Source organism: Panulirus ornatus, chromosome 14 (assembly GCF_036320965.1).
Source record: "Panulirus ornatus isolate Po-2019 chromosome 14, ASM3632096v1, whole genome shotgun sequence".
Classification (NCBI taxonomy): domain Eukaryota; kingdom Metazoa; phylum Arthropoda; class Malacostraca; order Decapoda; family Palinuridae; genus Panulirus; species Panulirus ornatus.
Window position 1 is genome coordinate 8422806 of NC_092237.1, and position 144179 is coordinate 8566984.

A 144179-nucleotide genomic window follows, 5' to 3' on the forward strand; every position below is an offset into this window, starting at 1 on the left:
GGTTTCTGGCTTGGCGGCAGGAAAAGCATCTCTACACATAGGAGTTTGTGGATGGCGTGTGGAGGTGGCTACACCTGAATTGCTCGGTCTCGGTAATCTCGGTGTAGCGGAGGTGATGGTGATAGAGGAGGTGCCTGGTAAAGTCACACACACACACACACACACACACACACACACACACACACACATACACACACACACAAGCACTTACCGCCTCCTCTCTGCATCAGCCACCGAGGTGTGGCGTGGCAATAGGGGAGGAGTGGGTCACTGGTTCGTGTTCATGAAGAGTCTTGTATAAAACTGGTGTATTCTCAGTGACGAACGTACAGAGGTTCTGTTATATGCAGATTTAATTCGAAACGTTTGAGACGCTGCAACAAGGTGTCTTGGTTAATGATGCGTGAGTGATGGTTTAACGCCAGGGGAAGAAGGAGGTGGGTGGGGTGTCCATCTTTCAAGGACCTCATACGAATTGGTTTGTGTCATTGATCAACTCTTTTACGTATGGCCAAGAAGAAGGAAAAAAGGCTTGTCCGTTCGTCTTTTGTCTCCATTTTTATTTATTATTTTTTTTCATCGTTGCTTTCCACACTTTTTCACAGTGTGTTTACCTTCTCGCCCACACTTGTCTAACCACTATTCATTCCATTTCATCGAGGTCAGCGGTGCAACATGTTGCATTTTCTCTCTCTCTCTCTCTCTCTCTCTCTCTCTCTCTCTCTCTCTCTCTCTCTCCCGGCTTGGGAAGACGCCCCAGCCACAAGTGTTCCATGCCGTCTAGTGGCAGCTTTCAACCATTTAAGAATTTCTCCGACGTCGACCTGGAGCTCCAGCTTCTTTATCATATACATATATATATATATATATATATATATATATATATATATATATATATATATATATATATATATATATTTGAAGGACGAAATCAAGAGTTCAAGCAGTCCCAAGATGCTGTCCGACTCCCTCACAGATGGCTGAGAGTTTTCCCTGTGAATTCGCTTCGTAAAGCAAAACTCCCTTGCCTTAAACCGTATTCTTCGAAAAAATCGATTTCAGTAGCATCTACATCACGCTTGTTGCCGCGACACAAGTCTGTTGTAGTGCAATGTTTATCACGGTATCACTCTCCGTAAATACACCAGGAGTGTTAGATTTGCTCCTTTCGTTATTTCTGCTGGTATAGATCGCTCCTCCTTGCGGGGGAATCCTAAACATCCCAGGGGATCGTCTGTATACATACTCGCTGATCACAGATAGCGAGATGCCTGCCTATCGCTTCAGGAGCCTCATGTATGTGCATGGCCTCCTCACCTCCTTCTCTCTCTCTCTCTCTCTCTCTCTCTCTCTCTCTCTCTCTCTCTCTCTCTCTCTCTCTCTCTCTCTCACTTTCTGGCGCTCGATTTTGTAGCGCAATTCACACAACACCAGACCATTCCTGGGGCTTGGTTCATTCGTGGTCATTTTTTGATAGTGGGAGAAACATCAGTGGCGAGTACACTGGCGAGGTAAGAGTAATAGGAAAGCATACAGAGGTGTTCAAAGAGTAGTGTATTGTTTTCATGTAACTCTAGGGGCGTATTTTTTCTTCCTAGGTGATACTCACTTCCCAGTCTGGCTGGTTGTGTTGGACCCTACGCGTTGTTGTGTGTGTGCGTGTGTTGGGTTTTACGGTGGCCATCCACCTATGTTAAGTAAGGTTTGAAACGTGGGTATGTGAGTGTGGGTACTATTTTGTGTGTGTGTGACGTGGGAAGAGTTTTATGATCGTGTTGCCCCCTCTCTCACCTTTGTGTCTTCACACACACACACACACACACACACACACACACACACACACACACGACACCCGGTCCGTCAGTGCGCCTTCACGGACGAACTGGTAGCCCGGGATCCTTACTGACATCTTCAACCACTTTTGCCATGAAGTTGTCGTACCGCAAACTAACCTAGCAGAATCATGGTCGACACAACGTATGTAGATTATGGCATTAGATCCAACCTCCCCCGACACTCAGGGGAAAGGCTAGGAAGATTTCATAAGTCCCTCCCTAAACTATACGTGAGGGAGAATTGAGTATAATAGAAAACGACTTGCCCAATTCTCCCAGTTGAACTTTTGTAATTCATATATATATATATATATATATATATATATATATATATATATATATATATATATATATATATATATATATATATATATATATATATATATATATATATATCCCTGAGGATAGGGGAGAAAGAATACTTCCCACGTATTCCCTGCGTGTCGTAGAAGGCGACTAAAAGGGGAGGGAGCGGGGGGCTGGAAATCCTCCCCTCTCGTTTTTTTTTCAATTTTCCAAAAGAAGGAACAGAGAAAGGGACCAGGTAAGGATATTCCCTCAAAGGCCCAGTCCTCTGTTGTTAACGCTACCTCGCTAACGCGGGAAATGGTGAATAGTACGAAAGAAAGATATATATATATATATATATATATATATATATGTATATATATATATATATATATATATATATATATATATATATATATATATATATATATATATATTATTTGTGGTGCTAGATTTGTCCTGCAAGCGGTGTAGTGTTCTACAACGGAACACAGGTCATGAAGATGCTAAGCCTCTCTGTAGAATATAGGGAGTTTCTAAAGGAACTTATCCAGCAGAGAGAGAGAGAGAGAGAGAGAGAGAGAGAGAGAGAGAGAGAGAGTAATATAAACATGTCTCTTTTATGTTAAGAACTAATATGTCTTAGTGCCCCCTGGATGTTTGTTTGTTTGTTTGTTTGTGAATGTGTGTTTCTCTGGAAGTTTGTGTGTGATTGTATCTTCGAATGTGTGTCTGCGTCGGTGTGTCTGTATGCGTATTTCTGTGTGTGTTTGCGTGTGTAATATTGTCCTTTGTGTATGTGTATATGCTCATGCCTGCGTGCATGTATGTTTGTATATCCTTATCTGCACGTGTTCATGTGTCAGTGTACACACGTGTATATATATATATATATATATATATATATATATATATATATATATATATATATATATATATATATATATATATATATATATATATTATCCCTGGGGATAGGGGATTAAGAATACTTCCCACGTATTCCCTGCGTGTCGTAGAAGGCGACTAAAAGGGGAGGGAGCGGGGGGCTGGAAATCCTCCCCTCTCGTTTTTTTTTTTTTTTTTAATTTTCCAAAAGAAGGAACAGAGGGGGCCAGGTGAGGATATTCCAAAAAAGGCCCAGTCCTCTGTTCTTAACGCTACCTCGCCAACGCGGGAAATGGCAAATAGTTTAAAAGAAAGAAAAAGAATATATATATATATATATATATATATATATATATATATATATATATATATATATATATATATATATATATGTATTGTGTGCGTATTTCATGTGTACTTGTGAATGTGTATGATAGTTTAGAAAATTTTACCCTTGCACGCCCGAGAGTCGAACCCAAGCTATCGAGAACAGCAGACGGTCAGCGTGAAAGATGAACAGAGGACAATGTACAACACGAATGATGAACAGAAGACATTGTACAGCACGAATGATGAACAAAAGACAATGTACAGCCCGAATGATGAACAGAAGACATTGTACAGCACGAATGATGAACAGAAGACATTGCACAGCACGAATGATGAACAGAAGAGAAAGTACAGCACGAATGATGAACAGAAGACAGTGTACAGCACGAATGATGAACAGAAGACAATGTACAGGACAAATGATGAACAGAAAACGACAAAATACAGAACGAAAGATGAACCGAAGACAATGTACAGCACGAATGATGAACAGAAGACATTGTACAGCACGAATGATGAACAGAAGAGAAAGTACAGCACGAATGATGAACAGAAGACATTGTACAGCACGAATGATGAGCAGAAGAGAAAGTACAGCACGAATGATGAACAGAAGACATTGTAAAGCACGAATGATGAACAGAAGACAATGTACAGCACGAATGATGAACAGAAAACGAGAAAATACAGAACGAAAGATGAACCGAGGGCAATGTACAGCACGAATGATGAACAGAAGACATTGTACAGCACGAATGATGAACAGAAGACATTGTACAGCACGAATGATGAACAGAAGACATTGTACAGCACGATTGATGAACAGAAGAGAAAGTACAGCACGAATGATGAGCAGAAGACATTGTACAGCACGAATGATGAACAGAAGAGAAAGTACAGCACGAATGATGAACAGAAGACAATGTACAGCACGAATGATGAACAGAAGAGAAAGTACAGCACGAATGATGAACAGAAGACAGTGTACAGCACGAATGATGAACAGAAGACAATGTACAGCACGAATGATGAACAGAAAACGACAAAATACAGAACGAAAGATGAACCGAAGACAATGTACAGCGCGAATGATGAGCAGAAGACGACAAAATACAGAACGAAAGATGAACAGAAGACAAATTACAGCACGAAAGATGAACAGAATGCAAAATACAGCACGAAAGATAAACAAAAGACAGAGAGAGTCCTTCACGAAAGATAAACAAGTCAGGTACTGGTGTGGCGGTGTCCTGTGTGTTGTGTTGGTCGGTTGTATACAGAAGCCCCGGAGACGACGACCAGGGGGATAAATTAGCTGGTGTTGGGGGCCAACTAGCCGAGGAGTTTGTCGGCCTTCTCAAGCCTCCACACACGAGGGGTTCGCCTGGCCAAAGTTCTCCCTCTTGTCACTTGTAAGGTCTCACGCTGTCGGAAATCCTTCGTGCGAAGTGTGAGGGAAGATTTGATATCAAAACTATGACGTGGTGGTATATATATATATATATATATATATATATATATATATATATATATATATATATATATATATATATATATGTTATCCCTGGGGATAGAGGAGAAAGAATACTTCCCACGTATTCCCTGCGTGTCGTAGAAGGCGACTAAAAGGGGAGGGAGCGGGGGGCTGGAAATCCTCCCCTCTTGTTTTTTTTTTTTAATTTTCCAAAAGAAGGAACAGAGAAGGGGGCCAGGTGAGGATATTCCCTCAAAGGACCAGTCCTGTGTTCTTAACGCTACCTCGCTAACGCGGGAAATGGCGAATAGTTTGAAAGAAAAAGAAAATATATATATATATGTGTGTGTTGGTGTAAGGGGTTTCGTATCTTGCAACTATGCATACATAATGAGCACGTAGACACGACCAAGAAATCCATCGCCCTCGTATCATCTCCCTTCCTTAGGGCCCACACCTCCTGAGTTGTAGGGGGGCGGGGGGCTTAACCTCAAACAACAACATCCATAGCCACTTCGCCGTGGAAGAACGTCGTCCAAACTAAGCCAAAAGATATATTTCGGTCGTCTCTACTTGTTATTTTGCCTCCACGCCTTTTGAGATGAATTCACGAGGATGTGGACGCATGGGAGGCCACTCTGAAATATCCCAGCCCGCACGTCTCCTTCTTAGGAGCGCAAGGGGAGGCCACATGTATACGTGAATACATGACATTTCACCACCTTACAGAGGTGTGCGGTCAGCGGCGGTCAAGCGGAAATTCACACAATGCTTACTTCTTTGGAGAGCGAAGATCACCTGGCAATATAACCAAGGGAATAATTCTATAAGAATCCCTGCTGACTACATATGATAAGGCAGGCGCCCTGGATTTATATATATATATATATATATATATATATATATATATATATATATATATATATATATATATGTATATATATATTGGAAAGGATCACAATTTTGCGCGTGATCAAGATATTCCTATGAGTCCACGGGGAAAATGAAACACGAAAAGTTCCCAAGTGCTCTTTCGTGTAATAATCACATCATCAGGGGAGACACAAGAGAGAAATATAACAGTCAGTTGATATACATCGAAGAGACGAAGCTAGGACGCCATTGGGTAAACATGTGATTGTCCAAACATACCATATATATATATATATATATATATATATATATATATATATATATATATATATATATATATATATATATTTTTTTTTTTTTTTTTTATACTTTGTCGCTGTCTCCCGCGTTTGCGAGGTAGCGCAAGGAAACAGACGAAACAAATGGCCCAACCCCCCCCCCCCATACACATGTACATACACACGTCCACACACGCAAATATACATACCTACACAGCTTTCCATGGTTTACCCCAGACGCTTCACATGCCCTGATTCAATCCACTGACAGCACGTCAACCCCTGTATACCACATGACTCCAATTCACTCTATTCCTTGCCCTCCTTTCACCCTCCTGCATGTTCAGGCCCCGATCACACAAAATCTTTTTCACTCCATCTTTCCACCTCCAATTTGGTCTCCCTCTTCTCCTCGTTCCCTCCACCTCCGACACATATATCCTCTTGGTCAATCTCTCCTCACTCATTCTCTCCATGTGCCCAAACCATTTCAAAACACCCTCTTCTGCTCTCTCAACCACGCTCTTTTTATTTCCACACATCTCTCTTACCCTTACGTTACTTACTCGATCAAACCACCTCACACCACACATTGTCCTCAAACATCTCATTTCCAGCACATCCATCCTCCTGCGCACATCTCTATCCATAGCCCACGCCTCGCAACCATACAACATTGTTGGAACCACTATTCCCTCAAACATACCCATTTTTGCTTTCCGAGATAATGTTCTCGACTTCCACACATTTTTCAAGGCTCCCAAAATTTTCGCCCCCTCCCCCACCCTATGATCCACTTCCGCTTCCATGGTTCCATCCGCTGACAGATCCACTCCCAGATATCTAAAACACTTCACTTCCTCCAGTTTTTCTCCATTCAAACTCACCTCCCAATTGACTTGACCCTCACCCCTACTGTACCTAATAACCTTGCTCTTATTCACATTTACTCTCAACTTTCTTCTTCCACACACTTTACCAAACTCAGTCACCAGCTTCTGCAGTTTCTCACATGAATCAGCCACCAGCGCTGTATCATCAGCGAACAACAACTGACTCACTTCCCAAGCTCTCTCATCCCCAACAGACTTCATACTTGCCCCTCTTTCCAGGACTCTTGCATTTACCTCCCTTACAACCCCATCCATATATATATATATATATATATATATATATATTGCACCACGAGTCCCTTGTATCTTTATGAGGTTCCTGCAGCGCTCAGGAAGCCACCTGAGTCCACCCATCGGGACTATAGGTTACGGATTGTTGTGATGTGTGTGCGTCTATGTGCAGACAGTGCTGGGCAAATGAGTAGTTAAGTACTTGGTTTCATCGTTCTGGTAGTTGCACCATGAGCATGAGGGGTCGTGTGATATGGTTGAAGTGGTGTTTGTGTGTATGTGTTGTTTCAATATGAAGGGTTGTTCCGTCGTGCCCAAGGGTCGTCCCGTCGTGCTCCAGGGTCGTCCCGTCGTGTGCAAGGGTCGCACCGTCGTGCTCCAGGGTCGTCCCGTCGTGCTCAAGGGTCGTCCCGTCGTGCTCCAGGGGCGTACCGTCGTGCTCCAGGGTTGTCCCGTCGTGCTCCAGGGTCGTCCCGTCGTGTTCCAGGGTCGCACCGTCGTGCTCCAGGGTCGTACCGTCGTGCTGGAATATCGCACTGTCACTAACGAACCGTGATGTGAAGGGTCGAGGACAATAAAGGCTTTGGTAAATTAAGCAATTTTCGTGACTGTTTACAAAAAAAAAAAAAAAAAAACTTTTTTTTAGCGGTTGATGTTTAGTGGATGTCACGGTGACGTGTTTCGTCTGACAATAGACCTCATTCAGAGCTACGTCGATGTCAAAGGCTTTGCAGGTTAAATCTAGCAACAGGGGTTGGGTCGTGTGCAAGGAAACGCTCCTCCACCTTACAATGTTGTGAGGGAAGGGGGAAGGTAGACAGCGAGACTGAGGAAAACGCTCCTCCACCTTGTGAGGGAAAGGGGGAAGGTAGACAGCGAGACTGAGGAAAACGCTCCTCCACCTTGTGAGGGAAGGGGGAAGGTAGACAGCAAGACTGAGGAAAACGCTCCTCCACCTTGTGAGGGAAAGGGGGAGGTAGACAGCGAGACTGAGGAATAATAACAGAAATGTAACGAGAAGAAGCGCGAGAGGAAGAGAGACACAGACGGTGTTGTTACACAGCAGAGACGCTTTCAAGTGTGTGAGGGTTTAGGTAAGTCACTCTGACACACACAGAGTAGCGTTCGTGGAAGGTTTAGGTAGGGTCATACTTCCACAATGTGGCGTTAGTTTGAGATTGACTAGGTATGTCACACTACCACACATAGTGTCAGTGTGAGGCTTAGGTAGGTCACACTACCATAGCGTTAGTGTGAGGCTCAGGTAGGTCACACTGCCACTACCACAGCGTTAGTGTGAGGCTCAGGTCGGTCACACTACCACTACGATAGTGTCAGTGTGAGGCTCAGGTAGGTCACACTACCACTACGATAGCGTTAGTGTGAGGCTCAGGTAGGTCACACTGCCACTACCATAGCGTTAGTGTGAGGCTCAGATAGGTCACACTACCACTACGATAGCGTTAGTGTGAGGCTCAGATAGGTCACACTACCACTACGATAGCGTTAGTGTGAGGCTCAGGTAGGTCACACTACCACTACCATAGCGTTAGTGTGAGGCTTAGGTAAGTCACGCTCTAAATGACGTTAGCGTTGGTGTTTGATTTAGATAGGTCACACTACCACACTTAAGCGTTAGAGTGTGGCTCAGTTAAGTCACACTACCACACCACGCACTAAGTGTGAATCTCAGACTATGGGCGTTCACGCTGTTTTGATATATCAGAAATAATACCATCTAAAGTATGTAGAGTGAGTAGGATAAATGTTTTAACACGAGGACAGAAAAAAAAGAAAAAGATTTAGATAGGTCACACTATCTATAGAGATAAGTAATGGTAAGGGAAGCGCAGGTCGTTGGAAAAACGCGAAAACAACAACCAAAAATAACAGTTGTACCCTTTTTAGTTCAGTGTTCTGTTCTGGACGAAATGTGAATCAATCAGCTGTGAGAAGTGATGATGAAGAGGAAGTGTTGCCTAAGCACGGTTGTGGAATGTCAAGCACCTCTGTTTTGAAGGGACGAGCAAAACAAACCTGAGGGCTGAGTTGTTAATGCGAGCTGTTTATATAAAGCTCTTCTGTTTTCCTCCTTTCGCTTCCATTCTCTACCGTTAGTTCTTTTTTTTTAGTCTTAACTAAATTCCGAGGATTTAGTATGGCAGTTTCCGTGAACCAGGTACCGGAAATAATGCCACATCAAACGGCTCAGTCTTGCTGACAAATCCCCATTATATCAACCTCAGTAATTATTCATACAACAGTCGAGCAACTATGAAATATATCTGGATTAATAGGACTTTGGATTTCCTATTTCGCCGGTATATCATTAGGTGGTTTAGTCCATTGATCGCTCACTCATAAGGTAAATATATATATATATATATATATATATATATATATATATATATATATATATATATATATATATATATATATATATGGCGCCATTAACATCAAAAGACGAATTGCGTTTAAAATTCCCGCCCGAGTCAGGGCGTGGGAGTTATGCCACTTCAAATTTCACAGAGAAATATGTCCTATGATAATAACACAAAAGGTCTATATTGTCTTTCGGAAATCTTGTTACTCTCTCAATGGTCATTGGAATAATATTTTTATCTACAACTTACTCTCTCCATTTTAGACCCTGCTTTTACAAGTCAGTTAGGGGTAAAATTCCATCATTATGAAGACCATTAGTTGATGTATTTCCGTAACGTACGCCAAACAATTATCCGTGAATGCAAGTAAAAGACACATGCCAACCCAAGCTTAAGAGTAGAGAGACGCCTTGCCTTGCTTGCGCGGGGCTCAGTAACCCGTATGCTCAGCTTCGTAAGGTTAACGTGTTGGTGTTGTGTGGTGTGAAGGCCCGACGACCCCCCCAGTCCTTCCCTCCCTCCTCTCGTCTCCTGCTGGACACATCTGGAGAGGAAGTACCCCCGGATCTGGTAGATTTTAGGCGGTTTCAGCATAACAACACAATTAGCTTGTCGAAAACGAGCGGACATGGCTCTCGTGTTCCAACGCAGGGGCTGCAAACACTCCCATTGGCTTGAAGATGAAGGTAATCAAATTTTGTTGTCATGTCCAGTTTGGGAAGTAGTTTAACAACACATCGAAGCTCTCTCCCTCTGTGGATGGTGAATGATTTATTTTCTGAAGTTAGTGTTATAAGTATAGATTAAAAATTGCAAAGTGTGATTTGGAGAATTTTATATATATATATATATATATATATATATATATATATATATATATATATATATATATATATATATATATATATATAATTCTACGGTATTAAATGAGATAATGAGAGTTATGAGTATCGAACAATGTGAGGTTAACTTAGGTGCTCTGTATACCTTCTCAGTCATCCTCTTCTTATGTCCAGACCACTTTAGCACACACCCTGTTATCTTTCACATGCATGCATACTCCTCTTACTGTTACATCTCTCTCTTACTTTATAATTTCCTGTTCGATTAACCCTCCTCACACCACACACAGTCCTCAAACACTTCCAGTCCAACACATCCATCTTTAGATTACCTCAGCACCACTCCTAAAAAAAACACCATGCAGTACTTACGGGAAACTACTACACCATCAGATATACTAACCTTTGACCTTACAGACAATGACCTCTCTTTTCAACACTTTCATCTCTGTTCTCAGGACTTATTCTCCTTCTCCCTCCTCCCCCACACCTCACCCACCCAATGGCTAACTTCATTTCCCATGACCCCATACACTGCCATGTTCACTCCCAGATGTCCGAAACACTCCACTCCCTCCATTTCTCCATTCAAACTCTTACTCCAAATATGACCTCTCTTCTTTACTGCTGAACCTAATAGCCTTGATATTATTCACATTTACTCTCACCTTTCTCCTTTCGCATACTCTTCCATATATATATATATATATATATATATATATATATATATATATATATATATATATATATATATATATATATATACATACATATATATATATATATATATATATATATATATATATATATATATATATATATATATACACACACACACAGACACACGTACGTGACGTCTCCTGCATGACGTCACTAACTCAAGTGAGTTTTTATCTCAAGGAACGTAACGTTTTCAGCAGTAACTTGCACAGAGTGACCGTAAGCCACATGATTTGCAGTCGATGTAGAAATTAAAGTTAAATGTCGGCTTCAAAGGGAAGTTAGTGTACATTCTCGTTAAGTTTTATTGATATATCTTTTATGTGTTTTCGTGTGCTTAATACACACTAGTCACAAAGGCGTATTAACATGTATAGCTGGTTTGCGCCGAGGTACGTGGTGAGTTTCATGTTCACGTTTAAGCTTAAATATTCAAGAAATGAATCACCCTATCACCAGGCCATGATCGGTAGCGTAAAGTGAGTGATCGTCATTTCAGATGAGTGAATGTCAGTGTCTGGTGGAGGACGTAACGGGCACTTTTTTTTTTTTTCCGTCTGTCTGGCGATGCATCAAAGCTACGCTTCTTCCGTGAACGCGATCGTAAATTCTGACGGTTACAGTTACGTAATTACCCGTTTGTATGAGTGAATGTATGAATGTATTCACGGTGGTACAGTAAGGAAACACTTGAGTCAGTGATTTAGAATTAGCTGAGGGGAGTGTTCGCTTATCGAGACGTAAGCCTTCGGAAGTTTTGGGTGAATTGTGTATGGTTTTTGTTGTGGAAGTTACGGATATTTATGAGATGGTGACCATCCTCACTCACCCTCCCAAGGTGCCTTGGGCGTAGACCTTTATTACAGCTGATGGGAAATGTTAAGATTTCCTTAGCGTGAGAAGTTAGCTCTTAGACGAGACGATACTTCCAATGATGCAGCTAGTCAAGAGGGACTTTTCACTTGTGGTTGTAACGTCGAGCAGGTGAAGAAGTCCGGTGTCTGTGGTGTGAGGTGATTAAAAGACTTTGGAATAGAGGTAAATGTCAAAGCACCAGGACGCTTGTTTGAGGGTCATCCTTCCATGGTATTCTAGAGGCACACTTTCAGCACACGGGGATGGATGCCATCAGGACTATAAGCCTAGCTTGTGTCTAGAAAGAGAAGCGCTTCTCGGACAGTTCGAAAGATTGCGGGAAGGGGCATTGGACTAGTAAGAGGAGCATCAGGGGATGAAGGAATGTTAAGAGTCATCCGAGGTAGAGTTATAGAAGCGAAAACCAGAGAGAGAGAGAGAGAGAGAGAGAGAGAAAGAGAGCGCTAAAGTACCATCAGAACGGAAAAGTTAAGGAAAGGTGGAGCGACAGTTGTCAGCGATGCCTTAGAGAAAGACCAGGAAGACCTACGTATCAGTGGATGACTAGGAGAGGTTATCGCACTTCCTTTGAATAAAAGAAATTCTTTGTCTCATGGATAACGTACTGGCAATAATTACGGTCTGTGATATATGCTGAGTGGGCGTCGGAAGTAGGACAGTTTTGCGTAGCCATTTCGATATACCTGATCCCCTGCCTGAATGGCCTAAGGAAACGAACCATACTTGCCTCCCCACACACACCCTGCTATGTCCCCTTCGTCCATATTATCACAGACCCTGACAACTTTTGTATTCCTCACAACAATCATTGTTTCCCCTTTTATTTTGTTCAATATATCCACAACAAACACTGATGCTTTACTCATTTTCTGAGAAGTTCCTAGCTTATTGTTATGGCCTCCGGTTACTCCCATTGTCTTTTTTTTTTTTTTGGTTTTTCTAAATTTACTCTGTTGACATGAGAAGATTGATTTATTCCATGATACGTGGCAGTCGGCCCACAGTTCAACCAGTTGTTCATCATCCCCTCAAGGTTGATTTATAAGTTGAATTACTAGCGTAGGCTGAAATATATATATATATATATATATATATATATATATATATATATATATATATATTATCTCCGTTTCCCGTGTTCGGAAGGTAGCGTTAGGAACAAAGGAAGAAGGGCCTCATTCGCTCACATCCACCCCTGTAGCCGTCACGTATGATGCATCGAAGCGTTAATGAGATGGCCTTGATTAAGGCATTTAGTTTCCCGTGCTGTCTCAGCTAACATGATAAAAGGGGAAAAAAATCAAAGTTGATATTTTTGTCCGTTGATAGATCTGGTCGCTTGATTTTCCCAAAATAGTTGCACTGTTTTAAAGAGGGTTTCCAATGTCGACCGAGCAATGGCGGAAGAAAAAAATATCCATCAGAAATTCACCGTAAACATCAGATTGCAATTATATGGGTAAATGACCTGCAATCAAGTAACTGGAACAGAGTGTCATTGTTAAAAGTCTACCAAACTCTTAAATAGACATTAATATTTCTCATACATTTTTTCTCGGAAAAAAAATGACCACCTGACAGTGAGAATTTTAACTACAATTTCATAAATGGTGAGAGTCAGACTTCGGGAGGAGGCTTTGATCATTTGACTAATAACGATTTCTGATATCGGGTGACGGCGGGCAGCGATGGGGGGGTGTGAGCTTAGGTGACGAAGTCCACACTGACATCCTGTCTGTCTGTCTGTCTGTCTGTCTTGACCTGACCAAGCCATCTGTTAACGTCGCCGCTGTAAACTGTGCGTGTCCACTGCCGATAGGAGAGACTCTGTCTGTATAGGAAGATGGTTTGAGATGTTCTGGGAGATTGCTTTCACAGTAGACCGGCCCTTTGTATCTCGCTTGACCTCCTCCACCGTCTTCCACGGATGTCATTTCGTAAGAAGGATCCCGGAGCAGGGTTGAAAACAAGATGTTGATATTCTGATTTTAATAGAATTCTACATACGTAAAGTGAGTCTAATGATTATCCTTGTGGGATGTTGCTGGTGAGGAGGAGGGGGCGCTGGCTGTGTCCTGCTGTGCTAGTGCGTTTCGATGTAGTGATTTGTGGAAGGGCTGTCTTTAGTAATGGTACTTTGTAAGGGGATGATGTTCCATAAAGCACGATTCTTAGTATTTGACGAATTGGGACAATGTCTGCTGTTCAGGATTTTATTTTTTTTTAGAAACTTTGATGCTACGATTATTTATCTATTGGAATTATCGGCGTTGAGTTATGGCATAACAGTAATAATTCATCTTAGATGCTAATTTTGGCCTTTTGACACGTTGATTTTAAAAAAAGAAAATACCCGAAGCAAATGTAGAGAAGTACAAGAAGAACTTTGTGAAGGGAATTAGCAAGTTCTCCGTTGAACTCCATGGAACTCACCCGAGCAGGATCAAGCGTCATAGCATCCAAGGACTTTAACGTAAATACTTGTTTGCCCTTCTTTAGTAATACTCTGTGATTGTGTACTTATATGCCTACGAATACAAGGCTATTTGATATATATATATATTTTTTTTTTTTTTTTTTTTTTTTTTTATACTTTGTCGCTGTCTCCCGCGTTTGCGAGGTAGCGCAAGGAAACAGACGAAAGAAATGGCCCAACCCCCCCCCCCCATACACATGTACATACACACGTCCACACACGCAAATATACATACCTACACAGCTTTCCATGGTTTACCCCAGACGCTTCACATGCCTTGCTTCAATCCACTGACAGCACGTCAACCCCTGTATACCACATGACTCCAATTCACTCTATTTCTTGCCCTCCTTTCACCCTCCTGCATGTTCAGGCCCCGATCACACAAAATCTTTTTCACTCCATCTTTCCACCTCCAATTTGGTCTCCCTCTTCTCCTCGTTCCCTCCACCTCCGACACATATATCCTCTTGGTCAATCTCTCCTCACTCATTCTCTCCATGTGCCCAAACCATTTCAAAACACCCTCTTCTGCTCTCTCAACCACGCTCTTTTTATTTCCACACATCTCTCTTACCCTTACGTTACTTACTCGATCAAACCACCTCGCACCACACATTGTCCTCAAACATCTCATTTCCAGCACATCCATCCTCCTGCGCACATCTCTATCCATAGCCCACGCCTCGCAACCATACAACATTGTTGGAACCACTATTCCCTCAAACATACCCATTTTTGCTTTCCGAGATAGTGTTCTCGACTTCCACACATTTTTCAAGGCTCCCAAAATTTTCGCCCCCTCCCCCACCCTATGATCCACTTCCGCTTCCATGGTTCCATCCGCTGACAGATCCACTCCCAGATATCTAAAACACTTCACTTCCTCCAGTTTTTCTCCATTCAAACTCACCTCCCAATTGACTTGACCCTCACCCCTACTGTACCTAATAACCTTGCTCTTATTCACATTTACTCTCAACTTTCTTCTTCCACACACTTTACCAAACTCAGTCACCAGCTTCTGCAGTTTCTCACATGAATCAGCCACCAGCGCTGTATCATCAGCGAACAACAACTGACTCACTTCCCAAGCTCTCTCATCCCCAACAGACTTCATACTTGCCCCTCTTTCCAGGACTCTTGCATTTACCTCCCTTACAACCCCATCCATAAACAAATTAAACAACCATGGAGACATCACACACCCCTGCCGCAAACCTACATATATATATATATATATATATATATATATATATATATATATATATATATATATATAGTCTTAGACAATCGCATGTTTACCAAATGGCGTCTCTTCGATGTATATCAACTGGCTTATATTTCTCTCTTGTGACTCCCCTGATGATGTGATTATTACTCGAAAGTGCACTTGGGAACTTATCGTGTTTCATTTTTCCCGTGGACTCATAGGAATATATATATGGTTGTGGCCATGATTCTCAAAATTGTATTTTAGAAGAACTTGCCACAGCTGCCCAAACATTTAATAATGTATTTTGTTCCTCATAATAAAGGACGATATTTCCGAAATTATAAGCCTTGGCACCCGCAAGATGTACTTTATTCGTAATCGCTCTATAAGAAATTATCATCCATCAGAACAGTTGCACTTCCTGGTGATGTCGTGGTGGCAAGACCGACTAGCGGAGCTAAAAGTAACAGAAAATTGTCTTTAGAATCGAGAATGTTAAGGAAAACGAGGAAGCGTTAGGTGGTTGACCATGCTATTGTCTCAAGGTGACGAGGTGGAGGCGTCGGCCGTGAGACGAGTACGCAGGCGTACCGAGGTGGTGGCTCCTTAGCCAGGATCGGCTGTGCTTTTTGCCTCACCCTCACTCACTCCTGCCATTTCTTTCTTACTTTGATGTTGTAAGTTGATGTACAGATTGGTGTGTACTTAGAGGAAATGCATCAAGGCGACTAAAGACCTGATTAACGATTTTGTTGCTGGCATTTATAGCCGTTTTATTTTCTAAAAATAACGTCCTCTTGTTTTCTTGGTTATTTCCGCTCCTCTTGCCGTGAGCATCGGTGTCCTATTTAGTTTTGTTATTCATGAATTAATTCATACGTTCTCTCGTTGAGATGAGTAAATCCTTATCAGTTACTTAACGTAAAGTGTTGGGAAGCGCAGCAGCTGTGATGTATCAGGTTGTCGAAATTGCTCTTGTTGCCCCCTGGAGCGAGTCTTCGGTAAGGCCAGCATTAGGCTAGGCTATTTACTGACCCAATGGAAGATTCTGATCTTTATTGGCCAGTTCCTGAGTCTTTCACGGGTAATGTGGGTCCTTACGTCGGGAGTTGCTTGGAGTTGGGACATCATGCAGGGTGTTTGACCTCCAAAGATACGTATTTTCTTTTAAAAGTCTAATTTATACGCTGTAATCTGGTGCCATGTATACATGTGTACGTGATGTAAATCCTTTCTGTTTTGAGAGAGTTATGAAGCAAGTATTGTGCATTACTGATTGATTTGATTTCTTCTGTGATTTCTGTTTTTTTTTATGTCAGAGTTTTCAGTTGGAAAGTCCCTGTTCGTTCTTATTTTCATTTTCCCGCATTATTTTATCACTTCAGTTGTTTTCTCTTCTCCCTCTTTCCCTACTTGTTTGCTTGTGTTCTGGTACTCACACGTCATGTCAGTCAGTAGCCGTGACTTAGGTTTCCTTGTATTTTTTTCTGAGGTGAATTGTAAACTGTGGTGGTGCCAGGCAACCACCCCCAAGGACCCCCACTTCGATTTCGCTGAGTTCCTGTCGATCTCTTGAGCCAGTTGCCCAGGTTACTGATGGCCGGTAAAAGCGTTGCTCGCTGCCGTATTTTTGTCTTTCAGCCCCTCGCGCCATAGCTTGTCAGTCAAGTACGTTGGCATTGCCCCGGAATACGATAGAACACAACGAACGGAATGCCGAGTAAGTTGTTCTTTCATTGTTATATAGTTCAAGCCATTGCTATTGTAATCTCCAGCTTAAAACGGTAGGTATCAAAACATGGGGTTGCAAATAACTATTCTTGATTTATCATGGCCACTTATTTTTCCAGTTTTCGTTGTGAGAAAAAAAAAATTTCTTGGGGATATCTGACGGAGGCTCTCTCTCTCTCTCTCTCTCTCTCTCTCTCTCTCTCTCTCTCTCTCTCTCTCTCTCTCTCTCTCTCTCTCTCTCTCTCTCTCTCTCTCTGAGGATCGACACAGGCCGCAGCTGCCGTGAGTTTAGGTTAGAGTCTGTTGGCTGGCGAGATGTATCGCACCTTGATTGGATATCATATTTCTTAAGGTATTTTACAGTACCGATAGATGCTGCCAAGCAACAGGTGCTTAGTTGATCATCCGGAAAATGCAAGAAGAAGGACGCGCGCAGTCTAGAACTGTGACCTTATGAAATTGTTTTTGGTATTTTCTGGTTTTCGATTTTAAAACCGATCTTTCGATATTAGATAAGTTGTTAGTGGTAGGAAGGTTAGGGCAGAGGGGAAAATCATAGTGAAATTTTATCGTTTTCAGAAATAACATTTACTCCACGGAACTACGCCATGATTCGTCTGGTTTGGGAGGTAAACAGTGAGTTTAGAGAGAGATACAGGAGTCAGACCCTGTGGGGACTCGCATAAGCGGACTCCGGAAATGAGTCAAGGTATAAGCGTCCCAAATAGGGTGTCGATGGAGAGGCCCTCTGGGGGGTATCGGGATATGCAGATAAAGGAACGTACGCATCAGAGGGTCTGAGTAGTGGCGTGATGAGTGAAGTCCTATGATAGTATGACGATAAGATAGACGAACAGAAGATGTCTAGATTGTTGCGTGTCGGAGACATCAGATGTCTGCAGGGGAATAGCCTAGGAGAGGACGTCAGAGAGTGAGGTAGGGAAAGTTGAGGTGGGGGAGTTTAGAGAAGTTATATAGGGCGTGCGGATTTAAAAAGGAGGAAAGTAGATTATTGATAAAATTCTAAAATTGTCTAGGACATAAAGGCATCTCGTAGCGAAGTGTGTGGGTGGATGGACTCATTCATTGCTCACCTTGACTTACAGCTTAACTAAAGCAGATATCAAGTCCTCAAATGTCCATGCTGGGTGTCCAGGGAACTGCGTTTCACTTATCGGATGGCTGAAACCAAGAGCCGGCGGGTGTGTTGTCCTCTCGCGCATTCAAGTTAAACCGTCGGTGTGAGTTAGGCTTGTACAGTGTTCACGGACGCAACCAAGCTTGACATCATATGGTCTGGAGTGTAGTAAACTGTCCAGTCATGTCCAGTAAATGATGCACAACAGGTTATGTAGGCCAACAGCTCCGTCTGTTCTAATCGTTTAGCCTTAGTGTGAAAGGAAGATTTCTTTAGAGATATTTTTAGTGGTCGGCACTGAAAATCACACTCCGGAGACCCAGATGAACTAACGTTGCTTTATCACCTTTTATATGCTCTGATAAGAGTAGTATATAACCTAACCTAACCTTAACCTTACACAGTCTGACCATACATACCACTAACCTAGCATAGTAATACACAACCAGACCAGATCATTAATCTAACCTAGCTATACACAGCCAGCGCACCCCATTTATAAATCTTGCTTAACTCGGTCCTTAACTTTCCAAAGCATATCAGAAGATACATCCGATGATTATTAAAGTCGAAGGGAATGTCTTTTGCTTATTTGTGAAATTACTGACATACACGGTAAACGATAAAGTAGCTTATTTTACTGCAGGGAAGGGAAAGACGTTCATACTAAGAATATTCTATTGAATCTGTGTTGGACTGAAACGGGAGATACAAATGTTAGCATAGAATGAGGGCCAGAATATAATAGTAATGTCAGCTCTGTCATATTGGTGAAAGTTGTTCTAATCTGTGTAAGGTTTTGGCGAAGCTAGTACTTTGTAGGACAGAAGTCATTGGATTATTATTATTTTTTTTTTTTTTGAGAAGTAATGGCAAGGAAAAAAAAGAATTCTCATTGATCCTGCCGGAGGAATTGAGATCCTTGCCAGAGAAGGACGAAGCAGTTGTACTAAAGACAGGGAGAGTGAAAGTTGATACCTTGGGCTGTGAAGACATACGTGTGTGTGTGTGTGTGGGTGGTTGGCATGTGGGGAAGGCGGGAAGCGAGGAAGTGAGCGAGTCGAAGGTCGAGCCGATATGGGGAAGGTCCCCGAGGGATGCAAAGCAGCACATGGTCAAGAACTGATATAATACATTTGATAGAGTGATTTAAGTGTGTAAAGGAAGTGTTTGTGGGGGAAGAAGGTCAGAAAGGTGTCGCATCAAGATATTTCTCTGAGAGAAAGATGAGGGTAAAATTAGAATAAAAGAGGAAGAGGAGAACGTACTCTTACATAGAAGAGAGATGAGGCACTTGCTCCAGAATGCAGGAAGAAGAGGAGAACCTGCTCTAAGATGTGGGAGGAAGAGGAGAACCTGCTCTAAGATGAGGGAGAAAGAGGAGAACCTGCTCCAAGATGAGGGAGGAAGAGAAAAACGTTCTAGGATAAGGAAGGAAGAGACGAACTTGCCTCTAAGGTGAGGGAGGAAGTGGAGAACTTGCTCTAAGATGAGGGAGGATGAGAAGAACTTCCTCTAAGATGGGGGGAGGAAGAGGAGAACTTGTTGTGGAATAAGATAGGAAAAAGAGAACTTGCTCGAGAATAGAGGAGGTAGAGAACACTTTGCTCTTGGTGGATGGAGAAAAAAAGATGCCTTGCTATAGGGGTGGAAAGGAGAACGTGCTTCAGGACGGAGGAGGAAGTGAACAGGCACTAGAGACATTTGTGGTAGAACAGGATCTTAAACAAACACCAGTGCTAGAGATAGTAGCAACAGAAAAAAAAAAACAAGGAAAAACTGAAGGACTGACTAATAGCAGTGGAAATAGTAGCGACAACTGTGAGGGAGGAGGAAGAGAGAAATAAGGGGGTTTGGACTGGATTGTGATGATCAAACAGTAGAATTATAAGAGATCGCAGATAGCGAACACAGAACAAGGTTGCTAGTTGACTGTTACAGGAGCTCTCGGCAGGCATAGGTCAGACCCGACAGCGGAGGCCGACACGTACTCTCTCTCTCTCTCTCTCTCTCTCTCTCTCTCTCTCTCTCTCTCTCTCTCTCTCTCTCTCTCTCTCTCTCTCTCTCTCTCTCTCTCTCTCGTGCCTGGCGGCCGATTGGTTCATTGTGGTCTTTTTGACTCGAAGGTTCCAGTGCGGGCGAGGCTCGTTCGTAGTCCCCGTCATACCTCCTCTTCCGCCTCCTCCTCCTCCTCCTCCTGGAGATGATGTTGTTCATGGGAATAATGATATTTGTTGGTTTTGTCGTTGTTGTTGTTGTTGTTGTGAGCGTGGTTTGAGACCAGGACGGACTGAGTAGCCTTAAAAGCACCACAAGTGATTTGACAAAGAGTTTGAACAAACATCTGTTATGGATGTGGTTGCCTGGCATAGATGCTTCAGTGATTGGTTGGTCATGAAACTTATGGTCTGCTTGAGTCATTAAGGTCGTCGGGGCAAGCCTTGACCACTAATGGAAAAAAAATGAAAAATAAAAGGAAATGAAAGACTTGAATGCCTTCAGGTGTTCACGACAATTTGAAGACCATAAATGTTTTAACTGCATATTATGATCCTACTAGCAGACGCCACGACTGTCGTGTGAAGTGTAGTGAAGCGGGAATATAGGATCATATGAAACTTTGATAATGATGTACGAGAATGAGAAGAAAACTCTCTGCAAGGCAATGTGAAAGTCTTTGAAAAATGTTTGTTTTTTAGATACGACCTACGTCAGCCTAGTATGAGGTTACTTTGTCTTAGCTGGCGATAGCCTGTCTTCGGTAAGTTAGTGTTTATAAAGTGAGTCTTGTGGTTGAACAAGGATTGGATGAAGAGCTGATCAAAGTTTAGTCAGAATGTTTATTGTAATTCACGCTGTTTGATGTGGCGACGTAAGTTTTTACATCATCAGTAAGCTGATTAGGATGCACTGAGACATTATTTTTTGCAACTTATTTTTGCAACTTATTCCCTGTTAGTTGTTTGTACGCTAGATATATATATATATATATATATATATATATATATATATATATATATATATATATATACACGCACTCACGTAAAATGTTGTTAAAAGTTTTGTAACAAGTGTAGACCTGCTTGGTTTTGTGGGCCGCGGCCTCGGAGCCCATCCGTTCATAATTTGTTAGTCTGTATCTCTCCTGTGCGAAGTTATTTTGATCTTACCAAACTAGCTTTAACTTACCTGATTGCTGCATTGACTTTATTTTCCGACAAGTTTACATAAAGATTTGGATTGTCTTTAGAATTTCGTAGTTGCATCCGGCTATGTTTGTCTTTATTGATTTTGACTGCGTCTACCACGAACGTGAATGATTATTGCACAGTAAGATGAGCGATCGAACCCCATCAGTTTTGTCTCGAGTGGTAACATAACTACCATCATGTTGTGAGCTGGAGGAGGAGCGGCTCACCTAGTGGCACGCCGCCAAACCGCCACGTGATGTCATACCACCGTCTTGTTGTGGTATCGGGAGCTGCGGAGCAAGATGCAGGCTTTCACTTTAGCAACAGTGGTGCCAAGTTTCCCCGTTTCTTTTTCATTATTCATCGGTTACAGGTAGTGTTCTGATAGGAGAAGGGCTTAGGATGACATCAGAAGTCCATAATGATACGGGAAAGATGTATATGATTCTGATTTAATGTAGATCCTGACTTCAGAAATGAACGTGTTTTTTGTTCTTTTTTTTTATCATTCAGATTCCTAAAGGCTGTTTATGATGGTAAGGTGTTAGTTAACCTTTTAGTTTAGCTGCAGATTCCCCACACTCGTTCAGAGGACAAATGACGACATGTGTATTAATACATTAGCTAAAAATGCAAGATTCCAGCGATGCTTTGTACGAGACATGCTAGGCTGCTGAAGAACATTCTGCTGAATTCTAACTTTCAAATCTTCACAAAAGTATCACGTTGCTATCATTGGACGCGCCCTCCGTCTTGTAATAACATTTTTCAGTGGGAAAAAAAAAATAATGTCTAGAACGTCCCCCTTCCCCTACACTCTCAGCTGGTTCAAATTAAGCATATGATAACTGCATCATGTTTTAATCCTCACCACCCCACTGCCTGTCGCGTGGGAGGCTTGGCCTTCACTGGGAGAGGGAGGGAGCTTTGCTACGCATGCTCCTTCTGGAAGAAGAAGGATTTCATGGATATATTACAGTTAATTAGCGTAGCCGTTGAAGATTTCAAATGTCGTTGGATTACCTTGTGTTTCGTATGATTGATACAGCACCAAAGCGAACATTTTTATGTGTATAGTTTGGTATTATGTAGTTGGAATTACATTGCTGCTTTAGGTACGGATTGGAGTCGCTTAAGAAAAAAAAACGATCAGACGTAATTTACATAGAGTATGGCTATGTCTTGTAACGCTTCAGGTGTAGATTGGATTGGTGGAGAGGAGGGTATGTGGAGAACAAGTGCTTGACACAGTTGTGGGTACACAAGGGGAAAATACTTCTCGTAGTTGTTAAAGTTATCACTGACGATGCCATTTGCATCTGCATTCACTCCGAATCGTTAACTAATTGTGTGTTCCACATGCGCCCCTTGGCTGCAGGGGGAAGTTAATGAACCATGGAAAACTTGCCAGACGTCAACAGAGACAGAGAAAGCTTGTATGTCTGCTAGATGTGTAGACCAAACACCAAATTTTCCTGCAGTTGTATGGCGTTAAGAAACAACTTTTCAAATTCTGGTGTGAAATGTTCAGGTAAATAGCAGATGAAACATAAAAATGCCTTCATTGGGGGAATTCTTCTTTGTTGCTCCGAGTTTAACAGTGTATCCAGTATCTTAGGACCTGTGACTATTTACAACACACGTGTAGTAGTGAAGACATGAATGCATCTAAAGCTAACGTTGTTACATAGAGATGGTTCGTCATGTGTTCCTCAGACTTGACACAAATGCCACACAAAAAGGAAACGCACCAGCGCCCTCGCTAGCAAAAGGCATGTTGAATGTCCAAGTTTTTCCTCTCTCTCTCTCTCTCTCTCTCTCTCTCTCTCTCTCTCTCTCTCTCTCTCTCTCTCTCTCTCTCTCTCTCTCTCTCTCTCTTTCTCTCTCATGGTCAAATAGGATTTTTTCTGTTATGAATCAGATTAAGTTCCTGGTTGATCGTACCATTTCAGGTGAAAATGGCATTAGATATGAGTAATACTTATTTTTCTGTTGGGAAAACTTATGTATGAAGTTTCATAGACAAAGGCTGAATATTATTTTTATGAGACAAGTTAATTTACAGGTTAACCGTTCTTGTATGTAGTATAGATTAGGGAGACTCAAAATTGGGGCCATGGCTGTCATGGGTATATTGCCATTCCGTCACTATGTATATCATGCCACATAGGCGACACACACAAAAAGAACACAATTAAAAGTAGAAAAGTATCTTAAAGTTTTGGGAATTGAAGAAAAGTAGAGTAGAAAATCATCTTTATATTTTGAACGTTATAAAGAATTTGTCTGGCTGGCCTTCGTTTGGCACGTCAGACTCCTCCCTGCCTCCCTTTCCGTTACACACTTCGCAGAAGTACGTGCCGATTATAAGCATTTAGATTTCAGGGAAATATTAACACAGTTCTAGGGACCCCAAGTCGCCCCCAACGTTTTTAGGCTTTTGTAGAAAGTAGTTATTTAAAGTGGGTGTGTGTGAGGGCAAATGTTCCTGGATAAGCGATTTTTTTTTCATTAATCCCTCCTGTATGCGGTAGTAACAAAGAGGACTACAAGTATTGGGCCACAGATATGGCCTAATATCTGTTAAGTCATATTTCGCTTGTACTGCTTACGAGAGAAAAAAGAGTGCGTCTCGTAGCGTGGCGTAACCTGGACGTAATTTGCGTCTCATCTCGTCACGCGGGGTAAGCTATTATTTCACTCTCCTGACATTAATTTTTCTACAGTACCCTTTCCCCCCCCCACCCTCTTTTGTTTTCCAGTAATACCTGTATTTGATTCAGGAAACACAGAATTCGAAATGGAGCTCGGGAAACGCTTTTAAGACCGGGGTAGGGGACACGAGGAGGTAAGAGGCTTCGTCTGGCTAACGTAGGGTGAGGCTAGGTAGAACCTGTCACTGTTTCAAGGTCAGATACGTATAGGGCAAGCTCTTGTCTTGGTCGGTGCGCACTGCAGTGGATCGTAACTGCATCGGTTTTTTTTTTTTTTTTTTACATTCTTTGTAGTTAGTTTTCTTTATTTCACAGTATTGTTATTATTGTTAACATTATGATCACTATTATACAGTGTAGGTGACACCTGGGAGTGTACGCGATAAGAGACATAGCGATTCACGGTACCACTGTTGATACATGTTAGTTGACGTCTCGCATCACAAGTACTCAAATGCTGTTCAGTCCAGATACCTGAACAGTTCAAGCCTGTGTATAAGTAATGTAACTTTTATTTGCATTATTTTTGAGTGGTGAGTTGGTCTCGTATTCCCAAGTACCGAAAGTTTCACTCGGTATTGCTTTTAAGTGGTGTGAGTTTTGCTAGGAATGTGTATAAGTAATGTCAGTAGATTGTGTTCGTTTTGCTTGTAAAAAAAAAATAGTGTTTTAAACATGTACCAAGATAACGTAATGCTACCATCCAGTTGGCGAGCAGATGACAGTAATGAGACCTGATTGTTAGATTTGGTTATTATGGAACTCTGTGAAGCACTTTGAAGTAGTGTTCTGCATGAACGTCACTGTTTGTTTATGTTTTCGCCACACGTACCGTGCTCTCTCTCTCTCTCTCTCTCTCTCTCTCTCTCTCTCTCTCTCTCTCTCTCTCTCCACTCCTTAACCTCACCCCCCAGGCCTCTCACTGGCCCTACGACCCCCCTACCCACAGCCCAGGGCCTGGTGAATGAGAAACCATGGCCACAAATGGTGACCAAACACAGTGGTACACTGACCCATTACCGGTGTTTCCCCTCTTCCTGGGAAGTAGGTGGGTCAGGCAGGGATACGCCCTTGTAACACTACCCACCTAAGTCCACCACCTCCACTTACCTAGCACCACCCACGTAAGGTCATGTAAGGTCACCTACAGCTACCCAGGTAAGGTCGTGTAATGACACCTTCCCTCCCACATATCGAGCCAGCACTACCCATGTAGAGTCATATAAGGCACCACAATTCTTATTAGAATTCAGGACCCACCTAGAGGCATTCAACTTGGTCGGGATGTCGGAAGGGATGAGGTAATGGATAATCCCAAGGTAACAAAGCATATCATGAGGGCAATTTGTAACAATATTATGTCATTTGGCTCAAGATGTATTATTTGCTGTGTCGGTAAACGTTCGAAGTTTACCAAGGCATTGGGATAAAGCCGTTTGTTGAGTTTTACGGCCATCGACCTATAAGGCAGGATATAAGCCCTCCCAACCCAGTCATAAACACCAGACATATCCCATCAGAAACCACATTCCTCAGTCATACACGAGTTACACTTTCTCATGCATGTTCTGGACACCACCCAATGAAGACAATGACTTGAACACTTAAACTGGCCTGTACTCGCCTCACACACATACACTTTTTAACCTTTGATTCCTCCTCTAGCGCCCTGGAAGCCCCACATCCAACCCAGGTGTTCATCCTCCCCTGGGCTGGTCAGTGAAAGGGTACCTGGCTTATTCTGGTGGAGGATGTGTATACATACATAGGAGTAATGACATGATACATTATACAGAGTTAGGACTTAGGGCAACACGAGTAATAGTCTTTCCACATAACACATATGGATATTAATAACACAATATGTATAGTCATCTGGAAAACCGTATATATGTTATTATGTGTTGCATGAGCTTCTCGTTTTCTTTGAGAGCAAAATATTAAGGTGAATTCGCTAAGGTGGAGCAGGTGCAGTAGCATTAAGCATGGAATCTCTTCCTGATGCAGTGGATGAAGTGTGTATAAATGGTGTTCCTGGTGTCACTTCTGGCGCCCAGAGGTCAGGTCAAGCACCCAGAGGTCATGCGGGGTTATGTCTGGCAACCACTGCCCCCTCCAGACTTCACTTCCTAAAAAGAAAAAAAGAGAAAAAAACATTTCTTCCCAAATGACACTTCACCCTCCCAGACACCTTCACTCCTTTCCCCAACACCAGCACTTCCTCACAAACACCACCACACATGAGGTTCGCTTACAGAATAACCCTAAGACGTGCAGGTGTTTAACTCTCAGTTCCACAGTCGAAGATTTTATATTTGCAGTTCATCTGAAAGTTATACTTAGGAAGGATTTTACGCATCCAAAGTCAAGGATGATGTCTAGTGGTAGGGGTGCACATCACTGTACCACTGTCAAGGATGTGGTCTAGTGGTAGGGGTGCACATCATCGTACCACTGTCAGGGATGCGGTCTAGTGCTAGGGGTGCACATCACTGTACCACTGTGATCAAGGACATAACATGTGGGAATGAACTTCCCGAGAACATTCTAAATGCGTCGGATAAAGTCAGAAGCAAATGTGGTTTGTTTACAAGAACGCATAGGTCAAGAATTATGCTCCACATCACCGTCTTTACATATATATATATATATATATATATATATATATATATATATATATATATATATATATATATATATATATATATATATATATTATCCCTGGGGATAGGGGAGGAAGAATACTTCCCACGTATTCCCTGCGTGTCGTAGAAGGCGACTAAAAGGGGAGGGAGCGGGTGGCTGGAAAGCCTTCCCCCCCTCCTCTCTCTCTCTCTCTCTCTCTCTCTCTCTCTCTCTCTCTCTCTCTCTCTCTCTCTCTCTCTCTTTAATTTTCTAAAAGAAGGAACATAGAAGGGGGCCAGGTGAGAATACTCCCTCAAAGGCCCAGTCCTCTGTTCTTAACGCTACCTCGCTGACGCGGGAAATGGCGAATAGTATGAAAGAATATATATATATATATATATATATATATATATATATATATATATATATATATATATATATATATATATATATAGGCTGATGTTTTTACCTCTCTATCTCTGCCTTTTTCTATGTGTTTGTTTCTCTGTTTATGTGTCTGTCTGTTTGTCTGTATTCCTATCGTGTTATCTGTTCATTAACTCCACTCCTAATTCCTCAGGGTCGGATCAGGTACGTAACGACCGCTCAAATCAGCCGTGTTTATGAATTTCAAATTCTCCTGAGGGAGACGCAGAGGCTGTCACCAGTCCGGCCTCAACTGGTTTTTTAAGCCAGGTGTTCATTTGTTTACAATGCAGGTGCTGCTGCCGGCCGGGCCCCGGAGGGAGCATGACGCGAGTGTGTCTTTTACAACGGGTGAGTCCCGGGGCCACCGAGAGAGCATTTCGCCCCTGTGTTTACAACCCGGGCGATTTTGCAGGGCTACTGAGCGAGCGAGTGAGCCTTCGTCTGCGGCAGTGGGTCAAGGCTGTGCACCTGGCCTTTCGCCTTCCCACGACTTAAACCATTCAAGGTTTACGTAAACCCAGCCAGGGTTATTCATTTTTTTTTTTTGACGGATTTGTGATCTGAGATAAGCGTGTATTTCCTTATTAAGCGGCCACCTGTGGTTAATCGTGCGGGACGCGGAACTCTGTATCCTGTAAGACTTGTGCGGGGTGTAGGATGGCCAGTAATATCTCCCCTGCAAGATGTGGGATAGTCTGTATGATCCATCCTGCAGGATGTGAGATACTCCATATGATCCATCCTGCAGGAGCGAAGGACTTTTGAGATAGGAACCCTCTTCTTTAGCGTGTTGGGCTGAGGATCAGCGTGGAGTTCTGTGGTTGGCGGGGATATTGGCGTAGGATGTAAGGGGTGTGGGGGATGTAGTATTGGGGAAGAGATGGAGGAGGAGGAGGAGGAGAGGGGCGGTTGGTGTGTGGGAGTTAGGGGTGTGGTGTTGGTCTGTGGTCAATGATGATTCACCAACCACAACTCACTCATCCTGGGCGGCGTGTGCTCGTCTTAACCTGTTTATGTTCGTGTTTGTTGTACATGTTTCACTTGGGTGTTTGCGTATTTGCTTATTTGATCCTCTTTACGTATTTGTCCAGTACAAGGAGGAGGAGGAGGAGGAGGTTTTTACCATCACAGGGGCATTATCTCACTGAACTTTTGCTCCCTGGTGTAAGGTTCAGTGTGCTAGCGATTTCAGCTTGCTTTTAGCAGGTTTGGTATTATTATTCTACACTGGTGGCAGTAACTACACTCGGCTCATTGATATTAGTTCATTAGTAATAATGAAATTCTATTTTGTATCATCTTCACTGATATTGTTCTCTCTTACTTCCTCACCTTGATTGTATTTTGAGGAGCACATTGTATATGTATAAACTATGTCCTCATCTGTACACACACACACACACACACACACTTCATCCTAAGCGAGGAACCCTGTTCATCGACCAGCCTGGTGGGGAGGATAGAGACTACGTCCGGGATTTAAATCCATGCGGGTTCGACCCCTGGTGGACCATTGCTGACTTGTGGCTCGTAATGCTGACCATTACACCACGGAGGCTCGTGTGCATGGGTATACAGATCATGCGTTGTGTGTGTGTGTGTGTGTGTGTGTGAGTGAGTGAGTGAGCAGAGAATTGGTATATATATATATATATATATATATATATATATATATATATATATATATATATATATATAAACTAAGTGAAGAGACAGGGCAACACTAGTGTAAAACTCTCTCCCGGTAACACATAAATAGTAATCACACACACACACACACACACACACATACACACACACACACACACACACCGTTATTGACCACAGATTGTAACGAGAAGAGAGAGAGAGAGAGAGAGAGAGAGAGAGAGAGAGAGAGAGAGAGAGAGAGAGAGAGAGAGAGCCATTTTGGGAGGAGGTAAATGAGCGCTTGGGCACTTTTGATGCAAGGAATCGAGTCCTCTTATGAGACGATTTGAATGCATGATAAGGCAAGTGGCTGTTGAGGGTATCATTCGGGGGCATGGAGTACTCTGGACGAGTGAAAATGGGAAACAGGTTGTGGAGTTGTTTGCTGTAAAAAGGGATTGGTAATTAGGAAGACGTGGTTTATAAAAAAAAATTTGTATTCATCTGGTTGAATGAGGTTAGGGCTCAGCGAACATTATTATACCATTGTGTACTGACATACAGCGCAAGGGAGAGGTCGTTGGATATGAAGTAAGTGAGATGGGCAGCAAAATAGGTTGTGTTTTGGCTGAGACGAGTGTAAAAGCTTATAGCGGCTTTTAGGTAAAGAGGAAGTGACACGGATGGGAAGATTGGTGAAAGTGAGTACTTGAAAAAAAAAAAGGCATAGATATACCAAGAGAGGTTGAGAGAAGAGAGTGGCATAAAGTTAGAGTAAAATGAACCGGGGGGAGTTGAGGGAGTAGGGGAAGGTATACCAGGAAAACACAGGAATTCAAACAACAACAGACCACTTGGTCCCTTCGAGGCTGTTTGGAAAGAAGTGCCGACATGTGCGGGTTGAAGTGATGGTATGCGGATGAAGGGTTGTGGGCATATGAGAAAGAATGGTGAGTGATGGAATAAGGAAGTTGATTTGACAGTGAAAGAAAAACAGAGGTGTGTCGACGGCGTCTGCAGCGAAGTAATGCGATTGCTTGGGAGGTATATACAAGAGAATGCGGCAGGTGGTCAAGAGTAAGATGCAAAACCAAAAAGAGGGAGTAGACGAGAGTATCGACAAATATCAGGGAGAATAAGATTATGTTCTGGAAGAAGGTGAACAGGATATAAACAAAAGAAAAATAGAATCGTTAGTGAAGAAAGCTTGGAGGGAAATGGTAATAGTCAAAGAAGAGGTGAAAAAGAGATGGACTTAGTATTATGAAGGACTTTTGAATGTGTTCGATGATACGTTGGTGGATGTTGGATGTTTGGGACGACGTTCTGTGCTGAGCGAGAATCTTGAACGAACGGTTTGGTGAAAGGAGAGGAGGTGGTGAATGCCCTGCGTGAGATAAAGCGTAGACGATGACTGCAGTTACATTACATTTAACATCTAGAAAGTGAATGTGAGCAAATGGGGCCGTTGTTTCTTCTATTCCTGCTGCTACCTCACTGGAGGGAAAACCATAATAATTCCATGGCGTTCTTGAGGAAGGTGGTGGTTCTGGAATTCCTTTGTTGATGATGATGATGTCCCAGGCTGGAATCCAGGTAATCCCTATGAAGGTTGGGCGTTTCACATAGAACCAATCGGTTCCAAACGCTGCGCAAAAGCGTCCAACGCCAAGGTCGCGCTGCTCCCGCCATATAGCAAGGCTAACGTGTGGTGTTACTTTCCAAACACATGTGATACGCGCCACCTTGGTATGACGACATGACAGCTACAGAATGGATGGGAGCGGATGTGGCCTTCGTTTGTTTCTAGCGCTTCCTCGCTAACGCCGGAAACGGCGATCAAACATGGTCGGTGGGGATGAAGGATATTATTATTATTATTGATATTATTATTATTGTTGTTGTTGTTTTTGTTAATGGGTGGTTAGGAGAGGAAAAAGGAAGTTTTTTTGTTGTTGTTGTTGGACAGAGAAAGAGATACAGTTGAGCAAAGATGATTGTAGTGTACAGGTTTATGGTGCAGGTGTGTGTCAGGTGTATTATGTAGGTTTTATTGATGTGTGTGTGTGTGTGTGTGTGTGTGTGTGTGTGTATTCTTGATGGATTCGTGTTTGTGGTACGATATTCATGTTGTCTGGCAGACTGTGGGTGTATAAGTAGTGGTGTTTATTTAGTAAGCAAGTTATCTATGCCAAGTATTGACCATTGTGTATATCGATGGATCACTGGAGTCTCCTTTTGTGCTTCGAGCCGCCTTGGGAAGTAGAGTACATTTCACATTCATGATAGTGTTTGCGTCTTGGGTATGTCAACAGTTTGTGTCTCACTTGTTCTTCGTGTCCTTGCCTTGCCATACATTTTCCGTTGCTTCCTGTTCGCTGGTATGTCCTATGTAGGAATATATCTCATGTGTGACGAGTCAAAGAGCCTTATCTTGTACCTTAAGTAGCCTTAGCAGTCGTGTGTGGTTAGGAGGTGAGGTGTTTGGTCTCCAGGAATTACATAGTTGAAGATGCTCAGTTACCTGAAGATGGCTCGTGGTTTGTCCCAGTTTGAGGTGCCTTCAGGGCAGAGCTTTGAGATCGTTGTGATGCAAGCCAGTGTTGCTGCGCGCCACCTAGGTATCGTGACGTGAACTACAACTGTAAACCACTGCCCTGGTCGCACCTGTTGTGTACATCCTCTTCTACATCTGTGGAAGACCCAGCGCCAGTTATGTACACCAACTTCCTAGAGCTAAGTCGTCCTAGAGATCATAGTGACGATGTGGGTTTAAAGTATCCTCAGAATGTTTTAGTGAAGAGAATTCATCGGCCTTCATCACTGAAGGCTAATTTTTTTTTTCTTCCCATCTTTACTTTTCAGTAGACTTCATGGATTCCCTCCTGACGACGCAGAACAGTGTTTGCGCACTTCCTGGTGCGGGTATGTAAACACAGGCGTTTGCAGGTGGAGAAAGAGGAGCCACTTCACCGTCTCCGAAATGAGAAAATAAAATTTACATCTATTTATTTATTTACTGTATATATATATATATATATATATATATATATATATATATATATATATATATATATATATGTATATATAATGCCTCGCTTAAACCCGGAAAAAAAAAAAAAGATAAACCCATCAAATCCGACTAAGGTGAGAGCTTCCCACATCCCCATATATATATATTTTTCCACACCCTGGCTAGTCTAGCGGCATCACTTTGAAGACTTCAAGCCACTGGATTTTCTTATTTTCCCCCTGCGCCTTCATCCACTCCGCCATCCACCACCACCCGTTGCAATAGCTTTCCCTGCGCCTCCGTGCGCAGGCGCGAGCCATACGTGTGCTTGTTGATTGTCCTCAGCCACAACGATTTCACCCAGTTCATTCATTTCCCTCAGTGCGTACGGACGTACTCGTGAGAGATATACCAGTCTGGTTAACGCAAGACTTCGTTATGTTATACTGATATTTTGATGTTATTTATAGTTGATTATATTGATAGTGTTTTTCACCCCCCCTCTTATTTGTTGAATAATTGCATGGACGAGGTTTTGTTACCTGATACGTTGAATGGAACTGACGCCGCTGTTCTAACATAGCCTTTGTGGGGGTGTGTGTGGGTCTGTTTGTGTGTGTGTGTGTGTGTGTTGGTGGGTGAAGTGACCATGAAATTATTTCAGTGTGTGTGTGTGTGTGTGTGTGTGTCGTACCCTTGTACGCATGTTTTTCTTGTATTCGTTAAAAGTATGTACCAATATGAGATAGTTTAAGAGAGAGACGGGGGGGGGGGGTTACGAATTTAGAACTCCCTCCCCATTCAGTATTTACAGTATCAAGGAAATCTGTTACCCTGAGAAAATTGCCAAAAATTACAGGGCATTTTTCAGCCTCAAAAAAACAAAAGACTTTGAAATGTAATAAAACGCTTCAGTACTTGAAATAACCATAGAAGATACCAGTACAGATACATAATTTTACACTTACACACACAAACACACACACACACACGCTTGGACCAGACTCAGGAACATACATTTCTCATACATGACAACCACTGTAGTTAATTCGAAACTCACCCATAGCCATCTACTACAGCATGTCTGCCATTAGTCGATTCATGGAGTGGGTCCAGCACATCTCGGATTGAAATGTTCACCTGAGATGTGCATGGCTGCTGCGCCCTGGTATATACATGGTTATGGATGTGTTCGTCTGACGTCTATCTATGACAAGTGACTGGAGTCTGGTGGTGGCCAGTTACGACCGGACCGATCGAGGTTACACCACCAGTGAAAAGTCCCCTTCGGCGAGGCTGCGTCATCGTCTTCGGACGAATTGTTGTCGTTTATGTCCGCGTCCGAGAGAACTACTTACATCAGAGGAATCCATCTTCTTTTTACCTCCTGTAGCTGGTAGTAGCGATCACCGTGAAGCTGAAGGAACCCCCCTTTTAGAGAAAGACGTGATGAGGTAAAATGATGATAACAATAGCAATGTATTACCTTAGATCGTTTAACACCTTAATGATACTTTATCAATAACATCGTAATCCAGTACTGTCCACTTGATTGTACGTAGATTTATACCCTCAACGCAGCGTAGGAGGTGAGAGTGTGTGTGTGTGTGTGCTGGTCTACGGCCTCTCCCTCATCTTGCGTTGTGTAGTAGCTGCTGTCTTTTACTATGCCTTGCTGCACCCAAGGTAGGAGATGGAGCGTGGCTGGACTTCCCCGTTACTGGATAATCCAGTAGTGCTGGAACTTTAAGATTAGCCCTCGGGCCATTGACTATGATGGTTCGATCCTTGAGCATCGCTGTCTGACCTTTTTCACTTGACCTTTTAAAGCTCTGTGGTCAAAGGCCAGGGCCGCCATCATGAGCATCATTATTATACCCAAGAATAGTACCTTCGTGCTCGAGAAATTGAAATACCCTGGAATTGATCGAGGCTGTTGTACAGTGGTCAGGTACTCGTCCAAAAAAAAAAGTTAGAAACGTTCAGGTCATAATAGGTAATTACCTCAACATGGCCATGGTCTGAAGGGTTGGTCGCAGAGATATTGCTTAACATCTCATGTCAAATAGGCAGTCGTGAGGTGTACATTTTAAAAGTTTCTTGCGCGCCACAGCTCCGATGAATTGCGCGCAGTGTGTTGGAAAGTACATCTTTTATTTTTTTTTTACCGAATTTTAAGAAATGCCATCAATAACTTAGAAATTACACAATCTACGCAAGTTTAGTGTAATCACCCATCACCAGGTTCGTCCGCAGTCTTCGGTCGATGTGCTTGTGCAGTCTTGTGAAGATCTACTTTCTTGCGCGTCCGCATTGTTGCCCCGGGCGTTCTCTGGCGTTCCGCATTCCGAGAGGATCTTTTATAGATCGACCATCGGGAGAGGTGTGGACTTCTCCCAAGGTTGCAGTGACATCAGTATACACACACACACAAGTGTTTCCTGCTGCTGCTCCTACTGCGATATGGGTGTCCTAGACCTTACTTATGCCCTGGACACTTCCTTGTCGCGAGGGGCTTAACATTCCCTATCAAACGAGGCGCAGTGTAGGCGGAGCATCCTTGTATCCCCCGTTGTGAAAGTCTCGGTGGGTTTCCATCATGCCTCTTGCCAGCGTCGGGGAATCTCCCCACGCCGGCAGGTGTTGACTGACTGCTAACCACGTCTTGGATAGTGTGGTAACTTAATTGGTGTGTCATCTTCCGTTGCTAAGGTTCTTGACACCTGTTGAATCTGATGTAAGAACGAAGGGAATGATTGAGGAAAGGGAGCTGTTGACAGGAGTCATATATACATAGGTAAGTCTACTGAGTATTATTATTATCTGTGCCCACGGGTACTGAACACTGCATTATCGTCCCATCTCTCACACACTTAACGGTGATTGGCGCAGTCTTGTCTTTGAGATAATTTCTATTCCTTACGCGCTTTACATTATTACGTGGTAAATTCCTGCTGGTAAATACTTGTTCTGGTTCTTCAGTCCTTTCTCACTGCTTTTTAAAGTTTCCATTTATATCCCTTGACACATGTTCCGCTTCTGGGCTGGAAATCCCAATCATGTTTAAATCAGTCGATTTGTTGCCTACGGATCTTCTGATGCCATCTACATACACGTGTATTATTTGTTGCACTTCGTTTTTACGAATAGTAGTGGTTACCGTAAAGACACGATCATCAGAGATGAAGATTGTTGGCAAACTAATGACTTGCACAACATCATTCGTTGAATATCTTGGTTAACTCGGTCTCGTGCATTGTTGTAGCTAGCTGTACAGCAGCTAAAATTCCTAGTGTACAGATGGACTCCCAGTCCTTAAGAGCTGTTGCAGGGCACTGTCTTGGTCACGGTACTGATGTTAGAATTGTTGTGATAATGCTATAACGCATCTGTTTCTGATACATTATGATTCTTGGCTATTATAAGAGCAGTGTTATTCAAACCTTGACTCCCGGAGGTAAAGCTCAGTGCCTTCACTCCACGAATTGTGATTTACAGTTGGACACGAGTGTGTGTGTGTGTGTGTGTGTGTGTGTGTGTGTGTTTGTGTGTGTGTGTTTTCGTATGTTGTGTATATATGCAAAGGTAGGGTGGTTGCAGAGGTGGCCGTCTTTTATAACAGATTGGGTAACATTAGCTTTCTTGGAGGTACACTGACACGGCGGTATGAGTGGACCAGGGGGAGGAGTAGAGAGAGAGAGAGAGTGGGGAGAAACTATGCAGGCCAAGAGTTATTTGGTCAGGTGTCCGGCTCGTTTAGCGCATGTGGTGGCCACAGATTAGCCGATGTCTTCCTTACCCAGGATATAAACACGGGACATCGCGCGTGCTCACCAACCAGGGGTAGCGTAGCGTCGGTGTCAGACTGTGCGTCTTGCTTAACCTTAATGTGTATTCGATTCTGGTTGGCTGCAACTTGGTCAGGTTGCATCATGAAGCTTAGTGTCTTTGAATCTTCAACCACTCTTGACTGGATCTCAAATAAACTTGGCTCACAATAGTGTATAGTAAATTAGAATTTTTATTCTTATTTTAGTTTCGAGTGTCTTGTCATCTTTATATTCCTGTTCATCCAAAGGGGAAAAACAAAATCGTATGTGATGCGTCTGTGCGTACGGATGCATGTGTGTGTGTGTGTCAACCGGCTCGAGGCGGCCAGATCCGATTATGTCGGTACATCGTAGCTTGGCTCTCTTCATGAGATTTGAATTCTCATTTGAAGTTCATCTACAGGTATACATAAGTAGGAACAACTGCATGACAATGAGACACCATAAACAGGCTTTGTGGCAGTTTATATTCAGGAGTGGTTGATGGTGGCGTCAGACAGGCAGAGGAACGTTGGGTAAATGGCCATGTAGCTGCCTGTGAGAGGTGCTCGCGTGTACACAAGTCTTCCATGATGGGACTGGAGGGGAAGGAACCTTCTGGTTGTGTAACCGTCACCACACCTTTGCCATTCCCCAGTAGCGTCTCCCTCCCCCACCGCTAACGGCAGAGTAGCCTAATGTAATTCACTGTATTACTCACCAACCCCACGTGCAATGGCTTGGGCGAGTTAATTATTATCTAAAAGTAAAATCGACCGCTGTGAAGTCCATTTAAAAGGAATTTGATACCAGTTATAATAAGGGTTCGTATTTAATATTCTTAGCCATATAAACTATACGCGCGGACGCCACATAAATCAAGAAGGTTGTGGTGGTTGTTATTCTGAAGTTGTGACCTCATCTCGGTGAAGAAATTTGAGGCTGACAACAGGCAATCATTAACCTTGCTCAATGACAAGTAAATAGGCAAATGAAGGTCGACCAACCATGGAGGCTGACCAGCAAGAATGTTTGCTTACCCGTCGACTTCAGTGTGTGGTGGCATCATAATCATGCCTTCGTGGGGGATTTGTGGTCGTGAGAAGTTAACTAGCCGGCTGGCAGGAGTGGGCTAAGGGATAGAAGCTTGCTAGAGCGAGTATCACTCTGCAAGTACCCGTGGGAGAGAGCGAGCCAGCAAATTTATCACCATAAGACAAGAGATGTAAACAACCCCGTGAGCACAACGCGACGGTACGACGCTTCGTTTAAATGGCCAGACCCCCGACTGAGTCAGGTCAAAGGTCACTTCATCATGCTCTGGGGTCGTCCCGTCGTGATTCAGGGGTTAAGAGAAAGACACGTTGAAGGGCCGCGAGGTTTTATGTTTACACACGTGTTAGGGTGAAGACGAACTCCTACGCCAGTAGTCAAGGGAGGAACCTCATAAAGAGTGAAAACAAATTTTATAAAAGCCCAAAATGTCCGTTTTGGCCATGTTATCATTTCCGTGTTGACTTGTGAATGAACTCAGGATCGGAGAACTATGACAAGGCAACAGGAATTTTAAGTTATAAAGCTTAACGTCATCATATTGTATCAGTTCTTTAGCTAACATTGTAAATTTGGCATCACTGCTCAGACGGCAGGAAGATGACCAATAGTTTCATCCCTCGAGACAAAAGATAAATCAGTCAGTGAATAAACAAATGTTAAGAGTATAATACATTTTCCTTATAGAACGTTTTCGTTACACTAGTTAGTTTGGCAGTGGCGTGCTCGGAGTTCCCCAGAGCCCCATGCTTGTCCCTTACCCATTTGATAAGATCCTTCCTATGCTTTTACAGTTTGCCTTTCCGTTCCTTTAGTATTTTCCTTTAAAGTATTTCACACACTATTGTATTCTTATCGAGCAAACTTGGAATATTTCTAGCAATGAGGTAATCGAAGCATTTATGCTAAATATATATTTTTTTCTCCGCCCTGTATCACGGCATAAATATTGTGGATTTTTCCATTAGGCATGCAGGCTCATGGTTTATCGAACACACACAGACCATGACTTCCAAGTGAGCTGTGCTCAGTAATTGCAAGACACTACCAACCGGTCAACACTGGCTGCCTGCTGTAATTAATCTTGAAATAGATTTAGACACCGGTAGCAACCCAGTGCCCACGAATGCTGTAAGAGCTGTGTGGTCGACCACTTGCGGATATTGGTACTGCTTAGGTGGAATAAACCGACGAGCAACGTGGTGGCATCGGCTGGCTGGGCCGTCAGTGTGACCCTGGGAGCCGAGCCCGACTTCAGTGTGACTAGTGAACGGACGGACGATTCGTGGTTCAGTGTGTACAGAGCCTCGGTAGTGCGCAGGCGTGTTGGTGCGTGGCCGTTACAGCGGCTGGGTTTACCATCACGCGCCGGTGCTATTCTGTGATTTTGTTAGTTTATGAACAGAAAGATATACAGTGCACCGAACGTTGACATGAAGTTAAGAAAAACGACTGTTGTGTATAGTGAACTGTTTGTGTTGGTACTGAAACGCTAAAATTAATCATTAACGTTTGCTAGTTGTTGTTGTTGTTTTTTTAAGTGATAAGATATTACGAGCGATGTTAATTGTACCTCAATTGTTAAGTAACAGCAGAGGGAGGTTAATGGTAATCAAGAAATAATTGTATCCGTTTAGAGCAGTGTCCAGAAGGGGATGATAGCTGGTGCTTGGGTTTAGTGCGGGTTTAGTAGTTAGCTAGTGCGTCAACCTTCATGATAAATGTTAATAGGTAGCTTATCTTATCTTATATTTACGGTGTTGCCAGTGCACATGAATTAAGGTATTGAATTCCATACTTTGTTTCCGGACTGTGTAAATTAGTTAATTAACAATTGTTAGAAAGGATTGTGTGGAGTATTGGCTTATCATTGTGTCGTTTATATTCATATTTTGTCATAAATTTTTGTCGTTATTTGCAATTTATGCAGCTGCAGGGTACGCAACTTCATGAATGTATTGGGCCAAACGCTTTCTTCCACTCTTCTGGGAAACTCCACATATTGAACAGTGCAAAGTTTGCTTTACGAAAGCTGTGGAGGATTGTATAGTATAGGTGCGTGCAGTTAGTTTTTCTTGAGAGCAGCGATTGCGTGAGCGAACACACAATCATCGTTCTGCCTCTTCTTCCGTCTCTCTCTTTTAGCCAAAATGGAACCAAAAGCTTTTTGTATTGTTGACTCGCGTTTTATGTGTGTTATACCGGCCTCCGCTCCCGTTATTGTTTACTGTATGTTTTCTTGCTAGTCTCCTTTCCATGGTTTGCTAAGCTTTGGAGTCATTTCCTCCTCCTACAACAGTTTTACTCTGTAGACTGGTCTGCACACATTTGAGGAGCTCACTTTTCTCATCTATTCCTATTAGCATTGTCATTTTTCCTGTCATTGGAAATGGCCTCGATCGTGTCATAGTGCTCGCCCGTGCCATGTGTGCTGTTAAGCAAACAAACATAGCGTAGCTAATCCAACCCCTTGGAGGAAGTGCCATATCATTTAACCATGATGTAAGAGCCCTGATGTGCTATATTAACTTGTGCATTTCATTATTATTCACATACCGATATATATATATATATATATATATATATATATATATATATATATATATATATATATGTTTTTTTTTTTTTTTTTTTTTTTTTTTTTTTTTATACTTTGTCGCTGTCTCCCGCGTTTGCGAGGTAGCGCGAGGAAACAGACGAAAGAAATGGCCCAACCCCCATACACACGTACATACACACGTCCACACACGCAAATATACATACCTACACAGCTTTCCATGGTTTACCCCAGACGCTTCACATGCCTTGATTCAATCCACTGACAGCACGTCAACCCCTGTATACCACATCGCTCCAATTCACTCTATTCCTTGCCCTCCTTTCACCCTCCTGCATGTTCAGGCCCCGATCACACAAAATCTTTTTCACTCCATCTTTCCACCTCCAATTTGGTCTCCCTCTTCTCCTCGTTCCCTCCACCTCCGACACATATATCCTCTTGGTCAATCTTTCCTCACTCATTCTCTCCATGTGCCCAAACCATTTCAAAACACCCTCTTCTGCTCTCTCAACCACGCTCTTTTTATTTCCACACATCTCTCTTACCCTTACGTTACTTACTCGATCAAACCACCTCACACCACACATTGTCCTCAAACATCTCATTTCCAGCACATCCATCCTCCTACGCACAACTCTATCCATAGCCCACGCCTCGCAACCATACAACATTGTTGGAACCACTATTCCTTCAAACATACCCATTTTTGCTTTCCGAGATAATGTTCTCGACTTCCACACATTTTTCAAGGCTCCCAAAATTTTCGCCCCCTCCCCCACCCTATGATCCACTTCCGCTTCCATGGTTCCATCCGCTGACAGATCCACTCCCAGATATCTAAAACACTTCACTTCCTCCAGTTTTTCTCCATTCAAACTCACCTCCCAATTGACTTGACCCTCAACCCTACTGTACCTAATAACCTTGCTCTTATTCACATTTACTCTTAACTTTCTTCTTCCACACACTTTACCAAACTCAGTCACCAGCTTCTGCAGTTTCTCACATGAATCAGCCACCAGCGCTGTATCATCAGCGAACAACAACTGACTCACTTCCCAAGCTCTCTCAACCCCAACAGACTTCATACTTGCCCCTCTTTCCAGGACTCTTGCATTTACCTCCCTAACAACCCCATCCATAAACAAATTAAACAACCATGGAGACATCACACACCCCTGCCGCAAACCTACATTCACAATATATATGTATATACACCAATTAATGATACATTTTCATAGAGAGGAATTGTGTCGGTAAAACAAGCTATTCCGATTGCGTAGCATAGTAGACATTAGGCTTATCTCTTCCTGTACGATAAGTGAGAATCGTTTCGTCCATTCTTCGTTTGCTGGAGGCTCATACGAACCTTCAGTTTAACCTTTGCCAAAGCTTTGAAAATTTTTGCTTAAATCAGATACCTGTGAAATTATCCAGTTTCCCCAGCTTCTAAAAAAAAAAAAAATTATGGCATATATATCATGGCTGTAGTTTGGAGTTTGCGTCGAGCTTTTTTGGTCTCTTCAGAAGTGTTTAACGTGGGACCTAATGTGGTTCATATATGTATAGAAAATTCCACTCTACGCCTTGGAATTTACTACAGATGTTTTTCGTATTTTCCGAATGATATTTTCCATCCATTGTAATATCAGTCTCAGTCACTAGACTTTAATGCAGGCGACACAAGTGTTCCACCAAACACCCTTCTACTCTCCTAACGTAACCACGAACAGAAGCCAGTTCAGACACGGCAGGACCTGGTGATGAATTTTGATGACACGTATAAGTACGGTGGACTTATAAGTCATAATTAAGCTTTATCATGATTTAGATCAGACGGAGAGGAAAAAAATGATTGTTGGCGTAACCATGATACGAGTTTAGAAGCATGGAAAACACACATAAACAAGGCTTGTGAAAACCGAATTTCACGTAGTATTTAAATCAATCGTATTTGAATTTCCATTTAGATAATTAGCCGCTTGTAATCGCTACAAGTTTGATTTTTTTTTTTTCGTAAATGTCTGTTCAGTGCCATCAAGTTTTAGGAATATTCGGAATGTGCTAAGCCCACTGCTTCCTAGTGTTAAGTCATAATATGGACTGCCTTAGATCTAGCACACTTCCTATAATAGCTAGTATTATAGGCTTTAGAAATTATTTAGTGTGTCGAGCCCACTGCTATTTGAACTATAGACTCATGGGCTATAACAACCACCCGTTCATATTAAGCGTAAGTGATATGAACTGTGGTAGAGGCCACAGCCATCTAATGTCGGAATAATATGGGCTCTGCTAGAGCCCACTGGCGTTCATGATATGGATTCTGCTAGTCACTCACCGTTATCCAAGGCATCATCATAAGCACACATACCGACTAGGTTGGAACTTATCTCATAATGAGGGCAGGATCTCGCATGACTACTTTTAAACAGCCGAACCGTGTCATTCACATCGTGTCCCACAACTTGCGTTGAACTTAAGCATCAAAATAATAATATTTAGACTTGCTGGGCAAGTTCTAACCTGAACAACTTTTTTTTTTTCTCCACTTATGTATATTATTGATAAGCAGTGAGTTTATATTTTCATGTTGGATTTTTCTATGATTATCTATTATCATCATTATTATTATTATTATTATTATTATTATTATTATTATTATTATTAAACAGACTGACTAAACAACCACCATTGATGTAGTAATTGGATCCTTGATCGTCACCTTGGATTAATAATGGTTTTCTTCGAGTTGTCCGTTCGAAATGTGAAATAACTGCACCTCGTTAGCACCGGGGTATAGCACTGTGTGTCCTTTATCACTTACCTGTGAGCTTCAGTTGCATTGTTGAAGATAATTCTACAATAGATACTGAACGTCTGAATTAGGACAAACTTGGAATGGTCTAAACGTACTTTAGTCAGGATTAGCAACTTATAATTTCATCATATAGGCTGTTATTGTTAGTTTGTGTTACAGGGCAGTGTTTTAAAGTAGCTTGTGCCTATTCATTATCCAGACATTTGTTAACAAAACCGACCACCAAACAGTTCTGTAAGGCAACGACAATTTGCCACGCGTTTAGTTGGTCGTTTATACATTGCCTTTTTGATGCATCGTCTGAGAAATGTACATATAACAGATACAAACTTGATTTTATGATACCACGAAAGTGTAGAATCTCTTCCGTATAGTTCATGTTCTTCTTCCAGTAAAGATAAGGTCATACGAAATGATTATGTCGTTCTTTCTCTTGTAGGTGAAGTGTATGATACTTTTGACCTTCACATCTCCAAGGTTCTGTCTGCTTCATCGGGGTTAATCAGTCTAGGCCTATTCTTATGCTTTCACGGTCACCCGCGTGATAAACGACCGATAAATGTCTGATAGGCTCTCGACATTCCTTCCGTTTCCGAATTACTTTAATCTTGGATTTCCCCCCACCATTGGTTTGGTTCGCAGGTCCTGCATTGATAATGCGTGTATGCGCTACGCCTTTCTGGGCGTCCGGTCTTCCAAGGTAGGGCGGGTAACAGCGGACGGGTGGAAAATTCCAAGCGTCGAGTCATGGCTTTCCCAAGAGATACAGGGCGAGGAGGAGCAGGTCGCGCGGCGCGATGAAGTACATAATTCGTACTGGCTTATCTTTGTTGTTTCCTTTGTTTGATCCGGTCAACTTTGCTGTTGTTCTGTATCTTGTTTCATAAGTTCTTTTTCTAAGTATCATAGCTTGATTTTGCTTTTGTTTTATCTCGTGTTTCTTAAAAGTATTATATGAATTATCACAGCGTGATTTTTCTTTTGTTTCTTCTAGTTCTTGAATTTTCCTCGTAGATCATCTCCTTCCTGGTGGCGAGTCAGACTTGCTAGCTGGGCGCCAGAGCTGAGCTTTGAGAGATTGTCAGTAAAATTCACCAACTTGCTTCCGTTTTGTCGGAAGAAGATACTTCGAGATATTTTCGATTAAATATCCTCCTGTCCCTCCTCAGTTTTTATGGGTGGCCATTTGTGTTGTATATATATATATATATATATATATATATATATATATATATATATATATATATATATATATATGGTATTGCACAGATATCTTTCTAGAGAATTCTGCATCTCGAAGCTGCGCTACTTGCAGTAGGAGGGAAATATGGACTCCTTTGGAGTGAGGAGTTCCTTGACAAGACTGTACTCCCGGTGATGCAACCTTGCCAAAGCCAAACAAGCAGCGTCCAGCAACACACCCACACACACACACACACACACACTATATATATATATATATATATATATATATATATATATATATATATATATATATATATTCATAGTATTCGCCGTTTCCTGCGATAGCGAGGTAGCGTTAAGAACAGAGGACTGGGCCTTTGAGGGAATATCCTCATCTGGCCCCCTTCTCTGTTCTTTCTTTTGGAAAATTGAAAAAAAAAAAAAGAGAGAGAATTTCCAGCCCCCCGCTCCCTTCCCTTTTAGTCGCCTTCTACGACACGCAGGGAATACGTGGGAAGTATTCTTTCTCCCCTATCCCCAGGGATATATATATATATACATATATATATATATATATATATATATATATATATATATATATATATATATATATACCTACCGTACAGTCTTTTTTTACGGTTTCTCGCTTATTTTTAGCCCACATTGAGCAGTCTTATTTTCTCACTCTTTTGTCTGGCTCAGCTCGCTTTCACCCATTCTCATCCACTCTCCTATTGTAGTTTCATACGTTTCGCACTTCCTTTCATACGTGTTGTCTTTAGTTTTATTCGCTCTGCTTCGTTTCGGCAGTTTTTCTCAACTGCTTTCGCACGTAAGCTTTCATCCACTGTTTCTGTCGTTCTAGTTTATTGTGTATTTTGGTAGATGTATATACTGTGATTCTTGGCCTCGTTCGTACTGTCTTAAACCCTTTGTTCGCCCTAGCTTTATTCAGCTAACTTTCCAGTTTATCTGTTTCTCCTCGTATTCCACGTCCATCCGTCTGTCTGTGTAAAAGTTTCGCTTAAGATAATACCTTCTACAGAAGACCAGCGGAAGAAAGCTTAAATGCAGACGATATAGCAAACCACAGCTACTTTTTCTGGTGTTTAATGTATCACCTTACCAACCTGTGGAATACAAGAAATTAACAAGAAATAATGAGACAGTTTGAGTATAATGAGTACGTTGAATGCGTCAAGTGCGTGGATGTAAGATACTCTAAAGTTGTCGAAGTGGATTTCAAAAGTGCAAGGGAGGAAAGAAACACGGACGAATCCGATATAAAAACTCGGAAATCTATTTTTTTTTCATTGGTGGATTGTAGATGTTGTAGATAGACCTGCAGGTTAAAATGTTACGATCATATAGCTGTCTTTTTTTATGGAGATAAATATGAAAGTTCAAAGTGAAGCTTCAGGAACTAATGAAACGTTTCTTTTTCCGGGATTCAGTTTAGGCATGTATTTAAGATGTTACTGGTAGGAGGAGGCAAATTATGGAACTCCATTATAAAAACCTCAAAACAAGAATGGTATGTAATGCACGTTGTATCGGAGAAATTAGCGCGTTTTGATTTAGCAGAATGTTCTAAAAAAAAAATATGTCGCTAATTGCAGTCTACATTTATTGAAGGCAAATGTTCTAGAGTGAGTGTTATTATGAGATCAGTGAACAAATTTTATAATAAGGATAATGATTTTTAATAACATGAAACAGCTGATAACAATAATCCAGAGTTGTGTTTGATGAAACGGATTTGTATGACTTAGATGATTTTTTTTTTTATAATAAATTCGTCATTGTTTTTGGGAAGGTGAAAATAACAAACTTGTTTCACTGGCCATGTGTTGATCACTGAAGCTGTTAAGTATACACGCACATATTTACACTTTTTGGGGTGACGAAAAAAGGTGAAAATTCTTGTAAATATATACATATATGTATATGAATATCATTAGATTTATAGCACGCGGAGGAAAGGGCTATGGCCCCAGCTACCCCGCCCACATACACCCACTGCATCCAGTCATAACGTTTCAAATTTTTCGAACTTCGCCATAATGACCAAACAAATATCACGCATTTTACAAACATTGGTAGTCAGACATGACACTTAGGTGAAATTTGGATTACTATATAATTGATGATTTCTGCGAATTTTTTTTTCTTTTTTTGTCCAAACTTGTTTTCAACTGGTCAAATTGCTGATAAATATTGCTCTTAGCATCAAAACGTACAAGGTTAAGGAAAGTGTGTGGTCTAATAGACACCGTTCTCATTTACGCGACATGATTTAGGTGTGGGCAGATGTGCTTTGATGTTTCTTATGTCAGATATGTCGTGTATCTCTGATGATACAGTGTCGTTGGTCTTGGGATTTAGAGCGACTTTATCTTTTTTTTTTCTTTTTTGGTTTTTTTGTCTTGCGTGATAAACGTATCGTTTGGGTTAGATATATAGACATTGTTAGTGTTCTTTCACTGCTGGTTCGTATCAGTCGTGTTCTTTCACTGCTGGTTCGTGTCAGCAGTGTTCTTTCACTGCTAGTTCGTGTCAGCAGTGTTCTTTCACTGCTGGTTCGTGTCAGTAGTGTTCTTTCACCGCTGGTTCGTGTCAGCAGTGTTCTTTCACTGCTAGTTCGTGTCAGCAGTGTTCTTTCACTGCTGGTTCGTGTCAGCAGTGTTCTTTCACTGCTGGTTCGTGTCCGCAGTGTTCTTTCACTGCTGGTTCGTGTCAGCAGTGTTCTTTCACTGCTGGTTCGTGTCAGCAGTGTTCTTTCACTGCTGGTTCGTGTCAGCAGTGTTCTTTCACTGCTGGTTCGTGTCAGCAGTGTTCTTTCACTGCTAGTTCGTGTCAGCAGTGTTCTTTCACTGCTGGTTCGTGTCAGCAGTGTTCTTTCACTGCTGGTTCGTGTCAGTAGTGTTCTTTCACCGCTGGTTCGTGTCAGCAGTGTTCTTTCACCGCTGGTTCGTGTCAGCAGTGTTCTTTCACTGTTGGTTCGTGTCAGCAGTGTTCTTTCACTGCTAGTTCGTGTCAGCAGTGTTCTTTCACTGCTGGTTCCTGTCAGCAGTGTTCTTTCACTGCTAGTTCGTGTCAGCACCGTAAGTCGCGTGAACTTTCCTCCCATCTGACTGTTTTTTCTCATCGTTGGATTTAGTCCTGTAGTAAAGAGGAAAGTAACTTATAGGAATAACTTGGCTTAAAAAAAAGAAAATGAACTTCATCGTAACTTACCGTACGTGTTTCAGATCTTTGATAGCTTGCTTCCTTTTTGTGTGATAATTATTCCAATCTTTCGTTTCTAGTTATACAGTATTGCCCGACATTTAGTACCGGTAGACAAGTGATGTTAGCAGGAGCTTCATCACCGCAAAGTCTTCGTTGTGGTTCCTACGGTGGAGAGCAATTTGCGAAATTGGTAGTTGAGAAAGAGACACGATCATTCATGCACGGCAGCAAATTGAAGAGTTCAGTAAGATAAAGAAAAAAAAAAAGTATTTGATTTAAAAGTCAAAATAGATATTAATAATTACCGTAACTGATCTTCTCGAAACCATTGCAGACCTTTTTATTAACTTATTTAAGACGTGAGGTGAGACGTGTGTCTGTTATTGACCCGGATCGCGTTCTCAGATCTGGCTTCTGCCGACCACAGACGGTGAATAAGAAAAACTAGCAGATTGGAGCTAAAACAAGAATTGAAAGTGTAAGCTACGAAACTGCCGAGCCGGAGCCTACAGATGCTGTAGCGGCAGTGAGATCAGTGTGTTTGTGAGCGCCTGGTGTCGTCTTAGACTGAGAGACAGACAAACAAACACACACACCTCGTGAAGACCAGAGAGTGTGGTGGTCAGTGGTCACTGTGTGAGCACCCACGTGTCGTCCAGGACTGACACACGCGCGCACACATACCACGTTAGGGGGTTAGAGGGCCGTGTGGCAGGCATGGGGGAGAGTGAAGCTGGCCCTCGCCTGCAGAAACTAATGAACGGTGAGCTACCCCTGATGGAGGCTACGCCGTCCGGGCCAATGGAACCGAGAATTACCATCAACGAGGCCACCACCGTCAGGTCTAGTAAGTCATGTGTATATACATTGCTTGATGTGTTCCTCTCTCTCTCTCTCTCTCTCTCTCTCTCTCTCTCTCTCTCTCTCTCTCTCTCTCTCAACAGGTGACCCACTGCCATGGATCTTGATTCTCCTGTTTAAGTAATATGTAAGTACGGATACCTCTCTCTCTCTCTCTCTCTCACCAGACGCCTGAGAACTACCAGTCATCCAAGGATGTACTGTCATCACCCAGATTAAACACACCCTCCTGTAGTTATGGTCTTGTGATAAGGCGGCTTGTCTGATCCAGTGGGTAAACACGGCACAGATCCGACTGTCTTTATCTCCAGTATGGTACCCCCCACCGAGTGCCAGGCAAGACCCGACTTTATAAAGAGATGAGAGAGCTTTTATTTGTTAATAAGGGATTGTTTCTTGAATAAGGACACGCACCCGAGCCTCGTCCAGCGCAAGGCCCATACAGGCTCGTGGTGAACAGATGACGACTCTGTAAAATAAGGCATTATTTACCTCATAAATGAATTCGATATATTTTTTTTTTCAGCATATTTCTTTTAAAGATTCTGTGCTAGTTTTGAAGTGGTTAAGCTTAAGCATGTTGCCTGGACGTATACGCATCGCCTGAGATTGGAGACGATACTGAGATGTGATTGCTGGATGTCTTACGATAGCGAAGGTATGTGATTGGTAGGGTGTTGTCACGTGCTGACGCAGTGGGACGCGTTGACTGGCTGGCAGAAGTGGCTGCAGAATCACCCTTAGCAACCCGAGTTACTTCTTGCCGACTCGCCTAAACCCCACAGAAAATTTAGGGTACGCGGAATATTAAAAAGCTTGAGGTAGACATTTCAAGTCTCGGAATTTGATTTGGAAGCCGCCAGATACTATAAGATGGTGGATTATCTGACCATGTTAAAGAATGTACACTGTAGACGTGGCCATAGAGGGTAGAACATGGTACCATTACTAACATGGCGATGGTAGGATATTTGAGGGTGATTACCATGCGTGTCACACACACACACACACACACACACACACACACACACGCAGACCAGCAGAAGCTCGGTACGCATTGGGCAACCATTCACGTTGGGAGGATGAAGACCCGGGACTAGCAATGGTTGGGCCCGCACGTGAATCATGGTCAGCTACGTTAACCACAACACCACAGAAGACCCGTGTCATCTTGTGACACGGTCGTGCCGTGTGAATTCTTTTGTATCATCGGCCGCCATTCCTTAACGCTCTATTGTAGCCATTTCGGAAGAAATTTGCTTCGTAAATGGGATGAAACTCAGTTCTCCATAACCTTTAGTTTCCTTGTATGTATTCTATGCAGGCCACAGATCCATGAAGTTGTAAATATACCAAAATGGCATCCAAGCTCTTATATATCAACTTTTATATTTTTTTCTATGAAGTGAAAAGTCTTGGAAATGATGAAATGAGAGGCTACAGAAAAGAAAAAAACTACAGTAGGTTTTTGTAAGTATGCGATGGATACTTGTGTCCTAAATGATATGAGAGATAAGGAGATGAAGTCTGATATTTAAATGGACATTACGATCGTAAGATCTTGGTCACGACAGCTTCCTTTCGGAGACGAAGCACAAGAATACGTGATACGAAATGAATCTGAACACTATTAGGGCATGACCAGGGGGGTTGGATGACCCGGCCTCTGATGCTACCTTTTAGTTGGTCGTAGGATTGAACCTTCCTCAGCCTCTGTGTCTTTATAGCCGTCGCGGGACGTGTGTTGTCGCGCGCCAGATGGAACCACCTCCCCTGCCTTATCAGCTCCACGTGTGGTATAATCTGACCCAGAATAATTAGGTTGTTAAGCAAGCGTATCTCTGGCTGATGAAGTGGCCACTCGAGACGGCGGTAGTCTCAAGCATGGATATCTCTGCTGACTACGCCTGTGTGTGGATCTGGAGGGAGGGAGACGACCGAACTCCTCCCCTCATTTCTCGTACGCCCGCGTCCCACCACACATTTCAACCGTGTGTTGTGAGAGAACCGCCTCTCTTTTAAATACCCTCAGCTCCTTCCTCACTACCCTTGTTTCATTTGGTCGAGCCCAGTGCCACTCCACTCATGTATTTTATTATTATTATTATTATTATTATTTTTTTCTTTCGTACTATTCGCCATTTCCCGCATTAGCGAGGTAGCGCTATGAACAGAGGACTGGGCCTTAGAGGGAATATCCTCACCTGGCCCCCTTCTCTGTTCCTTCTTTTGGGGAAAAAAAAAAAAAAAACGAGAGGGGAGGATTTCCAGCCACCCGCTCCCTCCCCTTTTAGTCGCCTTCTACGACACGCAGGGAATACGTGGGAAGTATTCTTTCTCCCCTATCCTAGTATTATTATTATTATTATTATTATTATTATTATTAATATCTATTTTATTATTATTATTATTATGATTATGATTACAGTTAATTTCTTTTTCTAAAAAATGCAAAAGTTGGGGACAGGGGAGCGCTACATTTACGTGCTGTGGAGGATGAGGTGTGAATTTAGTGAAGATGAGAGTGTTTGAGGTCAGATTGCATGAGCCACACGCCTAGGGAGTTCGTCTGACTTCGATTTGTTTGTGTAGGAAAAAGAGAGACTTATAATGACGATCATGTTCCACAAATTCCTATTCTTCCAACGTCAAGCACACACAAACACACACACACACACACACACACACACACAATATATATATATATATATATATATATATATATATATATATATATATATATATATATATGTATATATATATATTTCATGGTGTGTTTACGAGAAAACTGGTATGTGGGTAAATTATGTAAATTTATACTGGAGTGGTCCGTTCATTTCGTATTTACGTTCTTGTATGATTAAAACTATGCAGGTGTGGTATATGAAATTTATGTTTGTGTACCACTCGCCAATAAATTCACCTTCTTAACGACTTGAGGAACGCGTCACACACACACCTTCTAAAGGCTCAGCAATCCTGACCCGGGCGGAGATTCGGGGAAAACCTGACTGTATATCAGTTTCTTCATCAGGCAGAGTTCCTTAGAGGCGCCAGGGGTGGCGGGGCCTGTACTCCACTGTATTATTTGTACCCTAGGGTTCCTTGGGGAAGGGCCGCTTAATCCGGATGTATAAAGAATACATTACAGCCGTGGGTCTACGTGTGTATATCCTTGATGTATTTCATACGGGATTTTATACTGAACGTGACCTTATTTGTCCCACCTTTTGGGTCATTAGAGATTAGATTTCTTTTTACATCTCTTCCTCGGGGAAGTTGAGGGAGAGGGACTGGAGATCCGTCTGTCGCAGTGTGACAGTAGAAGAGTAAGTGTGAGTCTCGTCACGTTCCAGAAAGGTGTGGGGGCAGCCAGACCTCCCCCAAGTCATGATCTTAGCCGTACTCAAGTCATGAAATGGATGGCTTAATGTGACCATTGCGTCATCAGGTGTGGATTGAAACTTAAAAAGAGTCGGGTTATGAGGTATGTGGCTAGCAGTATGGCTAATGAGACGTAGCACCAAATCGTTGCGAAATCAGAACCCTAACACAGGGAGTCAAACCCATTCAAAAAAAAAAAAAAAAAAGGATGTGGAGAGGGTGGACAAGACTGGTTGTAGGTTGGGGAATGGCCACAAGGGAAGTGGTGAGGAGTTTGTGGGGACGATAACCTTTCGAGTGAGGGTAGGTGCACTGGCTCGTGGGTGTTTTAGGTCTCGGCATGATCAAGAGGATAGGGTGGTGTTGGCTGTGACAACCTGGTAATGGAGATTTGAAGTCAACCCAGATAAAGACGGGTTCCTGTGATCTTAAGAAGGTTGAGATGGAGTGGTTTGGATCCGATCGTGATGGTGAGGCGTGGGTTTGGATCCTATCGTGGTAGAGGTATGGGCTTTTGATCTACAATAAGGAGTGGTTATGATCTTGACGTGTTTATTATTATTGGCTTTTGATCCTGACGTGGTACCGAGGGGAGCTTTTGATCCTAAAATGATACTTAGGGGAGGTTTTGATCCCTAACACGGTGCTGAAGAGCGGCTTTGATACGAACATTACGTAATCAAGGGTGGCCTTGAGAACGGGCGTAGCTACATTCCTGTGAGAGTCTATTTAATCGTAGTGGTCCGCACCTCGCATGGTGTCGCCATCTGTGTGTGTGTGTGTCTTCGCAGGAAGAGTCTAATAGTCGTCATAAGTGGTAAACTATTATCATTTCACTACCCCAGGGGTTGTGCTGTCTCTGTAGGCTTCAGTAGGAGTTCTGTTACCCGTCACAAATCTCAAAAGTTACCTGGAAGTTCCTTATGGTGTCCAGTGTCTTGCTCTTTACAGTTCACTTGTGTTTCTCTCATGAACTCGATGTGACAGAGGATGAGCTGCGGTTGTCCACATTCTTAAGCAGGAAAGATTTATCTGGGCATATTAGCTTACGAATGACAACAGATGAGTTCATATGACTGTCTATCATCGTATTCATCTAGTTTTTTTTTTTTTATGTTAGCTGAGACGGCACGGGCAACTGAGGTCCTAATCAAGGCTGTTTATATATACCCTAGCCTGAGCCAGGTAAACCCATTTATCAACCAACCCTTAGAGGTGGATGAACAGATAGGTTGACCATGGACCGACTGCCGCAACCAGAATTCGAACCTGTGGTGGTACCAGCCTTGGAGTTGTGTTGCAAGTATTCACCAGGTGGCTCCTCTCTACGACGGTACACTTGTGCTCTCACACGCTCACGACTTGGCCAACACTCGGGGCCTCCGAATGTGACTTCATATGACCTAGTGTTACCACACAGGTCGTAGGCCAGGTACCTGGAGCAGACATAGTTATGACCTCTATAAAGTTGTATGATGGTAGAGATAGGGCCACACTAGTATAAAACAACAACAACAGCAACAGCTCACTAACTCTGGGGCATGGCAGTGCCCTATTCCCTTCTGCAGAATCTCCACGAGACCCGACATCCACACACCTATCCCACGGAATGCTTGCCTCAACCCCCCCCCCCCCCCCAGCACTTACACCTGCGCTACGGGAACCTTGCCAACCAGCCTTAGTTAACTCACCCTAACTGAACAGGTACCTCTTGTATGAGCTCATCACTACTCGACTCGCTGTTCATGTTCTCGTATCCCTATCTCAGTCCTCGCTGATACAGAAGTTCGGACACGTAATCAAAATCCCTGTAAAGATCTTATCTACGCGTCTTGCTGCTGCTTCCCACAGTTTCCGTGTGGAGACCGGCCGCTTGGCAGTGGACCGTTATGGTACTTCCTCCTTCCCTCGAACTGCTAAATAGTAGACCAGTCTTCGTCCCTTTTCCTTCCCTCTACTTTTAACACTCAGGTGTACGATCACCTAGGGAGCGCGAATTCATTTCTACTCCTTCCACTATTTCTTTCACTCGGGGTGACCTTCGAATGGGGGATTGGGGTGTGTTGTTCTGCGCGTACCATGTCCAACACTACAAAAAGAAAGAAAATGGCTGCTCCGTTTTCAAATCTCCCGCAGCGCGTTTCACGTATCTCTCAAGTTTTCATCTACTTTACTTTATAACAAAATATTTGAGAAAAAAATACACCCGTAGGCATTTTGCATTTTAGTGTAATTGTAATTATTTATAATGTAAATACTTTTGAGTCAGTCATATTATGGGTATTTATAAACAAAGAAGAATATTATTGAATTGCGATGGTGATGACTTGCGTCATTCCATCCTTCTGATATGGCATTAGTTTATCACAATAAGCTTGTCAGTGTAGAAAGGAATGTGTAGTTATCGCTAGAGATGATGATTGTATCACTGATTTGGTCGTCCTGTGGACTAGAGATAAACCCTTTATTATTTTTTTTTAGTTATTTTCTCGTCTACTTGACTGGAGAACCAGGTTTATGTCACTGTTTATGTATATATAGGTTAGTTTACCTTACAGGTTTGATGATGACTGGGAGGAAGGTAGATGTGTGGTGCGGTTGTGGTGTTTCATGTCTCGTAGAAAACGGATTCTTTCAGGCTGAGGCGTTACAGGTGGTAGGGGGAGGGATGGAAGTGTTGTTCACTGGCAGCGTCTGCTGGTGGAATCGTCGAAGAGGAAGTTCGCCAGGCACCACATGCTGGTATGTAGCATTGGTACATTAGGTGGGTGATGATCTCTCCATCCTCGGGCACGCCTCTCTTAAAGTCTAAATACTTTAAAGACGGTTTTTTCCACTCGTCAAAGGCAGCAAAGTATAGAGAAACCCCGAAGGCTTAATTAAGGTACTGATTGCTTGCTTCCCTGAAGCGGTTTTATAAAACATCTTATGTTCCTTCGTGGTAGGCTGCCGCTAGGGGTTCGTACCGGGAGAATCTACTTCGGCGAGGCTTAGAAGGGGCCAGCGCGATGGGATAGGATAGGCAGAGAAGGCAGATCAGCACTGGCTGGATGGATGCCTATGGTAAGGGAGGGAGGAGGGAAGGATATATGGACATTTGCTTCAAACAAGCCTTTACAACTTTGCTGTTCAGTGCGACACCCGAAATTCTGATATTCCTCTGTCGCCTTATTGCATCCTGTAGATAGTCTGTTATGCGAATATGGTAAGCTTACGTAACGACCCAACTACATAAAACCTGGTGTTGCACCACACATTGGCCTCTGGGATCTGACACGCATACCCTTTGTGAAAATCCTTTGGTGTTACCGTGAAGGGCCGACACAATAAACCAGCGGCTGATGATGGCAAAAACTAAACCAGGGCGTGGTTAATGGGATGCAGGGCTGTGTATTGTAGGGGGGTTATGGGAGAGTAGGTCGGTAGTTGGGGAGCGTAAAGGGCTTGGGAGGCATGTGAGGGAGGGGTTGGGGGGAGGGGGGGCGCTGGACGTACAGGTGTAGGTAAACGGGGAGGGAGGGTGAGAATGGGAGGGGGGCGAGACAGGAAAGGGAGGGCTACAGTAGAAGGGAATGAGATCAAGGATGGAAGGGCAGTGAGAGAGAGAGAGAGGTGTAGAGGAGGGAGTGAGGGAGAGTCAGGTGGTCTCTGGTTGGGGAGGGATGAGTGATGCTGGTGTGTTGGAGATGGAAAGTAAGGTAGCGGTGGTGAGGAAGTCATGCCACGGCCCCCCGCTCCACTCCACACTGACCATCGCTGATTCACTCCACTCTTTCACTTTCCCAATCATCAGGTTGCAGTGTCCAGTGTCCTCTGTAACGCTAGGCGGGCGTCCCTCCTTCCCTCCCCCCAGCCCTGGACATCACCAGCTTGTTCTCTGTTTATGTCTGGCAGGGTGAATCGTTGTTGGCCGTCAGCCTTACCTTGATTACCAAACACGTTTTGAGATGGTGTATCGACGGATGCTGTGTGATAACGTCTTACTAGCACGACAGGCATGGAGGGCTTTTTAAAATGCTACCTCTGAAATCTAAAGGTGCCATATGCACGAAAAGAAAAAAAAACACCTTGAACGTGAAAGACCCAGGACCCCAACATCTTGCCGTCTACCATCAGAAACGGCATGGGATACACGGTGCTGAATTTCAGGAGTACATTGGACCAGGACCTACAAAGGATATCAAGCCAACCAGGTTGTAGGGGCAGTGTGGGCGTGAAGGCTTGCGGCTTCCAACAGCTTGGTCGACCAGCAATCTAGCAGCATAGGCCCTGCTCGGGCTGTGGAGATGAAGACTCCCGGGAAAACAGAGTTATGCCGTAGTACACCTTCCAAGCAGAGGATATACACAAGAATGACTTTGCATGGGTATGTCTACACGAATTTCTGGAAATGTGGTGTTTGAATGTCAAGAGGTTATGTAGAAAAAACGTTGTTCTAGATGTTGAGACTTCGCCATGGACGCAGACGTCCGTGAGAGGCCGTGCACGTCTACAGACCTTAGTAAAGGCCGTAGTGTATGAGGAAAGTGTGTAACGCAAGTGCGATGTCGTGGTGTGTCGTGAGGAGTTGTGTTGCTACGAGGCATCATCACCTGTGCTCCTCGCGATGGACGCCACCATCCACACCTTGGGAGACGCGGGCGACTGAGATAATACGTGAACAGCAGTGTTAAGGACTTCCTATACTCAAGTACTTTTGTCTTCTGTTGCGTTACCAAATGTAGAGAGGGGAGCCTTCACGCCATCCCCCTATACTGAATGATGGTGCGCATCGCTTACTGTGGAATGAATGAGGATTCATAATAAGAAAAAAAAACAAAAGAAGATAAAGGCGAGGCTTGAGAATACATGCAGTTGTCAAGTGTTTTTTTATGTAAGGTGTGTGAATATTTCATGAGGGTGTGAGTAGCATGGTTGTGTTAACTCCTGCCCCGAGTATTGCTTGCCTACCATCGACATTACTACAGTAAGGATGGGTTTACCATGCTGGACGCTGGCCATTAGGAGCAGCTTTGGGTCGACACTATGCCTTCTAGAGTGCCTGAGGGAGGTGGTGTCTGTCTCTCATGGTGTTGGGAGTAGAGGAAGATGGGTCAGTCTCATCAGGAGGCATCATGAGTAATGATGATGATGATGAAGGTGGTCCTGCGTGCAGGAGGGTAAGGTTGTGGTGTTGACTGCCCTCGATACCTTCCTGCGGAGGAGTTGAGGAGGATAAGACTGGTGACGACGACAACCCCATTCCACACCCGGATGCCTTAAGAGCCACACTTCGGGGCCTCGTGTTGGCTGGAGTTCCGGGAGAAGGTGGGACGTACATCTGAACCCTGGGCGGTTGGGAGCCGGGTTGGGTTTGACCCCAGAAGCTCTGGCTCGCCCTCCCTCCCTACACACACACACACACACACACACACACACACCTCTGTCTCCGTGTTTATACCTGGGAAGTTTTCTGTGATGGATAACCGCAGTGTTTACAGATGTATTTAAGTGCATCGTAATCGGTTGAGGTCTGCATTTATTAATCCTGGAGCCACAGCCAGTTGGAAACATGCCTCACACGTTCCCGACCCCACCGCACATCACCTCTCTCACACTAAACATTACACACACACACACACACACACACACACACACACTCTCTGCCACGAGAGTCCAGTTCAGACGCTGCAAGTCCCCCCCCCCCCCCCCCTCTTTTTTTTTTTTATCCAAGCCGTTGTAATTTTGGTTATACAAAGGGGTCGATTCTGTCTTGGAGAGAGTGTCTTAATCCTCATACTCCAGCAACTGTTATCAGGTCCCGTATACCTACATGGCGAGGGTAAAGTCCAGAGCTGTGTAACCTCTCAATTCTTCCAGCTAGTTCCAAGCGCATGTGTGGGTTCCGTGTCTGTGAAGCTGCCTTTATACGAGGATTACATAACGTTCAATCTGTTCCAGCACGTCTGCCAGACGCAAGATGACGACTTTCGGCTGGCGAACGAGCTGCCCGCCTTTACGCCTCAGTGGCAGGACTCTTTCCCTCTTCTGTTGATATTACTCTTTGGTTCTGTTTCCTCGAGCTGGCTGCTTCTGTGTCCTCCCACCATAGACCTCATATCACCCGGCAAGCCACTACGTCACATGATTACTAGATGGCCTTAGGCAACCCGGGGATGGCCGGTTGTGATGTCTGTGTCTTTCCTTACACCGCTAAACTTTGGAACTCTTAATCCTCTTATACCTTACCTGACGCCTACGACATGTCCAGTATTTTTTTTTAAACACAGTTATCTAATTTCTTCAGAACTGAGATATATTTTTAGCCTCCTCTCCTTATATATATATATATATATATATATATATATATATATATATATATATATATATATATATATATATATATATATATATATATTGTGCTTCCAAGAGTTTTATATAAGGCGTGTCCTCGGAGAGAACTTTGGTCCGTAAATATTGCCTTCGACACACACACACACACACACACACACACACACACACACAAACAAACAAACAAATCTGTGTGTGAGAATGATTTGGGAGTAGACAATGTCCTTATCCTGTCGCCAGGGTCTTCCATTAGGAGACAAGTTAAGGAGACAAACCCGGCCGATATCAGAATAGCTCTTTAAGTCTATGGATAAGGAAATATTCAGTAAGCTGTTCATATCTTATTCGAGGTCTGGGTCAGAATTAAGCTTCTCCTTCCATTCGTTCCATTTCATTTTCAAGTAGAATTTTTATATCTTCATGAGTCATGGCACGACCTTAGAGAAGGACAGCACGACCCCTTCTGTGATACGACGCGACCTTTGGGCATGTTGGGTTCTTCTTTGACCTCCCGCCTCCGAAGAGGCAAACCAAAGGTCACGCCACCTTGCCCAAGGGTCGTATGTATATACCTAAGGGTCGTATGTATATACCAAGGGTCGTATGCATACCCAAAGGTCGTATGCATACCCAAGGGACGTATGCATACCCGAGGGTCGTATGCATGCATACCCAAAGGTCATATGTATACCCAAGGATCGTACGCATACCCAAGGGTCGTGCTCATATCCAGTGGTCTTGCTCATACCCAGTGGTCGTACGCATACCCAAGGGTCGTGCTCATACCCCAGTGGCCGTACGCATACCTAAGGGTAAGATTAAACCCTCACTGTCTTCAGGCAAACTTTCTACCCATACATTTGCTTCCCTTCAAATAGACTCTCCATCGAGCACAATTTATTTTCCAGGATTGGAAAGTGTAAGTGAACACGTGTTCTTAACAGCAGAACGCGATTCTTCCCTTCCCGATCACTGGAAACATACGGTGGTGCGACGGGGAGGGGGGGAGGAGTTCAACGCCCCGTGTGTGTGTGTGTGTGTTGCTGTGTGGTTTTTGTGCCGATGTATCCTGCACCAGCTTACATAAGGCTCCTCGTCGCGCCGCTCCCCGGGGCGCCGACTGGTTGTCACATGCCCATGATAGGCACGACGGGCACATTACTACTACCCCGCCCTACCGCTCTCTCCTCCACCTGGGGAAAGGGATGCAGGAGAGAGGAGACACAGTCCCCTGCCCACACCAGAACACCACCGCCGCCTCGATGAAAAGAAGAAACGCATGACAGTTTCAGACTTGTATGCTGTAAGCTCCGCGTCTGCTGGCTTCCCCGAGTCCCTTCGCGTTATTCTTGCCGCATGACGTTGCTAGTTCTGTGTCTGTTAGCTCCCTCGACACGAGGATCGCTTGGCTTTGTTCCAGCCACACCTGCTATCTGCTGGGCGCGACAGTCAGCGCTAAGTTCCGTTGACTAACCGCAGGATGTTGTGGTATGGTTTCCCCTTCCACACAGGACGTCGCTTGGGGTCATGTTCCAGCTCCGTCTGGCGCCAGGGTGTGCCACCTAGAAAGGCCACACGCACTCCCAGTCTCACACATGATACCGTAAGAACGATGGTACAGGTCGTTATGAAGGCGAGGGTTGTGTAACTCTACCTCAAGCTATAGCTTGAGGTTGTATTCCTCCTCCTCCTCCTCCTCCTCCTGCCATTTGTAGGTTACGCCACGCTCAGAAGTTATTTACAGTGGAGATGTTTACGTCGTCCCTCTCGTGTGACCTGTGATGCTCGTGCGGTGAGGACGTTGATATGCAAAACGTGTTGATGGGTCATGATGAACTTCGAGGACGTCCCCGCCACCCGTGGACGCGAAGGCACTTGGGTGACGCTAGCGACCTGAGGACCTTACAACTGTAAACGAAAATTTTATCTTTCAAAGTCCGGCGTAACATCTCTGTTAAGAAACGTGAAAAAGGATTAATGCAGGGCTGAATGAGCAGAAGCCGTCCGTATAATAACGGGCCCATTCCAGCCAAAGACCTTTGACAGATGTAACAGCAGGAACATACCTGTTCCCTTTTCATTCGTTGTCATTTTTGTTCGCCGGAATGCACGATCGAGAGGAGTATAAACACAAGAAGATCTTGCCTTAAACCTGTGTCAGAGAGAGAGAGATTCTACGGTGGAGTGAAACTGAAGACGGAATGAGAAAATGAAGGCCACTGAATGGAGGTGTGTTTGGTGCGATTGGTATCTTAGGCAGGACAAGAGTTATAGACCATCTGTTGTTAGGACGAGAGGTGAAGACAAGCTATCTGTTGTCAGGGACGAGAGGTGAAGACAAGCTATCTGTTGTCAGGGACGAGAGGTGAAGACGAGCCATCTGTTGTCAGGGACGAGAGGTGAAGACGAGCTATCTGTTGTCAGGGACGAGAGGTGAAGACGAGCCATCTGTTGTCAGGGACGAGAGGTGAAGACGAGCTATCTGTTGTCAGGGACGAGAGGTGAAGACGGGCCATCTGTTGTCAGGGACGAGAGGTGAAGACGAGCCATCTGTTGTCAGGGACGAGAGGTGAAGACGAGCTATCTGTTGTCAGGGACGAGAGGTGAAGACGAGCCATCCGTTGTCAGGGACGAGAGGTGAAGACGAGCTATCTGTTGTCAGGGACGGGAGGTGAAGACGAGCTATCTGTTGTCAGGGACGGGAGGTGAAGATTGAGAAGCTGCTGTCAGGACGGGAGGTGAAGGCGGGTCAGCTGTTTATCAGAAAATGATCTTTGCTCTATCCTGATGGTGAACTTCTTTTGGCAGCTCATCAGGCGGAGCAGCCTGGATGTCACCTCAAGACTGACGAGGTTGGTATTATTAAGGCTTTTCAAAAAACCATCCATCATCAGACTTGAAACTCTTCAGGTTAGGTTTACTGGGACGCCTTGCCTGAGGGCATTGGAAAGCAGGAGGTAGTGTGTCTTACCATCGTCGGTCGTGTACAGAGTTGGAAGTTCCCTCACGGGCTTCGGTCTGTCTGAGGTATAACGAAGGTACGGTTCATTCGGTCCTTTAGTCTTATACTGAAAGCTATGGAATATTGCAATCGCGCTGTCTACCATCGTTTCCAGCTTCGTACAAACCTGCAGTGAATCTCTCTTTTTTTATGGATTATGGAACTTCACACACCCGTGGCTTCTCTTCTTTTAAAAGACGTGTTCCTTTTTACATCGTGTTGTGCAGACGGTCGCGCACCAGAAGACTACTGCCGAGGAGAAGAGAGCCAGGGTGCTGCACGGGATGTTACACAAGGATGCTGCTGTGGTCAGTCCAGTAGTAGGGAGACAGAGTCCATGGCAGCACCTCTTGTGGTGCCTCTTGGCTCTCTCCTTGTGGTTGAGCTGGTCGATGCCACCTGTTTGTGGGTGTCGTCCCGTGGCTGAACTTTGTCGAGGTGGCGTCCAGAGCAAGCAACGTTCTAGGGGGTTGGAGGAGAAAAAAAAAAGATCTGTAAATGCCATAAGACATCATTTAGATAGCCAGGCTTCTTCCTTTGCTCGTATTTGTTCACTTCTGTTGTATCTTAAGATATGACGCTTGCTGACTGGTCTTAACACTTTGAGTGGTATATCGTCTTCTCTTTACGTAAGTGATCAGATCAATGAGACACTGTTACCCAACAGCGTCGTCTTCAAATACCAAAGTGACGAATACCTTCACATACACAGGGACCCAAGAGACTGTACCTCTCCTCCCGTATTGCGCATCTAGGTAATCACACACACACACACACACACGCACACACAGATGTATGTGTTTCCGAAAATTGATCTTGATGTCAGCGTCCACAGTATACTTTTGGAGTCGTCTGGACTAGCTGAAGAATCAAGTGGATGGGGATGACGCGCCTTGACCTTCTTAACACTTGCTGGACACTAGATTTCCTTCGACCTCACCTGAAGTAATGGCTCGTGTAAGATTATGTTAATCGGTGGAGCTGATGTTTTATGGATGATGTAGGTTCTACCGGTACAGCTGTTAAAGTTCTTCCCGTGTTCAGAGCCCTTGAGACTAGCTAGGAAGGGACGACACCGAGGAGCATGAGGTAGAAATACCCGAAGGGTTTCCTCAACAGAACGAGTTGCCATTTTTATTACCTCTGGTTTGCCCTGAATGGAAACAAGTTGAAGGAGGAAGGAACCCTGGTGGCTAACTTGTCTCGCGCTTGGCTAGACCAGCACATTTCTTTGCCTCTTCTCCTCAGGCATCAGCAAAGGGAACTATTCAGCAGCTCTAACGCATGGTTTTCCTATCTCAGTCATGTACCTGGGAGGGTTGGGGCATAGGGTATCTTTTGGAGCGTATAGTGGTCGACTCGTTTCTCTCGAGTGGGGTCGTCTGGTTTAGGTCAGGCTAGGTCCCTTTCCTGTGGCAGGGTTGCTGGCCGGATAGTAAAGGGGAAGAGAACGGTCTGCCCCTCGCATGGTAGGGAGAGAGTTATGTGCCATTTATGTTTCGTTGGTGTACCCTGGAGTACGTGGAGAATCGCTGCCAATGAAGGACGATTGTTATCGGAGAATGTGATTGATCTACTGAAAACTTAGGAATAGAATCCTATTGAAAGGTACTGGGATGGTGGAACACGAACTCGTCCCACTGAAAATTAATATGAAAGAAAACCTGTACAGCCGGCAGCACTTCGTATGCTCCACGATAGTTGGTGTGTATAACCATTGTCGATTTGCAATTATACATTCCCTCAAAATCTTTCGTCATTATTATTTTGCCACATACATTAAAGATCATGAAATGTTTAGAAGAAATGGTTCCCCAGTACCCGGCGCAGTCGGTTACTACGAAGAACCTACGAGCTACGTGATGACTTCGTGGTTGTGAGAAAACTGGACTTAAGAAGACTGTGTCGGTACCGCCACGCCGCCCGCCTCACCTCCTGCCATGTGTGCGACCTGAGACCTCCCTCCTCATGTATTCACTCCATCGCCGTCGTGTCCTTGAAACTAAATTTGCCTATGTGGAAATCCACTTGGCTGCCACTTCTCCCAATCTCCGATGCCTTTCAGATAACCCACTCCCGGCCACAGCTGCCCGAGTGACATTTTCATCAGGTCTTCTCTCGTCTCTGGCCATAATCCGGGTCACCGTTTCCGTTTCAAGGCTGTCGTTTGTTGCCATTGTAACATACCCACACGTATTGCTGGCCCACGTTCGCCTCGAGTCTCGTTTCTTCATTACCATCTGGCTCAGTGTTTGTGTCTTTACGCTACCGATGTTCGCTCGTTTCCCCTCTATTTCGCCTTTATTTCACTCTTTCGAATCCGTTCATCTATAGACGAGTCGTTTAGTTTTACACCTTTGCTCTCCCCATCGTCTTCCAAGTTCACCTCGTCGCATTCTTTTGTCTCGCGTGATCCCACAAGGCCGTTCTATCCAGTAACCCGCTTGATAGTCATTTATGCGCAGGAATTCACCGGACACCACAGAGAGTGTGACTGAGTTCCTCCCACATTGGTAACGGTGGCGATGAAGCCGAGTCATTTACGTTTTCATCAAAACTGGAGCGATTGATTTAGACAACCCGCTGCCGTTTCCATTCCTGATTCCCAAAGCTTTACCAGATTAAGGCTTTTAAGGCTCGACAGAGAATTGGTGGGAAATTTGGTTGATGGACAGTAAACAAAGCGTAGTGGTAAACGGTTAAATCAAACCAGTGGCGCCTGCCACACTCGTGCTGCTGAACGCTTCATCTTATATCGTATAATAACGACGTTGATAGTGATCTGCTTTGTGAGATAACATTTGCTGAAGATTCTTTTGTGGGAGATGAATCTTAAACAAAACTTGAACATCTATAGCTTCCCACTGACATGGACAGACTGATGGACTGTGATCACAGGTGGCAAATGAATTTTAATATCGTCAAGTGCAAAGTTTTACACCGGAAGAGGAAAAACAAGAGGGCAGTCTAGTCTGAATTCTGTCGACCTTCAGAAAGTAAATGAGGAACAAGGCACGGGTCTGATAATCTCAGATGACCTTAAACCAAGAAAGTAGTGCACAGAAACACACAAAAATAGTTCTGGTGCATCCTTTTTCATTATCATCGTAATATTATTATCATTAGTATTATTATTATAATTATTATTATTATTACTGGGTTCAGTTTTGGCCACCTGCTTGAAAAAGTGCATAGAGTGGAGATTGCTGTTGGTGGTGGCTAGGTACGGCGGATTACAAAGGCATGTACTTCCCTCCCTCTGAGCTCTTATGGGTTAAGGACGAGGTATATCGACCATGAGAACACTATCCCTTCATCTACCTCCCTCTGCATTTACTCGTACCCCACTGATGAACCTTATGAGTAATCAGAGAGTACCTTGGACAGCGCATGCAAATATATCTCCCCGTCTTCACCCTGAACATACTCTAGCTATCTCGCTGATAAGGCCACACTTCTCGGCCCTTAATTTTTTCTTATTTTGTCACTGTTTTGACGATTCTATTTCCCTGTGACACTAATTCTCGTAATCGGAAGGTACAAAGGCCACCTCTCGAGAAGTAGAGTACACGGCCCGAGCGATAACCCTTCTTGCGCCCTTGAGGTTTATATCTTCCTTCCACAGCCAGTAAATCGTACGTTTTTTTTTTTTTTTTTTTCGCTTTTTCGCGACTCCAAAAATATCATCCGGTAAAAAGCGGACATATATGATCACTTAAAGAACGGATGACATGTATGGCTGGCTCTCATTATTTAACTTAGGCTTGTCCCTGATGGTGAGCAGCCTAGCTAATTTAGCAGGGTAGATTGTGCGTCATCACGGGGCATGGCCCATACTCCGTAAACATAACAATGCTCTCCTTGAATTGATATTCAGTTTTGCGGCTGTGCACAGATGATTGTTTGTGGCTTAGAACCTGGGCACCTCTGGAGTTTAACGTCCCCGAAGCTAAGGTTATCTAGTACAACGGATTTCATTAGCGTAATTGAGAATGAAAATGGAAGTGGACTAGGCTAGGTTAGTGCATGGAGCCTTGGTTGGTGGGGATATTTCTTTTGAATAGACTAAGTCAGGCACAAGTGTACAAGGTGTGTGTGTGTGTGTGTGTGTGTGTTTGCCTGGAGCGAGGCAGGTGGGCGTGAAGGATGCAGCAAGGTGTCTTGTCGGCAGTGACCTCGTCGACCCTGCAACTGTCTGGCCCCGCCGGGGGTGAGGCTGCGTGTGAGGGTCCTCTCCAGAAGTTTACTAGCAGGTTATAGTCTCTGTGACCCACGCTTGTCGAGATACTGGCGGTGGCTGGAACAATCACTTTTAGCATACTTTACCTGTGAGCGGCGGGATCATCTGCTGGGTGTAAAAAGGAGATTGTCTAAACACTCGTTTATTATATGATGTTGAATGGATCAGACATATTGTTAGTCATCTATACTATTGGGTTCCTTAACTTTTCCTTAAACTTTTCATTTTTTGTCTTGTTTTCCTTCTGTTTATGAATTACAACCTTATTCCCATGTCCACTGAGTTAATAAGGTATTATATACTTTCTGTCCATCACATTATCCACCCCTTTGGAGTCTTCAGCCGTACATTGTTGATAATTTATGTCTGATGATGGGAATAACAGTGACAGAAATTATCTCTGATGAATAGCAATGATCATAGTTTTTCTTTATATGAATGACATGCCTGAAGGACTGAACTCTTACCTGAATATGTTTGCGGATGATGACGAGGTCGTGAATGTACAGAGTTATCGTACAAGAGAACATACGCCTTTCTCCAAAGTTGGTTACATAGGCAAACTCCAAAGTTGGTTTGATACGTGGTTGATGAAATTCAACTTTAATGACTGTAAAATAATGAGTACGGAACACAAGAGAAGAAGGCCTCATTTGTGAGTATTTATAATGTAGCTGGAAATACGCTGCAGGAATCGATCTATCTGTGAGAGATTCGGCCATAGTCTTTTCGTCCTGTCGCCCGTCTCACATTTATAGAAGTACATGAGACAAATTGTCTGCAGGTAAATGATTGACATTCAAGTGTATAGGCAAGAAAATAGTCGGCAAAGCTGTTCACATTCCACGTCATCCCAAGACTATGATATGCTACTCAGGTTTGGTTACTTCACGTAGAGAAGCACAAAGAACCAAGAGAAAAGAAATGACCTGGTCACAACCTAAATGTTCAAACCTGTTTGATGTCGACGGGTCTCCGAAAGATGCCAGGATGAATCAGCCGAACGACCTAAAATGAACAGTCGTTGAATACGATGTCAGGAGGTGATATTTATAGTGTACTATTAATAGTGAATCCATAGAATAAAGTGAATTATAAAGTTAAGAATGCAAACAGCATGAATGTCTAAACATTTTATACGTGAGAAATTTAGAGATGAGCTAGTTTTTTTTTTTTTTTTAGGTAAAGCCGTCGTATTAGTCAACAGAAGACAAGCATTGACCATAATGTAACCAAAAGATGTGGTTATGGATTTGATTGGATATGAAACTTTACTGTTGGTGTCAAGGTCAGAATGTGAGGTTGTGACGCCTAGGTTTTCGGGCGTGGTTGTGGAGGCCTGCTGGTATTTTTTGAGCGTGGCCGTAGGGGCTTGGCAGTGTGGGCGTGACTGAGGAGAGCCTGGTTCTCCTTAATGTGAAGACAGTGATTGGCGGCGCCGTAGCAAGATTGGATCACCTTCCGCTCGAGTCGCCTCATCGCCACCCTAGAAAGGTGCAGATTCACTCAGCTGCCCACATGTTTATGTCATGACATTTTTATATGCTGGTCAGAGGCTTATTAATTGTAATGAGACGTTAATATGTATTTCTGTGTCAGGAGGGAGTGGGACTGAGGGACTGAACTACACAAGATCCTGTGATCTTTCATCTGGTAAATGAAACCTTCGCCCTGAAGTCACTGAAGGAATGGTGCTCCGTGCGTGTTAAGTTACTACCTTGGAGAACGCTTGGGCCTGCACTTCGCATATTCGGAAGACCTTTCTTCCTTTTTACTCGTATATGACTCGTGGATCATTCCGGCCTTTGTAACTAGTTAATACTACAGACATAATGTATCCGTACTCCTTACACTGTCTCTCTGTATGACCTGTGCGAGGATACGTCCAGGGTTAGGGGGGAAAGGAATACTACCCACGTAGTACTTGTCATAGAAGGCGACTGAGAGGGGCAGAAGTAGGGGAAGGTAGAAAATCCTTCCTTCCTGAAACCAAAGAAGGAGCAGCTGAGCAAGATTATTTCCTCATAGGCTCAGGGGTCTGTTCCTAATGCCACCTCGCTAAGGCGGAAGTGATATATATTAGGCTTACTTGCCTCTTCTGCTTTAACGTGGTAGCATCAGAAACAAAGCCCTCAAGGAAGAATCCACGCTTTACTCCTACAGTTCCTAATTTTACGAATTGATAGTATGCGAACGAAGGATTTCCAATCCCCACCACCACCGTCTTGCACTCCTGCCCCCAAGTCAACTTATGTAGTGATATGTAGAGATATGTAGTTAGTAATATTTCTCTTCAGTCCCTTCGAAAAACACTAAAACAAACTTAATTGAATCCTTTATTTTTTTATTTTCTTGAGACTCCTGTTGATCTTGTCTTTCTGTCTTGTCCATTAGGGTTTATGAGTCCTGGGGCTCGTGAGGACATCATCAGGAGGAATGGCGACTGTAATATGACCTATGCCAATCTGAAGAAGCGACACTCCCGCTACCTTCAGGACCTCTACACAACCCTCGTTGACGTCCAGTGGCGTTGGACCCTCCTTGTTTTCTTCCTCGGATTTATAATCAGGTGGGTGTTGGGGATGCCAAGGTTGGGAATTTAGAGGGGAATTTACGCATGGATCAGTTGATAGGAATTGTAGGCGATTCTGGAAGGAATGGCCTGGTTGATCATTGGAAAATGTTTTAGTAGTTGAAGGATCACCCATGGTATTTATATGTGGACGAAGAGAATAGCAAGCTGGTCAGGGTAGGCTAGGGATATTTCTAAGAGCCAGGGGGTAACCAGGGAGATTAGGCTGTACAAGGAAGGTATTGACACAACCCAGTGGGACGTTAAGACAAGCAGGAGTGAGTATATGGGCATTCAGGCTTGGAAGGGTAAACCATTGGAGTGTTCAGGCTGGCTATGATAAACCACAGGTCAGAGTTCCCGATAACCCGCAGGGTCCTGATAGTATAGTTGCTCTCTCAGGCCAGGGCGACTGAGGTGTGCTAGGGGGCCAGGGAAGTGATCCATTGAGCTAATTTGTTTCTTGATGAACCATGGTGGGCATGAGCAAGTCAGGTTGTGACCCGGTAAACTGAGGTGGCCAGAGGGATGTTTTGCCATGCTAGGTTGTGCCAAGAGGCGATCGATTTCTTGTTAAGAGAGTGAAATAGAGAATGTTCAGGCAAAGATTGACCTGTGAGTGCTACGGTGGGACGAATAAAGAAAGGGATGGTTTGCCGAGCCATGAGAATGTTGTATTTGGAGAAAAGGAGCGTCAAGGAAAACCTAGCTGGTGGTTTCATTGGTCATGATTGGCCAGGCAGCACTGTTCTGAAATTAGATCTGTCAGTGAGTGTTTGTGAAGACCAGGATTGTCTGTGGATTTAGATGAACCAGGATATCCAGCACAGCATATCCAGCAAGGGACTTTTATGTAGGCCTTAATTAATGAGGGGATATCTTGGTTAGCCATGTTAGGCGTATGAGTATAATCATTTAGACCAGATGACTTCATGGGAATTATTGATAAGGGCAAGGGCGCTGGTTCCTAACTGATGGACGTTACCTAATATCTTGGTTAGGGAATGAGGGTTAGTAATGGTGCGTTATGGGTTTTAGTTATTATTTCTCTTGATTTCATGCCATATCTCCGTCTGAAAGACTGAGTGCAAGTAGTCAAATACTTGTCAAACCATGTTGAAGTTTTCAGATACTGTAATGTGATAAATTATTGTTTGGTCTAGCATAGACTCTCCTGTAATTTCAAAACTTTCAAACATTTATATTCATGCAGTTTGTTATTGACCTGCCCATTCGAAGCAGAGCACATAGGGTAAGCAATGGTGGATTTGAGGGTTAAGTTGGGTTGAACCTAGAGATAGTCATGTACAATAGCATAGGCCACAGCGTTGTCCAGTCTGGTCAGGTAGGTTGTGGGGTAGGCTGGAGGGTCATGATGGGATATTTGGATACCTGTGTAAGTCAGGCTCTGCCAAAGAACATTAAGGTGAACCAAAATGGCCCAAAGGGGTGTTCAGGTATGCCAAGATTAGCCATGGGTTGAAAGGGTTGACATGTATGGGCTGGAAATGTCATGTGGTTTCGGTTGGATCCAGTATGTTTGGGTAGAATAATGGTAGACCAAAGAGAGAGTACAGTATTAAATTGAATGTTCATATTTATCCTAAAATAGACATGTATAATTTGTTTTCTCTTTAACTTCAGAAATAATTGTATTTTTCATTATTTTTCACAGTATCTAATTACTGCAGTTTCTCCCTACAGTTGGCTAAGTTTTGCATTCATCTGGTACATGATCATCAAAGTGCATGGAGATGATCAAGCAGTGAATGAAGAACACATACCATGCATCCAGAATGTCAAGACCTTTACTGCCAGCTTTCTTTTCTCCATTGAAACTCAACACACAATAGGCTATGGTTCAAGGTAACCTATAAATAAAAATGAATTTTGTATTGTGTAAAGGGTTCCAATTTAAAAGCAGGAGTAAGTCAGGAAGAACAAATCAAAGGACTGAAATTTTTCATGCTGCACTTTCATGCACCATTGATCAAAGCAAGGTGGCATTGCCGTAGAAATGTCAAGCATAAACACATGATTTGTACTGTTATTCTATAATATATTGGCTTATACCATTAAGGTTTGTTTTAGCTGGTTGTGCATGTACAGTAATAACCTACTCAGTCATACTTGCTTAAGCCATACCAGGAGGCCTCAGCTTACGATTGGAATGCATTCTTGGTCGTGTGTCATATCTAGTATAAAATCATTGAAACCAATGGTATAAGTAGAGATATGTTTCTGAATAAATTTTTCCCAATGAAACTATTATACTTGGATTACCATGCTGGTATTCTATACCTGAAACAGCTTACAACCCACATACAGCATTTCACTTTCTCATGGTGTAATTTAGATGACATTCAATGAAAATTTACTGAAAAGGGTGCTGTGGTGGAACATTGTAACAATGGATTTAGGTGCTGCTGGAATTGGTTGCGGTGGACTTAGGGTACTGGAAGGGAGATAGGGGGCACTGGTGTCATCTAGATCATCCCAGGATTATTCAGTTCATCATGTGTTGCCATATCTCAGGCACTGCAGATAGTATTTAATAGACTAGCATGAAAAATATTAAGAGTAAGAGTGAGGGGGACCAATAGACTTGCCTCAAACCACGAGTTTCTGAACTGTATCAAATCCCATAAGCACCTTTAATTCAACCTCAAGAGCATTATCCTTATATTATCCTGTACTTCCATGAGTATCTTTGATATTCCATTCATACATACCGAAATGACTACACTTACTGTGGATGTAGTTAGTATAGTAATGGGGTTGCAGTGAACACAAACGAATGTAATTTACCAACTGATAGGATACAATAATATGTATTTCATTGTGACATTAGTGAAATATGCATTATAAGTACACAGATACCTCAAATTATGGTGATATACTTCATCATAAAAAGGAAATAATTTTTTAGACATTGAGAGTACTTTTCCTACTTGTTTACCATTTCCCATGTTAGACAGAAAACACCAGGAACAGACAAAAGAAAAGTCCCCACAGGAAACAGCATTGCTCCCCATTGCTTCAGCAAGGTAGCACCAGGAAAACAGACAAAAAAGGCAACGTTCGTTCACAGCATGTTTTGTGTCAATTCATCCTACCCTAATTGTAGTGTCATAAATCTGAAACATCACAACTCAGTGTGTCGTAACTTTAGGTCTCCTGGTACTGAAAAAAAATGCACAAAGAATCTGATACCAATAAGGCATATTATTACAATTTTGATTGTAAATTCAAATACTTTATATTTTAATTGTAAGTTAAGGAATTGTAGGAAAAAGTATGACCAATGTGTGTGGAGTATAGTTGGTAAAACATATGTGTAAACCCATTCATACTGTTGAGATAACCTGGTAATTGGTGTTAATCAGTATTTTTACATTCTGTTTGACACACATCAGTTCATATGTTATTTAGCATTTATTATCATGTTAATACCATATTTGGAGCCCTAATTTTACTGAATTCATTCAAACTCTTTTTATGTTTGATTTATATAGTAAAAGTCATTGATTGAATTAAAAGGAGAATGAGAAGGCAAGAATAAAAGAAACTTACAAAACCACTAATAGATTAATGCATTTTGATGTTATCTGCTGCAAGTTAAAACCTCCATTAGGTTAATGCATTGATTTTGATGGTATCTGCTGAAACTTAAAAGTGTATGTCTGTGAAAAGAAAAATCTTTAGAGTATTTCACACCTGCCCATGTTGCCAATTCTTTGTAAAAACAAACATTTATAGTCACAGTAGTTATACTTACAACTAATAGGATTCATAAGCTTCAGATGAAGCCATTATGAATTTCAGTAAAGGCCATATTCTCCTCCCTTTTTTTCAGGTAATTCTCATTACTTCATAGGATATTAGAACTTCCTGTTGTAAATACAATATAGTACTGGTATATCCAAAATCTAGTAAACTGCTTGTATTGATTTTAATGATAGCCGACAGTTTGCCCAGAGGCAAATGCTGTAATAATGTGTATGCATTCGAGTGCATATACATGAACCTTATGTTAAAGCATGGATAGAGTTTGCGCTAAGGCTTGCTTGTAGGGCATCCTTGTTCTGTAGAGACTATTGTGACACTTCTTTGTATTTTGTACAGGACTTGGTAGAAAAGATTACCATTTCAGATGACCTGTATGAGGTATGATAGTGTTTTGAAATGTTTCATTTGTTATCTTTAATTAAGGTAATAAAGGAAATAACAAAGCATTATCACAACCTTACTCAGGATTGGTTGCAGAAGAAATCACAGTGCAGATTGGCTGATGTAAATTAATACGTACAATTTTCTCATTTCAGATTCACCACTGAGGAATGTCCAGAGGCAGTTTTTGTAATGTGCATTCAAAGCATCACTGGTGTCATATTGCAGGCCTTTATGGTGGGTGTAGTCTTTGCCAAACTGACACGTCCTAAACAGCGGAGCAACACCATCATATTTTCTCGTAATGCATGCATCTGTCTGCGTGATGGTAATCTCTGTCTTATGTTCCGTGTGGGAGACATGCGGAAGAGTTTCATCATCGGGGCCAGCGTTAAAGCACAAGTTAGTTTTGCAGTGCACTTTACAGGTTTTCTGGAAAACTAAGTTCAGTATATGACTGATGCATTTTCTATTACTTCTGCATGAAACTTGCATTAATCCTTGGTCTTTCAGGTTGTGCGTAAGAGGATAACTGAAGAGGGAGAAGTGATCCCATACCACCAGTATGATGTAAAAGTGGGAAATGATGATGGCTCAGAAAACCTTTTCTTCATCTGGCCAATGACCATTGTTCATGTTATTGATGAAAAGTCACCCTTTATCAATATGTCTGCTGTGGATCTTATGAATGAAAAGTAAGGTAGTTTATATAGAAAGATTTAAAAAATTGACTATCTCTGTACATTTTATTCATCATGCTGTTTCCCACTGTCATGTGGAGTGCCTCATAAAGAATCACATCCATGTACCCAATTTTTTTCATGCCAACACACTCTTCATACGCATGATATTTGACCTTTCCATGGTATCCCCTGACCACTTTATATGCTCTGTTTCAGCCCACTGACAACACATCATCCCTCATAAACCAATTCACACACATTTGTTCTTTCCCTCATATATTTTGCTACTTATGTGCATAGAATAATTACAAAGTTTCATTTTCCCCTCCCAAAATTTCTATGTATCATATATGATACAAAATACCCCATAAAAGTAGTACCTTTATATGAGTGTGGGTGGATGATATGGTATCTGGCAGCCATGGTTGGTGTCTCAGGTCATCCATGTTCATGCGACTACAGTATGTGATGATTATAGGTTTTTTATGGAGTTCAATTTGTTCTACATCTGAGCAGATTATTTGCTCATCATTTATATTTTTTTACATTATATATATCATTTATTTATTTTTTTATTTTGCTTTGTCGCTGTCTCCCACGTTAGCGAGGTAGCGCAAGGAAACAGACGAAAGAATGGCCCAACCCACCCACATACACATGTATATACATACACGTCCACACACGCAAATATACATACCTATACATCTCAATGTACACATATATATGCACACACAGACATATACATATATACACATGTACATAATTCATACTGTCTGCCTTTATTTATTCTCATCACCACTTCGCCACACATGGAATAACAACCCCCTCCCCCCTCATGTGTGCGAGGTAGCGCTAGGAAAAGACAACAAAGGCCCCATTCTTTCACACTCAGTCTCTAGCTGTCATGTAATAATGCACCGAAACCACAGCTCCCTTTCCACATCCAGGCCCCACAGAACTTTCCATGGTTTACCCCAGACGCTTCACATGCCTTGGTTCAATCCATTGACAGCACGTCGACCCCGGTATATATATATATATGTATATATATATATATATATTGTACTTCTTATGCAACATTTACATATACCATTTACAGAGACAGAACATCATTTTCACATTTTCATGAATAAATGAAAAATTAATATTTTCATCAAAATTATAAACAATAATGCAAGAGAAATTGTTTTTTTCTGTAAAATCATACACAATAGTTGCTGCTTAAATGTGCTCTCCCTTGACAATGATGCAGTTACACTTTCTTTTGTAATTTATGGGTGCCTGTCATGATGATTTTTTCCAGCTGTACTCTAAGGATGCTAGTGACATTTATGGACAAGATGTGGAATTGTAAATCAGCTGGAAATTCAGATTGAGCAGTTCCAAAATGCAATAATTGTGTTTTGCTGTGCTCTAAAACAAATGGCCATGATTATGGTTCAGAGCAATAAAAGGGTTGAATTCACTGTTTAGTAATTTTTCTGTAAACTTTTCAAATCTTAGGTCCTTTTAATGAAAACATATTACACCAAATTCAGAGTAGTTTTTTAAACATGTTCAAACACTTTTGGTACATATCATATTCATTATTATTACTTTTTCCTATTTTTTTTTTAGATTTGAGCTCGTGGTATACCTAGAGGGTACTACAGAGTCCACAGGCAATACCATGCAAGCTCGATATTCGTATCAGCCAGCTGATATCTTGTGGGGACATCGATTTGAAAATCTGATATATTTTGATAAGGCTTCAGACAACTATATTGTTGATTTTAGAGAGTTCAACAAAACAAAAGAGGTAAGTATTCAATAGGTGTCAAGAAATTTGGGTTTTGAAGAATGAGAAACCATCTTTTTCACCCATGGCAGAGTCCTATTACTCTCTAAGAGACCATTTGCTGGACAAGGGGTTAAAACATCAGAGTGGAGTGAATCCAAATGGTTGAGTTGATAAATGCTTGTTCACATTGGCTTAACATCCATTCCCTAACTTACTCAGACCCATGATGTCACAGTACAGCATTAACATGGCAAAGCATACTAGGTAACCACCATTCACTTACTGGTCAAGGAACTAAGATACTTGTTGGCTACTAAAGATTACTCCTATTTATTTCATCCAGTGAGTTGTTCCTACATAAGGCCAGAGTAAATGCTCTTAGCAAAGAGCCCAAGACAAGAAACTGGGTCTTATTCCCAGATCAACTCTAGGACATCCTTGCTTTTAAAGTCTCAAAGGATCCTGGATGACCAAACCAAAGGTCTTAAGTATTTTTCTGTGGAAATAAGGAAACTTTAAGTTTTTGAGTAGAGATAGAATGAAGCTCTGTTGGAGAATTTTTTTTATAATAGAATGGCATTTTCTAAATGTTATGACAGTATAACACTTGTCATAATTGAGATTAACCCTGTGCAGTATATAATTTGTCACAATATGGTAATGTTAGCACAGTTTAATGTCATATCCTCTTTTACAGTCTGTGAAAGTGTGCTGTAATGAGCTAATTAGTATTTTTATTGTGTCACTTCAACAGGCTTTCCAAGCAAGTTTTTTTTGTATCACTTTAACAGGCTTTCCAAGCAAGTTTTTTTAAGTTCAGTTAGTTTCATGTATTGAATTAGAGAAAATGGTACAGGACATGCTGGAAATAGGGAAATGGCTTTGAATATAGATTGGAAAGTGCAGTAAAGGAAAAAAAATATAAACCATAAAAGTTAATATTTATATTTAAGAAAATTTACGAGATGTGAGGACAGGTCCATAAACTGGAGCCTTTCAAGGAATTCATATAGTTCTTTAATAGGAAAGATATTTTTAGTGAAGAGGCAGAGATTCATTACTTAAATACTGTGTGTGTCATAAAAGCCTTTAAGCTCATTTTCATCATTAGTCCTTGTAAGTTGAATTCATATCACAGCTACTTTTAAGATATGTTTTATTTTGCAGGTACAGTAGTCTCGTTAGATCTCGTTTTACTTTTCCTAGTAGTTATTTGAGCCTGCAACTGTAGTTAACTCATATCATACCTCTGTAATCTCTGTATGATTATTCATGTCATCCTGTTCTTTTCAGCTATTTCTTATTCTTCTCTCTAATTTTATGGTGCCACCCATATCCCTTTCCTTTTCCTTATCATTGAAAACATTGGAGCCTTACGAGGAATTCACACAGTTCTTTAATAGGAAAGATATTTTTAGTGAAGAGGCAGAAATTCATTACTTAAATACTGTATCATAAAAGCCTTTAAGCTCATTTTCAACTTCAATCCTTTTAAGTTAAATTCATATCACAGCTACTTTTGAGATGTATTTTATTTTGCATGTATGGTAGCGTCATTAGATCTTGTTTTACTTTTCCTAGTAGTTATTTAAGCCTGCAACTGTAGTTAACTCATTTCATTACCTCTGTAATCTCTGTATGATTATTCATGTCATCCTGTTCTTTTCAGCTATTTCTTATTCACTCTAATTCTATGGTGCCACCCATATCCCTTTCCTTTTCCTTATCAGTGAAAACTTTGATTAACTGTATTTTTTATCTGCAACTTTTTCTTACTCCATCTCATTTTAGAAATATGGTTAGTGAGCTGTGTTGAGAGGATTTTTGTTTTAAACTCCATGATCTGTCTTAGAGTGAATTCTTTTATCATTTTCAAAGAGAGCCTAGTACAATAGTTGCATGCTTCTTTTTCTCTTTATATTTTATTTTTCTATCCATCATATTCTGTCTTTTCAATTAGAATTATTAAAACATAATTTCTTGGCTGTATATCAGTTAAAAAGTCATTGTGCCAAAAGCAGACTTAGATTATTTTAAATTTCAGATACCAACACCTCTCTGCAGTGCGAGAGACTTAGAAGAGTTCAGACATCAGAACGCTGATCCTCTCATGTGTTATACACCATCCAGCTCTGATCAAATTGTGTGCCTGGAACCTGAAATGTTTGCTGCCCAAGAGGTGCAGTCAGCAAACTGAAAGTGTTATGGTCCTCAATATGGCAGTACTGTAAAAGAATGCAGATAAGACTTAGTGGATCAGGATGAAATGTAGTTAGTCCATGGTTTGTATATGAAAAGTGAAAGTTTTGGAAGGATTTTAAGGTCTGCAGTATGCAGCCTCCCATCTGTGATATTTTGATGTGAAAATAAGGTGTGGTAGATGCTCAAAGCTATGTCATTTAGTTCATCTTCTGATACCAGGTTGAATGGAAGCTTTTTCTTTTTCTTTTTTTGTAGGTGTACTTTATATAATTCAAGAGAAATTATTTATGAGTTTGGTAGAATGAGGGTAAATGAATAATTTGTTTTAGCTTTGAAGCTATGTTTTGGTTAAGGCTTTTAAATTCTGAAAGCCAAATTCTCCTCAGGGGTACTTTAGGGTACTGGAACATTTTTCCAACTCATCCTTAGGTGAATAAAAATATTTTTAATTTAGATTTTAAATTCTTATTACTCCTAAATAGAACTGTAAACTTGTGATTAACCACTGTGCTGAAACCAAGGTCATTACAGATAACAGTATTATCTGACAGTGTATATTCTATGTGTTGTTTTAATTCCACCAGTAATTTTTTCCCAAAAAAAACACTGTATCAGTAGTTTGGCATTAGGTTAGTTCAATAATAGAAAACTAGTTTCATTGGCAGTGGGACTCTTGGAGAATAATGTAGAATGCCTTATATTCAAATGCCTAGATTTTCCAGTCACCTGAACCAAAATGTTGTGCTCATTTACAGTCTGGAGAAAACCTACAGTAGGCATGAGTTGAACTCGAGGCAAATCCTAAGCTTAGCAGTCTGGCATTTTAGAAGCTAAGCCATTGCTTCCAAGTTAAAAGATTTTTGAAATTATGAAGAAATTTCTTCATACTGACAAATATACACTCATATACTCTATAAATACTGAAGCGTTATGATTAAAAAGCAATAATGCAAAACTATGGCTGGAAGAACTGATTAATTATCTCATCTAGCTGAGCTTAAAAGTGATTTTATCAACTGCTGAGTCACTGCTTTTAATCTTAGTTATTCCTAGTTGAGTTTTGAACTGAAATAAAGACTGAAGTTGAAACAAAATACATTAAAGACAATTACTGTATAGTAAACTTGCAAACATAGAAATGTAATAAAGATGTGTACAGCGTTTATTTTAACGAGGCTCTCGAATTTTAAAGCTCAAAGCAAGTAGTTGCTGACATATGAATTTACGAGAACCATTGGACCATCGAAACTGCTTAAAAAACCAATAACCTTGAGACATGGCCTATGTTTGCTTTTGTTTTAGTGCAGAACTTAAAGAATATTTGCCTGTGAATTAACAGAAAAGTACAAAGTTTCCCACTTTCTTGTGTAGGTAATAAGGTATTTTGGATTTAAGAACGGCAGATAATTGAGCATTAACTGTGTTATATTACTCTGTTCAGTGTCATTACCTTTTAGAATAACCAAGGTAATACAAACAGCTATCCTAAGAAATGAATACGTACTTGTATAAACTTCACTATGATTTTGTCTGTAACATATGCCCTTTCCCATACAAGTACATAGGTATATTTAAAATGTTAGCTAAACACTTCATTGACCAGCATCATAGAGCAGTATTTGAGATGTGACAAATTTTGTGTGTTCTTTGTCTTTCACATATCTGACAGTTGCTAAACCCTCTTAGACACAATGAAATAAGAAAATGACTTAAAAGAATGAAGGTTGCCTCATCTAGGAAGGTATTAGTATATTAAGTAGAAAAGTATTTGCATGGAAATGAGAAAAGATCAAGTAACTTATTTATACCTTATTGCTTATCCCACTTTAGCATGTTAAGTTAGGAAAGCATGAACAGTGGCCTTATTTTCACACATCTAGCTTGTAGGTGTCATGTATAATGTATCAGAACCAGGCTATTATAACAGTCAAGCCTCACAAACTACCACATGATTACCTTGACTGCTTCATATGCCTTGTTTCAGCCCATTAACAGCATATTGCCCTAAACACCACATGATTTCAATGCTTACTATCCTACACATGTCTCTTACCACATGAATGTTCAGGCCCTGATACCCACAAACCTCTTATTCCATCTTTCCATCTCATCAGTCTCCCCATATGTCTTGCTCCCAGTGATTGTAACACATAGATTCATTGTTAGTCTTATCTTATATCATCCTCTCCATATACCCAAACAATATCAGAACACCCTAGATGGCAATCTTCATCACACAGTGCTCAATACCACACCTTTCCCAGACACTCCTCTCTTACAAGATTGATTTGCCTCATATCGTACTGTCATCATGCATTTCATTTTCACTACATCCACCCTGTTTGTTTCCCCTTGCACTCAAGGCTCAAGACTTGCATCTATACAACATTTTCTGAACAGTCTTACTTCGAGACATACCCATCTTTGCCCTTGCAATCAGTGACCTTTGCATCTTCATGCTCCTTAATGTAAGCAGGACCTCAACTTCCTAATCCAGCCTGTGGCTAACTTCATTACCCATGGTTCCTCATACTCCTAGTTACCTAGAGCTCTCTATTTTCGTAAGGTCTTCCCCAGTGAACCCAGAGGAAAATCATCCATTGTCTCCCCATCCAGCTGCACCTCATTACTTTGCCCTTGTTCACATTTACTTTTATTTTGAACACAATCCCAAACTCTGTCCCCAGTTTCTGTAATATCTTTCTAACAGTCTTCCAATAGAGCCATGTCATCAGCAAAAATCAGCCCCAGCATAATAAAGACCTGCCCCTTGCTCCAGTATTCATACATTTACCATCTACACCACCCTGTCCATAAACATTCAACAGTTTCGATGATATTGCACACTCCCTGTGCTACCTTATCCTAAACACACCACATATGCCTTCTAATCATATAACACATTTAGCATTCTTTCAGAGTACTTACTCATATCCTTTTCAGATTTTTTTGGTTACCCCTGTCCTCACTGTTAACTCACGATTTTTTGAAGTCTCCCAGATTTTATGTGTTGGAGGGCTTGTTTTGGCTTTGTTGCTGAGATTCATTTAATGAACCAGGTGTAGGCATTCTCTAAACACTGGCTAGCAAACTCGAGAATTGTCCTTTAATTATACTATTTTTTCTTACCACAAAGTAGAAAATTAATAGTTAAATGCAAAGGATCTCTACACTGTGTAAGATGTATATATAGATCACCAAACTTATAAAAACAGTAATAGATGAAGCACTTTCTGTTTTTTCTCGAACTTGTAAGCAAGTGATGCATAATGTGAACCCATGACAGACTAAGGCATATGAAAAGTTGGAAATAGCAGGTTAGAAAGTGACTTCCAGTTTCCTCAAGATAGTCATTACTGATCTTTGGGTGAACAGTCATTTTGAGTCAGTTGTTTTGTGTTGGTACATGAGTAGGGCCATTATATTAATTCATAAGACCAAGTATTTGACGAGTTGAATGGGTGTTGGTAAAAGTTACTGCAAGGTAAATGATCAAGATTAATGCATATGTTGGTTTAAAAACTGCTTGCAACTTGCTGTCTGGTTCACAAGAGAGCGTCCAGTAGGAGAGAGGAGGCCATAGGAAAGCTATGATACTGAGAGAGACCAAACTTCTCTTACCTGTGAAAATACTGTACATCTTAGAGTGTTAAAATCTTCAAAATGATATCATACAATGAACTAATGCATGTTTTGTTACATAAAACAACTAATGCTCTGAATACTTAATACTCCATGTGACTTTAAGATTGCAAGTCCAAAGGAGACAGCTAATTTCTGTCAGTTTGGTGGTTTAATGGGTATTTTATTCTTCATTGTAACATTTTACTAATGGCCTTTAGTTTTAGTGCCTTGAATTGCTTACTCTCCATAAATTTAAGGCTTTGAGATGGTGACTGTGAAATAAGCTTCTGACTTTTTATACACTTGAAGGTGACTTGCAGTAAAAGTAATGACATTTGTTATCTCATTATTAGGAACATCCAAGCAAATGCAAAAGAAAAAGAAAAATATGGAAACTATCAGAAATGGAAATATAACAATATATATGTAATCATCATAGCATACCACTCGAATGCTTCCATGTGCTGAGACAAAACTGACCTGTACCACTCATGGCACAACAGAGAATGGTATGTCACTAACCAAAGACTATGCCTGGCATGGACCTGACAGATCTTGAAATACACACACTCTCTTTCCAAATATGGAATAATTACTCATGAAAAGTAATCAAGGCACTTCAACTCCACTAGCTTTTGAGAGGTAGTTTTGTAAGGTGCTATGTGGAGTTTCCAAGATAGAGTGAAAGATATAATTACACCCTTGTTTATGATACTACAAGTTTGAATGATACCCTTTTGAAATTAAACAGTGAACTTTGGAAAGACATAGCTAAAATGCACTTTTGCACCAATGAATTTAAGTAACCATGTTACTGTTACCCCTTTCTGAGATGCTGCACAGATCCAAATTAATAAATATATTCATTTTGAGAAATAAACAAGTACCTGAGTGAGGGAGATCATTTATGAAGGTAAAATATTGAGTAGGTGATAGGATGGAACCCTAAGGGACACTATGGGTGAAGTTGCACTGCCATCTGTTTCTCCAAAATCCATTTATACTAAGCAATTTAGCTATTTCTACTTCTATTTTTTTGATGAATTTCTCCTATTTACCAGAGCTTTCAGTGCACCCCCTTTTCTCATGTGCATGATTCTTCTGTGAGCTTCAGCTCTCCAATACCATTTCTACTAAACTTTACTTTGAAGGATTTGAATTCCTCCACAACTTTCAGTTCTTCGCCATACAAACAGACTATATGCATTGATCTTCGATTTCCTCTAAACTGTAGTTGTACTTTATCACAATCTCTTCAGTATCCTTCTCCAACATAAACCATCAAAATAGCTTGTCTTTCTTTCTGGATTTTCATAGCATTCTCTACATACAGCAAATGTAGCAACTTCCACTCTCTTTCTCCACAGTTAAGTACTACCCCATAATCTCCCCACCTCGCTCTCATTTCATATAATACCCTATCTTAAGAATTTTTGAAATAACCATGGTGACATGAAATAACATTGATGTACCCCCATTACACAAACTACTTAATCACACCAATACTTACTCTCACACATGCTCTATATTCATCATAAAAGCACCTAACAACATTCAAGTCTTCCATGATTCAATAGTAAAGATAATGATTGTTGGAATATTACCAATGCTGTAGCTATAGTGATGTAGATTAGTTGAGTTTTTATGGCATTTTCACTTGGGATTAGGTAAATTTTTGCATTGTAAATTTCATTGTTGTTGATTTTATCATTTACATATTGTTAACAAACAAGGTATAAATTCCTTGTGTTTTCTCTTATATGTATTTCATAGTCATACAGATTTATATTGTTATGTTTTGTTATCTATAGCAGATAAGGTTGAATTATGTATTTCTTTACTACCAATAAAGCCCAACAAGCATCTGAGACAACACTTGCTTTCAGGGGTTGAAAATTAGCATAACACATCATCTTTCCCTTCAAAAATGGGGGGGAATCATTGGATGTTATTCAACTTAGCTACACAGTCATCCAGAAACCTGCTCAGGCCTTTCTATGGCACAGCATATCTGAAGTAGCAGAGTATATAGAATCCCAGCCATTCATTTCACATACTCAGCTGGAGGTGAACTGACCTGTGGCTGGTTTGTCCACCATGGTTTCTACTCTTCTCATTGTCTGCTACTACCATTTTCATTTATTCATAGTTTGCGAGACAAAAACTGTAAGTACCTTTTTCTTCCTTGTTTTACAGGAGTGACATAGCTGAGGAAGCCACTGATACTTGTTGTTATCACTGATGTTACCTAACATATAATGATTTGCCAAATTTAAAGATTTCCATGTGTATTTAATTTTTTCAGACATCAGTTGTTTCTTGTTTCAGTGAGGTTGTGCCAGGAACATAAGAAACCATCTAATTTTCATTCACTCACATCCAATATCTAATTATTGTGTATAATGCACCAAAACCAGACACCCCCCCCCCCATCCACAGTCAAGCCCCACAGGTCATTCCCCATGTATACCACAATTCATCAGTTAATTCTGTTATATGCTTGCCTCTCACTCTCCTGAATGTTCAGGCCCCATTTGCTCAAAGCCTCTTGTACTCCATCCTTCCTTCTCAGTCTCCCATTCCCCCTTGGTCTTGCCATTTTTGACATATATATATATATATATATATATATATATATATATATATATCCTCTTAGCCTCAAGTCATTCAGCCTTTGCTTTTGTTAAAACTATTTCAGCACTCCGGTCAGCTCTCTCAATCATAATCTGCTTACTACCACACCTTTCTCTTACACTTTCATTTCTTACTTGATCAAACCATCTCACACCACATAATGTCCCCAGGCATTTCGTTTCCAATATGTCCACCCTCTTCAGTTCTTTTGCATTGAGAGCCCAATCCTCATATTCCTACAAGTTTTTCTGGGACATTTTTAAGTCATAGCTATCAAAGAGGGAGCCAGCATCAAATTAGAGTTTTGGGATCCAGTCGGACAGTACTGGGTAGCTTGGTAATGTTCTTGGCTATTCTGAGATTCAGTACATTACTAAGACCCTGTTGTTGTGGAATCGATATCCTTAGAGTTTCTGCTCTAGATTTTCTTATGACAAGAATAATGCCAGTAGCAACATTGCCTCTTAAATGTTCTACTGAGCCCTTTGATAAATTTTTTCAAGCTATATGTAGAGTAGATTGTGATAATGTTTTCTGAGGAAACATGTAGCTTCTTCATACTAGGTTCATTTAAGACCAATCAGAGGTCCTGGATCTTTATCTTTGTCCTCTACTTTCAGGATCAAGATGATAAATTGTTAATACCCATAATCATGCAACATTTGGACAAAATTACCCTTGGTAAAGGGTAATCCAAACTAAGCATTTCTTTATTTATGAAACTTTTAAAGTAGGAAAAATCCTGTATATTATGATCTTTGAAAAATTTCTCAGTCAAAACATCTTTCTTTCCAGTTAAAACTAAAAGCCTTTTCCAGCAAGGGTACCTTTAAATAGTTCTAGCAGTAGAATCTTGTTCCATTGAATGGCATCTGCCCTGACCTTTACAGAAAGCTTCTTGTTGAATAAGCTTAACAGAGGGAACTTTGACATTTAAAGATATATATATATGGACCTGGTTGACTTCCATAATCTGGCTTCGAAAGTGCCACTATTAAAGGAGAGTGTGAACTGGGAGACGAGTCATCAATGAGAGTATAGTTTTCTCTGTTCTGTTTCTTGGGTTTTTCCGCAAGTACCTCAACATAGGGGAGAAAGAATACTTCCCACGTATTCCCTGCGTGTCGTAGAAGGTGACTAAAAGGGGAGGGAGCGGGGGCTGGAAATCCTCCCCTCTCTATTTTTTTTTTTAATTTTCCAAAAGAAGGAACAGAGAAGGGGGCCAGGTGAGGATATTCCCTCAAAGGCCCAGTCCTCTGTTCTTAACGCAACCTCGCTAATGTGGGAAATGGCGAATAGTTTGAAAGAAAAGAAAAGACCTCAACATTAATGGAATGTACTTTCAGATGCTCATAGGATCCTGTCCATAGATGAGACTTGTAGTTTGATAATTGGAAATGCTATTTCTCTAGTGAAGGCAGAACCTTAAGAGAATCATTGTAGTTTTCTTTTCCTCCCTCTCATCTTTCTTTTCAAAAAACCATATCTTGATTATGAACATTGACAGGCCTGAGGGTGATGATGTAAACAGTCAGTGAATGAATTTTTAGGCTTATTATGCTGTGCCACCTTGGCTGTGTTGTGATATCAAGGGGTCTGGACAGATTACATTTAGTCATTTAACCTTCCACATGAGCACCTGCTAATTTCAAATATCTTACAGTGGTTGAGTGGGTTAATTCTCATGGATTACCCTTCTGGGAGGATTAAGCTGGTTTTAACCCCCATGAGCATGTACTCTCAAATGCTCCTATAGGGCTCTGGCTTTGGTAGAGAAATAGTTTTTTATTCTTCGAAACCTACACTTTCTTCTTAAATGTCACTGTATCATGTTTCTCTTATAAAAAGAAATGTGAAGGGAGATAGGGATATTAAACAAAACATTTACCTATTTATTTTACTATATAAAAGTAAAGAACTTGCTACTGAATCAGCTTTTCATTGCCTTGCATTATCCTGATTCTCTTGAAAATTCACAGGAATTTGGGAGAACTTAGAAATACATTATGAATGTAAGTTTCCCTTTAGAGGTAAATTTAATCGAATATGGATGCAGGCTTATTGGTATATATAAAGGATATGTTTTATGAGACTCAACTAATATCTAAGTTGTCTCAAAAACAGGATGTATTGGTCATTTTTGTGAATGCTAATTAATGACTTAAAATTTTGAAATGGATAAAAACATAAACGATTTTAAGGTAGCTGGTGTGAGTAAAATCACTACTGAGATGTTGATGCTGAAGATGGGTAAAAAAGTCATACATTAATACATTGATTATATGTGCACAAGAGCAGTAATGATATGGGATCAGGTTGATGCTATCATACTAATGTATGACAAAAAAATTAAAGGGTTATTGAATGCAGATGGTGTGGTAGCACATAATAGTAAATGATAACTAAACAGAAACAATAGAACTATAAGCATCTACTGACAAGACTTTGCCTGCTTTATAGCATGGAAATCAATAGATTCATGTAGTTGCAGGTATCACTCCATATCTTCATATATTCATTTACTTGTGCTGGCACCTTTTGATGAGTTCCCTCTTTTATTTTCGTTCACTGCTTTCCCATTCTTCTCATTTACCTCCTCCATACTTTCCATATACCTACCACTTGCATAGCTTTCACAATTGAGGTTTAAGGTTGTGCTGATCATCGGTGTGTTTCCCTGGAAGCTTTAACAAAACCACCTAGTGGGTTGGAGAGGACATTATGGTAAGATTGAGTTGGCAACCAGTACCATGTCTCATGATCTTAATCACTAGTGCTCATCAGTTTAGGAATGTTCTCAACAAACTTGTTCTGTAAAGTGAGTACTGAGAGGGGGGCTTACAATAACACATAACACAATAATGCTATATCAACAAGTACAGAGAAGTACACCTTAGGGTTAAACTGCTACCGCTGTTGGAGGAAAAGGAAAAGTCCCGTGGCACTGGTGCATGTGTAGAAGTAAATAGGTGATGCTGGAGAGGGAAAGCATTGTCTAGTCGCAGGGTGACGTATCATGAGTGGTGAGGCATTGTCTGGTTTTGTACATGTGCTGCAGGAAAGAGAAGGTATCGAGGAAAGGGGGGTGTTCCCTTGGTTTGAAAACATAAGTAACTTATTTTGCATTTAAGGGAACTTTTTCTAGATAGGTGCACAGAGGGCAAACGTATTGTGTTATAACGTGAGACAGCTCTGCTTGGTGCATGTGAAGCACTTACTTGTGTTTTTTCCCGAGTTTTTAATATATAGTTCATAAAACAAACACTATTATATAAATGTTTTATTAACTTTGGAAATTTGATGAAAGATGGGATACTGAAACGTTGGAATATCTCTCTAGCCTTTGGTTTGTTGCTATTTCGGTATCTATATTTTCACTATCAGGCAGATATTGGTATATTGAAATGGTTACCATGCAGAAAAGAAAGTTATCAATGTTTTTGGCGATGCTGATGACTCTACTGCTAACACTGACTGCAAACGCAACTGTGAGCTGTATGATGTCCCGAAGGCTACATCGAGGCCGTAAATCGTTCATCCACTGCTGCTACTGTGTATGAAGTAAGACCTCTTAGGAAACTATAACCCCGTAGCAACCCTATAGGTATGAGGTCTCTTCAGAAATCGTCTCTGGTTTTAAGCTAAGTACGACGTCGGCTGAGTATCTTGCGCAACCTCAGTGACGCATCGCTTTTTCAACCCTTCTAGTGCGGAACCAAAACCCAGCACAGGGGTGACCCCAGGTGGCCCTTTGAGTCACTTGAAAGACAGTCTGCAAGCAACTTGGCTAATACTAAGTGGTCGACAGGACAGCCCGGGCTTCGGAACACACTTTCCTCTTTACTTCTTCCACCAGCAGTCGCCCCATGGGAATCTAAACCCTTCCTTTATAATAGGAGCTACGTTGGATCTTATCACTGCCTGCCTCATACAGCAGTAAGACTGACATGGATGTCGTCAGCAATGGGGACAGGGAGATTTGCCCTTCAGCCTTCACCCCATGGTTGATCAGCGATGACAAATTAGAAAAGAAAGATATACCAAGTCGCTACTCACGGAGAAACCGACGAAGTATTATAAATTGGAGTAATGAAAAATATGAGAAAAATATATTTTACCCTTTTTATTCATTCTTTAAACATTTGTATTTGAAAATATTTACAGAATTTGCATTGCTTATCAGGTCTGTGTCCCTACTAATAAATGTCGCCAAATTTTTAAGATGATAACTTTGCACTGAAATCTCTCTTAGGTATTACCTGGACCACGGAAAATTGGCATTGCCTGTCCACCTCCTGCCTGCAGCACGAGACCTAGGCAACGCCTCCTCTCTTCTACTACAGCTTCATGAGACTGAAAGGGACATCTCTCCGGCTCACCTCCTTTCTACATCCCTTGAGCTTCATTTTCCTGTACGTCACAATTGTTGTGTTAGCAAGGTCTCTGTAACTCAGATCCCCTCTCAATCCACAGTAGGAAGAGACGTTGCATATCTCTAAATACCGATTTTGTATCTTATAAAACTTGGGTTATGGCTGATGCTACTGTGACTGAATATATCTTGATCGTTTTAAGAAAGTTGTTTCGTAACCATTGTGTCATTCTATATGATTGCGGGTATCGCAAAGTACCCCCATGATAACAAAATTAGATAGAAAGAAATATTCTGGATGTATTTGAGACCTTGGCTGGATGTCTCTACCTTAATCACTGAAGTCGATTTAAGGGATAAATAATGTCACCTTTTATGCAATCCCTCCGCTAGAGATACGCTAGCTTTTCAATGTCAACATGTTAATAAGGAAACAGTCTGCCTACTTTAACCTCTTAATTTCATATTTGCCAACTAAATTAGTCATATTGATTGAAGTTCACTGTGCAAGATGACATACTGTAATTATTTTAGGTGAATAAAATCTCATTTATCGGTGTATCAGTTATCATATAATCTTGAACGACTAAGTTTGTTTTCTTCTACCATATATTTGAAAATACTGTACATTCATTTCGTCGTATTTCTAATTAAAGTGTTAAAAATTTTAAATTTGGAAATATCCGGTTTGTTGCCTTTTATCGGTCATTTCCTGAAACGTAAGCAAATTAATGAATGAAATCTAAACACTTTGAACTCTCCGTCAATATCAATAGAATTTATATCTGATTTTTATGGGATATATAATGAAACATCTTTAAAAAGAGATTTTAATATGGAAAGAAAATAATGTAGGCTCGTAATCTGCTCTCATTTCGCCATTTCGACGGGAGGTGGCGCAGTCTGCAACAAAACATCGCTGTGTTGTGGCGTGAATTCGCCAGAATGACGAAAAGAACCCTTTTCAAGCCGATAAAGTTAGAGCAGCAGGACATTCCCGATGAACTCGAGAATCGAGAAGATGAAAGGGAAGAGGACGAACTTGAGGACGAGACAAAATTTAAGAACAAGAGAAGAAAACTGGAGAACCCGACACCAGCCACAGCACGTAGATTCTGTGATAGATGGCTTACAGTCCCAGAAGTAAAAGGTTGGGTACACCCTTTACGTTGCGACCCAGCCTATGTGTGGTGCAAATTCTGCAAGAAAAAGATCCGAGCACACTTAAGTGATATGAAAGTTCACAATAAAACCATGAAGCATCAGAGGAATATGAGTTGTCTCCGTCCAGAAATTCCCAACGATTCTCACATGGAGTTCGAGCACGACGTCGTTATTAGCTTCCCATCGTCATCTAAACTTTATCACGAAGATGTCATAGGTGAGTTTACAGTATATTGTACCATCAGGTCGCACACCGTCGCGTGTCATTGTCATATAAGTTGTAAAAACGAGTTTGATGAAGTGTGGATTTGTTATCTGTTCCTCAGTGTTGCCAATAGTATGGAAAAACCAGAGTGACTGGGCGGTGGTGGCTGGTTCAAGGTGGTCATATTTTGTGAGACTAGCCATAAAGTGATTGGGAAAGATTGTAACTGACATGATGGAAGAATGAATTTTGTTATTTTATAATGTCTGCTTCAATGCAAAAGACAGAGAGAGAGAAGAGTTGAGGTATAATGTTGCATTTTTGGTACTAGACGTGATGGGAGGTTGCTCTTAAACTTTGAGTGGTAGTTGTGGTGGTCGTACCGGGAAGTTGCGAGTGTGTTGAGTAGCGAGTGTGGTAGTGTTGAGTAGCGAGTGTGGTAGTGGTGAGTAGCGAGTGTGATAGTGGTGAGTAGCGAGTGTGGTAGTGGTGAGTAGTACCGGGAAGTTGCGAGTGAGTGTGGTGAGTAGCGAGTGTGTGTGGTGAGTAGCGAGTGTGGTAGTGGTGAGTAGCGAGTGTGATAGTAGTGAGTAGCGAGTGTGGTAGTGGTGAGTAGCAAGTGTGGTAGTAGTGAGTAGCGAGTGTGGTAGTGGTGAGTAGCGAGTGTGGTAGTAGTGAGTAGCGAGTGTGGTAGTGGTGAGTAGTGGTTATATGGGTACTGCAACAGTGATGATGCGAAGAGGTAAGGCGTTTTAACGAACCTATGCTGACATACCGGAGAATATGTGAAAAGATACTAATTTCCTATAGGAAACAAAGCTGATCGTCAATTTTGGGACCACATGTGATGGACTGGAGTGATATCATTTACACCTACTAGTTATTAACGTTGCCACTATTATACTATTAATAAAATATGGATACTTATGTCAGAAATCACGTCATCTTTCTTGTCAGTCTTCCCTTCTGTTTTCCATGTTATGCTTTGGTGGTTTCAAAGCGTTTCCGTAACTTGTGTTTTAATTATAGATGTTATTCAAAGAAAATTGTTAGTATTTGGGCTTGCCATCAGATTTTGAAGAGCTATTATCTGAGTAAAACCCTCTCACTATAATTCTACTCTTTTAATTCTGGTACTATCTTTATTGGCTACCTCAGAACCTGCTGTGTTAGGTCTTTGTGTATCAGTGCGATGAGCAAACTTGAAAAGATTTTTTTTCTTTGAATGCGAATATGATAGTTGCCTGGAGACAGTTTCTCTCTTACAATTCTATAAGGTAGTGATCTTATAGCTTAATTTCAACCAGTTGATATTCCGTATCAGGCCATTTCTGGAATTTGCGAGTTGATGTAATCTTCATCATTCTCTACTTGCCTCATGACTTGGGCATTATCTGCAAACATATTTTGGCGTGAAACAAGCCATTTACATAGGAAGAGCATTTCCGTCTCAGGACCAGAACCCTGCATCACTCCGCTAGTCACCCCCCTCAACCCATTTCCACAAGGCTCCCCTGATATACTTACGTTTTTCCTTCTATTAAGGGCATTGTAAATCCTTGAAGATCCCCCCCCCCCTTTTTTTTTTACCAGCCTCCCCTTTGGTACGGGCAGATGGTTTCTGCGAGTCGAGGAACACAGTATGCCCCCATCCTTTCCTTTTCTCTCTCTCTCTCTCTCTCTCTCTCTCTCTCTCTCTCTCTCTCTCTCTCTCTCTCTCTCTCTCGTCGAAATGAGAAATTTGATATGCGTGGCCCCTTTTACCCCCTAAATCCTTACTGTAACTAAGGTTTTCGTCTCATATACGAGAGGTCACGCATTTTCTAGCAGTGGTTGCTCGTGGTTGTATGTGGAAGTAAGTATAGACATGGGAAGATGAGGTAGTGATGGATAGGTTGTTAGAGGAGCACAATCATCTTGGGGTATTCTCATACTTGACTTTTCTTCGCTATTGATTTTATCACATGATTTATCAGCTAATTTCCGTAGGGGAGAAACAGTTGAATAAATATTTATCATTTAGTATTAAGGTACAATTATGATTGCCTATACAAGAGATGTGATGTATTTTTTTCTGCCCAAAACAAGAGCCTTTACGACTGAATCATTCGACTGATGGAATTGATTGATTTCATCAAATTTAAGGATACAACTATTCCACATGACACCATTGCTTTGAGGTTTTTCTCGTCACTAGAGGCATATGACAGTAGTTCAGGCTGAACGTATATTTTAGAAAATAAGTAAAGAATTATGTCGTCACACATTCACAGTGAAAGTATATATCAGTGGAGCTGTGGGGACGAGGATGATTCTTAGTAACTTAATACACAGCAAGATTTCCAAGTTTTAACGTTTAGAAGATAAAGAACGACTCGTTGCGTAATTAATCTCTCTAGAAATTACTTAGGGTTATGTTATATAACCGATACCAACGTGGTTGAAAGTTGCCCATTTTGGTGAATTTAATTATTGAATTAGGGATATTTTTTTCCGAGTATTTTAGAATATGCAGATCTTTTTTTTTTGCATGTCAGTTACATATTTGATATGTAGTCATTATGTTGATTATTTGTTTAATTTTCTTTAAGATTTTTCATTAAAGTAAGCGCGTAATCTTTATCGAAATATTTATACAGAAAAGATTTCATTAATACGAGGTGATGGAGACCAATTAATGGTAGCCCTACATGCCTTCTTCACGCCTGTATGGGCTACTTTTTGAGACAGCTTTGCTGAATTATGATAAGGGCCGCGGCATCCTGTTTTTAAGCTGTTTCCACATGTTTAAATGTAGAATGATATGATATGGAATGTGTTAAACTAATCAGGATTTTGTCCATACGTTAGAGATTTAAGAATGTCTTCTGGTGTATCCTGATCGTCTTTACCCGCCCTTTAAGCTTTTCTGTAGCCTGCTACTGAAACTTTTTCAGCTCGCACAGTTGGCCAAGTTCATAATAGCTGTTAAGCTGAAAGCTGAAAGCTTAAACTGTGAAAGAAAGAAAATTGAGGGAGTAGTTGATGGATGCAAAAAAAAACTTTATATAACAAGTGGTGTGAGAATGAAAATGTGCTGAAAGATTATGGGTTGCAAGTCTACCCGAGGATGAAACTAAATAAACATTTTACAGATTTTGTAAAGCTCTTTCGAGAACACATCTTCTAATAAAAATTGTACATAGAAGCACAGGAAAACGCTGAGAAATAATGGTGCGTATGGTAAGACCTGGGCAAGTGTGGTCAAGCAGGAGCGGGTAAGAGTTGCCAGATGGCCGATTCTGCGGCCAAACCCCAGTCATTTGGCCGTGACAAAGGGTTGCCTGGCCGAAAAATTATAAAACCGCTACGGCCAAATTATTCGGCCGGAATTTGGCCAAAAATTTAAAAATTATCAGTTGATTTTAATGTCAGTCTCTAACACGTGATGGCATCATTATTTCTCACTCAGGACTTAACGTTAGTTGTCGAGTCGACATCTTAACAACACGCAATTTGATTTCATAAGTATTGTTTCAAAAATGTCTACAAGTAAATGGAAGGGATCTTACGAAAGTGGCAGAAAATATAACAAATCTTGGGAGGAAAAGTATGTCTGGGTTACAAGAGCGAGTGATGGTAGTGAGAATGCCTTCTGTAAATTCTGTAAAACTCAGATTGCTCCTAAGGCGTCTCGTTTGGCAGAACATGATAAATCCAAAGGCCATTCAAGCAGGGTAAATGCGGCCTCAACAAGCAGTTCACTGCTTGTTATGTTCTCTCCAAGGAAACGTGAAAATGGAAGTAAGAAACGTGTCGAGATCAAATTCCCCTTAGCTCTCTCATGTCATTCTACTCTTTCAGAAAACTAGGTTGCATAATAATTCTATAATTACATTAAAAAAAAGAATTCCGAATTTTCCTGAAATTTGGACGGAATTGTCAATGATTTGGCCGATTTGGCCGTGAGTGCTCGAGATTTTTAGCCCGTGAATTATTTTTTGTCCGAGCGTCTGGCAACCCTGGGGAACGGCAGCAATGGGCCTGACAAGTGATGAATTGGAGCCCAAGCAGGCTCAAGGCAAGCATATTCATGTTTTGAATCTGTTGCATGAAATTCCACCATTATGTGTCGTGGTGTTAGGCGTAGGATAGGCCATATAGGATATTGATCCAGGCTGGGAGTCAGGGTTTGGGCTCTTCCTTGTAACATGGGCTGCTGACGTCGATTTTGGAAAAATTAATATATATATATATATATATATATATATATATATATATATATATATATATATATATATATATATGTGTGTGTGTGTGTGTGTGTGTGTGTATTATATAAACATGTACGCCAAATCTGTGCAAATGGAGGCTTGTTTTTTCCCTTAGCCTATAATTTGCCCAAATCTACTCCATGTTAGTGTATAGACTTTTAGCTCGCCTCTCAGAATCTTGTGGCCAATGACATTTTTCCAATTAATTTTTGGAATTTTAACTCCTGATTCAACAGCTTTATTGAAATGGCAGCATGATGCACACTGGGTATCGGTTTTCCAAATGATTAAATTTAGGCCATACTTTGAATCTCCTACAATGAGATGTTTGGTTAACATTAAAAGCCATGTAAATGAGCATGGAACACGAATATATACATATAGACATTCATGGTAATCTCCAATAATTTTGATGGACGTATTATCATGTTTGTTATTTCGAAAGCCATTTATACGTCCATTTCATTGCTAAGAAGGGTAATTATTGTGGAAAATAGCAATTAATTGATCAGATGGGAATTTATGTAATTTTCTTGAATAGCTCCACATGAGTTAGGTTAGAATGTTGACTGATTGTGTTCAGCAATGTTGGTGTAGTAACTAGGGAATACAGTGACGTTTTATTGAGTTATATTTAGGTGTTAAGGATTTGGAATGTATTGTATGTATTTGGAAAATTATATATGCATTGTACAAGTGTAAATTTCATGGAGAGCACATTATGTATATTAAGTATATTAAAACATATCTTTCTAGTAAGGCTATTAGGACATGGGATAGTTAGTTACACTTATAAAATATCAATAGTATACCCTTTACAAAACCTAGTCAAGCCATACATAGTAGCCACAATGACAGTAGAATTGCATCAACCTTATATTCATGTTAGGAATCACATTGTCACTTGCAAACTCAGTTGTTTGTCAGTGCCTGGTGCCATGTCATTGGTGCATTTTGGCGAGTGTGGTTATTAGTTTTGACTAAAATTATGAATGATATGAATATTGACAAAGAATCATGTAAGATGTTTTCGTAGGTTCTGCTGATTATAGCATATGTATTACATACTGTTACATTAACCCTGTACTTTCCTTGATATACTGTATTTTTCAATTTATTTGATGTCGTTCTGTGCAAAGATTAACATCAGCCCGTCAGAGGTATTCCTGTAATCATTATGAACCATTAAAGCACCTTAAACATAAGTAACCATTGATATTGCAACTTCACTCCAATGATTTTCATGTTGCTATTATAAGGGAGATAATGTAGATTGCCATGCTCTCATGATTTGGCATCATTGTCTTTCATTTTGATTGTAAAACCAAACATAACCTGGCATATATTGCAGTTTAAATAGAGTTTTATCCTTGCCACTGTTTTGTTGAGTTAGATGATCCTGGTTTTAGCACATCTCATACACATATTAAAAGTGATTTAGACTACCACTTTTGATTTGTATAATATATATTTACATAACACTGCTATTACTTTGCTGATTGATTAGTCAGCACTGGTGGGAAATAGATTATTTTTGCCAACATGTGTTATTAGTATTGTTTAATTACTTTTGTACTGCCATTGGTTTACATGGTGGTTCACTAGGGTTGAAGAGCTGAAGCCCATGGTTTGAGGTTGTTTGATTTTAACCTAACACTTTCTCTCGATATAGGATGGTGAAGGTTATGAGCTGTCTGTTGAATCTGGTAGACTTAATGGAATTAAAATTGATATTTTGATTGGAAATTATTTTATGAATATCAATATTTTCAGAAACTTCAGTAAGAAAGTGAATTAAACTTATCTTGAGAATAGTGTTTGGCCCACTGTTGCTGACCACTTGGTATAACAGACACTGTACTTCTTTTACCCTATAATAATAAAGAGCTTGGTAGTAGGAAAGGATACAAAGATAAAGAAAAATGTGAAGTTGATTTAAAAGTAGGTGAAGCACAGAAATCATCTGAAAGAATGAAGTTGTCAAGTATTCTCTCCTCGGCTGAGAAGCAACACTACCAAACCCTTGGTGTCTCAACTGGAACACAAATGTGGTATTTTTTGGCTGTTAGCGCAATGCTCAGATCATGGATGTGTTTGGTAGCTATATTTTGACTAATAGTGTATCTTTGAAAATTGAGATAAATCTTAGTGCCAGGGGAAACTGTAGTCACCGTAATTCTCTTCAGTATCACTTATTATTGTAGGCAGTACATTATTGTAGCCATATTTGAATATATCAGTAAATATATCATGATTTGTGGTAGATATGTCACAGCAGGTTTGAATGAAGTTTCAGTATTTTTTGAGAGAAAATGTAACAAATAATGTACATTATTATGATGTGATCTAGGGATGCTTAGTTTTCGATGTTTAATGTTTGTCATTTACAAATACAATAACTGAAATCTATGTATACCATACCAGTATAAATGTATTTCCCTGACACTTCTGCATTCTGCTTGTATCTCTTTGTATACCCCTATTCAAGCTGTATTTCGGTGTTTAGGGAGACCCCTGCCAACTGGACCACTGAGCACGGAAGCAGCACTGCGCATCCTTTTGCATCCTCCAAAAGCACTTCTTACCGAGGTGCCTAGAGGACTGAAAGAAAACATTGCCTTCATCATTGACAACAACAACAATGTCAAGAGACGGAAGGCTGGTGGAAAGAGTGTGTTCTGGGATGACTGTGGCTCTTGGAAGAGTGGCTGCTCACCTAAGTCTCTGTACATTGTTGAAGGTGACATGAATTTGACTCATGTGACCAGATTTAATGATGGCCTCTATTATGTTAAGAAAGCAGTCCGTGGTAGGCGCAAGTATGTTTCTCTACAGCCACAGCCCGATCCCTCATCAGTGATGGATGTGCAGAGATACTACACCACTTCAAATGCCTGCTCCAAGTACATGCGCAAGGTTACGTGGATTAACAGTTATGGTGATCGCCAGATACCATCAGTGGCAATAGTAGAGTATGTTGGTACATATCCAGGTGACAGACCGCATGGCAACTCCACAAATAAGTGCAGTACGTACATACGCAGAAAGCCAGAAGCAATGAAAAAGATGTCTGAAGCTGTTCGTGACCAGACACCAAGTGTTGCATACAGAACGTTAAAGCGGGAACTTTCTCCAGACAGCAGACCAACAGGAACAAAACAACTCGAGAACAGGCGATACATTGACGCTAAAAAACAACGGAAGACAACTAAGAAGAGGGGCAGTTTCACATATCAAGGTATGGTCAGATTAGTGCAGGATAGGTTTATATATTTCCTCTGACCTGTGTCAACCAACCTAGGAAAAAAGTAAATGTTTACAGGAAGGGCACCACAGAAGTAACTTATAGGAGTGGAAAGAGAGCATATCTATGAACCCCAGCACTTACAGATTTGATTTAGAAGGGCACAGATGAAATATGAATATCTGATGTTAGATAAACAGTAGCAGAGAGGGCAATGAAATACAGGAATAGTAAGTGAAATCCTTGCTTAAATCAACAGGACCTATGAAAACACTTAACTTTTCATAGCTGATGAAAATTATGTTATTTTCAGGGCTTAAAAGAATATTGTTTGCATTCAGTTACTGGTTTAGTGTGTGTTTACTTTCTCACAAATCCATGCCACCAAACAGAACCACTAACTGGGAAGCAAATATTCCTTACCGCTTGATGAGAGGACACATTTTAAGTATATTTCACTATAACATTGGAAATTAAGGTATATCTCTGCCCCTAGATGAAGTTAAATGATACTGATTTTTTTCTTATGCAAGTGTTTCACTTATGTGTATGTTAACTTTACATTTTCCATGATCTTTATGGCCCTCCCCATTACCACTTTCATTATACTTCACCTGTCTAAAGCAAATTAGCATTGAACTCTGTTACCAGTGGTCCCTGCTTTAAGTGGACGTGCTTACAATAGTTTTGATTTTAAGTAGACAAGAAATTAGATCTTTGATATGGTAAAGGTAGAAGTTGATTCAGTAAAATGTAGTTGCACGACGTGCTTCTTCACTTTATGTACTTCCCGCGTAGGTGCCTGAGGATTGGCGGAATGCTTGCATAGTGCCATTGTTCAAAGGCAAAGGGGATAAGAGTAAGTGCTCAAATTACAGAGGTATAATTTTGTTGAGTATTCCTGGTAAATTATATGGGAGGGTATTGATTGAGAGGGTGAATGCATGTACATAGCATCAGATTGGGGAAGAGCAGTGTGGTTTCAGAAGTGGTAGAGGATGTGTGGATCAGATGTTTGCTTTGAAGAATGTATGTGAGAAATACTTAGAAAGCAAATGGATTTATATGTAGCATTTATGGATCTGGAGAAGGCATACGATAGAGTTGATGGAGATGCTCTGTGGAAGGTATTAAGGATATATGGTGTGGGAGGCAAGTTGTTAGAAGCAGTGAAAAGTTTTTATCGAGGATGTAAGGCATGTGTACGTGTAGGAAGAGAGGAAAGTGATTGGTTCTCAGTGAATGTAGGTTTGCGGCAGGGGTGTGTGATGTCTCCATGGTTGTTTAATTTGTTTATGGATGGGGTTGTTAGGGAGGTGAATGCAAGAGTTTTGGAAAGAGGGGCAAGTATGCAGTCTGTTGTGGATGAGAGAGCTTGGGAAGTGAGTCAGTGTTGTTCGCTGATGATACAGCGCTGGTGGCTGATTCATGTGAGAAACTGCAGAAGCTGGTGACTGAGTTTGTTAAAGTGTGTGGAAGAAGAAAGTTGAGAGTAAATGTGAATAAGAGTAAGGTTATTAGGTACAGTAGGGTTGAGGGTCAAGTAAATTGGGAGATAAGTTTGAATGGAGAAAAACTGGAGGAAGTGAAGTGTTTTAGATATCTGGGAGTGGATTTGGCAGCAGATGGAACCATGGAAGCGGAAGTGAATCATAGGGTGGGGGAGGGGGCGAAAATTCTGGGAGCCTTGAAGAATGTGTGGAAGTCGAGAACGTTATCTCTGAAAGCAAAAATGGGTATATTTGAAGGAATGGTGGTTCCCACAATGTTGTATGGTTTCGAGGCATGGGCTATGGATAGAGTTGTGTGCAGGAGGGTGGATGTGCTGGAAATGAGATGTTTGAGGACAATATGTGGTGTGAGGTGGTTTGATCGAGTAAGTAATGTAAGGGTAAGACAGATGTGTGGTAATAAAAAGTGTGGTTGAGAGAGCAGAAGAGGGTGTTTTGAAATGGTTTGGTCACATGGAGAGAATGAATGAGGAAAGATTGACAGAGAGGATATATGTGTCAGAGGTGGAGGGAACGAGGAGAAGTGGGAGACCAAATTGGAGGTGGAAAGATGGAGTGAAAAAGATTTTGAGTGATCAGGGCCTGAACATGCAAGAGGGTGATAGACATGCAAGGAATAAAGTGAATTGGAACGATGTGGTGTACTGGGGTCGTTGTGCTGTCAATGGATTGAACCAGGGCATGTGAAGCGTCTGGGATAAACCATGGAAAGTTCTGGTGGGCCTGGATGTGGAAAGAGAGCTGTGGTTTCAGTGCATTATTACATGACAGCTAGAGACTGAGTGTGAATGAATGGGGCCTTTGTTGTATTTTCCTAGTGCTTCCTCGCACACATGAAGGGGGGAGGGTGTCGTTATTACATGTGTGGCGGGGTGGCGATGGGAATGAATAAAGGCAGACAGTATGAATTATGTACATGGATATATATGTATATGTCTGTGTGTGTATATATATATGTATACATTGAGATGTATAGGTATGTATATTTGTGTGCGTGGACGTGTATGTATATACATGTGTATGTGGGTGGGTTGGGCCATTCTTTCGTGTTTCCTTGTGGGAGACAGCGAGAAAGCAAAATAAATAAAAATAAATATCTATATATATATATTATTATCCCTGGGGATAGGGGAGAAAGAATACCTCCCACGTATTCCCTGCATGTTGTAAAAGGCAACTAAAAGGGAAGGGAGCGAGGGGCCGGAAATCCTCCCCTCTCATTTTTAGATTTCCTAAAGAAGCAACAGAGGAGGGTGCCAGGTGAGGATATTCCCTCAAAGGCTCAGTCCTCTGTTCTTAATGCTACCTTGCTAATGTGGGAAATGGCGAATAGTATGAAAAAAATAAATCTTTTTTCTTTCATACTATTCGCCATTTCCTGGGTTAGCGAGGTAGCGTTAAGAACAGAGGACTGGGCCTTTGAGAGAATATCCTCACCTGGCCCCCTTCTACGTTCCTTCGTTTGGAAAAAAAAAAAAGAAAACCCCCCCAGAGAAATGTAGATTTCTTCGGAGTGATTAGTTCTCTGATGAGACTGTATGCCTGATGATATAGCCTCACAAGAGGGGGCTTCACTCTGTGGTGGTGTAACCTTGAGCAAGGGAAATCTACCCTGGTTGTGGATAGGGGGCTGTGGTTTCAGTACATTACCCATGGCAGTAAGAGAATGCTGTGAAACGGCTGGGGAAACCACGAAAATTAATTTGTCTTTCATGTCTTGATATGAATAATTCTTTGTCTCCATAGATAAGTAGACACAAAAGTGATATGTAAATGTAAATAATTGTAATGATGTTTATGAGATGTGTGAAATTATGCTTGGCAAGAAAGCCACAAAATGTAATTTATTTAAGCATATGTAGAAAACCCATAATCCTCAAATGCTCACATAGATACTGAAGGTCTGTATTTGAAATTTTTCATTAATTGATGACTACAATGATTTTTTTATTATTTTTGAAAATCATGAATACTATCATATAGAGGGCCCTACCAGGAACACATGGATCGTTTTCAGAGTTAAATTCTCTTAGCAGTATTTTGACATTGAGTAGCTGCTGAGTGTTATTTGTGTCATTGTGTAACCTATTGATAAAGAAATAATTTAGTTACATTGATGTACCCCTCACTTACCATTGAGGATACTTGATTCCATCTTTGTGTTTAGTCTTTAATTCTGACAGTTTTCCTCCAAATGCTTCTCTATATGGGTATGCTCATGCTCCAAGGACAAACCGCAGAGAGAAAAATAGGGTTTGAGAAACTGAGAAACCTTTTCTTTCCAAGGTAGTATTGCGCAAGCATTTTTTCCTTCAGGCCTCTTTTCCCTGCCATACCCTTCCTACCCCTATTCTTTTTTCAAAACCTTTCTCTTTACTACCTGTCATCACTTCTGGTTAGATGCCTGCCATCCGTGAATTTTGAGCTGTGACTGGCCTGGAGCAAGTGGGTCAGTGACATCTCTGTGACAGTCTCTGATTGGCTAAGGGTAGGGCTTGAAATTGGCTAAGGGTAGGGCTATCCTGTTAGGAAGATGATGGTTAGGGTAAACTTAAAAACCTTTGGTTTATGATCATTGTGACAATTTATTTGTTTGATTATATATTTAGCTAAAGAAGGTTTATATTCTAGGCTTAGGCATTTTCTTGAAATAGTACAGTTTAGTCTCAGACTTATTATTCTTTACTTAAATCCCTCCAGTGGTCCAAGATGATGGAACAACAGCTGGCACTACTACGTTCTCTGCCGTGTCCAGCAAGGAAGTTCTGAACCCTGCAAATCTTGGCTTTGTGGGTTGTGGAAATATGGCCCAGGCTCTTCTCGGTGCATTTGTCAAGAAAGGTAACACACATATACATATAGGTTATTCTATATTATTATTATCCAGCAAATGGAACCATGGAAGCGGAAGTGAGTCACAGGGTCGGGGAGGGGGTGAAGGTTCTAGGAGCGATGAAGAATGTGTGGAAGGAGGGAACATTGTCTCGGAGAGCAAATGTGGGTATGTTTGAAGGAATAGTATTACCAACAGTATTATATGATTGCAAGGCATGGGCTGTGGATAGGGTTGATGTGTTGGAAATGAAATTTTTGAGAACAATATGTGGTGTGAGGTGCTTTGATTGAGTAGGGAATGAAAGGGTAAGAGAATGTGTGGAAATAGAAAGATTGTAGTTAAGAGAGCAGAAGAGTGTGTTGAAATGGTTTGGACATAAGGAGAGAATGAGTGAGAAAAGATTGAAAAAGAGGATATATTTTTCAGAGGTGGAGGGAGTAAGAAGTGAGAGACCAAATTGGAGATGGAAGGATGGAGTGAAAAATATTTTGAACAATTGGGGCTTGAACATACAGATGAGTGAGAGGCGTGCAAGTAATAGAGTGAATTGGAATTATGTGGTATACCGCGGTCGACATGCTGCCAATGGACTGAATCACGGCATGTGAAACGTCTGAGGTAAACCATGGAAAGGTCTGTGTGGCCAGGATGTGGATAGGGAACTGTAGTTTTGGTGCATTACACATGACTCAGTGTGAATGAATGTGGCCTTTTTGTCTGTTTTCCTGGCACTACTTTGCTGAAGCAGGTGTTAGTGATGCTGTTTCCTGTGGGATGGGGTAGCACCAGGAATGGATGAAGGTAAGCAAGTATGAATATTCATGTGAGTATATGAGGCCTTATTTGTGGGGCTTGCTTGTGGATAGGGGGCTGTGGTTTTGATGTATCACACCTGACAACTAGAGAATGGATGTAAGCAAATGAGGCCTCTCTTTATGTGTTCCTGCTCAACCTTGTTAATATAGGGAATGGTGAGTAAGTATGAAAATATATGTATGTATCCCTGGGATGAAGAGGGCAATTGGGGAAGTGGTAACAGTCAGTGATGAGCAGAGGGGTAGATGGAGTGAGTATTTTGAAGGATTATTGATTGTGTTTGATGATAGGGTGGCAGATGTACAGTGTTTTGGTTGGGCTGATATGCAAAGTGAGTGAGTCATGGAAAGTGGTTCGGTGAAGAGAAAAGAGTTGGCAAAAGCCTTGTGTGAGAATAAATGTGGCAAGGCAGTTAGAGTGGATGATATTGCAGATGAAATTCTTAAAATGGGATGATTCCAGAACCACTCATACATTATACTAATGCATAGTATGTATGCAGGAGCCAATTACATCAGATTTGGCCTTGCCGACTTCATATAGCCTGACTAACTGACACTCACCCAGTCTGTTCAGATCCACCTTTTTTTTCTTAAGTGAATATGTTACTCATTTAGAAATCAAATGAAAATCATATATTGCTAAAGGAAATTGTGATACAGTGAACTCTAGCTTATCTGTTACTCAATTAAGCAGAAAATATAAAATGATACCACTCAATTTTTCTCCATACGTATTAGAAACCCAGTCAATAGCACCATTCAGTCTCCATTCAAAATTATACCGTAATCAGTGTCATCATTAAATTTTACTCCCTCAGGTATTTGATAAATTATCTGTACAGGGGATGTTTGATTTTACTTAATTGAAAAAAAAAATGGTGTATATTAAATGAATTAATGTTTTATATGAAATCCGTCAAGAGGATGGTGTTTCTTACCTCTCCCTCCAGAACTATTTTGAACAATACCAATTAGGATTGTCCTAATCTTTTCTCCTAGCCTATTGTTCTTGATAATAGTTGCATTACAAAAATAGTATTTATACATGAAGCTCTTAGAAAGGGTTGGAATTATGGTAATACAAGCACAAGATTGTTTTGATTCATGATATTTTTTTTTGGTAGTTTCCAAGAGTGGGTTTTTATTATTTCTCATTCAGAACATTTGTCTAACCTGCACCATCAAGAGTCCCATTCAATAGGGAGTCTATTGTACCAACCTTCCACTCTCATGTATGCTAATACTGTTGATATACTATTACAAGTAATGTCTTCTATTTTTTCTACTACTCATCATCATCCCACTTATGGTGAGTTATTATGACATGATAAATTAAAGAGAGTTTATGAATTGTCAGGGATTTAAATAAAGGTGTCACTTTTGTATATTAAGTTATTAAGATTTGTTTTCTTTAGCAAAGGTGTCCAGTCTTTAGGTAGTGTGCTTTTGCAGGGTCATCTCATTTTGTTTTCCAGGACGTTTTAATAATGTGGGATTTATATTTGCAAAGGACATTTATTGTGTAACGAGTGCCATTAGATATACAAATACTGTTTATGTGATGGGAATGCAGGTATTTTATCATTCTTTGTTCTTTGTCAGGGCTGGTTGATCCTCCCCATGTTATAGCTAGCGCACCATCTGACCGCAACCTATCTAAGCTTCGCACTTTGGGAGTGAAGACTACACATGACAACAGTAAGTACTTAAGTTCATCAAGAATAGATTTAAAATTTTATATAATTGGTATGTAATTACTAATAATTTCAAAGGAATACTAATTTTACGTTTGATTATTCACAGAGTAAGAGCTAATGAAGATAGTCAGACATTATAATTTTCATTCTGCTTAGCTAGTTTTAGTGCAAATATTTGCTGGAAGTGTTTTTTTTGTTGTTGTTGTTGACAGTGCTTGTTACCAAGTTGTCAGTGATGCCTTGTTTACCCTTTATTTTCTTCTGAATGACTTGAGTGACAGAGAGCAAAATTTCTTCGTAGTGGTGAGTGTTCATGAAATCATCGGCTTTATCAGTGATGTCTTAAAACATTTGTTTTATACCAATTGCTTGGGTTCAAATCCTGGGTTTAGAAGCCAACACAGCTAGACATCCTATCCTTCGAGCTGATCAATAAATGGATACCTGGCTTAGGACCAAGAGGTCTTTGGGAATCCAGTATATCTGTTCCAGGAACTCATACAATGAATAAGCTGTATTGATTATTTTTTAGTACAGATGCTATAAATTGTGGTATATAATTGTTTGCAAACAAAACTCGATTTCATTATTTTCATACACTTTAAGGACAGTATTTCATCCTTATGCACTTACTGTATGAGTAATTAATGTCATCTACAAAGTAGCAGGTAGATATCCAATGCAGTCTGCATAGCCCGTTCCTCAGATGTTTATCAGATTTTCCCATTTACTCTTAATTCTTTATGTAGCAGGTAGATATCCAATGCACTCTGCACTGCCCGTTCCTCAGATGTTTACCATATTTCCCCATTTATTCTAATTCTTTATGTTCAGAACAAAATATGAGAAAATTTTACTGCAAGGTATTTATTGTCTACAAACTCCTGAGAGGATGTCTTGGTTGTTATCTATCTGCATTAACTGGCATTGAAACCCAGTCCCTTTTATTCATTTATATGTATTGCTGACCACTGCATCATAGTGTCCCTTACACCATGGAGGCTCATTGCCACTCAAAACATATCTTTTGATTTTAACTGTTGCTTGCAAATTTGTTTGGTGTCATGTTGTCTTGCTTGCTTTAGCTGGGGCATGATATAGGGAAAAAAAATTCAGGTATTCTCTTTTTTGTCCATGTGTTGTCATCAGCACGGGTCTATTGTAGGTGCCTTTTCTTTACTTTACAAAACAGGCTTGGCACTCTGTTGCTTGGAACAATTATTCACAAGATTTTAGCTGATGTATACAAATTAGAGTATATGTTATTTTTATGTTTTACTCTTTACAGATGAGGTTGTGAAACAGAGTGATGTGATTTTCCTGTGTGTGAAGCCTCACCTTCTGATGGAAATGATAGATGATTTGAACCCACCGGAGAGAGGCCACACTCCACTCTTTGTTTCCATTGTTACAGGTTTTGATGTAAAAGCTTTGGAAGAGGTATGTTGATTCATGTTACTTCAGGATTCTGCAGTAATTTGGAAATCAATTTTCTCTTCATAATTGGGAAACAGAGGGGCTGAAAATATCTCATTCTTCTCTATCAGTTTCTAAAACTAGGAAATGAGTCAAATGAAGGTTTCATTGAAGGCTCAATCTGTTCCAGATGTTACCTCACTAAAGTGGGAAATTTATGATTTATTTAAAGAAGAATTATCTTTGTTATTGATATGCTTCCCCACTCCCAGCATACTGTAAACACCCATTTCTCTGAGACTGTCACATTTATCTCCCTTACTATCCTCTTCATAAAGAGATTAAACATCCATGGTCACACCACACATTCTTTACACATACCCTCTTCACTGGGAACCAGTCAGCCTTTTTTCCCTATCTCAAGTCAGATAGGTTTAGAAAATATTGATTATGCTAATGACATGGAGGGAAAGCTGATAAGAAAATGATACTGTTGCAATAGAAAAAACACCAGGGTAGCTAAGGAGCTCTTTTCTTTCAAAGATGAATGGTGTTAATGTGGAATACTGACTTTATATTACAAAATTTTCATCATGCCAGGTGTGTGAATTAATAATAATGTATTGTGATATAAGATTGTTACTGTTATTATTATTCCAGAGCAATGCGATAAGTTTTTTTTCAACTAGAAATTATCATTTATGCAAAAATGTTTGTCACTCTTTTGATCAGATGTTGAGTCCCTTGGTAGATCAGCCTCGTGTAATTCGAACAATGCCTAACACCCCATGTATGGTTGGACAAGGATGCTGTTGTAAGTATTCCCTGCTATCATGTAAGATTGTTATTGGTCATTTTAGTGTGGAGAAGAGATTGGCTCATCAGTAAATAGATTAACCACAATTGATTTTATTTTCAATCAAAGCAGCTTATGAAAGTATGTGTAATATCTTTCATATGAAATGACAGTGAAAATTGATTGAATCATTTTGTATTAGTACAGTATTTTTAGTAGATATTAAATCTCTTCCAGTGTACACCCTTGGCACTTACACCTCTTCAGCTGATGGAGCAGTCATAAATTCAATGCTTAGTGCTGTAGGGATGTGTGCCGAGATTCCTGAATCCCAAATGGATGCTGCTTGTGGATTGGCGGGATCTGGACCAGCTTATGTGAGTAGTGCATGAGAGAATCCAAGCATGAATGCTATAGGCATTTGCATTTCTGACTCTGTTCCATGAATTTGAAATATAATTTGCAAGTTATTTACTCTTTTTTCACTCTTTTTTCTGTCATGTGCTTGCCATTTCCTACATGAATATACGTAGGGCCCCATTCGAATTCACACTCAAAACTGGCTTGTCTCACCCTCCTGCTACACAGTTTTACCTTGTACATTAATTCATAGCCTCATCCTTTCACACACACTCGCAGATTGATCCATCATCTTGTGGAGTTTCTGTTTTGAGTCTGCCATGAGAGCAGTGTCATCTGAAAACAACAATACAGTCACTTCTCAGCGTACCTCAAAATCCACTGCTACCCCCAGCATACTTTAAACCTGCCTTTTGCTCCAAGACCCTTCACATAAGTACTAAAACTCCATCTCCTCTTCACCGTATCTTTGCCTGTTACCTTTCCCCATTTACTTCCTCCGATGATCCCATTTGTTTACTTGTTTTTCTCACAGTTAAACTCCGTCCAAAATATTTTCTTTTTCTTCCATTCATATTCACCATTTCCTGCATCAGTGGGGTAGTGCCAGGAATAGACAAAGAAATAGCCTTGTTTACATCCACTCTCTAACTGTCATGTGCAATGCATCGAAATCAGAGTCCCCTATCTGCAATCAGATATCACAGACCTCTCTGTGGTTCCCTCTGACCGCTTCACATGCCCTGTTTTCTCATTAACAGCAAGTCGTCCCCTGTAAACCACATCACTGCAATATGCTCTGTCCCTTGCATCTCTCGCACCTTTGTGCTTGTTTAGGTCCCGAGCCATTAGAGCATCTTTCATTTCATTCTTTCACCTCCTTCATGTTTTTTGCCTTTTTCTTGTTCCCTCCTCATCTGACATGTATAACCTTTTATAGTCATCCATTCCTCACTCATCCTTTCTAAATTTTGCTAAGAATGGCTCATCCAAACTTGTAATTTGCCCTCTTTTCAGCCCCTGCACCCTTCCTCTTATCCTCCTGCCACTTTTTCATCTACATATTCCAATCACATGCATTTCTTTCCTGCAAGTAATTCCCATTCACCTCTCATTTCTCTTTCACTTGCAACTGAACTTTGTCATCCCACTACTCTCTATGCTTTCTCACATGCCCATCTCCCACCTTTCATGTGCTACACACTTCTCTTGAGCTTGTCAGCATTGCTTCCTTAAACACCTCACATTCCTTACTTACCCCCAAGCTTAATATACCTAAGGTTACCTTTTTCTGTTCGACTCTCACTCTCCTCGTATCTCTTCACACAAGCCTTTTATTAAAAGTAGAGTGTTCAGTGATCAAGTATAATTTGTTTCCAGATATATGCTACGATAGAAGCCCTTGCAGATGGTGGAGTAAAGATGGGCCTTCCAAGACATCTAGCACAGACCCTAGCAGCTCAAATGGTAGGTCTTGAAATTTTTTTAACAATAAACCTTTCCTATAACAGAGAAGTTTGAACAAATAAGGTATGGGACATTTAACGTTGTTTTAGCACCTGCTTGTAAGGGAAGAGAAATAAAGTGTGAAATTAACAGCAAGGATTTTGGAATTGATTAGTGATACACATTGTGAAATTTCATCAGAAAGACGAGTCTTTTATAGGTCAAGACTGTTTGGTACTCTGTTATATTTTAAGATATCTTCTCCAAACCTCTATTCCATCTCAATGGTGATGGGGCTGGATTGTCTTCACATATCCTTACATTATCCTTTACATATCATTTCCTCTGAATCATTAAGCATGAATATCTGCTTTTTTACTAACAAATTACTTCTAGACATACCCATGTTCCTATCCCTTCATTTAGATTTCACAAACTTTTCTCATAAGACTAAGGTTTCTTGCTATTGAACTCCATTTCCCAATTCATGCTACCATAGAAATTGTTAATTAAAGTTTTTTATAGTTTCCACAATTATATCTCCCTTTCATCCTTTTTTCATCTCAACTATAGTAACTTTCTCATTTACACATAGTTAAACATTAGCACTGCATGGTCACATATTCTGTTTGGGTTATATTATATGACTTTCTCAATATCTTTGTTGAGTATGTGAAGATAAAGTCTAGTATTGATGGCTTTTTAATCTTTCTCATCCTGGTGTGTTTTCCAAAATGCTGGTATACGAAATATTCCCGTACATGCTTTTGAAACTTGCATCTCCAAGATTCCCTGTCACCGTGAGAATCCAAATTCTCCCATCCTGTCTTTATAACTGAAATCCTTCGTTATTAGTAACCAAGCTTCTCTAAGTAGGACGTGATTTACCGATGGATTGTATGTTTTCCTGGATCATTGGAGGTTTATGCTATATCATAACCATTATGCATTTCCTTCCCACAGTTACCCTTCGCATAATGTATTGCTTGAATGGACCATCAACTACACTATCTTGAACTTCAGGTTCTCTCTCATTAAGAGGGCCAGTCCACCTCCTTTGTCTCCTCTTTCCTTCCTTGTTGTCATGTAACCCACCTGGACAGTAAAGGTGGGATCGCATTTCTTTAGTAAGCTTTATTTTCATAGCTCAGACAATATCAGGTGCATTTTCCCTGATGATTTCCTCCCCTGCATCTTTGTTATCTCCCTTTATCCATACACTACTCTCAGTGCAGTAATTTTACATTCATCTCATTAGTTCCTCAAATTCTTGCTTTATCAGCCATTCCTTCCTCAAACAGTGTTCCATTTGAATATGATATTTCCTTGCACTGTCAATTTCTCCTGTTCCAAATTCAGTTCAGTAAATCAGGTTGTCATTCATTGCATTTGTTAGTCTAATTATTATGTTCAACAAAAACTTGAGGGATATTGAGTTCATGAAACTTAAATCCAGAAATTAGGTTGTGTTTAGTATAAGTGTGATATTAAGGAAAAAACGAATATCCTTATAAGCTCTTAAGGCAAGTACATACTTAAGAGTATAGCATGCTAAATGGCCTTTGTCCAGGAAAACTCCTAGCCTTTGCAGTATTGATAGGTCAGAGTGATGAGATGAGATATGCCATAAAAACAGATAACAAGAAGAGTAATGACTCATCGTCCTATAAGTATGAATAGACTTAATGTTTGGTAAACTTTAATCTCATTTCATGAAAATTTCCCCCAATAACATAAGAAGTACTTTTTGTATCTCAAACTGTCATCACCAGGGTAAGCAGGCTTTTTCAGAATTAAGAATAATAAAAACTTTGTCATGGATGATGAGGTGGCTGAAAGTGCTCTTTAGGCTTTAGCATCATTAATCCTATGAATATAGAAAACATCTTGATTTATGGGATGCGAAGTAATTTTGAGTGTTTTGATATAGTAAAAATGTGGGAATTTCTTTATTTTTAAAATTTTTCTTATTTCTTTTAATTTCAGGTTAAAGGAGCAGCAGCTATGGTTCTAGACACAGGAAAACATCCAGGTCAATTAAAAGATGAGGTATGCTCACCAGGAGGTACTACAATTGCAGCTATGCATACTTTGGAAAGCAATGGCTTGAGGTCAGTTAAATTTGTTTTTCCTTTAATGCTCTTTTGATGATACTGTCTTTATTGATTAACAGAACATTTGTGATTATAAAGTAATTTCTGGATTTAGATAGGGAATATGATAAACAAAATCACCCTGGGGTTTTGGCTCTATGTGGTCTGCATGGAAAATTTTTGAGTACTATTATGAGCTTTTTACAACTGAAATTGTACATATGTAAGTAGTGGTCTGAGTAACTGGATGTTTTAAATAAATAATTTTGGGAATGTGCCAGGGTTGTGTGATGCCAATGTGGTTATTTGGTCTTCCCTTCTCTTTGTTCCCTCCACATCTAGCATATATATTCTTTGTCAACCTCTCCCCTATCATTTTCTCCAGCTATCTCAACCACTCTTTTATTACCACAACTCTCTCCTACCTTTTTATCACCTACTCAATCATTCCACCTTGCACCACACATTGTTCTCAGACATTTCATTTTTAACATATGCACCCTCCTCTGCACATCCTCATAGCCCATGCCTTGCATCCTTCAGACTTGTGCATTTTTGTCTACCCAGCTAGTGACCTCTCTTTCTACACATTCCTCAGTGCTCCATAAACATTTGCTCCCTCACTCACTGTATGAGTCACTTCTGCTTCCAAGGTTCACTGCCATATCCATCCCTAGATATCTAAAACACTTTTCTTCAAAATTTTCTCCTCTCAGACTCACACCTCAAATGACCTGTTTATATGCCTTACTAAAAACTTTGCTTTTATTCTCATCTACTCTCGGCTTCTTCCTTTCACTTGCTCTTCGAAACTCGATCTCCAGTTTCAGCAGAGTATCTCACTTAATTCAGCCACTTTACTTTTATTTTGATTAAATCTAATTAACCATTTATCTGTCCAACCTTGAAGCATGTGCACATTTCCATGTAGGCTGAGGTAGTCATCATCAATTTTCATTTCACTCATGCATGAACTTGTCATCATCCACAAATAGTATTAGGATAAGAACCCAGCCCCTTGGGCAAGTCATTTACTATGACCAAGCCCTGGTGATTCTGGCCCATTTCAAGGCTGCTTCTCTAACCCATGTTCTCTGCTTCCTAAACTAATGTAATCTATCCAGTTGAGTATACCCCATTATTACTGCCTGTAGCTTCCAAGGTAGAGCATCAGAGGGTTTCTGACAGTTTAGGAATACACCATTTACCCATTCATATGTTTGATCTGAGACAGAGCTTACTATGATTTTGAAGTCTAGTAGACTGTAATGCATGACCTCCTTTCCTTGAATCTGTAATGTTTTCCTCTTAGGTTGGTAGTTTCTCTTTTGCAAGTAGTTGTCTAAATTGCTTTTGTTTTACAGACAACACTTGTTTGAGAGAATGGGCTGTAGTTCAGTTCAACAAACGTTACATCTTTCCTAAATATAGGCATGACATTTCCTTCTTTCACACCTATGGCATTTTGCCTTCCTCTAATGACCTACCACACAATATTTTAAATAGCTTAGCATGTATGTCTGCACATTCCTTCAGAGAATAATCATGGAGGTAGCCTGCCAAAAACACGAATCAAGTCAAATGCAGTGATGAAGACAATCATATTATCTTATGGCTGTCAGAACAAAATTTATGTAGTTGAGATGTTGGGACGTACATACAATAACACATGAATCATATTCTCTTATGGCTGTCACAACAAAAGTTATGTAGTTGAGATGCTGGGATGTAAATACAATAATACATGAACACAGTTATGCATGGCTTATGAACAAAAATGCAAGAGTAATTGAACACAAATATGCATAGTGAACAAACAATATAAGCACCAAGTGTAGTTTACTAGAACCAGTTTGGCCAGGTTGTCAAAGAAAGTTAGAGTTTCGAAAAAGTGTTTAGAAACATAATTTATACAGTGCACATATGATTGGGCAAACCTGGTATTTTAGCATAGTTCCTACTGTTATAAACCTGTTGTCGAGTGTCAATAATCTCTCAAACCTGCACTCACCACACACATACCTCCACCCACCTTTCCCGAACCACTGACCTCACCTGTGTCTACCCTGCAACAATCATCCCCTCCCCTCTTACCCAACTATATCCGAGTATATGTCCTGGTGTTCTGATCTCTGTTAGTGGGTGGACAAAGCTCCTGAGATTGAAATGTTGCTATTTTTAATTAAGGGCTCCTTATCAAAGGTGTTTATTACATTATCTGTTGTCAGTCTTTGCCTATACTTGCATGTTCCATAAAAGCATGATCAGGGTTTTAGTTTAGTTTGCCATCAAGTGTGTCTGGAAAACCAGCAAGAAGTACAGTGTGCATAACATATATTACAAATTCTTTATTATTATTATTATACTTTGTCGCTGTCTCCCGTGTTAGCGAGACAGCGCAAGGAAACAGATGAAAGAATGTCCCAACCCACCCACATACACATGTATATACATACACGTCCACACACGCACATATACATACCTATACATCTCAGCGTATACATATATATATACACACACAGACATATACATATACATTACAAATTTATGTGTAAAAATAGTATTTTTTTTTTTTCAGGAATGCTTTTATATCAGCAGTGGAAGCATCATCATTACGTGCAAAAGAATTGGGTTCAAAAAGTAAAATCAAAACTGTTTCATGTTCTAAAACCTTGAGCTAACAAGTGTTCACTTGCCTTTTATGACAGAATGATCTCTATAATTACTATTTTTTTTTCTAAAGACCCCATGGCAACCAGAAAACATTTTCCTCTTCTGCATCATTCATGAACATCACTGGGGCCTTGAAACTGTCACATGTGGATGGGAGACAAAGAATACTACCCATGTATCTTCTGCATGTCATAGAGAAGGACTGAGATGGGTAGGAGTGTGTGTGTTTTGGAGGGAGACTGGAAGTCTTGTTTATAAATGCATTAAAAATGAGGATGAAGTGTAGCAACAGTATAATAACACATTCCCCATATTTTAGGATAGGATTCCATTTTAGATACAGAATGATGATTTCAGTAGATGAAATTGGAATCTGTCTAGTGTTTAAATATCATGTGCTCCAGTGAACTTTTTCTTTTTCAAAATTTTACTAAGCCTAAGCCTATTTGTATATGTATTTTAGTGTGTTTTGCACCATTGACTGAAGAGGATTTATCAGTGTACTTTGTTTCAGTAAAAATGTGAAAATATTTACAAATATTTATTTATACAACTATGTATTATACAGGTTCTGTTTTATGAAGATTTTTAATAGTAGCAGTGGAAGCTTGTAGAGCACGTCTTGAAAGTCTCATCTGACCTGAAGCAGGGTCACGTCCAAAATACTTGACTTTTAATTCTTGACCAACATCAAGGCCAAGTGCACTAGGATGATGTACCTGTTAACAAATTTAAAAATATATACACTGTCTCTTGCATAAACACATGTGATTGCCCTTTGAGCACAGTCATACAAGAAGATCGTTACATTCATGGGACACTTTAATAACCTCCATTTACACTTTCTCTTGCAACATTAGTTCATACTACCTTACTTTATGCCATGAGACCGTTCTATATTCTTAGGAATCCTGAAATGCTCAGAAAGCCAGCCATATTCAGTGGCCAGGACCACAATTCAAACAGTGTAGTGTAATAAGTTGCATTGTGGGTATGAAGGGGGTTCCAAGATATGTTGAACTGATGTTTATAGTATTGTGACAGGTGAAGACTGGAGCATAGACTGGAAAAAGTGATTCACGTACCTGGATAGTGTGGTTTCACTTAGTTATATGTTTGGAAGGTTGCTATTAAGACGTTAGGAGGGCAGTTATGTAATGCTTGTCAGGTCATTTCAGTGCACAGTTGTCACCGTTATGTTTGTTGGGGTTAGAGGGCTGTGCTAGTAAAGGCTGTTGATGTGCAAGTCTGGGATAAGCATCTAATTTCCGACTGGGGTTCATGGTTAGTTAAATATTGGATGTAAAGAGGTCTTATGCTGCTACAAAGAATTGTATATAGAGTATGTTAGGATACAACTGTAGTAAGAGGACCTTTGTTTCATCATGTCTGGGTTTTCTAGGTAGCCCATAATTGTTCAGAATGAACAATTTTGCATGGTTTACAGCTTTATTATATGCTATTTGCTATTGAGAGTAGATGACCAAGCAAGTGAGGTGTAGCTTATAGTGGATTGGAAGAATTGTTTTTTGGACAATACTGGGAAATACTCTCACTTGTCCAGATCTGGTACCAGTTAGTGTTCTGAGGCCATTTAACTTGTGTTGCATTTGTACTGTACACACTGTACACACTCTTTTTCTAGGGAACTTTCTCCATTATCTAACTTTACAAATATGGTGTGCAAACACTCTTCACTTCTCCAATTGTAACATGCTTTTCTATTAACAATGGTTTCACTAACCCTTTTGGAATAATCAGTCATTATCCTACCAAATACTTAGTATGCTTAATTATTCTTCTGTCATTCTTACACTTGTTTTAGCTCCCTTTACCTTCAACTTTTAATCATCTTTTAACACTTCCGTACAGATGATCCAATCTACAGTAATTTCACTTCCATTCTTCACCTTCTAGCTAACTTTCCCTATATATCTAGCTTATCCAGTCTTTCAATCATTACAACAGATGTCATTTCATCTCTTGCAGTATCTTCCTTTCCCTTGCATCTAATCCCTTATCATACACTACCAATAACCTTTTTCTTTCACCATCAATGCAGATGAAGTTCCTCAATGTATTCTCCACATGAAGTATGAACTTTTGTCATGGGCATTTTTCTCATTCCTTGCACACACCTCTCTATATCTGTTTACTTGTTTCTAAAATAGCTCATTATTTTTGAATTTCTCATTCATTTTCTCTTGAGATCCTTTTTGCTTTACATTTATTTATCTTCATCACCTTTTTAATATTTCCAATCAGGACTTTGTACACAACTTTGCCAATTCATTTACACACAAATGTGTGGCTTTGTTAATGCATATTTCAGTCACCTTTGCATTTCTCAACTTCTGGAAATTCCGTATGAGAATTTAATTCATGGCATCTATCCTTATAGGTTTTTCATTCACAGATCAAATCTTTAGCAGCTGTAGATTAAAAATCCACCAACATATTAATATAATCTTGTCACACATACCTTCATCCAGCCCTTTTATTAACCATGCATCCTGTCCACTACCTTTCATTTTCTTTCATAATGAAAACAGATCCAGTCTGATACCCTTTTCTACTGATGTGATCTCTTTACCAAGTATAAATAAACACAAACTTACTTTTCGTGTGTCTAGCTGTGAGTTATGGAGCAAAACTGGTGGCATGTTGTCATACAGTGTAATCATAACACCCTGGGGTCTTAGTTCAATTATTGTAGCAGTGTATATGCCACCAAACTCCAGGGTAGGCTCATGATCACTGAGCATTTCAGTTAGGGTCTCCTTAGCTTCTTCCATGGCTGCTTGATTTGGTGCAAATATCAATAGTACATCACTGTCTTGCCAAGTCAGCTGAATAATAATGAAAACTTTTAAGAAATCTAGACTTCATACACTTAGAAATTTTAAAAGTGAAATAAGCCTCATTCAGTGATGGATTACAAAACAATGTCTCAGAAATATACTATAATGCTTTCGTTAATTGTGAGAATTTCTAATGATGGAGAAACAGCAAATTGAATGATAAGTAAGGCTGCAACACGTGACTATATAACACATGGTCTAAGGAGGAGTTGCCGAAGTAAAGAACAATGATGTGATCTTTGAAAATCTAATTAGGCTTTTTTTTTAACCCAACACATTTGGTCTACCACATGTATGATGTTTCTATGCATCAAAAGAATTGTGAAGTGGATATACAATATAATCTAATCAACAACTATGAGACTAATGCAACTATTGTGATCTTTATGCTTTACAAACTTATAGGAAAAGGGAATGAATGAATACAGAGAGAAGACATTGTTCCCTGATAAGGTCTTACATGTTCATGATACTCACAGTGGCAAATGTGGTGCTGCAACAGTGGATTTAGGATTAATGATAACTACTCCATAAACAGGCCACCAGTGGGATGATGTGTGCATTTGAATCTTTACCTGAACTCCAGTCTCTGACTGTATTCGTCGAATATTCATCCCACCAGGGCCCATGAGTCTACTCCTCTTGTGAGCTGGTACTGTCAAATTCTCTAACACTGGCATGATCTCTTTCTTTTGTTTACGAGGATGGGCCAGGGTGTCAGCCATGATGGTCAGGATAGTCCCTTTTGCTTCTGTGGCTTGCTGAATGGCTTCCATCACCACTTTCAAGGGAATCCCAGGGATCTTCATGTCTGCTTGAAGGGCTGTTACACCTTTAGAGGTCCCAGCTAATTTGAAGTCCATATCTCCCATGTAGTCTTCTATGCCCTATTAAAGAAAAATAATTCTTAAAATCATAAAAGTAACAATAAAAGATATGCATGTATTATTTTCTGACAGTAAAGTATTTTTAGGATATGTAGGTAGGGTTTCGTTTGTGTTAAACACTGCAAGGCAATAGCAGGCTGGGGAAGAGCATGGGACAGGACAGATGGATGGTCATAACCAAAGAATTACTTGATTTGACAAAGGTGTATTTCAGCAAGAAAAACTATTTCTGTGAATGTTTAATACAATAGTTGATGCAATATGATAATTTGTGGAAAATTTAACAACTGAATGTTACTTTTATCATTTCCAGTGAAGTTTGTGAAATCTAAAAAGTTCAGAAATGGTAAACAAATATGAAAAGAAAATGTGCAGTATACATGCTTTTGTTAACTTATCATCATCAGGCAAACTAACACTACAATAATCCTAGGGATCTGGTGTACATTTTCAAACTAAACTAGTTTTGTAATTCCCCAATTTCAGTTTTATATTCCACTATTTATGCTTCTATGTTTTTCTCTCTTTTTTACTTCCTTACATAAACTTTCATGTGTATACTTAATGAAACAAGCTTCATACTTTCCACACATTCTTACATCTAAATACAAGCAACTGGTACCTTTTTCATTTATATAACGACCAATTTCATAAATTTTTTCAACAAAACATTTTTTTCAACCTGCATTTTATGTTTTTTATCTTTTCAGTTGCTGAAATATTCTTTACATCCATCTGTAAGCAAGTACAGGCATTCTTAGGTAGATGATTACACATCTTCGTCATAACTCACCAATATGTCAGTCAGAATCTTATAATCCTGAAGTTCATTACTTTCACTGTGTCGAGTGATTAAGCCAATGGCAACCCCAGCTGCTGGTAAGGATAAGTTGACTCCTGCATCCATCAGAGCCAGGCTACCCCCACACACAGTAGCCATAGAAGATGAACCTGAAAGATTAAACAAAGAATAATATGAGAGCAAGGTAAGATACAAATTATTTGTAGCTAATGTACTGTTTCTCCATCATACAGTATAATATTATATGCAAAACTTATCTAAATATCCTATGTATCAATCACTTGCTTATTCATCTGCCTATTTACCTCCTATGGATTTCCTCACTCTTTCCCTTTATCTCCCCAGATGCATTTCCCTCTTCCTAAAATGTAATTAGATATAATTCTCACAAGTACTCATACTTTTTGCATGAATATCTTTTAGTTTCTCTGCAATATAGAGTAAAGTACAGGTAAAACTTCCTAACTTAGAAGTTCCCCAAATCCAAAATTATAATAACCTCCACTTGTTTTTCTATGTCAATTTAGGTTGCATGAACCCCTTCATTTCAAAACATTCAACATATAATTGATAAAATTATATACTTTAAATTGTATTTTTCATTTAGTTTTGGGACATAGTTCATTTCAGTAGGTTCTTAACTAATGCATGAATTGATAATCTGTTCACACATTCTAAAAATATCAAAGAAAATAGGTGAAACAGATGGAGGATTTACATTCTCCTGAAAATTACCAATTGTGTTTATTTCAAAAATTAAAATGATAATAACTAAAGTAATATGGTATACTGTATTTTTCACATACTTCCCTACACAGATTTCATCAGAAATCCTTACCTTACAAATGAACACAACACAACACAACAGACCACTCAGGAAAATCACTGGCTGCATAGCAACCATAAACACTCAACCAACTCCTACACAACAAAACAGATTCTCCCAGCACAAATCCAGTTCAGTATGCTCAGCCCTCAATTCTTTGCAATAACAGATACTTCTCATTTAAACCTCTTCATAAATAATCACTAACCCCAACTGAGAAATAAAAAGGGTTTACCTTGCTTCACAACCAATACTCACAGATCCCCTCGCCCCCAACACAGACAAAAACTATACACAACAAAATAATCTGCCAAGCACTAAGTGACCACCCTCCCAACTCAATCTTAAATACCAACATACCAGACGTATACTCATCTGAAGTTACACTCCCCACTCATAAACGAGTTACACTTTCTCGTATAAGCTCTTGACACCATCCTTGTGTCAAACATTGATTTAACATATTACAAGACCCTTTATGCCCAACATGCACTTAGCATACAAGTCACTTTGTGAGAAAATCTGATTTTCTTGTTTGAACTTTGCAAAACCACATATTACTTAGGATGGTACTAAGTTCCATGATTACTATGCTTGTGTGGCTGTTTACAAATTAAGGGCTGGCCTTTATGACATAACCACTGTCTGGCAGTTCGTAACTGCCAGCACTGTACTGCACTGTAAGTGAATTTACCTTTTCAGTTTTGTAAATATGAATGAAGGATATCATCTGTTGTGTAATAACAAATCGGTGCTCCTTAATGCATGGTCACATAATCAGTACTGTAACAGATCAGAACTTGTTAAATGTTTTTAGTTTAGCTTAAGTCTTGCTATATTTCATCAAAATATTTAATTTAGTGATTAACTGTGGTGTAGGAGTTAGCGTTTCTGATCATGACACATTCATGACCTACCCTTGGTTGAGCGCATAGGTTTGAATCCTGGTTATACCAGTTGGTCCACAGTCAACCCAACTGTTCATCCACCCCTAGGAGTTGATTGATAAAATGGGTATGTGGCTCAGGCTAGGGTATATATATAGCATTAGTGGGATGGCCTTCATTAGGGCATCAGCTGCCCATGCCATCTCAGCTTAAAAAAAAAAAAAAAAAAAAAAAGGCTATAAAATGGTATGCAAAAAAAGATGAATCTAGCACTTATATCTGGGTTCTCTGCTATTTACAATATGTTGTAATGCATAACTGACACATGGTATGACTTTAGATCTGTAATAAAGTTTTTATGAAAACTCTTACCATTGGATTCCAATACTGTAGATGTAAGAAGGATTGCAAAAGGGAAGTTAGACGGCAAGAGAGGTCTAAGAGCCTTCTCAGCCAATGCCCCATGACCAACTTCCCGTCGTGAGATTGGACCACTTCTTGATACTTCGTTTGTGGCAAAAGAGGGGAATGTGTAGTGAAGAATGAAGTTTCGATCTCGATGGCCCCTAGAATGAAAAAATCTTCCTGATGGTGGGACTGCACAGTTTATAAATCAATGCTGTTTTACTTCTGTGAATGTATGGAGCATAATACAAAACTGACAACTATGTATAGCACTTAGACTATGTCTCTGATGCCAGAAAATTCTGAAATGGAACTTCATGCATCATGTTATCTGTATCATGCATGCCTTCTCCTGCTGTTGAGCTGGGTGGCACTTACAGAATATTTCTTACACATTTTAGATGCAAATCATCTTTGTATGTGTATTTTCAAATGTTTGGGTATCCAAAACCAAACAAAAGTGCTCTGATCATTGGCAGAAGACTTTAAGATGATGGTCTGGCTGTCACATAGGTGAATTTGGTTCATCTTGCTTATGCTACCAAAAATTGACAAGAATAACAGTTGCCTCCAAAAATGTGCAAGAAGGATGAAGTTGAAGTACAAAAGCTTGAACATTCAAAGATATGTAAATATTTGAGGAAATGAGAAATTACAGGAAGATGGGAAGTAAGTATATGAGGAAATGAGAAAATACAGAAAGATAGGAATGTGGACACATTTGAAGGATTTTGTCGAGTTTTGAAAACGTGCAAAACACTGTCATTTATATTGCTACAGTATGAATCATTTATGAATCTGAGATAGAACCTTTATTGATTACAGTATATCTGATAAGAACCTTTATTGATTACAGTATATCTGAGAAGGGTAGCAAATTTCAACATGATACGATGTAGCTTAGTCTTGAGCCTTGATATGAAAGAAAACCCAACACAATGTATCAAATAAGACTGCCTGGCTTTCAAGTCTAAAAAAAGTACAAATGAAGCAGTACACTACGTAAATATCAAAATGATATATAACTCAATCAATTTACAGTAAAATAATTCATTAACCTCTCCAAACATAAATGCAAAAAATTCCATTCACACCATATTAGCACTTAACAGTCAGTTACCTTTTCATCAAATGATTCATGAAGGAGAAGTGCTTAATCAATGATTTTGCAAGAAAAATATTTAAAGAACCTTAAAGTTACCATCTCTAACATTGTGGCATCCCTTACCGATAAGAATTCAATATATACACAGTTGTTTCAAGACTGTAAGGCCTACCAAGAGCATTAGGACTGAAGTAAGGTTTAGAGTGGTGCAAAATTCAAGTGCAACTTCTATATCATCAAGCCTCTTGCCTTTCTTAGGATATTTTCAAGTACCTCTAAGAACTCAAATTTGTTAAAAAATAGTGCAAAAGAAACTGGTTTGAAGTAAAAAAAGGTGTAACAATCATCTGACTTACCCAGTGGCTTCTAATAAAGGATCTAGTTTGGGAATATTTTCTGGAGCATCAAAGGCAACAGTACACTGCACCTGAGTTTGACCACGCTGGAAGAGAGATGATCCATGTAGAGGACGATAAAGATCAATGCCACACATAATGGGACGCAAGTCAGATAAACTTCTCCCATCACATCTGTAAATTGGAAATTACAGTTGCTTTAAAATGCTCTATTGCAACAATAATGTTTATTCCACGGTTCATGGCATAGATTTAGCAAATCTCATAGCAGCAGCTCGCATTAGCCATTTTTCTATTTCTAAAAAAGAAAATGGTGACATTATATTTACCTGGTATCTTCATCTAGAATAAGATCTCTGAATACAGTTTTAGTGATAAGGGAGAAAGCTGCATTTGCTATTTGTGAGTCAGTGTCTGGAAATCCTTGCATTAACTTCTGTGTGACATCTGCTCTAAGGAGGTTGACTGCATTGTCCCTTGACATTTTGTTGTGGGAGAAATCAGTGAAAATACTCCGTAAGCGGATCTCACTGAGAGTTCTGCAAGAAAATAATTTGAAAAGTCAATTGAATGTGGTGATGTAAAAGATATGGAAGAATGGTAATAATATAAAGGAGCAAAAATTCTGTGCTGTCTAGTTTCACTGCCAGCCTGATATAAACCTACAAGTCCACCCAAACTACAATAATGCAGCAATAATAACAGTGATTTATTAAAGCTTCTTATTACATACTCACAACTGCACAGTTGTAAGCAGTGGTTTCAATTTGGAAAGGAAATTATTCCACCAACCTGACTTTTTTTAATGAAAGTTGGGACATAAAGAACAAATTTACTTTCATATTACATGAAAACAACCACCAGAGAAGCAAGTAGGTAGTAGTTGGTAGGCAGTAAATGACTTGGGAAGTATATTACCAGGACTACCCACCTGGTTACTGGGAGGGTTAGTGATGGCTGTGTAGTAAGCCAGCACTTCAGTGTGGTTATCAAATTGCATTTCTCTGACCAAGGTAGCTGTGTATGTATATGTGTATATGTTGATATGTATATGAATGTAAAGTACATAAATGAGAGGATGGGTCTTTCTTTCTTCAGGTACATACAGCCTCTAAACATCACTCAGTAACATCCCTGTGTCAAGTGCATTTAAAATGAAAATTAATTACCACACATATACAACATATACACCAGGCTCCATTCATATCAATTACATACAAAAATGCTTCCACAGCATCCAACTCCTAATCATTCTGCTAGTATCTTTGACTGTAACATCCCTAGCTCTAATCAAATTGCTATCCATCTATCATCTGTATCTCTGATGCCCTTTCCCTTTGGGAACTCCCTCAAGAGGGTGGCCATGGCAAAATAGTCTCCATAACTAGAAAACTCCACTTCTGCTTCTTAGCCTTTAGTGCCTCACCATTAACAGGCCACTGGCAGAGGGCAACTCTGTTCCAGTGTTTTCAGAGGCTCCTTTTATCTAATGTGTCTACCTAGCCACTACATCTATCTATGTTCCTAAGCCCATGTTTCCTTGTTCCATCATTTGTATATAATCCATAATCTTCACCAACCTGTCATCTGCCATGCACTATACATGACCAGACCAGGCTAGAAGAATTTCACCTGCACGTACTTCCAGGCTTACACACTAACTTTCTAGATCCACTTCACAACAGTTTCATCTCCAGTCTTTAGCATCTTGCACATCACTCCATCCATACTCCTGGCTCATCCATTCTTTACAAGTTGATGCTGCTTCTCTTAATTCTTGCTATCCTTCAGTACCAATAGACATGTCTCGCCCCATTTTCTGAAATCAGTTCCTTAATATGCTCTCCCCACTTTTACAAATTTCGTCCTTTGTCACTGGGATTCTCTTAAACATGTCTAATATATTCTCCCTCCTTACATATACTTCTCTTCCATTCTTATTACCTACTACCAGAATAGCAGAATAAGAGTATTTTTCTTCTGAGATCCTCAGTTGCTTTCCTTTGATTTGTCTATACCTATGTTTTAACTCGTCTATTACATGTGCTTGTAATTTACAACAGTTGAGTCCAGATTACTTTATAGATTCTTACTTGGCAGCCTGCAAAATTTCTTCTGGTACAGGTGGACTGACAGTGAAGGTCCTCTTTGGTTTGCCAGCATCTATGACAAGTTGGTGGATGGCTCTAATAATATGCTGACATTCCTTTACACCCTGTTTGACAGCCTTCATTAGGTCTTGCTGAAGCACATTGTTGCCACCACCTTCTAGCATCACTACCAAAAAATTAGGTATGATCAATAGTTAGATACATGTAGCTATAGGAGCAAGATATAAAATCTATTCAGATTTTACAATTTCTAAAGTAACTCCTTCCTGTAGTGAGACTAGAAAGGTCTAACATGCTTCTCATTGGACTCTAAAAAATTAAAGGGGTCAAAAAAGTAAACAGATGAGGGCCAGCAAGAATTCAGCAAAAGATTAGACACTCCAAATTTAATTGTGAAATAAAGAATCATTCCCCTCTAGTGCCCCCTACAAGAACTGGAGTTAGATTGATAGAGGCCACTGGAAATGATGAAAATTTGGAAGATTAGCAGGACAAGAAATGTTCAACCGAATTACTTTGGTAAATAAAGAAAACTGTTTATACACTGAATTATTTCTGTACTTTCTACAACATATCTTCAGTCTGATTTTGCTATTAGTAATGGTATTTGTACAATCACTACTCATAAACCAAAAATTGAATAAAAGTGATTACCCCATCCTGATGTGAAAAGTCAATGAAATTAACCACAAGCAGAGACATCACTGACCCACTTAGTTCACGTTGCTAACTGCCTACAGAATTTGCATAATGCTGTTGTCAATCCAAAAGCATCCAAAAGCAGTCATAACTGGTGTGGAGAAAGATTAAGAGAGACCAAGATAAGCAAAAGGCAGCACAAGGAATGGTAAGAAAACTAAGTACAAATTCCAGCAGGAACACCACCTAAGAACTTTTCAATTTTCCAAGCCTATATATCTATCTTCTGCAGTGTCTCTAGCAAACATGAGAACATATCCACATGAAAGGGGGTAGTTTTGAAAAAACAAATTCACACAAGAAGCCTAAACCCAAAAGCAAAAATAAATAAATACCTTCAGCATTGATATAGAGGCAACCTGGAATATCTCCTCTGAAAAGAAATCCTTAGAGCTACACAGGGTAAATCTAAAGTACAGTATCATATGATGAAAGTGGTAAATGAGAGCCAAAAATATCCTTTTTCTTGATTCACCCCAAGAAAAGGTTTTGAGGAAATCCAAGGTAGGGACCAACTTCTGCATATCATGTGCTCTTGTGTATACCATAGTGGAGCCAATAAAGAGTGAAACATGCAGACTTTTCTTAATTTAGTGAACTTGAAACTTACCAACCAGTTTATTTTCTGCTCCAGTAACAACAAGATTGAGGGAACTCTTAGAAAGTTCTCGACGTGTTGGATGAGTAATAACTTCACCATCAACTAATCCCACACGTACCGACCCTACAGGTCCCATCCATGGAATATCAGATACTGCTAATGCTGCTGAGGCTATAACAAAGCAAGAAAAATTTTTACCATATGATTTTTTTGGCACATCTAAAATATACATAGTCACATTAATTCATTAATCAGTTTCTGATTTGAAGAAATTTGCACAAGCACACATTTAGGAAAATGATTTTGCTGGACTTTTAAGCAACACAGACTTGTTTCTAAAATTCAATTTTCATCTATAATTTTGTCAACGGTGTAACCTTTAATGATGACATTCCTATAAAGTTGTGAAGAATACTTTTCAATATTTCATCTCATTTTAATCATAAAGTGAATGTATACATAGTATATGTTTACCAATGCAAAATTCTGGGACTTGAGAAGAAAATATTACATCTAAAATTAATTTTCAACAGCTTTTAAGCAACTTTTCAGAAATACAAAGAACTGAATATTAAGAATACAATTTTCTTCTGGACATTCAAATGATTTTTAATTTCAGAACTCTGTGACATAGGCACCCTTTTAATTTCTGTATTTCCATCACAATTCAATCAGACATTCATGACAATCTTTACAGACAAGAAAGTAAGATTCTATTCATAAAGAAAAAATAGAAATAAATATATGTCTGAAAAATATGACTCATTTTCATGTGACTATCAACAATACTAACAAAAATTTCATCATCCATGGTGCATAATTTATGATTCTCTGGGAACTTTACTGAAAATTTTACTGGCCAACATAATTACAAGAAGTACATAAATTCACAGATTACAGCTGCAAGTTACCTAATTTTACATCAGTAGACTATACTTGATTCCAAGCCAAACACAAAACCAATTTATTACAAAATGCTGACCAGGGGTTTTCACCAAAGAAAGCAAAGATTGCAAGTATCTACTTTCTAGTTTTACTTTCCTCTGAAATACCTGCATTGATGCTGACAACATCAGGGTCATGAAGACCATCAACTGCCAGCAGTTGACAAGAAAGCTGTGTGTCACCATTGTAACCTTCTGGAAACAGTGGCCGGACTGATCGGTCTGTGGAATTAATCTGGTTTGAATTTTCTTTTTGATATTTCATCTATTTTATGGCCTGACTGAGCAGGCTGTGATATTAATCCATGATAAATTTTCTAGTTACTTCACTTATACCATGTACATTTTGCTCTATCCCTGCAAGGTAGCATATAAAAAGTTTTCCCCAACATTTTAATAACATAACATCTTCATATCTACAAGAGTTGAAAAGCTACAAGTAATGTCAAAAGCATCCAATTAGCCTACATACTGGTTCTGCTAACTAAGAAGTGGAGCAAATGTTAACTCCTTGAAAAGGATAAATTAATCTCATAAAATATCTAATGAAATAATTACCAATTATTCTACTTGTGAGAATCTCCTTTTCACTTGGAGCAAGTTCCCTGCGCAGATAATTGGAAGGAATACGTCCTGCAGCAGCATACTTCTGGCGATAGTCAACTGTGAGTGGTACAAACCCAGGAGATGGACTTGCTCGAGGTTTGCTTACAGCAGTAATAAGAACGGAAGTATCACCTACAGTAGCAACTGCAGCACCATCTGCTAGTCGAGCATATCCCCCAGTTTCAAAGTGGATTGTCCGCCTGTAATCAAAAAACAAGAATTAAGCAAAAGAAATACAGAGAAAATGCTTTTAATGTAAGCTATATTCTTAAATTCTTGGCAATATATATATACCTCTAACACAGGAGACAGCGACAAAGTATAATGAGAATAATAAGATATATATATTCTGCAAATGTTATTGTAACCTCTATACACTATAACAGCATTAGTTAATACCATTAACACCCAAAGGTAATAACGAAGTGGATCTTATATGGATTCTTATCATTGTGATTTACTCGCCAAACAATCCTAACATTCCATATGAAATTACTTCCAAAAAGAATTAAACCTTTAGCTTTGACCATTCCTCCTTAGGTTCTAGCCCACATTCCCTATTAATTTCATTGCCTTCTCCTCAGTGTGGCGTTCAATAAGGCTGAATGTGAAACTCATTCCCCACTTTAAATTTTTTTCCTTGTATCTTATCAAAAACCCTGTAAAATATACAAAAAGAAAACAATCAAGAAGGCATAGGAATAATTTACATGTCTAAAGTCAATTTGAGAACTAAAAAATGAATATTGTGATTACACAAATGATCAGAGTTGCACAATACCATAGCTAATATTATAGAAATATCCTCCTATGTAAGACATGATAGCATCTAGACCCCCCACCCTTGTCCCCCATGCTCAACCCAGCACCCTCTCCATACCCTTAAACTACTACCGGCCCATTAACGACCATTTACTTACCCATTAGAAAATTCTGCACGAGCTTCAACCCTATCATGAAGACGAGTTGATGTCGACAAATGTCTGCTCAGCCTAAAATAACGTAATCTTTTCCATGACTTATCGAACTGTCTGTAAATCGTTATCATTCTGCTTGAAACTACCAAAGACTTAACAGTCTTTAAGGGGACCACTCCGGTCTGAGGTGGGGTTAAAAACGGTTTATCTACCCCTGATTAAAGAGCATATCCTTCGTTGTTTTTCATGTGAATTAAGACAAAAGTCGAGTAATAAGTATCACTGGAGTCTCTCTTTTCATTCGGTTCACAAAATTAGATAAACCATTCTTGTAATTGCGAGCTCAGGTGAGTCTGGACCGGGAACATGTGCACAACCCTTCCACCCGTAGTTGTTTACATGTGACGTCACACGACCATAAAGCACTAGGACAACTTATTATCAATATTTTGTCTTTATTTTCTCAATTGACGATTAAAATACTGTGGTATAAAGACTATGAGATAAAAACCATGATGCAGTATGTTTCATTATTATGTTTACTGTTTATCCAAGGAACAGGAGTGTCACGTGAAAATTGCAACGTGGGGGAGAGCTAGTGCCATATGTCACCAGAAGACATTCACTGCATGTTGTGAGCAACATCTAGAAGTTCTACACATATGAAGTGAGCAGACTGTATTCCTGTGTCTCAACATTCAGTGGGGTAATAATATCAAGGTGAGTCACTGCCTCACATCTCCCAATAAGAAATTACATGGTTTGTTATTTTAACTGTAACCTACAGGAAGTTCTCTACTGTCTATCTTTCTTTATACTCCTAAACTATTTGATGAAATTTCATTATAAACTTGACAATGATGTTTGATGAAAGTGAACTGACACAAAATAATTCTAGATGATAGAGTAATCCCTATCTAATAATTTTCTGTAAATAACATTAATCATTGAAAACGGAAGGAATTATGATGTCATAGAAGTACCAAGAGAACGTCAACACTGCTCAGGGATTTACAACCCCAGGACCTGTTTTAGTGAATGCCAGTGAATATTACACCAATAGGGCACCAGTATTTGGTGTCGTTGTGATACAAACTTCCACTAGACCCACGTAGTAATCGCTACGGAGACCATCACGACCACAGACGTCATCACAACAGCAGTACTTTCTTCAGCATGGCAGGACAAGGGTAAGTGTTATTCATGCAACGGAAACATTTCTTTTGTCGTCCTTAGTTTCAATATTGTTTCTTGTGGTTCTTCATTCTCATTGTCATTTGTCAGCGATAGCCTCTCACGATATATTGCAGTTTCTTCTTGTCTCATAAAGACAGACAAAGGATTTTCTTGTGTATGTTATGAATTTACAAGTCAGTACGTTTTATCTCTACTTTGTTCCTTTTTATTATTCTTTCTTTTTCGACCAGACTACATTCTTTGGCGTGAGAGAAACATGCCAGGCGCTCGACAAGACTTGAGTGCATATTTACACAAATATAGATGAAAATAAGACATATTAAAGAGGTACTATGAGGACACCTTGTATTAGGTAAACAGATGTACCTATATTACATATTGAATCTGCATATATATATATATATATATATATATATATATATATATATATATATATATATATATACATATATATATATATATATATATATATATATATATATATATATAGGGCCCAATGCACCCGAGTTTATACATTATTGGCTGTGTCCATAACCATACATATGGACTCAGAAAATAATGATGGGATGATTGCAAAACCCATGGTATCCCGCGTAATATTTTTTGCGACAGTATTTCGGAGCACCTTAATTACTGTTACTAAGTCCTTGCAATAAAAGATGAAAATGTCAGATTTCACGGAAATACATTAGGGAGAGGAAGTAAACCACTCCGAGAAAGTAGATGTAGTAATATAGCATGTATTTTCAAACTTTGGCTGAGCCTTTTGACTGCCTGATTCGTTGAAGGACCTACACTTGCAGCTTCTTTGCTATGATATTTCATGAGAATGCTGTCTGCTACTTTGAATAAGATGTCGAATACAGTCAAATGTATTACGGAATGATCAACACAACAGAACCCCCCTCCCTCTCTTCCACCATCGTATTACGGGCAAGAGAATTCATTGTATATTGCTCTTTTTTTTTATGACATGAAGTGGTTTATTCTAAAATCGTGTTTTGAGTTTGCTGTTGAAGACTTGTCAGGCCTTGTCCTAGTATGGCCTTTGTTTGATTATACATTGTGATAATTCTTTCCTCGCGTAGCTAAAGCTGTTGAATTTTTTTTTCTATTTTTTCCCCTCTTTCGTGCAACCTTTCTTCCTTTTGAGCCCGGTGTCCAAACACTTGTAGAACCCTGATTAATTTGTACTTTCTCTTTAACGTATTTATTTCACTCTAGATGGCTTTGATTGGGATATGTTCTTAGCCAGTTCCATGATGGTTTTTGTATAAAAAAATGAGTGGCCTTGATTGTGGCATTCGTTACCCATGCTGTTTACGTAAATAAAATATATGTATACCTAGTTACACTAATTACATAAGCCTATATATATAGGCTTAGCTGACTATTTCATGAAATCTTTGTTTCTGCAAAACGAATTTCACATTATTAATCCCATATGGCGTGTCAGCACATCCCAACCACTATTCTCTGAGAATGAATTTGAGGTGAGTGTGTGGAGCGTGTTGCTTGCGTCATGCGACAGCCTGGCGGTGACTGGCTCCAGGGAAGCCATGGCTTGTCATCAGCCCGCACCACCATGCAGTGCACGATACGTTTCGTAATGAGACACGGAACTAAATGGTTATCCATTTGAAAGTTAAAGAATTATGTAGAATACTGCATTGTATGTTGATCATTTCGTAGCTCGCCAATCAGACTCGTTTTCATGTCCAGGAAACATTCTAATCTCTTGTCTGAGATTGCTAAACAGTAGGAGCTAGATTGAATGACCACTGTGAGGGCGTTATCTCTTGCGAGCAAAATCTAAGAGGGAAATGTTAGATATTACTAGAAACGTGTGTAGAATGTTTCAAAGGTAACTTCAATATCATGCAGGCTGTCGTGATGGTTCAGTTAATTAGAAACATTCCCAACATCACTACTTCCCATATTTAGTGATCAGAGCAACACATCATGTTCGGCCAGGACTTGGGAAGACGTGTTAACATCGTCATTAATGTGTCAACGAAGGTCAGGTTGTGTTACGCCACAGAACTGTTCGATTATGTATCTCCTGATTTACTGTGATAAGGGGGCTCCATTCATTTTATCTTTATGAAACATCAGAAACAACTAACGGTATTCAGATGTTGGCCTATTATTGAAATGCAATCGAATGTTCGATAGCCAGTTGAACGAAGCTTGTCACGTAATGACAGTAATATAGAAATCGATCAGAACGTTGAGACAACGGAAACTAACTAGTAGATACTCTTTATTATTTGTTTTTCCCCTTGTTATGATGTTTTAATCGAGTGGTTGTTGTTTAAATGGGTTAACGGGAATTGTTTAAAAAAAAAAGTTAAGAAACGGGAGTACCCCACCATATCGAGAGATCTACTGGTGGTCAGATAGGTAAGCCCTCCCTCTCTACTACGCTATAGGAGCTATGAAGGTCCCGTGGTATTTGCTTTGATTTTTGTCAGTAACCTAATGTAGGTAGATCAGCAAGTAACACTTTTCAGCGGCAGGCCTTGCCTCCAGTAAACAAGTGAATGTAGCAGTTAAGTATGGAACAGAGCTTGCTTCTCATTGGCTTACGTGAGCTACTGATATCCCGTTCCCTTTCCTCCCACCACCGACTTCATGGCTGGGTTGGGCCGAACACAAGCGTACTCTGGTATGGAATTAATTCCTTCTGTCGGTAGTTCCGCTGATGGGAGGCCATTACATCATTAAGAGTGAAAGTACCGCCCACCATCACCACCACCACCACCTTACCGATGAATCGTTCTTCCGACATTGGCTCGCAGTGCGCTGGTACGCAACGCATTGGCTCTGTCATTCATGCCATGTTCCCGAGTGAAACCCTAATGTACATCCTTAAATCACGACGGTACGACTTAACAGAGCGGCCTCTGTTAGAAATATGCTAACACAGAGGATGTAAGATGTTGGGCACCGCTTAAACACTCCGAAGTCGGGAGTGCGGTACTTCACATGGCGGTTGCTGTCTTAAAAATCTGCAAATCCGAAAGGAGTATGATCATTCCGGGCGCTATATCAACACTTGAGTAAGGAGGGTAGTGCTTCCCTGGGTGGCTGTAACCTCCAGCCTGTTGAGATGATGGATGTAAGAGGGTTCCGGGCATCACTTATTCCTAAGTTAGGCCAGCAGTACTTCTCTAACACGGAGGATGCAAGATGGTGATGTCTTCCTTTTACACTTAATACATCAGGACGATAATACTCTTTCACACACACACACACACACACACACACACACACACACACAGGCAACATTACAAGATTACAACACCAGTCTCACCGCCTCGGTCGCAGCTGAGGTCTGGCCGCCACACCACCAGCCGCTCACTCCACACACAAACTCCACACCCGGTCACCACACCTTAGTTCCGGACGATACCGTGACACAGCGGTGTGTGTGTGTGTGTGTTGGAGGCGCGATAACGGGAGGGAAGTTATGTTGGTAGTGAAGGAAGGGACGGGGAACTGGAGGTCCTTTGTAGCGGAGAGAGAGAGAATATCTAGTAGCGTGAAGGGGAAGGTGTGGTATCTGATATGTAACTGTTTAACTATAGACAGCTACAGAGTTATGATGTTGCGGTCGTTAACATACACGTTAAACGCTCGCGCCAGATAATGATAATATTTTCTTATGAATGAACAAAGTTGACACCGATATTGTGGTGGGTGTCAGGAGGTCGCGTGGTGTAGAAGTGAGGTAAGGTGATGGGAAGTGTAATTAGAAGAAATAGAAGTCACAAGGCCATATATATATATATATATATATATATATATATATATATATATATATATATATATATATATATATATATATATATATATATGTTATCCCTGGGGATAGGGGATTAAGAATACTTCCCACGTATTCCCTGCGTGTCGTAGAAGGCGACTAAAAGGGGAGGGAGCGGGGGGCTGGAAATCCTCCCCTCTCGGTTTTTTTTTTTTTTTTTTCCAAAAGAAGGAACAGAGAATTGGGCCAGGTGAGGGTATTCCCTCAAAGGCCCAGTCCTCTGTTCTTAACGCTACCTCGCTAATGCGGGAAATGGCGAATAGTTTGAAAGAAAGAAAAAGATATATATATGTATATATATATATATATATATATATATATATATATATATATATATATATATATATATATATATATATATATATATATATCCTTGTGTTTTGTTTCGTAATTATAATGATGTTACCGGATCCGCCTACTAGTGGTTATACTGCGGGTGTGATGTCACTTTCGCTAGAATTGGATCAGTGAACGAAAAGGAGTACTGTCTTTTCAAGGATCTTCTCGTTCCAAAGAAGTCCATCAGTGCCCTACTTCTAAGTAGAATGCAGTCTCATGAGCTGCGGATGACCCATGAAAGGGGTTCTGGGGTTGTATAAACAATACATAATCGTAATTATTTCATTTAGAACTGATATATTTATTCAGCCATTTTTTTGAAGGTATTCATAGTCTTTGCATTAACTTTCGCATCAGCTTATTCCAATGTTCTACAGTTCTGTTTGCAAAGAATCGTTTTCCAACATTAGCATTTCATCTTTGTGTTCTTTCAATTGTTTTAGATGGACATCCTTTCAAGCTGTGAGAGCTAGGTTATCGCAGCCGCTTGATGGGTTTAGGTTAAGTTGGTGTTTCAGTTCTCCGTAGCTTTTATCCTCTGTCTGGTATGATTTTTCATGATCTAGTCTTGGTAATAGTTTTTTGTAGTTGAGGTATGTTTTTGTCTTCTTCAGTAGGGGAAGTATACAATATGACGTTGGGAGAAAGACGGTCACCGAGACGTAGGGGGCGTAGGGACTTTGCGCTTAACGGAAAACAGTGAAGTTAAGAGAACATAAACTTTGAAATATCTAACATTTTAGACATTAACACTTATGTCTATAATTGAATTTATATGAGAAATTTGAGGACGTGGAAGAAAAATGGAAAGTTTGTAATTATATAGATTTTTTTTTCGAGGTATTCATTCGGTATGACGAATAGATGGAGGAAGGACGATGGCGACGTAAGAAGTGCCACCTGCTGCACTGAACTATTATAACAGGGAGGGACAATGGCACCTGTCATAGATACGAATGTGATGAACAGGACGAGGAAGTTGTCAGCTTCTATTGAGTCATAAACCGCATAATCCGCCATTCTTGATGTGTTTAGATTTAGAGGAAATGAAAAATGACGCACTGTCATAGATTTGGACAGTGATTCGAGAGAAGACCTACCTACGATTTCACGCGTTGAGTGGCTCTCGCCAGGTACATGTTTGACAGGAGTGAACATCATGTTGACGACCCCTTTACCCGAGTACTTACAGTATGTGTATTACCTTCTCACCTGAATATGACCAGTGGGTCTAAGTAAAAGCTGTGACTGAGCACTAGACTGAGTTGATGAATTGCATAGATGCTTACCCCTGAGAGAGACACGGAAATGACGGCACAGGTCGACTTCTCGTAATCCCTTTCGGCTCATTTCCACTCTTCCAAGGTTATTGCGATCCCACCTAAGAATAAAACAGGCCTGTTTATGATTAAGCATTTAGTAAAGACAGCATATTATGGTAGTTGAGGGAACCATGGTTACCGAATATGGCAGACAGAGGAATAGAAATCAAGCATAAAAACACAATAATATCCATTGAAGTGGGAGACCTGCAGCCGACTTTGACATGTTTTGACGGCCGTGAAGATGTCGATGGCTTCACGACCCCAAGACATTGCTTGGCGACTCCACTTGGGGTCGTAACTTCAGAGTTGGGAATCCCTGCGCCAGACGAGCTACTGTCATGAGTTTGCTTACCAGTATCCTAAAAAAGATAAAGATGGTCGCTCAGTTCTCTGGTGTAACCTTTACAGGGAAAACTTTGTGGCCTCCCCCGACACAATACAGAACAATTTAACTTTGCAGTGTCATCTCTTCAGCTATTGCCTCTCGCTGTGAATATTATAACATTAGATAGCCAGTACCTGATATGCACAGTATGACAGGATTCGCCTTATAAATCATTGTTTTTTAGTGCATGATCTGGCGAACTGGTTAGTGTGCGTGTTCTGGCTCCAGATAAGGAAAAAGCATGGCTTTGTTATGTTTTCTTTTCGAGCCATTCTGGAAGGTGTAAACCAATAGTACCAGTGGTTCAGTAAACCAACGAAGCCAGTGTTTTAATAGAACGACAGAACCAGTGGTTCAGTAAACCAACAGAGCCAGTGTTTCAGGAGGTTCAACAGAACCATTGGTTCAGTATATTTCAACGGAGGCAGTGGTTCAATACACCAAAAGAACCAAGTGATTCAGTAAACTAACGGAAACATTTGGTTCAGTATAACAAGAGAACTGATTTTTCAATAAGCTAACAACTAATGTTTCACTCAAACTAACAGAACTAGTTATTGGAACCTCCAACGTAAAAAAAAAAAAAAAAGGACATACCAGTGATTCAGCGAACTATTGGAACTGGTGGTTCATTAAACCAGTAGAACCAGTGGTTCAGTAAACTAGCGGAACCAGTGGTTCATCACCAACAGAACCATAATAGTTCGGTAAAACCAGCATAACCTGGGATTCCATGAACCAGAAGTGATTTTGATTATTCGTTTCGCGGGGAGAACAACAAAAGATACAAGGCATTCTAGTTTGCAGTTAAAATGCAAAAGGTTTAATGAGCCAGGCATATCATTCCCGCGCAGGTGGGTGAAAGTGTATAATTTTGTACACCAATACATCAACCAGACTTTTACTGCCAGACGAGGAAGTGTTTGTTATTCGCAGATGCAAGAAGCTACAGTAACTTTAACCAGTTGCGGTTGTGGTCAACCAGTTCATGTAAGTACTTGGAGAGCCTTGGAGGGAGAGGGTTTTGGGGGTTTGGGAGAGGAGGGTTGTAACGTGATCTTGGGGTACTTATGGATGAGAGTGAAGCGCTTGTGATTCGCGAGTAATTAACTGTGATATTACTGCAGACGACAGGGAAGATAAATGGTCATTGTGGCAGGGGTAATCAACAAGTCTCAATTTAGAAAATGAGACAGTATGATGTGATTTATGTGGAAGTTTGAATTACCGGTGACATCGAAAGTACACATTACAACAGATGGAGACTTGCACAGCAGTCGGAGGAGACAAACGAAAAGAAAATAGGTGGTGGAGAATAATTAGATTGAGACTATGATTCTCGCTGGGAAGGGAGTGGACGGTAGACGCGGGAGTCCAACAATAAGAACGGAGAGGAAGGGACCACTTTTACTCTCAAACAGCTGGGGGTGGCACACGGCCGCCACACGATCTCAGTTTATCACCAGGCGTTGTCGCGTTGGGTTGCACGGCGCGGTGGCGGCCATAGATTTCCCTACGCGACTGCACCCTGGCTCCCTGGGACTCCCTCTCGCCCTTGCCCCTGAGACGTTTCTCACTGTACAACTTCTTCGACGTCCCCTCAGACTTTACAGATCCTTCGGGACGTGCACAGGAATCGCGGACACTTGGGACAGTTCCCTCTTCGTGTGGATAATTCCTCAAGTACCGGAATCTCCTGTGGAATGACCACACATAGTGAGTAGCCACTGTGTTTAGGATGAAAGATATACTGACTTGAAGTAGTGTTTAAGAGCCTTTCCAAAATAGCTGTGAACACTGTGAGAAGTGCATTACTTTATTGTGGCAAGCGACGCAAATTGTTGAGTTCCTTTTAAGAAATGGTTTCGGATATTTCCGTGCTCCTTAGTTCTGTTGGGAATTTTGACATGAAAAGTGAGAAGGTGTCCATTTCATTATCATACCGGAATCCTCGTGTGTGTGTGTGTGTGTGTGTGTGTGTGTGTGTGTAGTACGTATGATTATTTGTGCTCACGTGAAGGGAAGTGCCTACTCCGGGTTTCATCTCGTATCCTAGCTAGGCTATCTCATTTCTGTCATCATTCACGTTTTGAAATCGTCAGTACTCACTGTTTTCACCTCAATATTAAACTTGGCCGATTCAGTGAATCTGCCACAATATTGCCGAAGCGTATTTTCTATCTTTGCAGACTATTCATTTGTGTGGAAGTTTGTTTTGTCGTTTAGGTAAACTGTTTATGTCCATTTCGAAGGACTGCTCGAGATCAGCGTCTACAAACTATCGTGGAACTAGAGTTTTGATTATGTGATTTTTGTCCTGACTTAAGATGTCCGGTTAGAGCTGCAGTCCGGTTTTAGTTGCATTCGGTCCATATCTTTGGTACGGTTTATATGCTCGCGTCCTTAAAGTTTGCCCAACTTTTGATGTGTTTACGCGAGGAGACCAAACTGGACCAAGCCGATGATGCAGATTTGGTTTGGGATTTGTCTTTTATGTCTTTCCGAACATCTATCTGTACATAAACTTTAAGTATATTTTGACTAATCTCTGCGTCCTTCACCACCCATCAAAATGTGGTTTGCTGGTGAGACTGGAAGCCATGTCAACCCTGAGTTCCTGTTTCTAGTATGTTCATGTAATGCACGTCTTGGTGGTTGCTAATTAATATTAGTATTATTTACACTCCCAAGGCTTGGTTTCGCTCCATAAAGCATGTCAGCCAGAGATTGAATGTTTGCCTCCATGTGATAACTCCTCGAGTGAAAAGTCGATTTCGGTAAGATTATACCACCGGAGTACAAACTTGTTGAAGAACTCATTTCAAAGAGATCCATCCTTTTCTTGTTACTGATTGTTGCCTAGAAGCTGCAGGAACCACTGGATTGTTGATTGTTCAAGGTAATTTGGTGGTGCAACTTTGACTCGTGTTGTTAGGGGTTAAGTTGACGGCGGATTTTTCTGACGATGCAGGCATTGTTTTAATCAAGCCGACTTCTTGTTGAGTGATGCAATGCTGGTTGTTTATTGTTGTGTAGTGCTTGTGTGTTTTGATGTAATTGTGAGGTTGTCTGCATATGAGAATACGTTCACTTTGTGGTCCGCGAGGGACGGAGGGAAGTCTTGTATGAAGAAAATGAGGAGACGCTGGAAAATAACGTCCAGGGAATTCCACAGTGGAGCTTAAGAATTTTGATGATGTGGTCTTTTGTGGATGAATAGCTTGGCAGTCGACCATATGAAGCTGGCAGGTGGCATTGGATTCAATATATATATATATATATATATATATATATATATATATATATATATATATATATATATATATATATATATATGTCTCTGGGTAGCCTTGAAACTTGAGTTATTGTCTACTAACATCCTGGATCATGAGATAAACGGATATTAATCTTCGATTGTGAAGTCTCATCCTCGCCATGAAATATATATATAGTGTTGCCCACCCCTGATATTCTTGGAGGCTACAGGAAACACTCGTGTAAATATAACCAAGCGTTTTACCAGATGTGGGTCAGCAATACAAACTAAGTCCTGTTTGAACATAAAAGATATCCTTCACAGTAGGGCGAACCCATTGTTCCTCCTGCATCATCCTATATGCGATGGCTTCGGCTGTAGCGAGATCCGATGAGGCCACCACATCCTGCTGTTAAAATCCTCGGGATTCATCCTTTCTCCAGCCGGCCAGCCGCGGTAGGCTGTGATAAGGTGAAATTAGATAATCTGTTACGTAGCAGACCATCATGATGTGCAGATTAGACAACCGTAATTCGAGAGAATTCCTTCCATGACGACTGCTCAAAGTTTATTACAGTTAGTAAAGCTCGTGAATAGGTAGGTTCAAACTTTCCACAGCCTAGTAACTCATTTTTTTCCTTTAGCATAGTTTGTACTTCGTAAATGGGTTAAGTTCTTTGACGAAATGAAGTAACGGGCTGTTTCTCATTGCATGGGAATGAAAAAGATGACACACAACATCCTCCTTCCTCACTTCCGGCTGCTATTCTTGCCAGATGGGTCGAACCATTGTACCGCAGCGTCATTGCGAAGGCTCCGCTGCTGTAAACTCTTAAGCTCCTAAAACGAGTATCCACTTGTGGTCTCAGTCCCTCCTCCTCCTCCTCCTCTGCCTGCTGCCTGATTCATATCACGTACCCAAAGCCCCTGCCTGAGCGTAAGGTCGGTCTTGCCATTGGAAATCTAACCCGCGACGTCTTATGTATGGTTTCTTCCCTGTGATGCAGCGGAGCGTTGCGTGGACGGTTGCGGCATGTGTGTGAGATGACATAACCTAACCGACTGGTTGGCGCGCTCATTCCAGCTTTTGAGCTCATTCTGTGAGTGCTGCTCTGTTATTTCGGCGCGCTCATTTACTATTTGCTCTCCATTCCAGCTTTTGAGCTCATTCTGTGAGTGCTGCTCTCTTATTCTGTCAGTCAAAGGAATATGCGGGTCATGGAGCAGACAAACGACCAGAATGAAATGATGCATGCAAAATTTTCTTTACGTTGGACTTGGAAAGGCAAGGTCTCAAAATTTTTCTGTCCACGGAAACAAACAGCTTTTGCCGGTATGTAAATGTATCATCAACGAGTGAGTCAAAAGTCTCCCAGTAAGAATTATATATATATATATATATATATATATATATATATATATATATATATATATATATATATATCATTTCTTAGTATAGGTTAAGGATTTTAAGGAAGGGAACCCAAGTGTTAACTCTTTATAGTTGCTAACCCTATGACCCTTCACACCAATGGAATTTATAAGTACCATTTTTTTTGTCAATGATCAAGATTACGTTCACTTGTTTCCATGTGACCTAAATGATCGTGCAGCGTCGTTGCGCCATCTGTGGTCGCTGTTTCTATGTGGCTAACGTGCCTGTATGGGGAAGTAGAAGTCTTTTATTGAAATAGTGGTAGTATATGTGTTGGTAGTAGTTTCAGAGGTAGCTTTAGGTGTAATGATTATGATAAATTATTATTATTATTATTATTATTATTATTATTATTATTATTATTATTATGTAAATGTCACATAGATTACAAATAGTGCTTCATACTCCACTCGCAACATGAAGGATCCAAGGTGAATACGTTTTTTTTTTTATACAGTTCACCTGTGGTAGATTTATCTGTCAGTTTAATGTATATTTATCTGCATCGCTTTTTAAAGCTATTGACTTCAGAGGATTAAACCATTTTTCACTGTGCCCTGTAGCATCTTCCCATTGCCGGAAACATATAAGGGGTGTCGCTAGCCTTGCAGTTAATGTGCCAGTCTTCAGGCGATCTGCTGGACAGAAATTCTTTTTTCATGATCTTCCTTACGGGTGTCATGAGTCATACCCTCTACATAGTGAGTCTTATGATTGAATTTTGATACCTGATGAAGGTGTTAGGATATTATCTGTGTGCTTATGAAGACCTTGATGGCCTTAGAACTCCGGCAGTTGATAAGCTAAAAGCCCGCCAGCCAACCATTCAGATGGACGATCTTGCAATCATGTCGTCCGGATGCTTTTTTGTTTTAAAAAATGCATCCCGCCCAAACTCTTACGTGCGAGAATATGGGCGTGGTTGTGGCTGGGTGTGGACTATGTGCGCGTAGATATGAGCGAGGGTTACGCCTGAATGTGAAAATGGGGGCACTTGATTTAATTGTGAGAAAGTCGGGGCGTGGGTATATCTAAAAGTGGGCGTTGGAGTCTAGTGTAGATGGGCATGTTGATGGAAGAATCTGGATTTGGCCATGGGTGCGCCTGAGTATGAGCAGGGGTGGGGTACATACGGATATGGGCGTCGATGCATCTTTGTGTAGGCCTAGAAATGTACGGTATCGGCGGCGATGCGTTTCATGGGATTGTTGGTGTCTGTGTGGGAGGGTGGGTGTGGACGTTTCTGCCTGGCTGCAAGTAGGAGTGGCTGGCTATGTCTTCTGCCATCATCTGTTAGATTATACTTGTAGATTACACGTAGTTTCTCTGCTCCGATTACCGCACGCAACTTCGCGTTGTTCTGTAGATGTTAGAACTTCCTTTCGACAATTGTCTTCAGTATCGGCATAGATACGTGGAATCAGGTCTAAACCTGAGTCTATTCCATGTATTTACAGATCGTATATTTATATTCTCAGATGCTTTTAGTTTTATGTACATGTATAGGTATTATACATACGGTTTAATCTGGCATGAATTTACGATAAATCACAGTCGCAACCAATGTCATTCCAAGTGTTTCGTAACCGTCTTTTACCATAGGTGGACTTGGATGTTGTAATATCTCGTCACGCTCTGTTTTACGCTGGCACTGGGAGCATCATAAGGAGGGATGACTGGTAATTTACATGGCTCTCTGTCTTTACCTAAGCTTTTGTCTCTACTACACAGCATGGCAGTCCAAGCAGATTCGATCTCCAGAACATCCCGACCGTTCCCATTCTCCCACATTCACATCCGCGCTTTTTGTCGATCTGTCTCCCACACACTCCCACACTCTTATGACTTTGTTTCTTGTCTCACACGCATTCCCACGTCGTTTCTTGTCTCACACGCATTCCCACGTTTCGTTCCTACCTGAACTTTACTCATGCTGTGAGTGGATTCTACAGGATTTTAAGCAAAGCGCTTATTTCATAATCCAGGAAGAAAAATGCTAGAATGAATTTAAGTGCCGAGTACTTTATATCGAGTTTTCTGAATCATGATTTGAATGGTTCGATCCCTCCAGCAGCCAAGGGTGTGAGTTTATCTCGATCATCGGTTATGTAGAATTCACCAACGTTTATATATGGATTTTCTGCTAGATAGGTAGAAAATTCTCTCCTTGCAAAGGAATACTAATACATAAACATCAGTATTAAAGTAATGGGCCATATATCGTGGTAAAAGTAAGGCGAGGTTCTTTACGCTTATGAATGAGGATCTTCTCTCGATGTCGTAATTCAAATTGAGTTCTGCCACCAGCAGAAGTTAGTTGAAGGGCGGATGACTGCTGTATAACACTGGATGTCACAAGAGTTGATTCATTCCATTACGCTACAATCTTTATATAATAGCAGACTGATTTAAGTTGATACAAAGGGTGAGTACAGTCTCAAGACTACAGCTGTCCTGTCATTCGCAAAAATGCATCAGGAAATAACAAGACCTCATTTCTCCTGGGCTCAGAGCTGTCTGCTGTCACTTCTTGTGTCCACATTTGCATCTTATGTCTTGACGCGGATCGTGGTATATACCCCGGCACCTGTCTGTATGGCCTCCATTTTTTGTTTCTTTTTTTTTTCTTGACATCTTACTAAGATCGTTTGTCGTGGTGCCTTCCTTCAGCTTTGCTCTTCCTGATTCCGTGTTTTCATGGTTGTATGTCCTCGGCTTCCTGATGCACAAGAGCTGACTACGCTTCGCGCCTACCGCTTGTATACACTGGTCAGTTGGTGTATCAGTATACATGAAGATACCTGGAGAGACGCTTATATGTGAAAGATGAGTAGATGCAAGCCACATAACCGTTTAGAACAGACGCTTCTGATAGCTAAGTTACAAGTACCGTCACTTGATTTCGAAACATTATAGATCTGGAAGCATTGTATGTAAGTCCGGAAGAAAAAAACACATATTGCACCTTGCTCGTCAGAATAACGATGCTTCGTAATAGCGCAGCTATCCGTCAAAGAAGTGACTGTTTGTTGTGTACAGAGGAAGAGAGATCCGTGTTCGAGGTCGGAAATACGAATGGTGATATTAGGGTCACTTGTTGAATAGACTATGTGTGTGATAGGCGATCAACCAACAAAGTTCTGTTTATTATAGGGCGACATGATTTATTGACCCCAGTGCTATAGCGAGGGCAAGTACTTGATACACTTGAGAGTATATAAATATAGGCTCTGGTTAAGTAGATTGAGAGGCTGTATATTGGCCCCTCTGGTGGACTTGCTAGCTGAGGGCGGTGAAGTTCTGCGAGTTTTCACATGTTTTCTTGAGTCAGGAAACAACATTCATGTACGTATAAGTACATAATAGGTTAATTTACATTAATATGTAAATGTGTAAGAAAAAGATAACTGCATACTTCAAACTGTGGTAAAGGAAGTGGACGAAAGGGCGATTTATCAGCCTGACTGTGTTCAAGCGAGCGAGAGTTGTGAGGAAGAGGAAATGCTGGAGCCAGACTGCCGGTTCGCTATTGGTGCGGGCGGGGCAAGGTTAGCCTAGCCCGGGTGGCTGGTCTGTCCGGGCTCTGCTTCTGGATGGGCCTTCCCTGGAATGTCCCTCCTCTAAATGTTATTACTAAGGCAAGAATACGTAAGTTATAATTTTGCCTCTCATTAAATCTGGGGGTGTGGGTAATGGAGTTATTTAGATCGGTACAAATCTTCTCCGTCGATTAGAAAGGTTTGAGAGTTAATCCAGACGCAAAAATTTAAGAGGTGGAATATGTGATAGCTTTTAACATTTGTTTTCCAGACAAACAGGATATACAGCATTGCGCAAGGTTTACAGTTGAGCAACACTGAGGGGCTTTGTTTACGTTTACTTGATTCTTCTTGTCCTTAACTTACCTTAAGCTCTCTGAACGCGAAGTGAGTGCATGTGTATCGTACAGTGATAAGTGATACACTTCAACAAAATGCGTTGCTCTTTTTTTTTTTTTTTAAAGCTCGCGCCGTTTTAAATGGTTGATAACCAACCGCTGGCCGTCCTGGGATGCAGGAAATAGAAAATATATCGCTGGTCCAGTAGTTTTTCATCGACTGGGTCCGCCTCCATGACGGAAAGCATATAATGGTATTGCCAATTCTCTTTAATAACGAAAACTGTTTTCAGTCCTCGGCAGTCATCTTTGTGTAGTATTTTCTCGACTGTGTTTTCTTAAACGTAATATCAATTGGAGCCTTAGCGACCGTTTTCAAATGACGTTAAGACTTCCATTTTAATGATGGTGTTCATATGACTATCCGTTAATGGAAACACTTCCATTTTAATGATGGTGTTCAAATGACTATCCGTTAATGGAAACGTCATTCCGCTTTTGAACTTTAAGGAAACTTTGCTGGCTGGTCGTAGTTCCCAAGTACATAATATCACTGTAGCATTGTAAGCCTAAAGATTTTTTTTTATCAGATTAGTAAGTTACTATTGTGTTTCCCGGTGAAAGGAAGAGTTGTGCGAAAAAAAAGGAGGGACGTAACAGTATCACTATGCATCAGTCGTGTGTTACTGTAGCCTCTCGCGTGACTTGGGAATGTTCTGGGAGTTTAGGGTTAGTGTCTACCACCACTTAACGTGCTCGGGTATGGGGGTCATAGGGATCGATCAGCTTGGTTAACTAAGTAAGTAGCTTCCAAGAGGCGCGTTTGTAGTGGATATTTCCATACCTCAAAAATATCTCCTTAAAACTATTTACTTAAGATAGTAGCCATATTGGATTTAAATAAATGGGTGTAAATCAGAGATGTAAGGTGGGGAAGGGTTATCTTTAATATCACTGACTATTTTAGAGAAATTGGGGTTTCATCGAAATTACCCTCTTACGTCATTGTTACTCAAGACTGATTTTTTTTGTTAATCACATGAGTTAGAGGTGGGCCTTAGGAGTGTTGAACCCTCTCCTCATACTATACAGATAATTATGTATTAATTGTTAGGACTTTGGAGAAAAATGCCTCTAAAAATAACAACCTTTTTCAGATCGTGTTTTGATGGGAAGACCCTTCTGAAACCACCAAGCCTGCGCGTAGGAGGAAGCGCAACTACGAGCGGACGAGTTAAGTGGAGGGAGGCGCCCCCGTAAGGACGTTGCTCTAAGTGACCTTGTAGGATAGCGTGGTGCGCTCCCCGGAGAAAGGAGCGTGACATGCGGCAGCAGTTTCCCTCCCAAGGTCCATGACGCTTACCTGGCTGGCCTACCATCCCGCCACTCACTACCACACTCACTCACTCGCTCACATCGCTGACATACAGTGCGTTCCTGCTGGGGAAACCCTGCCGCTGACGACAGCGCTAGTGTTTCTTAGAAAGGTGCATTTCTTCGCAAACCGTGGCGACTGACGAAGCTGTTATAGAGCTGCTACGGAGACATAAGTTGGAAGGACATATATAGACCGTGGAATATACATCAGAATTCTATGGGAGTCATTTAATCTGAAAGGAGTGGTGATCCGTACTTATCAGTGGAAATTAACATAAGTCGCTTCCCTGTGGCGTCATGATTTTCGCTTTACCGGTAAGTACTTCGTATTAATTTGTCGTAGCAAGGAGTTATTACTCGATGCTACATAGGTTTATCTGCTCTTTGAGGCTACTGTGCATTTTTTTTTTTTTTTTTAGACCATTTGTAATTTAGATTCAGATCAGTGTTGTACTAGGATGAAATTTCACGAACATCTCTTTTGAACGTTGCGGTAACAGTGTGAGTATTTCGTTAGCTTATGTGCCTTAACAGTCCGACTTTGACTGTTGAATAAATGTTTGACTTTGAGAGCTAGGACAGACTTACCTGTACTGTCACCCTATCGACTATGTTTTATGAAACTAAGGCCGAGTTCAGTCTATGTATTACGTTAAATAAGTTATGAGTCCAGAGCAAATATGCTATTGAATTTTGGGTTGCCTTGATTATTTGGTATTTGTGTCAACACGGTCTAAACGAAGATGTGGTCAGACTAGGGTCTCCCCTAAAATATCGAAGCTACTCTTGGCAATGAATACCTTGATGATTATGTATATTAACTTGGCGTGTCTAGGTAAGGTTAGGTGAAGGTGAAGCGTATTAGACGAATCATCGTTCAACATAACTCCACGAGCTCAGGTGGGTACAGTCTGGCTATGCTAGCACTGGCAATCGTTGGCAATTTGACCTTTACATTGTAATATTTTTTAGCAAGCGTAGACACCCAAAATGAACGCATCATCTAAGTAGGATACGCAACCACCGAATTGTAAAGAATAAGAATAGATTTATTAGCTTCGCATCGTAATCATTTCTTAGTTTACGGTATTTTAGTATGAATGATACATACCCCTTTCACTTGTATACTTTCTCTGTGTGTAATACCGGACGTGCCCTAAATATCCTCATGGGTTTCTTACTTAACTGTTCGAGACCTAGAGAGGAGATTAGTCTTAACGTGGTATAACTGTACTTCGTTTTTTTTTTTCATTGATTTTGTGGCGTCACCTAATGGTTCATGTTGTCAAGTAATACAGTGCTTGTCAAATGATCTTTGGCCTGAAAATACGACATGGACTGACCCCAGAGCCTGATGCATGAGCTCAAAATTTAACGGATAGAGTTGGAAATGCCCTTCAAGTGGAATAGACGGCTTCGGGAATTCATCTTGTGAGTTTATTGTATGCTTAAGACTGGTTGTTTTATAGGTTCAGAACTTGAGACTTATAACGGGGTGTGAGCATCATTGAATATATATATATATATATATATATATATATATATATATATATATATATATATATTGAATCCTTTTCCTAAGAAGTTAATGTAATCACATATAATCACTGGACTTGGCACAATGTAAACTTGTGGGAATAATATGAGTATTAATATCACAGGTTCTATATGATAACAAGTACAAATTCACTGCGTAGACGAAGCGAGTTAATGAAGAGATGTAACGGTTTTCAGGTGGGCCGGATGGTGTTGTGTCGCGGGGAAGTGGGTCACGGGGAGGTAAACAGAGCACCAGTGGGTCTCGTAAGGCCGACCTTGTCACGCACGCCTAGAGGGGAGGCCAAGCCACCGCAAAGCAGATTGGAAGGGAGGCTCTTAGGGGGGGATTAATGATGGAATTGATATTCTTGATTTGAAAGGAAGAATCATTCATTTTGTTCGTATACAACACCAGGACCCCCCCCTACCCCCCCTCCAACTCGGAGACTGCATTCCACTGGGATGCCGGGAAATTATACACTTCCTCTTCGAGACCGTATTCCATTTTGTCCCGTGAG

At 40.6% G+C, this 144179-nt stretch overlaps 3 protein-coding genes and 1 long non-coding RNA gene across 20 annotated transcripts in view; 3 read left to right on the plus strand and 1 right to left on the minus strand.

Moving 5' to 3' along the window:
* Positions 1 to 9911: 9911 nt before the first annotated feature.
* On the plus strand, positions 9912 to 76411 carry LOC139753279 (ATP-sensitive inward rectifier potassium channel 12-like). Of its 14 annotated transcripts, none has more exons than XM_071669549.1 (8): positions 38138 to 38229; positions 47068 to 47580; positions 66944 to 67118; positions 68826 to 68987; positions 71447 to 71693; positions 71805 to 71986; positions 73592 to 73772; positions 75799 to 76411. In XM_071669549.1, exons 2-8 carry the CDS (start codon positions 47451 to 47453, stop codon positions 75949 to 75951), a joined length of 1230 nt encoding a protein of 409 aa, XP_071525650.1. In that variant the 5' UTR covers positions 38138 to 38229; positions 47068 to 47450; the 3' UTR covers positions 75952 to 76411. The 14 variants fall into 14 exon arrangements, with proteins under 14 accessions (XP_071525656.1, XP_071525658.1, XP_071525650.1 ...); XM_071669547.1 differs by having other exon boundaries at positions 38184 to 38265; XM_071669554.1 differs by having other exon boundaries at positions 38198 to 38229; positions 47139 to 47580.
* Positions 76412 to 87485: 11074 nt separating this feature from the next.
* LOC139753283 (uncharacterized) lies at positions 87486 to 111636 on the plus strand. Of its 3 annotated transcripts, none has more exons than XM_071669560.1 (10): positions 87486 to 87967; positions 94715 to 95446; positions 99664 to 99804; positions 102220 to 102315; positions 103603 to 103754; positions 104463 to 104544; positions 104764 to 104903; positions 106267 to 106353; positions 108319 to 108443; positions 111004 to 111636. In XM_071669560.1, the coding sequence occupies exons 1-10, from the start codon at positions 87532 to 87534 to the stop codon at positions 111104 to 111106; spliced, it is 2094 nt and encodes a 697-aa protein (XP_071525661.1). In that variant the 5' UTR covers positions 87486 to 87531; the 3' UTR covers positions 111107 to 111636. The 3 variants fall into 3 exon arrangements, with proteins under 3 accessions (XP_071525661.1, XP_071525663.1, XP_071525662.1); XM_071669562.1 differs by lacking the exon at positions 87486 to 87967 and adding an exon at positions 91555 to 91738; XM_071669561.1 differs by lacking the exon at positions 87486 to 87967 and adding an exon at positions 91878 to 92015.
* On the minus strand, positions 111627 to 125518 carry PNPase (polyribonucleotide nucleotidyltransferase 1). The gene is made up of 12 exons (XM_071669559.1): positions 125109 to 125518; positions 124141 to 124388; positions 123691 to 123804; positions 122648 to 122809; positions 121321 to 121504; positions 119557 to 119766; positions 119228 to 119401; positions 117734 to 117927; positions 115640 to 115797; positions 114535 to 114846; positions 113717 to 113947; positions 111627 to 111817 (listed from the first exon to the last, which is right to left on the minus strand). Exons 1-12 carry the CDS (start codon positions 125234 to 125236, stop codon positions 111659 to 111661), a joined length of 2274 nt encoding a protein of 757 aa, XP_071525660.1. The 5' UTR covers positions 125237 to 125518; the 3' UTR covers positions 111627 to 111658.
* A 560-nt stretch (positions 125519 to 126078) lies between these two features.
* LOC139753065 (uncharacterized) overlaps positions 126079 to 144179 on the plus strand; it is a 27726-nt gene continuing 9625 nt past the window's right edge. Inside the window, exons 1-2 of one of the 2 annotated variants that reach the window (XR_011713639.1) lie at positions 126079 to 126295; positions 141903 to 142437. This is a non-coding gene — a long non-coding RNA (uncharacterized lncRNA). Of the gene's footprint in view, positions 126296 to 133654; positions 133894 to 141902; positions 142438 to 144179 lie in introns of those variants that run through there. The other variant, XR_011713640.1, reaches the window with a different exon arrangement.

Excerpts from the sequence above, each read along its gene's own strand:
- LOC139753279 (XM_071669549.1), top strand. The coding sequence starts at position 47,451 with ATGGGGGAGAGTGAAGCTGGCCCTCGCCTGCAGAAACTAATGAACGGT. Across the intron at positions 67,119-68,825 it reads TTCCTCGGATTTATAATCAG|TTGGCTAAGTTTTGCATTCA; the intron begins GTGGGTGTTGGG and ends TTCTCCCTACAG. Across the intron at positions 73,773-75,798 it reads AGTTCAACAAAACAAAAGAG|ATACCAACACCTCTCTGCAG; the intron begins GTAAGTATTCAA and ends TTTAAATTTCAG.
- LOC139753283 (XM_071669560.1), top strand. The coding sequence starts at position 87,532 with ATGACGAAAAGAACCCTTTTCAAGCCGATAAAGTTAGAGCAGCAGGAC. Across the intron at positions 102,316-103,602 it reads GAAGACTACACATGACAACA|ATGAGGTTGTGAAACAGAGT; the intron begins GTAAGTACTTAA and ends TACTCTTTACAG. Across the intron at positions 103,755-104,462 it reads ATGTAAAAGCTTTGGAAGAG|ATGTTGAGTCCCTTGGTAGA; the intron begins GTATGTTGATTC and ends TCTTTTGATCAG.
- PNPase (XM_071669559.1), bottom strand. The coding sequence starts at position 125,236 with ATGATAACGATTTACAGACAGTTCGATAAGTCATGGAAAAGATTACGT. Across the intron at positions 124,389-125,108 it reads CGTGCAGAATTTTCTAATGG|GCGGACAATCCACTTTGAAA; the intron begins GTAAGTAAATGG and ends TTTTGATTACAG. Across the intron at positions 123,805-124,140 it reads TCTCACAAGTAGAATAATTG|ACCGATCAGTCCGGCCACTG; the intron begins GTAATTATTTCA and ends TTAATTCCACAG.